The 116231-nt window shown below is 35.4% G+C and overlaps 6 protein-coding genes across 11 annotated transcripts; 4 read left to right on the top strand and 2 right to left on the bottom strand.

Annotated features, from left to right (window-relative positions):
- Positions 1-7885: 7885 nt before the first annotated feature.
- On the bottom strand, positions 7886-14660 carry cbx6a (chromobox homolog 6a). 3 transcript variants are annotated; one of them, XM_051095140.1, is made up of 6 exons: positions 14531-14660; positions 13876-13919; positions 12268-12333; positions 11861-11927; positions 8497-9477; positions 7886-8022 (listed from the first exon to the last, which is right to left on the bottom strand). In XM_051095140.1, the coding sequence occupies exons 1-6, from the start codon at positions 14597-14599 to the stop codon at positions 8020-8022; spliced, it is 1230 nt and encodes a 409-aa protein (XP_050951097.1). In that variant the 5' UTR covers positions 14600-14660; the 3' UTR covers positions 7886-8019. The 3 variants fall into 3 exon arrangements, with proteins under 3 accessions (XP_050951097.1, XP_050951098.1, XP_050951096.1); XM_051095141.1 differs by having other exon boundaries at positions 7891-8022; positions 8521-9477; XM_051095139.1 differs by having other exon boundaries at positions 7906-9477.
- Positions 14661-17759: 3099 nt separating this feature from the next.
- pla2g6 (phospholipase A2, group VI (cytosolic, calcium-independent)) lies at positions 17760-35966 on the top strand. The gene is given in 18 exon segments (XM_051095160.1): positions 17760-17864; positions 20970-21184; positions 21502-21717; positions 23910-24090; positions 24165-24352; positions 24427-24523; positions 24606-24788; positions 26444-26552; positions 27356-27414; positions 27416-27473; positions 28065-28152; positions 28228-28391; positions 28674-28824; positions 29913-30049; positions 30479-30633; positions 32548-32715; positions 32967-33040; positions 34716-35966. Coding segments are annotated over 17 exon segments (2382 nt in total). The 5' UTR covers positions 17760-17864; positions 20970-20975; the 3' UTR covers positions 34861-35966.
- A 2020-nt stretch (positions 35967-37986) lies between these two features.
- baiap2l2b (BAR/IMD domain containing adaptor protein 2 like 2b) lies at positions 37987-57007 on the top strand. The gene is made up of 17 exons (XM_051094872.1): positions 37987-38119; positions 39861-39920; positions 40005-40100; positions 40195-40255; positions 40688-40763; positions 42549-42635; positions 45069-45130; positions 45206-45277; positions 45360-45449; positions 49085-49216; positions 49336-49440; positions 53692-53773; positions 53880-54087; positions 54182-54244; positions 54316-54715; positions 55973-56019; positions 56138-57007. The coding sequence occupies exons 4-17, from the start codon at positions 40202-40204 to the stop codon at positions 56211-56213; spliced, it is 1554 nt and encodes a 517-aa protein (XP_050950829.1). The 5' UTR covers positions 37987-38119; positions 39861-39920; positions 40005-40100; positions 40195-40201; the 3' UTR covers positions 56214-57007.
- Positions 57008-57086: 79 nt separating this feature from the next.
- pvalb7 (parvalbumin 7) lies at positions 57087-87738 on the bottom strand. 2 transcript variants are annotated; one of them, XM_051094874.1, is made up of 5 exons: positions 87592-87738; positions 60124-60192; positions 58458-58590; positions 57700-57809; positions 57087-57569 (listed from the first exon to the last, which is right to left on the bottom strand). In XM_051094874.1, the coding sequence occupies exons 2-5, from the start codon at positions 60182-60184 to the stop codon at positions 57544-57546; spliced, it is 330 nt and encodes a 109-aa protein (XP_050950831.1). In that variant the 5' UTR covers positions 60185-60192; positions 87592-87738; the 3' UTR covers positions 57087-57543. The 2 variants fall into 2 exon arrangements, with proteins under 2 accessions (XP_050950831.1, XP_050950830.1); XM_051094873.1 differs by lacking the exon at positions 87592-87738 and adding an exon at positions 63005-63147.
- Positions 72365-93996, top strand: ncf4 (neutrophil cytosolic factor 4). The gene is made up of 10 exons (XM_051094875.1): positions 72365-72833; positions 73269-73353; positions 73710-73863; positions 76729-76799; positions 77345-77472; positions 77983-78031; positions 87695-87793; positions 90527-90702; positions 90861-90926; positions 93291-93996. Exons 1-10 carry the CDS (start codon positions 72802-72804, stop codon positions 93496-93498), a joined length of 1068 nt encoding a protein of 355 aa, XP_050950832.1. The 5' UTR covers positions 72365-72801; the 3' UTR covers positions 93499-93996.
- A 2674-nt stretch (positions 93997-96670) lies between these two features.
- Positions 96671-105082, top strand: LOC127153868 (cytokine receptor common subunit beta). 3 transcript variants are annotated; one of them, XM_051095137.1, is made up of 14 exons: positions 96671-96755; positions 96867-96969; positions 97052-97172; positions 99814-99983; positions 100082-100179; positions 100273-100405; positions 100497-100632; positions 100707-100858; positions 100996-101126; positions 101377-101566; positions 102837-102942; positions 103038-103104; positions 103952-104049; positions 104176-105082. In XM_051095137.1, the coding sequence occupies exons 1-14, from the start codon at positions 96753-96755 to the stop codon at positions 104564-104566; spliced, it is 1899 nt and encodes a 632-aa protein (XP_050951094.1). In that variant the 5' UTR covers positions 96671-96752; the 3' UTR covers positions 104567-105082. The 3 variants fall into 3 exon arrangements, with proteins under 3 accessions (XP_050951094.1, XP_050951093.1, XP_050951095.1); XM_051095136.1 differs by having other exon boundaries at positions 100079-100179; XM_051095138.1 differs by having other exon boundaries at positions 96674-96755; positions 96871-96969; positions 100079-100179.
- The last annotated feature ends 11149 nt before the right edge of the window (positions 105083-116231 follow it).

The following is a 116231-nucleotide window of genomic DNA, read 5'->3' as shown; positions in this document are numbered from 1 at the left end:
GGCTAGGCCTTGCAAGCAAAATCACTACTACCATTGTTCATACACTGTAAAAAATAAAAAAACACAATTTGTTGAGTCAGCTTAAAATAATTTGTTACCCTGCTGCCTTAACATTTTAAGTTCAGTCAACTAAAATAAGTTTAGTCAACTTGAAATGTTAAGTTGTACTAAGTAACAACTTAGATATTTGTGTTTGCTAAACTTAACAGATGGGTAAGTAACCCAGCTGCCTTAAACTTTTAAGTTGATTCAACTCAAATATCTAAGTTGTCACTTAGTATAATTTAACATTTCAAGTTGAATAAACTTTTTTTGAGTTGACTGAATTTAAATTTTTAAGGCAGCCAGGTTACAAATTATTTTAAGTTGACTCGACAAATTGTTTTTTTACAGTGTACTATTACTATTTCTTAAACGTAAGTGGTAATTTTATTATAATGAAAAATAAGATATAAAACAATTAGGCATCAATGAAGATATTTATCAAATTAAGACTTTAATTGTAGAGCGTCCTCTAGCGGATATATGACCCTGGATCACAAAAAAGGGTCCATTTTTTGAAAAATTGAGATTTATATATAATCTGAAAGCTGAATAAGATTTCCATTGGTGTATGGTTTATTAAGACAATATTTGGCCGAGATACAACTAATTGAAAATCTGGAATCTGAGGGTGTAAATATATCAAAATACTGAGAAAACCGACCTTTAAAGTTGTCCAAATGAAGTTCTATTACTTATCAAAAATGGAACATGATCTTTAATTAATAACCTAATGATTTTTGGCATATAAAGAAAAATTGATAATTTTAACCCATACAATGTATTGTTGGCTACTTATATACCTGTGTGGTTTTGTGGTCCCGGTTCACATATGTGACCCTGGACAACAAAACCAGTCTTAAGTCGCTGGGGTATATTTGAAGCAATAGCCAAAAAAACATTGTATGGGTCAAAATGATTGATTTTTATTTTATGGCAAAAATCATTAGGAAATTAACCCTCTACGGTACGCAATATGATATCAATGAGAAAAAAATATATATATTTGTGATGTTTTTCCAGCTTAAAATTGGACACTATAACAATATCAATAAACATTTTTATAATTTTTTTATTTATTTATTTTTTAAAAGTTTGTTGCCTCAAAGCAACATTGTACCACAATGGAAAAAATTAAACATTTGATATTTTCATGCAGAAACAAATAGATTTATCACATTTTTGATGTTTTGCACATCTCATATTTAACAAAAAGTAAGATTTCATACCCACATGTTGCTTTCAGGCAACACTGTACCATCGTGGATCACAAGTATAACCAAACTATCACATCTGTTATCATAACAAAACATTATAATTAGTGTTGTTTCAAAGAAAAAAAAAAAAATTATCATTACCTTATGCTAATATATAACTTTTCCTTACAAGCATGCACATACACACACAAGCACATGCATGTAAAATCTCCTTCCTCACTAATGACTCCTCACTGCTTGTGAAAGCTGAGGAAGCACTTCCCCTCAACAGAATATGTGCAGATATTTTATATGAATTACAATTCTTATAAATGCATTACAATATCATGCAAAAATTCAAATACATTTAGATAATTCTAACTTTTTTCTTACAAATATCATATACATGTATGCTATGCAATATGCCTGGTATGGCCATATGTGATTCCATTACAGTACAATGTTGCCTTGAGGCAAAATGCAGTTTTTTGTAAATTCCTATGATATATTTGATGATATATTATGAAAAGTGTTTAAAAAAACTTCTTTACTAATCAGTGAAGGTGATTCAGATTTTTTGTTGGCAATTATATGATTGAAAATTGATGAAAACTGCACCTTTCTCTGGACAAAATATGGACACGTGCACATGTCCTGAAAGAGGGAGCAAATTAGACCCCTATGGGTCATGTGACCATTTTTTTTGATATTTCAATTTCATTTGATAGTATTTGACTTCTTTACTAAGATAGCATTGATTCATTAAATGGGTGGCTCATTTTATTTAAAAAAAAAAAAAAAAATAGGCTGTGTTGCCTGGAGGCAACACGGTACCATAGAGGGTTAAGTAAAGATCATGTTCCATGAAGATATTTAGTAAAATTCATACTGTAAATATGTCTTATTTACATATAATATAATATTGTCAACTTAATTTTTGATTATTAATATACAGTAATATACACTGACAACAACTTTAAAGGCAATTTTCTCAATATTTTTTGCACCCTCAGATTCCAGAATTTCAAATAGTTTTATGTCGACCAAATATTGTCCTATCCTAACAAACCATACATCAATGGAAAGCTATTTATTCAGCTCTCAGATCATGTATAAATCTCAATTTTGAAAAATTAACCCTTTTGACTGGTTTTGTGATCCAGGGTCACATATAACAGCACTATAGCTTGTAATATTGTTGATTGTTGAAGTTTAAAGCCATTCTTCACCCAAAATTTTTAACCTGTGTCATCACTCACCTTTGTTTGTTCCAAAAATGTGCGACTTTCTTTCTTCCGTAAAACACAAAAGGATGTTAAAGGGATAGTTCGCCCAAAAATTAAAATTACACAAAAAAAAATTCCTGGCTCCACAGTGAGTGGCTGTTGAGATTTTGAAATTCAGTAAAGTGCATTCATCCATCATAAAAACACTCCAAACTGCTCCAGGGGTTAATAAAGACCTTCTAAAGTGAATCTATGCATTTGTGTAAGAAAAATATCTCTAGTTTCCACTAACTGTCATATGCACTTTCATGAAAAAAAAAACAGGCGTTCCAGCAGATGACGTAAGACGTAGACCAAGCATAAGCTCTGGTGAGTTTTGTTTACAGCAAAGGAAAACCAGTCTCCTCTTGGTTTATATCAAATTCCTCTGACATTTTCCTTTACAAATCGTCGTTTTGTACTTCTAATTTGTGACCGGTGCTTTGTTTTGCTCTCTCCTCTGTGCTTCTGCGTTTGCCTACGTCATCCACTGGAACACCACTCTCTCGTGAACATGCGTATACAGTTTACAGTTACAATTACAGTTTATAAAGTTTTAAATATGGATATTTTTCTAACACAAATGCATAGATTTAGATCAGAAAGTCTTAATTAACCCCCCCGGAGCCATGTGGAGTACTTTTTATGATGGATGGATGCACTTTATTGGACTTTAAAACCTCAACAGCCATTTACTGCCATTATAAAGTTTGGAAGAACCAGGACTTATTTTAATATAACTCAGATTGTATTTGTCTGAAAGAAGAAAGTGATAAACACCCCAGTAAATCATGGGGTAATTTTCATTTTTGAGTGAACTATCCCGTTAAAATCATACTTCACCCCAAATTATTAACCTGTTATCATTTACTCACCTCCATGTTGTTCCAAACCTGTGTGACTTTCTATCCTTCATAAAACACAAAAGGATGTTAAAGGGATACGTCACCCAAAAATGAAAATTACCCCATGATTTACTCACCCTTAAGCCATTCTAGGTAAATATAACTTTCTTCTTTCAGACAAATAAAACTGGAGTTATATTAAAAAATGTCTTGGCTCTTCCAAGCTTTATAATGGCAGTGAATGGCTGTTGAGATTCAATGTCTAATAAAGGGCGTCCATGCATCATAAAAAGTGCTCCAGATGGCTTCAGTGGGTTAATAAAGGCCTTCTGAACCAAAGCAATGCTTTTGTGTATGAAAAATATCCATATTTAAAACCACGTCATCCGCTGGAACGCCACTCTCTGGTGAACGCACGTACAACAGTTAGCGGAAGCTAGAGATTATAGTTTATAAGTTTTAAATATGGATATTTTTCTTATAAAAACACGCCAATTTGCTTCAGGAGCCCTTTATTAACCTCCCTGAGCCATGTGGAGTACATTTTATGATGGATGGATGCAGTTTTTTGGCCTTTAAAATCTCAACAGCCATTTACTGCCATTATAAATTTTGAAAGAGCCAAGACATTTTATAATATTACTCGGATTGGATTCTTCTGAAAGAAAAAAGTCATATACACCTAGGATGGCTTGAGGGTGAGTAAATCATGGCGCAATTTTAATTTTTGGGTGAACTATCCCTCTAAGCAGAATGTGCATGCTGCTCTTTTCTATGATAGTATAAGTAAATGGGTAGCAAAGAGACGGTGTCTTTCAAGTGATTTTATTAAAAGCCTCTTCCAAGAAACACACAAAGCAACAACAACATTATGACACTTAAATGACCTGTACAATTAGGGTTCGCAAATCATGCATCCGTCACATTACAATGTCATAGCAACAAGTTCATTATCATAATCAGCTTCATGGCATTAACCTTACACATTACCAAAGAGATGACTCATATAAATCACACTTAGTTCTGCTTACTGGGTTCTACATTCTCTCAAACCCAAAATAGACTAGTAAAATCGAACGACGTGTATAAAATAAAGGCTGCACGTATCATTCATTTCTACGTCACTGTGAAATCATTTATAATAAATCTTAAAATGAACAAAAACACATCGGACACTGAAATTCGAGGATGTAACCTCCAGTATACCTTCATCCTTACCTTATAAACATAATCTCTTCTTGTCTGTGCAGTGATGGTCCCTGGTGGCTACATCCTATAAAATACAAGCCCTATTGCATGAAATGTAGGCCACATATTATGATAATTCTAAGCTACCTCTTTAGGAAAAACCATCTTGCATTGTTTCACACCATAGTGACATCTAGTTTCTAACATTAAGGATATAAAGGTAAACAAGGACTTGACTGTTTGTATGTGGAACAATTTGTAGGCAAAGTAACAACATCATGGGATCGAACAGAGCAGCTAAAGGCAACACATGCTTCGATATTAGATATTATTGTACAGATGCACCACACGTGGCGCCCTACGTGGGGCAGCACCAGGGATATGTTCAGAACGTGAAATATTTCAGACCTGGGATAAACATATGACTATGACAAACAAACAAAAAAACAAAAGTTTCAAAAGTTAGAGTAGCTACGTTCACATTAATGTTCAGAAGCTGGTAAACTAATACCATGTAAAATTGATAAATGGAAAAAGTTAATATAAACACACATACTAAAAATAAGAAAAAGTTGTCAACATGTGTAAATAATGCGGGGGAAAGCTTAAAAAAGTCATTAAAAAAAGTTGTAAGGTTTTCATTTCTCCCTAAAGGCACAGTGATAGAGTAATAGTGCTCCATTAGAGGACGACTGTATGACCACAAGTGGAACTTAATTGTGTTCTATAATTAAATCTTATAATGAGGTTTGCCTTTGTCCTCCGGTGGAGTCTGACATTTTATCATCCTTCAGTACAACCAAGTTAGCTGCCATAAACTGTGTTAACCTGTTTCTTCTGGCCTGATGTGGCAGGTTAGAATATTGCTTGCTGGACTGCCCCAAAAAAGCCTATGCGAAAAGCATCAGAACTTTTTAATAAATTCTAAAACAATAAAACTGCACCATGCAGCAACTAAACCATTTCGCTTTCAGTAATATGTTAAATATTAAAGTCCACTCAAAATTGTCATCATGCACTCACCTCGAACCATTTCTTCTGTAAAACAGAAAAGGAGATATTCAGCAAAATGTCCAAGCTGCTCTTTTCCCAACAGTGAAAGTGAATGGCGGCTAAGGCTATCATGTTAACATTTTCAGTTTGTTAGATACGCTTAGAATGGCTTTATACATCTTGGAATACAGCGCACAAGTCTTTTTCTTTTAAATTTACATCCACTTCCACTGTAGGAAAAAAAAAGAGCATGAAGATTCTGGTAAACGTGAGTAAATGATGACAGAATGTTCATTTTTGGACGAACTATTTCTTTAACATTTAACTTCAACTGACAGCAAGTGGTGTTTTTACTAGGGATGCACAGATACCATTTTTGTTTTTAAAACGTGAATACCAATACTTCCTGTTTAGATAGATACAGTTGAAGTCAAAAGTTTACTTTCACCAAGTGTTCATTATTTTACCAAAATAAGAGGGATCATACAAAACACATTATTTTTTATACTTTTTAGTACTGACCTGAGTAAAATATTTCACATAGAAGACGTTTATCATATAGTCCATATGAGAAAATAATAGTTGCATTTATATGGGAAAAAAAAACGGAAAATGACTCCGTTCAAAAGTTCACATACACTTGAGTCTAAATACTGTGTTGTTACACACTGTTCTTCAGAAAAATCCTTCAGGTCCCACAAATTCTTTGATTTTTCAGCATTTTTGTGTATTTCAACCCTTTCCAACAACGACTATGATTTTGAGATCCATCTCTTCACACCATGGACAACTGAGGGACTCATTTGCAACTATTACAGAAGGTTCAAACGCTCACTGATGCTTCAGAAGGAAACACAATGCATTAAGAGCCGGGGGTGAAAACTTTTGGAATTTTAAGATCAGGGTAAATTTAACTTATTTTGTCTCCTGGGAGACATGTAAGTATCTTTTGTAGCTTCTGAAGGACAGTACTAAATAAAAAAAAAAAAAAAAATGATATTATGATATTTAGGCACATCTTCATTGTGTTCAAAAGTTTTCACCCCCGGATCTTAATACATCATGTTTTGTTCTGACGCATCAGTGAGCATTCGAACCTTCTGTAAATGAGTCCCTCAGTTGTCCTCAGTGTGAAAAGATGGATCTCAGAATCATAGTCATTGTTGGAAAGGGTTCAAATACACAAATGCTGAAAAACCAAACAATTTGTGGGACCTGAAGGATTTTTCTGAAGAACAGCAGGCAGTTCAGAACAAAAAAGGACTCATGAACAATATCACTAAACAAAAAAACACAGCTGTGGATCATTCAAGTAACAACACAGTATTAAGAATCAAGTGTATGTAAACTTTTGAAAACTCAATTGTGACCTATATGTAAATATTTTTTTTTATATGAAATATCTTATTCAGGCCAATTCTAAAAAAAAAAAGACATGCATTTTGTATAATCCCTCTTATTTTGGTAAAATCATTAGCATTTTGCAGATTCTGTAAACTTTTAACTTCAACTGTAGATAGATCAATTCCAAAATGTAAGTACTGACACATCCCTAGCATCTACTAACTAAACAAGCTAGCTTTATCCCAGGTCTGTATTGTCAATGCGAGCGCCCAGTCGGACCTGCAGACAACACGGGACGAGCTCAAGGGCCAGCAACATGCAGTCACCAGCATAACACACAATACACGTGGTCCCGGACTGTATCGTTTGAGAGTGCGAAAGAAGGTTTCATCAACCAAGGCAATGTGTTATATTTGGTATTTTTGAGACCCACTTAGTGTCTTTAAATGGTACTTGAACTCCTCCAATCAAGTTCTGAGAGAAATTACCTCTGGTTACCGGCCCCGAAATACAGTAACTATTACATGAAAAACACCAACTATTGTAGTCAGAAGGCAAATATGAGAAGGTTCTTCTCCAATAAGGAAAGTGGGTAGTTGAGTAAGTGGAAGGTTTTAACGTACAGTACCATACTACAGATGCAGTCCTTAGCATTTCACACTTGAGTCAGTTTAGAGTCTTGGCAGACAACTGGATCAGAGCGGAGTTCAAGCAGAAGGAAATAACTTAACTGTCCTCAGGATCTTGCAGCTTGGTGCATATAAATAGAGTCACGTCTACGCCCGTGTAACACAGCGAGCTCCACAATGACTTGGGTTCTTCATCAGCAAGGTTCTTCGAAGGTTGGTGAGATCAATGCATGGATTGGACGCCTAAACAGGCGTATTGCCTCATCTAACAAGTGCGTGTGCGGATGTAAACCCACACTGGCTGAGCTTCCAAAGTGTCCTGTGTTCGGTATCCCAATGAAAAGGGACCTCAAGAGATTGCAAATGTCTTCGAGTCCAAGAAAGCTGTTGAGATCAACATTTCTTGGGTGGATTCTGAACTTTAGGTCTGGAGATATGGGATTGGTGGTCTCTACAGGACTGGAGGTGACAAGACAAGGTGCAATTACTTGGGAAAAAAGGCTGTGGAAAGACAGGATCACTGGGGAAAAAAAGAGGGGGAAGAAAAGCATGAAGTTCCACAAAACCATCATAACATGTTGTTTAAAAAGCACAGGTCAAGGAAAACACCCCTGCGTTTAAGTATTACTTCAATATAGCTTAATTTCACCAAAAATACATTTAATTTCATTGACGGCAACTATTTTAGAGTGCGTGAATATCATTATGGCAAGTTCTCATGGGGGCAGATATTTTTGTTGGACATGTTTAAGGGGAGCTTTCAAGAGGCAGCTGTGGTGGGACAGGGTGGGTTGTCAGCTTGGCAAGGGGAGGAGGGTTCAGAACCCGCTCCTGAATGGCAGAATTCCTTGATGGTGACTGTGAGAAGGTTTGTGGTGACGTCAGTCACGACTACATTAGCACAGCTGGGTGCCATTTCAGGGTGCCAATCAGGATCCCCCTCTTTTGGCACCCTAGTTTCCTCAGGAAGTGGGGCAGTAGTGCGGTCACTAACCTGGCAGACCGAAGTTCGACCCACCTGGGTTCGATGTCGAAGTTTCCGTTTGCCGCCCCGAGAAGTGGCGAGATTCGGAGAGCCCTGGTCTTCATCTTCAAGAGAGGATGACGGGGACGACGAATAGGAGGGTGAGGAAGGGAGGAATGGCGCAGAGCTGGACTTTGGGTGAGGTTGGGAGGCATCCTGGGAACGTGATGAGACTGCAGGGTCCAACTTAGTTGAAGCTTCAGGTTGAGTCGGTTGTTTCTGAGGTGTAGGGGAGCTGTTGTTAGACCCACTGGAGCTGGATGGAGAAGGTGGAGGCTGATATGGAAACTTCTGCACGTTTGCAGAGGAATGGCTGTCACAGCAGCTTCCACCTCTCCGATTGGCTCCAGTGCTGGATTCTTCATTGGCCATTGAGGACATTGACCCACTGGGCTGGAGCCCGAAGGGCTGGCCGTACATCGGGAAGCCCAACATCTTCATAGGATGCTGGAATGGCCTGTAAGGCATGTCCCCATGCTTCTTCCCAATGATCCGATTCCGGGATGGGATTTTCGCCCGCCCCCCGAACGACTGCGGCGTCCTTCTACTTGCTACTCCACTATTTTCGGATTTGTCAATGACCTTCAGGTTTAAGATTATGCGTCCCCGCTTAACCTCCCGTGGTTTGACCCTGCGGTTGAGGATACGGACAGTTTCAGAGAACGGAGAGATGGGAGGACGAGAGGATCCTGTGGGCTCACCTAGGGGGTCAGGTCGCGGCAATGGTCGTCGAGACATCCTGTGACAACGATGGATGTCTTTCTTCAGTTTATGAGCCGCCGCGAGAGAGTGCACTCTGGGGGTTGGAGCATTGGAAGAGGATGATGAAGGCTGAGGAGGAGCTGGAGCTGGAGTTGCAGAAGAGGAAGAGGCAGGAGGCTTCGCAGCAGGGCGAGGTGGAGTGCGTTGGGTATATGAGCTTCGGGGTCTCTCACCCGCCTGTGCCCGTGCCTAGATAGGCGGAGAGCAAATGTGACTGGGAGGTACTAAAGCATCAGATAGAAAGTTTATTAATATGTTTTTAAATACTCAACACATACTAAAAAATTTAAAGGTGCAGTATGTAATACTGACAGCTAGTGGTTATAATAAGTACTGCGGGCCAAATTCAAAATATTATTTCTCCCGCTCCCTCGGGTGCGACACTCAGTGTTGCTAACTTAGCAACTTTGTTGCAAGCTAGCGACAAATCTTGCGACTTCTTGGACAAACCTTAAATAGTCTCTGAGTCACTGGCACGGCTGCATCAGCACAAGGTCTCACACACCTCTCTCTGTGCCTTCTCTGTTCAACAAGCGCCTGAGAGAAGCAGCTAAAATAGATATTCTGTTGCTTCCAACTCTACTTTTACATGCTAATATAACTGAAATCACAGCAAAGCCATTGTCTTTATCCCATGTGTATTTTATTTCATCAGTTGACAGCTCGATTGTAAATCAGGATTTCTGTGCTGATTAACACATCTTGGAAGGGAAGGCTGGTTATGTAGTCTTATATGGGCTGCATTTCAGTCACCATTTCATATTCATCCCATTGTGTGACAAGGGAATTGGAAACATGAAAACAGTTGGCTGCATTAAAATACAGTATGTGAGCACAGAGAGGCAAACAAATGTGACCCTGGACCACAAAACCAGTCTTAAGTAGCACAGGTATATTTGTAGCAATAGCCAACAATACATTGTGTGGGTCAAAAATATCGACTTTTCTTTTACGCCAAATATCATTAGGATATTAAATAAAAATGTTCCATGAATATTTTGTAAATTTCCTACCGTAAATATTCAAAATGTAACTTTTGATTAGTAATACTCATTGCCAAAAGCTTCATTTGGACAATTTTAAAGACGGTTTAAATTTTTTTGCACCCTCAGATTCCAGTATTTCAAACAGTTATATTGCGGCCGAATATTGTCCTATCCTAACAAACCATACATCAATGGAAAGCTTATTTATTTAGCTTTTCAGATTATGTATAAATCTCAGTTTTAAAAAAAATGACCCTTATAACTTGTTTTTTGTGGTGTAGGATCACAAATGTAAAAAGCAATGCGATGCAATGATTTCGTAAATATGCTAATTAGTGTATAACGTCATCTAGCGACTTTTTAAGCTGGCTTTAGCTACTTTCCATTGAAAGAAGTTGGCAACAGCGGCGACACACTTGGTTTCAATACACTGTGTTTTCCACCAGCTGTCAACCCGGAATGTCAAAATGCTATTCGTTAAACTGACGGTGGGCGGAATCACGTGGACCAGAACACAACAGACATTCCAACACGGGATGCACATTTTCAAAGAAGAATAGGGGCTTTCGCACCAGGGGAACCTTTTCATAGTTTATAGACCTACTGCCAGAAATTCCCGCTTTTTGATGTGTTCACACCGCAGGAACTACTAACATATTTGGGCGAACTAAATTAGAGTATAAGGTATAAAACAGTTCTACAGGAGTACTATCAGTGATGTAAATGTGCGTTGATTGGCCAAACGCATACGAAACACTGGCTACCCATCATTAAAAAGCCGTTTAAAATCATTACTCCATGAACATCAAAAACAGCGATAATAATGGCATTTAGCTACCTTTTGTCTGCAGCGTTATGTTCTTTTCTCAGCGTTGATGATATGTAACACTGCAATTTGTCGTAGGAGATTTAGACAGATTTTTTTAGACAGATTTTGTGTGTTTATATTCCATCTCCATTATCACGAAACCCATGACACACAATAAAAACAGCTCCAATCACGGCGTCCTCCATTCACCAGTTGTTTGTAAATGCCACGAATAAAGACATCGCTGTCGGCTGCTTCAGAGTTCCTACAGCCTGTGCGAATGCAACCAGGAAAATGACTCGAAAAGGAGATGCTGGCTAGTTTCTAAAACTACACTCTTAAAAATAAAGGTGCTTTAAAAGCTTCTTCACAGTGATGCCATAGAAGAACCATTTTTTGTTCCAAAAAGAACCATTCAGTCAAAGGTTCTTTAAAGAACCATCTCTTTCTTACCTTTTTATAATGTGAAGAACCTTCTTTCGCCACAAAGAACCTTGTGTAAGAGAAAGGTTCTTCAGATGTTAAAGGTTCTTCATGGAAAACAAAATTAAACAAAAAAGCTTCTTCTATTGCATTGTGAAGCACTGTTATTTTTAAGAGTGTACGCGGTGCAAAAGCGCCTATTAACTGGCTGTAGCATTGTTTTTCGGGAGAAACGAGTATGTGAACTTAGCATGTTTTTCAAATACCTGTGAATGTATTATGGTACATTACATACAGCACCTTTAAAAATTTGAAAATGGATACATTTCAAAGAATGTTTTAAGAAAACGCAAACCTTCAGTACAAAGTTTTTTGGTTTAGGTCCACGTTTCTTTGGGCCGTAAAGTTCCTGCTCCCGCTCCCTGTGAATTGTGGGACAGCACCATTTAGGCCAAGGAAAATATGACATCACTTTAGTGTCAAGCCTAAACCATAATAATCATAATGAAAGCCTTTGAAGTATAATGCAAGTCGTCTTTGTTTAAAAATCCATCAGAGAGACTAGTTTCCAGTCAAACTGGCAGCATAAAGCTGCAAAAATAAATCAAGTGAAGAAAAGAACAAATGTAAACAATCTTTTCCTGGCTCTTGCATTGAAAATGTGAACTGTTAGGCATTTATACAAACTGTATGTGGTATCATTATTTTTGTTGTCGACATTTTTATAATTTTATAAAGTTTGAAGAGGTAAGGGACACTCACTTCTGCTCAAAGGCGGAGATGAGCCGATCATCCAGGATGTTCTCCTCTGGTTCCCATGTGCTGTGTCTATATTGTGAAACATTTGAAGGCTTTTAATTGGTGATCGGCATTTAAGAAATATCAAGGATATCAACTTTTCTCTTTTCCCCATTGAGATTTTAGTAATATTAGTTTAAAAACAAATATATACTACCAGTCAAAATATACAATATAATATAAAATATATAACAATAAGATTTATGTTTTTTTTTTTTTTTTTTTAAATCTCTTCTGCTCAGCAGGCATGCATTTATTTGATCCAAAGTACAGCAAAAATGGTACAATTTTGAAATATTTTAGGCTATTTAAAATAACTGTTTTCTACTTGAATATATTTTAAAATGTAATTTATTCCTGTGCTTTCAATGCTGAATTTTTAGTATCATTACCCAAGTCACAGAAACTTTCAGAAATCATTGTAATATTGTGATTTATTTAAAAAAAAAAAAAAAAAATTATTACTATGTGGAAAACAGCAGAGTGGAGAGTTTTTTTCAGGTTTCTTTGATGAATAAATTTCAGAAGAACAGCATTTATTTGAAACAGAACAATTTTGCAACATTATAAATGTATTTATCATCCTTTTGATCAATTTTAAGCATTCTTGCTAAATAAAAATATTAATTTCTATAATTTCTTGTTTTTACTGACTCAAAGCTTTTGAATAATATAGTGTATAATGTTACAAAAGCTTTTTATTTCAGATAAATGTTGATCGTTGGAACTTTCTATTCATGTACTCAACTGTTTTAAATAATAACAATAATAATAATAAATGTGTCTTGAACAGCGAATCAGCATATAGCAATGATGCTGAAAATTCAGCTTTGCAATCACAGGAATAAATTACATTTCAAAATATATTCAAATAGAAAAGTGTTATTTTGAATAGTAATAATATTAACATATTTCACAATATTACTGCTTTTAATGTATGTTGCATCAAATAAACGCAGACTTGTTGATTAGAAGAGACGTAATAAATATTAAAATCCTAAACTTTTGACTGGTAGTGTATTCACATATGCTGTACTGTTACAGTGCTATTTCTGCAGTTAATTTACTTAGTCTAATGATGTGACAAACACATTTTTAAATGTGCCAGTGTTTAAAAAATGATCCACATAGACTCTCAATTAAAATCAGTTTATCAAAACCGCATGAATAATAATAAAAACGTAGTTTAACGTGTGCAAGTATAGAAGTATATCATCTCACAACACCACTTGACCTTTCAGCTACCCACAATGCACTTCTGCACTGATAAAGCCTGTTTCACAATGCACGCTAACGTAACAGGCACGCATACTCCATACCATAACGTAAACAGTTTATAGCTAAAATTTGGCTTAATTTATTGCTGTTTACTTGCCATTTGGATGCAAACATTATTCTTATGTAAATCAGATTTGACAGTCAAGTTTAAATAAATCTTATAACTATTTGACAATTTACGTCAGTTTTAAAAAGAATTATTCAAAGCAGCAACACACAAATTCCCTTTTCATGCAAACTACATAACAATTTTAAAACATACAGCCTAATATATCTTTACAATTGCACACTTACTTTAGTGCCCAACCTTTCCATTTAACCAGGTACTCGATTTGACCCTGCAAAGGAAAAAACAGCTGAAAAATATTTTTTTTGAACACTAACTAAACAATGCATGAGCAACATATGTTGTACTTCAAACCCCATGCCCATTTATTACATTTCTGTGGCTCAGCAAAGTGTGTTTACATCTAATTGCATACTAATACAGCGTATCTAAAACTTAAACCATGAGGCACGACACTGTTCGGTATTTAAACTACTCGATCCTCGTCCATTGTTAAGATCTTTGAATCTTGGGTCAGCCAGCATGCATTGATTTTGTTATGGGCTCATGCCAGACACTTTGTCCCTCTTTAGCCTCCTCCTGCTGCTCTTTTAGCGGGCTGCTGTCAATTCCCAGCTCAGCGCAACCCAATTTTACAACATAAATCTCAAGTTGCATATCCAAATGTCCCACATTCGACTTGTTATTTCTAATCTGACAATGCAAGCAAATGTATCGGGTCGCTAAATCGAGAAACATCTGCAAGTAGGCCTCCTTCTCTTGTCATTGCAGGCGCCTTGAAGCTCCGCATCGAGAGACAAGCGAAAGAACGACCCTCTCTCTGTACTTTACATCGTGAAAAACATTGCTCACCCCCGCTTAAAGCCATTCTTCCTTACTCACTTTCCTAACGCGGCTTTTCAGGATGGATTCCGCGGCGAAAACCCGGTCTCCTCCCGCCGACAGCTCCATCTTTTCGGTGCGCGGGCTCCAGACGGCTCTGTCTCGCGGCTCTACACTTTACAAATCTCTGACAGCAACAAACCTCGCACTGTCACGTGTTCGGGGTCAGCAGAGAGAGGTTATGACACATTAGATCATGTCCACATAAGAAGTATCTTGACACATAACAAAATATTAAACTTAGAATTTGTAAAGATAAAAATAATTTTCGCTTTCTTATATCTCAGTAAAAGATGGTGGGTTTTTTATATATTATATGGCATTATAGTCGCTTTTTTTTTAAAGGGAACCCACAGTGTTAAGACTTGTATGGCTTAATAATGTTAGTAGTAGAAACCATAAAAGATTTACCTCATTTAAAAAAATAAAAAAAACATATCGTTTTATACATATTTTGAACTATGGGCGGTGCCATTATTTCGATGACGTCAAATGGTTGCACTCAGTCCGCTGCTATTTTTTACCTCAGCACAACTAAGAAAATAAAAGACTGATAAAATGCCACATTGTGTGGCTTTTGGTTATAATTTTCAGTTGAAGGGCAACAAGAGCAGAGAACTGAAGGAGTTGGATTTCATTTAATCATTTAATCAATGGTATGGCATTTGATTTAAGCCTACGGTTATATCCATCACCACCTGTAAGCTCTTTCAGTTGCTGTGGTCGTCGTATCAGTATTTTATTTTCTGATTTGTGTTGTGGTAAAAATAGCAAAAGGTAGCGCCAGTCAATCAACAAGTACAGCCGTTTCACATCATTGAAATAATGACGCCCCCCCATTGTCTGAAATATGTAGAAAATCATGTGGATTTTTAAAATTATATTTTAATATTAAGACATATTAGTCTTAATAGCACGGGTTCCCTTTAAAAAGGCATGACATGGATTTTTAAAATTATGTTCCTTGAGGTTTACTTATGATGTTAATAAAGTTTTTTGCCAAATAAATAAATAAATGTGAAACAAATATTTTCAACCCTCATTCTGACCCTCTGTCTAAAACGACCTGTTTTTAGGCACGGGTCCTTTAAGACTTCAGTCAGTAATCCACCACTGTTACGATTGGCTGACATCATTGCATAGGAAACAGTATCAACGCCCCCCTCGCTATTGCATGCGAGTGTTTTGACAACATGTTCAAAATAAAATTTCCAGACAAAGCAGAAATCATTTACTTACCGTTTGCAATGCAGCTGCAATCAGATCTGATGCCATTACATTTGTCAACAAACATTAGCGTACATCATGGGGGGGACAGGGCCCCGCTACCTGAGGGTTGTCCCTTCTAAAAATATCATTACAAGCGACTCTGTGTATTGTAAATAATATAATGGATATATACTTAAAATAACTGTGTCAGTAGTAAAACAATATAAAGGCGAAAAAACGTTTTAAGTTAAGAAATGTTTCAAGTCCCCCTCCCTTACCTAACAGTGGTTTGGTCCACTGCCTGCTTACCCATACACTCCAATAGTATGTTCCTGCACAACCGGAGGCTGCAGTTTCAGGACCGCATTTCTAGGACCGCATTTCTTAGACCCTATTTTTTGTGACAGCGCCATCTAGAGGAGACCTGATTCAAGCATAAAACAAAAACTATTCATTTTTTATCTTTCCATCTTATTTTTAATGTAAGACCTGGTGTAAACTTGTGTTCGAGGCGGTGTCAGCAATCTCCATTTAACCTATATAGCTGTTCTGCTGAATGTTATAAACCAGCATTTGTATTCAAATTATCTTACATTTATTAATGTACCAATAAACACACTAATTCGTAGCGCAATTGTTTTACCGTTTACTGTACTTTATGGGTGTCACACATCAGACGTGAATCGCTGTGCTGCGGCAAATGAACTGAAGTCTCGCAAAGATACAAGTCTATCTTTACAAGAAAACTGAATTTAAAACCAGAATATATATAGAATATATTAAAATAAATTAGGTTAAATATTTCAATCGGGTTTCCAATGTTCAGGGTATGTTAAGAGTTTGGAGTGGGTTAGGACAATAATTAAGTGTATACAAATAAACAACATATTTCTTTAAAATATAATAACATACAGAACTGAATAGCAAGCACTATTAAATAGTATAAGAAGCTAACACATACATAAATACAATAAATAAATAAAATAATACAAAAAAACCCCAAAAACTATAGGGTCCCAGAAATGCGGTCCTGAAACTGCAGCCTCAGGTTGGGCAGGAATACCCTTCTCATACACACACGAGTCCGGTGGGACAGCGCAAAGTTTTCCAGCAGTTATGTGTAAGTATATTAGGCTGTCAAAGCTATTTTATTCACTTTAAACATCGGGCAAACTCAAACTTCATCATTCTGTATGCGATTAATCGTGATTAACCGTTTGCCAGCCCTAGTACAAAGACCTCTTATATGCCAAAAGATCAAGGCAAATTTGATTTCTCATGTCCCTTAAAATGAAAAAAAGGAGTGCAAGTTGCACACATCTGCTTGCGACACCACGAAAATGTTTCTGTTTTAAGAAATGAATGTTTCCAAGTCAAAACGAAATGTTCTAAATGACAAGCTGCTGACGAGTCGTACTCAGATGTGTTCAAAAAAACATTCCAGTGACCTTTTCTTATCTGTTGGGTTTTAATTTATCATAAACTTATTATGAGCTTATAATAAATCATTTGGAAATTGTAAGTCACGTTTAAGAAAAGAAAGGTCAGGCCAGGTCAGGCTTTCTCAAGCCATTCTGAAAAGTATCAGACAAAAATAGAACGTTCTGCTAACGTTCCAATGTAAAGTTCGGTTATTTTGTAACCACGTAAGAACGTTCTGAAAACGGTTCTTCATATATGCATAACACCAACATAAATGTATCGTTCCCAGAACTTTGCAGGAGGTTTTACGCGACAGCCTAAAGGGAATATCTACACAGAACCTTTTCTAATGTTTATTTTTACGTTTTTAGTAAATATATATTTAATATATTTATTTCAAAAACGGGTTGTTATCTGAAAAGTCTCGAAACTGTTCCCACTTATAGCTCATATTAAATATTTAATATGTGTTAATCCTACTGAAGCCGCTTTTTGTCGACAAAAAAACGCCCCCTCAGCCTCATAGGCTAGAATCGCGTTTGCGCACTGGAAACTCGGTTGCTGATTGGGTTTGACGCCTGTCAGTCAAGCTTACAAGGTTGGTTGTGATACAATGATTGTTGATGTGTCCTATCAAAAGTCAGCGTTCTGCTGAGTGTGAATAGCTGTTCGCAGCCGTACGAGATAATGAAATAGCGAAAAGGTAAGGCGTTTAGCGAAGGGTAAGATTTAATATAGATTAAGAGGTGTATTTTTGAGTGAGAATTATAAGTGTGGTATTTGTTTTAAAACGAGTGCTGACATTTGGTGGCTTATCATTTGGTCCTACATGGGTGATTGACTGCCAAACTGGTTTGTGGTAGGCAGAGTTCCGAGAAACAAGTTTTGTTTTTTGTCAGCATCTGTATAGTGAGAATGAAAAGCCAGGGAAGAAACTGCGAGCTGTCAAATGCTAACAGTTTAACGCTAAGTTGCGAGATGAGTGTATTGAACGCACACAACTAACACACACCTCATTATCAAACCAAATATTGAACGTTTGTAGTCAAATGCAAACGCTCCTGTGGTTGCAATTTTAGTCAGAAGTAATTTAGCCTCATTTGTACTAGTCACTTTACAACCGCAACAGTTTGATCAAGTAGCTTTCTCTTTTGACTCAGCTCCTCCCTGCTTATTTTAATGTCACATACTGATAATGAATAGCAGGGGTGTCAAAACCTGTTCCTGGAGGGCAACTGTTCTGCAGTTTACTGTAGCTCCATCCCTGGTTAAACACACCTGAAGCTGCTGTCTGGTGAGTGTGTATTTGAGCTAAACTCTACGGGACATTGGCCCTCTAGGAGCAGGATTGGACACCCTTGATGTATAGCAGGAGTCACCAGATCCGGTCCTGGAGGGCCGGTGTCCCTGCAGAGTTTAGCTCCAACCCTAATCAAACACACCTAAACCAGCTAATCAAGGTCTTACTAGGTATACTTGAAACTTCCAGGCAGGTGTGTTGAGGAAAGTTGGAGGTAAACTCTGCAGGACACCGGCCCTCCAGGAACAAGTTTGGTGACCCCTGATGCATAGGCTCATCCATGCAGTATTTTGGTATATCACTTCATGTATCTTAAAGTATTGTTTCACCCCAAAATATATCTTGATTTAATATATATTGCTTAGTGAGGAAAAGTAAAATTATAAGTATTTCCACAGTGCTGGAATGTCTGGAAATATCTAGAATATAATAAAAATAAAATGAAAGAAAAAAAATAGATTAATAAAATTTTCAAGAGAGAAGGAGAAACAAATCCTATGATATTATGACCTAATTATGACTTTTGAAACTTTAAAACATACATATTGGCTATGAAATATGTTTTGAAAGTTATGAAAATCAAAACTAAGTTTATATATATATATATATATATACACTACCGTTCAAAAGTTTGGGGTCAGTACATTTTTATTGCTTCTTTTTTTTTTTTTTTTTTTAAGAAATTAATACTTTTATTCACCAAGGATGTATTAAGTTAATAATTAAAAAGTTTATTAAAAGTTAATAATAAATAATTTACATTGTTATAAAATATTTCTATTTTGAATAAACACTGTACTTTTTAAACTTGTTATTCATGAAAGAATCCTGAAAAAAAAAAAAAAAAAAAATCACAGGTTCCAAAAAATATTTGGCAGCACAACTGTTGATATTATCCAACATTGATCATTCTAATAATAAATCTGCATATTAGAATGATTTCTGAAGGATCATGTGACACTTAAGACCGGAGTAACAGCTGATAAAAATCAGCTTTTTATCACAGGAATAAATTCTATTTTAAAGTATGTTAAAATAAAAAACATTATTTTATATTGTAAAAATATTTTGCAATATTACTGTTTTTTTTCTATATTTTTAATCAAATAAATGCAGCCTTGATGAGCATAAGAGACTTCTTTAAAGACTATTACAAGTCTTACTGACCCCAAACTTTTGAACGGTAGTGTGTGTATTATATATATATATATATATATATATTTTGGGATCAGATTTTGAATGTTTTTAAAGAAGTATTTTCTGCTTATCAAGGCTGCTTTTATTTGATTAAAAAAAAACAAAAAACAGAAATAGTAAATAGTAAAATTGTGAAATATTATTGCTATTGTAAAAAAGTGGATTCTATTTTAATATGGTTTAAAATGTAATATATCCCTGTGACCTAAAGCTGAATTTTCAGCACCATTACTCCAGTCTTCAGTGTCACATGATCCTAATATTCTAATATGTTCATTTATTATCAATGTTTGAAACAGTTGTGCTGCTTAATATTTTTTTGGAACCTGTGATACTTTTTTTCAGGATTCTTTGATGAATAAAACAGCATTTATTTACAATAGGAATATTTTGTAGCAATATACACTACCGTTTAAAGTTTGTGGTTAATAAATTTGTATTCTTTTATTTTTTTTATTATTTCTTTTTTTGAAAGAAATTGTTACTTTTATTCACCAAGGATGTGTTAAATGCATAAAAAGTGATAATGAATACTTAAATCGTTAGAAAAGATTTATATTTTGAATCTTTTGAAAATTCAGTTTTGCATCTCAGGAAAGAATTATATTTTTAAGTACAATAAAATAGAAAACTATTATTTTAAATTGCAATAATATTTCATAATATTAATTTTTTGTTCTGTATTTTTGATCAAATAAAAGGAACTTTGCTGAGCATAAGGGGCTCCTTTAAAAAAACTAAAATTATATAAGAATAATAATATCATTGTTTAATACAGTTATTATTAATATGTTTATTAATATAATAATAATAATAATAATAATAATGTTATTATTCTGTAAACGCACACACACATATATGTGTATATGTATAAACTTACTACAAATCATAAAAAATAATTTATATTGAAACGTATACACAGACATATATTTAAAGATATGTGTGTGTGTGACATGAAAATTATAAGACTGAATAATACAAAATGAATACAGAAAGAATTTTATATGAAATACATAATTTAATAACATAAAATCATTATGCATTTATTAATGTGTATGTATAATGTAACAAAAATCATGTATTAACTGAATTTATATTGAAACTCTTTATCATCTATCTATCTATCCTATCAAGGTAAACAGTGCAAAATAGGGAATTTTCAAATAATATAAAAAAATTGTGTAAGTATATAATATTTGTATTTAATAGGGAAGATGAAAGGTACAGTAATTTTTAATTCTTAACCAGTAATCTCAGATGACTGGAAGAATCACTGATGCATCAGCTTTCCACTTCCTTCTCTTACCCCAGGTCACCATGCAGTTCCTGGGCCGTATATTGGACACGGTGAGCTCCGTGTCGACTCTGTTCTCCAACCCTTACCGTGTGAGGGACGTGCAGCTGTCAGATTATAATGGCAAAGTGCTACTGAAACAGGAGGGCCGACTGGTCCTGTACAAGAACCAGCAGAGCCGTTCATGGGACTGCCTGCTTCTCTGCCCCGAGTCTTCATCTGTGGCTCTGAGGTGAGACCCTTTAGTTAAGCTTCATCTTCAGTTAATAAATTAGTTTCCTCTAAAAGTCACAAAGGTCCTGTGATTTCATCATAATCTTGCAGAAACTCCCATATTGCTTCACAGCATGTCAAATAGATTTGATTTCCCATCAGCACATGACTAACCAGCAGTGGGATGCCTTGATCACAAAGAGCCATTGTGGAGCCGAACACTCATTAAATAACGCCACCACCCTGAATATGGCTTTCCATTGTTGTCGACTTCATTTGCACATTATGTGTGGGTGCCAAAATAACAGGAACTGATTTTGTTCTCTTTGTGCTCAGGATGTTTCAGGTAGCGTCAGAGGAGGATGCCATGAATTGGTTTCCTCAGTATGCCCTCAAGCTCCGCCCATTTTATGAGATGCTCCGCCCACCGCTGAAACCTGAGATGTTCCAGCCAATCGTGGACTGCGTGCGGAATCACCCCGACTGGAGCTCGGCCCACGTCGCAGTGGATACTGGATTGAGAGATTGTCTCAAACACAATTACGTTTTGAGGTGAGACAACTAGAAAAGGACAAAGTTCAAAGCTCACACGTGCTGTATCTGAAAAGTTTCCACATAGTATTTTTTTTTAACCTTTTAACTGTCAGAAACGCTAAACTAAGCACTTTTAACTGTCAGAGGGACCCTGACAAACTTAGGCGTCCCTTTACTATATTACAATTAAATCCTAATGTAATCATGACAAACTATATATTGTTGGAAAGGTCCTAAATGTATAGTTTACCACTGTTTTTTGTTACATATTATGTAGGAACAGTAATAGATTAATTTATGACAAGAGTGCACATCAAAAATCTGCATCATAACAGGAGTTCTGAGCTTTGTCACAAAAAGTTTTTCATTGCTTTTTTCCCTATCATGTTTTAGAAATTATCATAAATTATATATCAGTCGAAGGTTTAAAACCTCAAAATTTATCATATTAGAAAATGTATTTGTTCATGAATAATAACAATTTAAGTTTGGATAGTGCACATTCACGTCTTTGTTCAAAAATAGGGGTGAGAGTTAAAGGGTTAATTAAATTAAATTAAATGTACCGTTTTTTTGTTTTTTTTTAAATGATACAAAAAAAATTAACTTTTTTTGTTTTTGTTTTAGTTATTGTAAAAAAAAGTTATTATTTTTTACTAATTTATTTTTTAGTTATAAAACATTAAGTCAAACTACATGTAAATGAGAAGGTTTATTTAAAATATTTATATATATATATATATATATATATATATATATATAAAAACCCTGGTTAAGGCATGTCCATTTTTTATTTTATTTGCATTAATTAAAAAAATACATATTAATATTAATATATGAATATATTTATATAAATTTGAAATTAACCATATACAGTATATATGTATATGAATGTTTGTGTGTGTTTTAAATATTGAAATGTTTTAAAATGAAAATTACTATTTTTTTGTAGTTATTTTAAAACATCAAGCTAAACTAAATGTAAGTTTATTTAAAATATTTTAATTCAGTTTAGTTTAATTAAAATTGGTTTAGTTAATTTGTTTTTATTTATATATATATATATATATATATATATATATATATATATATATATATATATATATATATATATATATATATATATATATATATATATATATAGATATATACTGTTTATATATATATATATATATATATATATATATATATATATATATATATATATATATATATATACTGTTTTAAGCACCTTTTTGCCTTTATTACCTCATTTTAAATGGTCCTGTGATTTAATTTTTACAAGACCAAATATTCCATGTCGTCTCTCAATTAAGAGTTCATAAAGCTAAATTAAAAATATAGAAATAATCAGCTAAATACTATTTTAAATTATTATTATAATTATTATTATTATTATTATTATTTTTGGGTTTTGTACTCTTTTCTATATCTATTAATCTAACTCTCTCTCTCTCTCTCTCTCTCTCTCTCTCTCTATATATATATATATATATAAAAAATACACATACATATACATATACATACAATAATAAGGTCCTATGAAATCGGTTTTATTCTTTTTTTCCTTAAATTCTGTTTTAATTTTTCTAGACTCTGTTTTCTGTTAAATTAAAAAATATTAAACAAAAGTCAATAAGTAGTCACTAAGAAATATACATAATATATATATATATATATATATATATATATATATATATATATATATATATATATATATATATATAAAATATATATTATTTGATTTATTTCTTTTTTTAGAAATACTACTTACTTTTTTATAGAAAATAATTTCTGGTAGATATTTCTTTGAAAAATAATGTTTTAATAATACTTGTATTATTAGTAGTTGTACTAACATTATGTAATATAAGTAATATATTTCTTATATGCATAAGTAATATATTTCTGTCACAGTTTCTTCAGGTTAAACCGAACTTTTATTTACACATAGATGCACAGATGCAGAATTCATATTTAAATAGTGCACTTAATTAGTGTACTGACCTACTTTTGATTTATTCATCCAAATTTGTCAAATTCTGTCTTATACAGTAAATTTCATTTTTATGACTGGGTTCTGTGATTCTGTCCACATTTTGTGCATCGTGGAAATCATAGGGCCCTAAAAAATGCATAAGTTAGATAAAAACTTCACCATTTTTAACCTAACCTCATGAGAAAAAAAGTTTGTTTGTGGTCCCTCGCAGTCAGATGAACGCCCGTAACGCCCAGGGTCAGACCCCACTGCATCTGGCGTGCGAGAGAGGAGATGTGGCCTGTGTACGAGAGCTCCTGGAGGAGTGTCAGGCACGTACGGACATCAAGGACAAGAACGGAGAGACGCCCATGCACTGTGCTGCTAAACAAGACTCTGCTATTGTTATAGAGGTGAGAGGTCAACTTGGGGCTTACATACTGTCTTCTGTATGCAGAATTTGTTACGTATTTTTTGTCGCTCGTAGGTTTTGTGTGCCCAGATGTGCATGGGTGTGAACGAGCTGAACGCCGCCGGGGAAACACCGATCCACATTGCATGCCGTCTGGGGAGGGTGGAGGCGGTCAAGGGCCTGCTTGGAGGCGGAGCCCGCTGTGACGTCATGGGAAGCAACGGCTATCCAATCCACACCGCCATGAAGTATAGTGAGAAAAGGTGCTGAGCAATCTTCTCTTTACTTTTTGTTTAATAATTCACTGTGGTCTTCTAACGCAGTCTCGCTCCTTTAGTTGTGCCGAAGCAATTTTAAGCACCAACCCAAATCAACTTTTGGCAGAGGATCCGCTTTATGGTGGAACGCCTCTTCACTGGGCCAAAACTGCTGAGGTCAGGAATGCTTCCTGTTTTTTTTGAACTTGAGAAGTTCTGTTTTTTAGTTATTTAATTGGCCTGTGTTTTCTCTTTATAGATGAGCCGTGTGCTGCTGGACAGAGGATGTAACATTAACTACCTGAGTAAGACCGGAGAGAGTCCGTTACACATCCTGACCAAGAGGGGGCGCTTTGAGGCCGCAATGACACTGCTGACCCATGGAGCTGACCCCAACATTAAGGGTCTGGATGGGAACACAGCACTGCACCTCGCCATGAAGGTATGACAGAGAATTTCATAAAGCCTGTCAAGAACATTTCTGGCTCGTATTTCACCCCAATATATATGAGAGAAAAAAAAAAAAATATATATATATATATATGTATGTATGTATGTATATATATATATATATATATATATATATATATATTTTTAATATATATTTTAATATATAATTAAACACATCCAAAATTATTTAATTTCTTCATGGTAATAAGACTGCCAACAATTGTAGATTTTTCAGTGTTATTTTATTAGTAGTTTTAAAATTTTATTTAATATTTTCAATTTGCTTTTATTATTTTCTGTTTTCTATTTTCCTTTGAAATTTTCTTGAAATTTTAGTCTTGGTATTTTATTATTTAAATTTAATTATTTATTATTTTCACTTTTCACTTTTTTTTTTTTATATTTATATTTCCAATTAACTCTAGTTTAATTGTTTTATGGAAATAAGACTTTTTGGCAAAAATAGTTTTTTTTTTTTATCATGTAATTATAACTTTATTTTTAAATATGGGGTAAAATGATCTGGTACAGTGTTATTTTAATATCATTTATCAAATTTAAATTTGCTTTTAATATTTTTTTTGTTTTATTTTTTTAATTGTTTTTTTTAATTATTTTTTATTAATTTAACTTTAGTTTAATTGCATTATGGTAGATTTTTATAATCTAATTATAATTTTATTTTTAAATATATATATTTAAATTATTTAAAAATATTTTAAATATTTAAAATGATCTGGTACAGTGCTATTTCAATATCATTTTAAAATAATTAATTAATTTCATATTTTTAAATTTGCTTTTGTTTTGCTTTTTTCATTTTTATTAGTTTTTTATATTTATATTTAATTTAGTTGAATTGCGTTATGGTAATAAGACTTTGGCAAGCATTTAAAAAAATTTTAAATCATTTTAAATATGGGGTAAAATGATCTGGTACAGTGCTATTTTAATCTTATTGATCAAATTAAATTAATTTATTATTTAAAATTTGCTTTTAATATTTTCTGTTTTTGAATTTTTATTTTGTAAAATTGTAGTTTTGGTATTTTTCTATTTTCATTTTTATTAGTTTTTTTATATTTATATTTAACTTTAGTTTAATTGCATTATGGTAATAAGACTTTTTGGCAAAAATAGTTGTTTTTTATAATTATTTTATTTTTAAATATAGGGTAAAATTATCTGTTGCAGTGTTATGTGAATATTATTTATAAATTAATTTGATACTTTAAAGTTTCTTTTTCTGTTATTATTTTCTGTTTTAAATTTGTACATTTTAGTTACATTTTAGTTTTTGTAATATATATTTATATATATATATTTATATTTATATTTATATTTAACTTTAATTTAGTACTTTTCAAATTAATACTTTCATTAGTACTCCAATTTAATCTGGTTTTTCATCTAATATTTATATTTTATTTTATTCCAGCTTCATTTCAATAAAAAAGATTTCTGTAGTTTTATTTATCAAAAACAATGGTGGGCACAAAAATAAGTAAAATTAAATTTTTGCAAACAAATTAAATGTGAGAATTTTATATTTAAAAAGCAAAAAAAAAATGTTTAAAGCTAACAGAAACTGGTGGTATAAAAAGCCCTTTTTTTAATTATTATATGCTGTATCCTCTGGGTCAACAGTTGGACCACATGGACCTGATCAAAGCTCTCATTGTGTTTGGAGCAGATGTCGAAGTTCACAATGACCTGGGAGAGACACCAGGACTCATTGCAGCCCGTACCAGCAAGGGTGAGAGAGACAGAGAGAGATGTGACATTAAACCTCAATTTCTAGATGCCCAATATCACCAGGGTCTTATCTGTCAACCTAAGTGTGCTGCATGACATCTTTTGAGGTGTTTGCATGCAAGAATAACATTATCTAACCATAAACCACCATGAAATGAGTTGATATGCATATATACAAATGGGCAACAGCACACAATTCAAGTTTGTGTGCAGGTCATTTGTTAACTCACTAATTTGCTTTGGTTTTGCTTTAAAGTTAAAGTGTTTGATTTCTCAGCCAGTTGCAGCACATTTTATGTTTCTAAAGCCACCAGGAGATTAGTTTTGAGTATTTATTTATTTATATAATTAAAAAAAAAATTGTTTACCAATTCAAGGAATTTTATTTAAAACATTCTTGTATTTAGTAATTTAAAAATAAACATTTGTTAAAAAAAAAAAAAATTTCTTTAATATATATTTACAAATATATTATTTATTTATTTATTTGAAATGTATTTATTTATTTAGAATGTAATGACAAGTGGTTCCAAAAAAAATTAAATATGAAAAAAAAAAAACGGGAAATGTCTTCAATCTACAGTAGTTGTTCTCTGGAAAAACCGGCAGAAGCTGTCCGATATTATGTAACAGCTTGGCTGTCGTGACTGTTTTTGCACATCTAGGTGTTTAACTTAAAATGAAATGTCATGCTGTTTTGTTTTGTCATTCATGCATTCAGTCAACGCATACTCTTTCTTTGTTCCGTGTGCATGGTGTGGGTGTGACGGCATGCGTGTGTCTAATCCTGCGCTTATGCTGAAGGGCCCAACCGTAAGGTGCTCTTGAACATGCTGTGTAGTGTAGGGGTCGAGCGGTGTCACCCCCCCTTCCCTCAACAGCCCTATACCCAGTGTCAACAAAGCTCCGCCTCCTGGCATAGGTAAAGCCACGCCCCCAAATGTATAGCTTTCCTGACAGTATCTTTCACTTCTGTCCTTCAGTTGTATTCTGTTCTTTTTATGTTGAAACATGTGTGACTTTGTTCCAAAACCTTCTTGTCTTTCTTGTTTTACATTTTATTTCTGTGCTGCTTGTATTACGAAACCTAATTGTTTTATTTAAAGCTTCCTGTGGTCATAGAAATCAGATTTGCATACCCAGATGCCCCATTTGGCTAATCCAGATTTGTCAACAGCAGCTGCCATCTTGGAAAGGTCAACATTTTGGGTTGAACTCAAACAATCATTCACCGGCCTACTATAATTACACAGACATAAACTGTATGGCCAGTGATGCAAACCGGCGGGACAAAAGTGGGTAGTGTTACACACTTGAGAATGCTGACAGAGCATGATGCCTGTTGCATCATCAGCATGTGTTTACGTGTAAATATTGACCTTTACGATTTGACGGACTTGCTTGCGTATCACAATAAGTGGCAACAGCGGTATCTAGGTATTGCAAATCTATGATAGAATCAGCCTGTAGTTTCGTTCACTCATTTTACAACTCACCCATAACTGGTCTACAGGGTTTGATGACATCATGCACGTGGCGGCAGCTGTCACGGCCATGAGTCGTGGATTTGCAGAGGTTGATGGGCTCAAGACAGGAAGCAAGTATGTTACATGCATTTAACGTTGAGAACAAGCCTACACAGAACTGATCACTCACTTGCTTTTCTTTTTCTCAAGAGTGGACAGATTGCTGTGTTTAGATGGTGGAGGAATAAAGGGACTGGTTCTGATCCAGATGTTGATCGCTTTGGAGAAACAGGCTGGACGGCCCATCAGGGAACTCTTTGACTGGGTGTCTGGGACTAGCACTGGTGGCATACTGGCCCTCGCTATTGTACACGGTATATAATGTAGTATGTAGTGTTTGAATAGAGTTATAACACTGTATTGACCAATCGATATTCAGAATCAGAATGTCCCTTTTTATAAAAGTTCTTGGTGACTTTAAGTGTGTACATTCATCAGCATAATTCATTGGAGTCATTAGGGGCCCCTAACAGAACCCCTCCCTCTCAAAATCACATTCATTGGTGGGAATGCCCCACTCAGCCTCTGGGCCATATCCACTCTGTTCCCTTTTCCTACGCCCCTGGCATAATTACATTTATTGTATACTGCAACAGGTAAATCGATGGAGTATCTGCGCTGTCTGTACTTCAGAATGAAGGAACAGGTATTTAAAGGTTCTCGACCATACGAGTCTGGCCCTCTGGAGGAATTTCTCAAGAATGAGTTTGGAGAACATACCAAGATGACGGACGTCACACACCCCAGGTACTTACACATAAGGTTTGGGATTTTAATGAAACCAAACAACAAATTCCTCACCAGAACACCCTAGCAACTATTTTTTATCTTGCAAATACTCTCAACATCCGTTCAACTGCCTACAAATGTCCTATTGGCTACTAGAAACCTAAGCTATGCTCAAGCAACCACTCAGAACAACCTTACAACTGTTTGGCAGTCACCTAAATTACCAGTGTTACCACTCAGAACATCTTAGCAATGCTTTAGTAACCATCTGAAATGCCCTAACAACTGTTTGGCAACCACCCAAAATACCAATGTTACGAATCAGAACATCTTAGCACTGCCTTAGTAACCATCTGAAACACTTAACTACTGCCTTGCCACTATGCAGAACTTCCTACGAATCGTCTTTGAAAGACCCAGAACATCTTTTCAATGACCAAACAATGCCATAAACCACTAGAACACCTAAGCAATGACCCAGCAACGACTCAGATCACCCTAAGGCCGCAAGTCCACCAAAGCTACCAAGTGGTAGTTAGGGAATTCCATCTGGTAAAGACACGAACACTTGGAGACAAGCAATATTAGCTTCTCCATTGTTGTTTGGGTCGTAGTACAAGCAGGGTGATGGTTGGATGGTGTGGTATATACCCCGCTCTTCTTCTTTTGTGATTGGTTAGCTGACTGAAAAGTGACAGTGATGAGCAATGCATTTCACCCAAAGTTGAACAATCTTCAACTCTCGGTGCTTAGAAATAAAGGCTCAGTGTCTCGTCACACTCTGTGGCGTTTTAAAAAACACTGCACTCCCATTGAAAGCAATTTAAAAAATATGGTAGCCTCAGGAAAAATGCTTTGGTGGACACATGGCTAATTTCCAGCTACCTAAAACACATATGCAACCACTAAGAACATTCTGACAATGCCCTTGCAGCTACCCAGAATGCCCTGATAACTGCCTAGCTATTCCCTAGAAAAGACTCAGAACATCTTATCTGATGTGAACAAGCCCAACATGCTTTCAGACTTGTGTAATTTGGAAGCCAGCATCACACATTCTTCAGAAAATGCTTGTTTTTAATACGTCTTCTGTCTGTTTTTCTCAGAGTAATGGTGACTAGCGTTCTTGCAGACAGACACCCTGGAGAACTGCATCTGTTTCGTAATTACGACCCACCGGTCCTGCAAAGAGACCCTCCCTACACATCTACAGCCACATTTCAACCTCTTACTGTGCCGCAGGGTAAATCTCTTGCATATCTTCTCAGAATATTACTATGTTAATTATCTTTGTGCTGGTAAAAACACTTATGCTCCTGCTCTTTATGAGCATGTTGCCACGCTCTGGGTGTCTTAGTTATCCTCGATCTCAAACGATGCGTAAAGCTGTATTGTCGCTGTTGCAGGATGGGAGGATGAAGAACTTTTGGTAGTAGGATATACTCGACCTCCCAGAAAGCGTAGGAAGGTGACGGATGAAGGTGTGTGTGTGTGTGTGAAAGAAAGGGAGAGTGTGTGTGTAGAATGGAAACATCACAGTATGCAAGATTTCTGGTGCTTGGTACGTGTCGTAGCTCACGTTGGAACTAAGCGGTCGTTAGTTTGTTTGTGGAAGGCTAATCATCTTGTGCACTCTTGATTCTTTCACTCAGACGTATTCTCTTTTTTTTAGAGCAATTAGTTTGGCGTGCTGCCCGCTCCAGTGGAGCCGCTCCCACATACTTTCGACCAATGGGCCGTTTTCTGGATGGAGGGCTGCTGGCCAATAACCCAACGCTAGATGCCATGACAGAAATACACCAGTACAACAAAGCCCTAAAGGCACAGGTCTGATACACAAATTTGGTCAGAAGACTTACCTCTTCAAGACTCATTTTTAGCTTGAAATGTAATTTACTACATCATGTTGTAATAGCACCAGTATTTCTTACAATGGGTTTTAGTTAGATTCAGTAGAGATCATATATTCCAAAAAATCCAGTTGTTTACTCTGAATGGGTTTCGAAAATCAGAGATGTCCAAAGCCCAAAGTATACTATGATATTTACTTGTGCACTAAATTTCACCATTAGAAGTATATGCACCACTGTTAGCACCAAGTATGACTTTTTCAAAGTTGGTCTGCAAGATGGCAACATTGGCATGGGATGTTGTTTCAAAGTCAAGAAACTGAACAGACTGATCAACAACAACCTCAAACTATTGGAGAAGCAAGAACAACAGACGGTCATGTTGACAAGCACTTGTTTGAGGGACAAGAGATACCCACAACTCTAGTTTAAAAGAGTACAAAGACATTTTATCATCAGATCTTCTAAAGAGAAATAGTGCAGACACTGCACAAGGATGAAACTTTCTAGTGCAAATGTGTCAGTTGCCTGTGTTTGCGCACACTGTCAACTGGATTTGACTATTACCGCTTTTCCACGGGGGCTGGGGCTGGTGGCGAAGCTGGAGCCCAATTTGGAACCAGGCTGCACTTTTCAGCTCAAAAGAATCCTGGACCAGTGCCCAGATCCTGGTTCTGAACAGGCATTAAAATCTTGCTAGTCTCAACAAGGGAACCTATGACGTCAGTAGGTAGAGTTTCCACTACAGACTGCAGTTTGAAAGGTGGTGCTTTTAAAATCCGTGGGAGTTCAGGCAAATTAACAACATTAAGAAAAACAATTGAATATGCCAGTTCAGTAGTGGTCGGCAGAAGAAACCAACGCTCTCCTTCTTTAAAAGATAACAAGCGATTCTGGTCACCGGATGAGATGGTCTTCACCGCAGAACACAGGATCCAGAGGGCGAGGTTGGTTCAAAATCCAACTTCTCCCACCTGACATATCCCTAAACCTACCCATCTCCACCCCCTGATCCCTAAACCTACCCATCTCCACCCAACTCCTCCCACCTGACATATCCCTAAACCTACCCATCTCCACCCCCTGATCCCTAAACCTACCCATCTCCACCCCCTGATCCCTAGACGTACCCGTCTCCATCCCCTGATCCCTAAACCACCCATCTACACCCCCTGGATATTGATGTAAAATTGTCCCCTGGATCTTGTGTACTGCAGTGAGGCACTACTGCAGAGGTTGGTGACATAGAGGGTTCTGTTCCCAGCCAGTGGAAACATGAGCTGGTTCTGAATGAATGCCACTCTTGGCGGAGCACCGACTTCAGCGCCGGCACCAATTCAAGTAGAAAAGTGGTAAACAACAACAAAACTGAAGCATACTTTGGGTTTAAGGGGTATCCAAACCTCTTCCTGCAGGGTCACTGTCCTGCAGAGTTTAGCTCCAACCCTGATTAAACACCTGAACTGGCTAAGTCAGGTTTTCAGACTTCCTAGAAACCTCCAGGCAAGTGTGTTAGAGCTGGCTGAAGCTAAATTCTGAAGGACGTTGGACGCCCAGGAGCAGGATTGGTTACCCCTGGCTTAATACTTTAACACTACAGTCTATGCAGGGGTGCCTAAACTCGGTCCTGGAGGGCCGGTGTCCTGCAGAGTTTAGATCCAACTTGCCTCAACACACCTGCCAGGAAGATTCTAGTATGCCTAGTAAGAGTTTAATTAGCTGGATTAGGTGTGTTTAATTGGGGTTGGAGCCAAACTCTGCAGGGCACCAGCCCTCCAGGACCCCTGGCCTTGGACTACTACTTTTCTGCTTCAACTGAAACACGATGTCAACTCTGATTATGGTGTAAATGTATTCTAGTTAAGTGTCCATCTTTTTCTTGTTCCATCAGGGCAGTGAATCAGAGGTGTGCAGGTTAGGTGTGGTCGTCTCATTGGGCACCGGTAAACCTCCTCAGGTGGCGGTGAACTCGGTGGATGTTTTCAGGCCATCGAATCCACTGGAGCTGGCCAAGACCTTTGTTGGTGTCAGAGAACTGGGCAAGATGCTTGTGGATTGTGTAAGTTTATGCATACAAACCTCACAAAAACCTTCAATGGCCTCTTCAGAAGTAACACTGTTTTAGGTCAGGGGTAGGCAAGTTCGGTCCTAGATAACTGCAGTTCTGCAGAGTTTACCAACCCTGAAAAAAAAAAAAAAAACCTCACCTGTCTATAGCCTTAGTAATTCTGGTTTAGGTACAAGTTCTAGGAACTTTTTTTGTGATGGTGTTATTTTTTGTTAAACGCATTATTTTTGTTTTTATGTCAGTGTACGGACTCAGATGGTTGTGCTGTGGACCGAGCCAGAGCGTGGTGTGAGATGGCCGATATAAACTATCACAGGTCAGTTGTGAGTCACTGACCCTCATTCACAGCCTCATTTCAACGGTTATGTTATGAATTATGTAAATCTCTGCACACCTTCTGTTCTGTGAGGTAATCTGACATTCTCTTCCTGCTTCCTTTCTACCTACGCATTATTTTTCTTTATTTCTTGCTTTTTCTTTTTCTGCTTCCATCCTTTCTTTCTTTCTTATTTTCTTACCATTCATTTCTTTACTTCCGTCCTTCCTTTTATTTCTGCTTCCATCCCTACTTCCTTCCTTTCTTCCTGCTTACACCTACTTTCTTTTTTCTTTCTTTCTTTACTTGTCCTTCCTTCCCTTCCTGCTTCCTTTCTTCATTACTTCCGACCTACCCATTCTCTTTCTTTCTTTCTTACTATTTCTTTCTTTCTTTTTTCTTTACTTCCATTCTTCCTTCCTACCGTCTTTCTTTTCTTCCTTTCTTTTTCTTTACTTGTCCTTCCTTCCCTTCCTGCTACCTTTCATTCCTTCCTACCTACCCTTTCTCTTTCTTAATTTCTTAATTTCTTCCTACCCTTTTCTTTCTTTCTTCATTTCTTCCTACCTACCCTTTCTTTCTTTCTTCATTTCTTCCTACCTACCCTTTCTTTTTCTTTTTCTTTCTTTCTTCATTTCTTCCTACCTACCCTTTCTTTCTTTCTTTCTTCATTTCTTCGTACCTACCCTTTCTTTCTTTTTCTTTACTTCCATCCATCCTTCCTTCCTACCTACTATTTCTTTCTTTTTCTTTCTTTCTTTCTTTACTTCCATTCTTCCTTCCTACCGTCTTTCTTTTTCTTCCTTTCTTTTTCTTTACGTGTCCTTCCTTCCCTTCCTGCTACCTTTCTTCATTCCTTCCTACCTACCCTTTCTCTTTCTTGCTTACTTTCTTTTTTTTCTGCTTCCATCCATCTTTCTTTCCTTCTTTCTTTACTTCCGTCACTTTCATCCTTCCTTCTCTTCCTGCTTCAATCCATCCTTCCTACTGTACCTACACTTTCTTTCTTTCTTTTCTTCCCTTCCTGCTTCCTTTCTTCATTTCTTCCTACCTACCCTGACTACTACTTCTCTCTCATTTACTTCCTTCCATTTCATCTCCTACCTACCTTTCTTCCTATCTACCTACTTTTATTTATTTCCCTCCTTCCTTCATGTTCCTACATTTGACCTAATTTCTTTCCTTTTGTCATTTCCTTCCTTTTTCTCCATTCATTTTCTTCATTTCTTTCTTCCTACCTTCATTCCATCCATCATTTCTTCTCATTTAATTTTCCCTTGTTCTGTCATTTTATTTCCTTCCTTCCTCTTTTAATTTCTCTTATTTGTCTTCGTCTTCTTTCTTTATCATTTAATTTCCTTTTTACTTCCTTTTCACTTAAATTATTTCCTTCTTCTGTAAGTTTCCCTTTCTTTCTTCCTTCCTACCTTTTATTTCCTTCATTCCTATATTTGATTTAAACTAATTTCATGCCTCCTATCGTTCCCTTCTGTCCCAACCTTTTGTTACCTTCCTTCCTGTTTTCCATCTTTCTGTCTTTTCAATTTCCTCCCTCCTAACATTCTGTTTCCTTTCATTTCCAACTCTCATTCAATTTCATTTCTACCTTTTTACGCACTTTCATTCCTTTCATTTCCTCCCTTCCTTCTCACATTTCATGTCATTTCTGCTTCAGGTTGAGTCCTCAGCTCTCTCAGGAGGTGATGCTGGATGAGGTCAGTGACGCTGTGTTAGTTGACATGCTGTGGGAGACTCAGATGTACCTGTACGAGCACAGAGATGTCATACAAACCCTCTGCCAGCAGCTACTGCAGCTTTGACAACAGCTCCCAGACTGACGGTGATGAAGAGGGTTTTGGTGGCTTAATATGCATCAGTGATATATCCTATACAAATAATGAATCTGTTTACATTAGTGTATGTTTTCAGAACAAGATGTTAGATCAATTTAAAGGCAGAATATTTATTTAAAAATATTATAGATATATAATTATATCATGCTTTCCCCATATGTTTTGTATTTGTATCATAAATGCCAAATTGGACCAAGGTTAATCATATATAACATACATGAAGGATTTAAAGTGTCGTTTTATAGAAACTATCACTACCCAATTTAAAGTTTGACCTGTGAGATATTTTTGTATTGCATTACAGTTTATGTATGCTAAATTGCTCATTTAACATGTTCTATGTCTAACATTTGCACTGATCAGGGTGAAGTGAGTAGGTGCTTTCTTTGAAGCAATGTTTTTATTCATTATTTATCAATATATATATATATATATACATTAATTTTGTTCTTTTTATCATGTGTGACATTTATAGAGAAACTTGACACTTTTTTTTTTTTTTTGAAAGTTATTGTGACGTGAGTGAGAGTCATAGGTCAAACTATAACCACTGTGATTGAATACCAAGTACTTTCTTGCATTTACCATGTTATGCATTAATCCATGTACTTGGAAATGATCTTCATAGCGTTTTTGTGTGCTGTCTCCTGTGTCATTTTAAACAAAAGCCTTGTTTTTTTGCGCAATCTGTCATGTATAACCTTGCATACTTGAACATTTTAAAGCTGCAACTGGTAAAATCTCAGTCTGTGAAGTATAGAAATTATAATCAAAGATTATGTATAACATACTGATGTTTTTAACAACAAATATGCATCAAGTGTAACTTAATAACCTCTTGTTTCTCATTAGCCTTGTGTTATTGTTTGGTTTGTTGATAAAATATTTACAGCTCATTTTTATAGAAACTTGGTGATTACTTATACTTGACACTGAACTTACAGATTTGTTGTTCAGAGACCAAAATAAGCATTTATTCACTTTATATGTATAACCTGCTGCTGTGGCATTGATTTTGAAACATTTTAATGAAGTGATATTAATTTAAAATAAAAAAGCACATAATTATTCAACTGGGATTAGTTGTGGTATTTTCTATGTGTAAAAAAAAAAAAAAAAAAAAAAAAACCTTTTGTATAAAATGTGGTTTGACTAATATTTTAGTTAATATAAGTAGTAATGTTACCTAATATAAAAGTAATCAACATAGCGTACACTGCATAAAACATTTTTTTTTTTTTTGGTGCGCAGAGTAGGGCTGTCACAATTTGTCGATTCTAGTCGACTATTCGTTTTTTAAAAAGCGATTAACCAGCAAAATACCGGATGTGGTGCATTTCACGGAGAGACCCTGTTGAAAAAACCAGCATATGCTGGTAGGTAGGTTTTGATGCTGGGATGCTGGTTTATGCTGGTCCTCAAACCAGCATCAAAACATACCTACCAGCATATGCTTTTTTTTCACCAGGGGAGTCCATGAAATGCATTATTAGACTGTTTTCCACGGCTGCATGATATATTAAACCTAGTTAAAAATCATAGTTAAGCATAACATAGAATTCACAAACGCTATTCAGTTAAAGGCACACTAATAAAATGTCCAAAAACCACTTGCACAGTGTTATATATTTCATGTAGTTGTGTACTTACGTTATCTTAAAAGTTCTCAAGGATTTGTAAATCTAGAGAAATTCCAGTTTTAAATAATGACTGGTCCCTGGTCATTGTCGCCTATCAATGACGCAGTATCCACGCTATCCTCAGGTTCGCTTATGAATACTATGGCAACACACGTGGACAAATGTGGAAGTTGTAGTTTTAACGCATGCGGATCATGGATCACGATTACACTTCACAAAGAACGAAAAATCCCAAAAAACGGAGACATACACCAACTGAGGAAAGAAGGCATTGGGACAAACAGAAATAAACAAGAATAAATATTGTGGTGGCATTTCTGAAATTGCGAGAGCTTTGCGAAAACCTCAGACTGCCCTAGTGAAAAAAACAGCATGTGCTGGTAGCTATGTTTTGATGCTGGTTTATGCTGGTCCTTGACCAGCAACATGATCAGCATAAACCAGCATCAAAACATACCTAACCAGCATATGCTGTTTTTTTCACCAGGGTGGACAGAGACTCCGCTCTTGTGTGTGTTTTAATAGACAGGTTAGCAAAAATATATTATTTACCCTGGTGAAAAATCCAGCATATGCTGGTAGGTATGTTTTAATGCTGGGATGCTGGTTAGGTAGGTTTTGATGCTGGTTTAAGCTGGTCCTTTGCTGGTTTATGCTGGTCCTTAGCTGGTTTATGTTGGTCCTTTGCTGGTTCATGCTGGTCCTTGACCAGCAACATGACCAGCATAAACCAGCAAAGGACCAGCTTAAACCAGCATCAAAACATACCTACCAGCATATGCTGTTTTTTTTCACCAGGGCGGACAGAGACTCCGCTCTTGTGTGTGTTTTAATAGACAGGTTAGCAAAAATATATTATTTACCCTGGTGAAAAATCCAGCATATGCTGGTAGGTATGTTTTGATGCTGGTTAGGTCCTTTGCTGGTTCATGCTGGTCCTTGACCAGCAACATGACCAGCAAAAACCAGCAAAGGACCAGCTAAAACCAGCATCAAAACATACCTAACCAGCATATGCTGGTTTTTTCACCAGGGTATTGTGCAAGTAATAGTCATGTACAGGTGATTAAATAGATATAAATGAAGTTACTGCAAACAGGAACAAGTATACCACATAGAAACTTTCCATAGGCGCATTATTTGAACAGATTTTTTCAGGTTCTGTGCAGATAATTCATTACGATGACATGAAATACTGTTATTAAATGTACAGGTAAGGTAATAAAGTAGTACATTACCTCATCCATGAGCATGATTGTGAAAACCACATCTCCCAACGGTCCATGCTCCGTCGGTGCGTCATCGAGCTTCGCCTCTGTTATTGTTTTGAAAATGCGTCCTCTAGCGGCAAAACTTACATATTGTGCCTTTTAATAAATATATGCGATGGAGGTTTAATTTATGTGCTTTATTTACATCCGTGTAGATGAGGTATGTGCGTGTCAGAACGGTGATTTACAGTAGATGCTGCTACACATGTTGTCATTTACATGTGTGGAGCTTCTCAAACTCCATCTCTGCATGTTGCTGGGAGTTTGGGTTTATCATCTGGGAACGCAACTGCGCCATTTCATCAGATTTGTAAGGTAAATCATTTATGAAACTAGCAAACTCGGGGAAATACTGTTCATCGCGATTTCATAATAAAAGCTCAAACCCTTACTCTGAGTTTACACGTTTTGATGTCCACATATTCATTACAGTGGGTGTAGTATTTCTTTCGTAAAGAAATGGCCACATATTAAAGATTAAGTGAACATTTTAAATTAAATATTGTTTAATCAATATTAAACCAGGATTAGATCACGCAGTAAAGTGTAAAAACAATGGTCAGGCCATTGGCGCCCTGCCCAGGCCTTTGTTGTAATGTGTAATTAGCTCTATTGTTTATAATGCGTTATGTATTTTAACAGTTTTGTTAAAAAACAAACAAAAAAAAAAACATGATTTCTTGCTTTTCGTTCTTTATTTAAACTAATTATTATTGCCTCATTGCTTTTATATATGTATTTTTAAGTAATTTTAAAGGCTACTGTTTACTGACATCTATTTTTATTACTACAAAAAAATGTTATAATTATAGAGAGCTATGAAATGTGACCTTGAACCACAAAACCAGTCTTAAGAAGCACGGATATATTTGTAGTAATAGCCAACAATACATTGTATGGGTCAAAATGATCGATTTTTCTTTTATGCCAAAATATTTTGTAAATTTCCTACTGTGAATATATCAAAACCTAATTTCTGATTAGTATTATGCATTGCTAAGAACTTCATTTGGACAACTTTAAAGGCAATTTTCTCAATATTTAGATTTTTTTGCACCCTCAGGTTCCTGATTCCTGATCTCGGCCAAATATTTTCCTATCCTAATAAACCATGCATCAAGGGGAAGCTTGTTTATTTAGCTTTTGGATTTTTGTATAAATTTTACTTTTTGTATAAATCTCAGTTTAAAAAAATGGAGCCTTATGACCGGTTTTGTGGTCCAGGGTCACAAATCCGTTTTATTTCTAAATGAATTTTTTTAAATGATTAAATGATCTTTTTTTCTATACTTTGTTTTAATGGTTAAATTAAATTTTATTAATCAAAAAGCCTGTCTAATTAATTGAGTTTTACAGTTTTATTTTTAACAAATTCTGTGTTGAATCTTTTCTGGATTCCATTTTAATGGTTCCATTAAATTTTAATAATCAAAAGTTGCTCCAGTTAATTAATTTTATTAAAAAAAAATGAATGTATTATTATTTTTTTCTTTTTTTGTTTTCAGAAATACTGTGTATTTACATTTTTCTCCTAAATTATTACTACTTTTTGTGTGTGGGAAATTGTTTAGATTAATCGATAAATTAGTCGATAAATTAATCAATATAAAAATAGTCATTGGTGGCGACTCTAGTGCTAAGAAAACAAAAATAACAACTCGTGGTGCGTCGTGGTGCTCTCGTGAACGCACGTCGAAGACGTGAGAAGAATAAAGACGTTATTTTAGTTTTCTTTGTACACAAAAAGTATTCTCGTAGCTTTATAAAAGTACAGTTGAACCACTGATGTCACATGGACTACATTCAGATTTTGGATTTCATCAAAAATATCTTAGTTTGTGGACTGAAAATGAACGAAGGTCTTATGGGTTTGAAATGACACCCATTTCTGGGTGAACTATCCCTTTGATGTTACAAAAATATATGCCCGTGAGACTTTTTAGTCCCATTGTTGCGTGAACATTAGCAGTAATAATTTAGATTGGTTGTTTTACATGATTCTGATTGTAGTTGAGTGTTTGCAGTGTCACTTCTACAGCTGTTCTCTCATTTAAAGTGTGTATCTCCTGCCCGCCTGTCAGACAGCCAGCCATCTCCACGTTCTGTCATGGGACAGGTAAATAATTCAAAACTCCAGGCCGTATCAGGTGTGGACTCCTCTCTCTCTCTCTTTTACTCACCCTTATTTGCCCTATAATAGGCATTAACAAAGACCTGAAAAAACCCATTACAGACGTAAAGCGAGTGTGTCAACACACACAGAATAACTACAGCGTAAAAACTTTCACTATCACAGGTATGTAAAGCAGCCTTCAGTGTTTCTCTGTAAATGTTTTGATAATGTTCTCTGCTTTTTACATGTGTAGCATCAAGTGTGTATTTTCCAACAGAAACAGGATGTCTGGTGCAAACAGTGACCTTCTACATAGATCAACTTTAAGTGTTTATAATGTGAGTTCTATGATACTCTCATTTATGCTGAGATCAAACGAGAATGCTCATTAATTATTGACTTTATTACACGGCTCTGTGGAATACTTGATTTTGATTGGCCAGTCGTGATGTTCTGCGGTCAAATATTTTTATATAAAAACCACTAAACTGTATAATCGATCGCTGACCAAGGAAAATGTTTTCAAACAAATCAGAGCTAGTTTTATGTCTTTCTGTCACTCTGCAGTGTCTTTGCACACAGTAAATAGTAGAATTTTCCATGTCTAATAATTCATGTATTTGGCAAATTTATTAAGAAGGAACATACAGACAGCCAGTCATTTTAAAATGAATCCCTTTATTTGTTGTCTTAAAGACCATGTTGCTGTTTATTTCTAGCTGTACATTTATCACTAACTCACATTTATGATGTTGTTTTGGGTTATTCAGAACCTCATGGATCAGTTTAATCCTGGTTTACAAAAGTTGGTTACTTTAGGAAACAGCTACATCAAGGCTTTTCAAGGTGAGCATAATGTTCGTGACTCCTAAAGTGTATTTAAAAATGTTATTTTTTATTTAAGATTATTTATGTTTTGTTATAATGTATTTTGTTAAAATTAGGTTTTTTGTTTTTCATTTTGTTTTTCACTTTGTTTTTTTTTGTGTTGTTAAAATTTGTGGATTTTAAAAGTTGTGCTTTGTTTAGTTTGTGCTTTGTTTTGTAAAATGTATTGTTTTTTGGATTTCATTTTGTTTTTGTTTTGTTATAATTTGTATTTTGTTTATGTTTTGTTTTGTTTAGTTCAAATTTGTTTGTTTTTGTTCTTCATTTTGATCTTCGTTTTGTTGTCAAAATATGTTCTTAGTTTTTCTTTTTTATTTTGTGTGTGTGTGTTTTATTAACATTTTTTTGTTCAAATGTTTTTCATTTTGTTCTTTGTTTTGTTAAAAATTGTCAATATATATATTTTTAGTTTTTCTTTTGTTCTTTTTTTTATTTAAAATTGTTTGTGTTTTATTAAAATTTGTGGATTTTTGTTTTGGTAAAATTTGTGTTTTGTTTAGTTTTAATTTTGTTTGTTCTTTTTTTGTTTTGGTAAAAATGTTTATTTTTTTGTTATTTTGTTCTTTGTTTTTTTTTTTTTTTGTTAAAAATAATCAAAATATGTTTTAAAATTTTTCTTTTGTTAAAATTTGTTTAGTTTAGTTTTTGTTTTGGTAAAATATGTTTTGTTTTTCATTGTATTGTTCATTGTTTTTCATTGTGTTGTTTTTGTTTTGTTTTGGTAAAAATTGTTAATATATGTTTCTTTTGTTAAAATTAGTTTTTTGTTTTGTTTCTCTTTTTGTTAAAATTGTGTTTGTTTTGTTACAATTTGTACAATTTTGTTTTGTTATTTTGTTTAAATGTTTTGTTCTTCATTTTGTTCTTCATTTTTATCTTTGTTTTGTTAAAATTTGTATTTTGTTTATTTATTCATTTTTTATATTTTTGTTCTTTGTTTTTTTTTTTGTTTTTTTGTTTTGTTTTGTTTTGTTTTGTTAAAAAAAGTAGTCCAAATAGTCAAACTTTTTCTTTTTTCTTTTGGTAATATATGTTTCTGTTTCTAATTTTGTTCATTTTTATCTTTTTGTTAAAATTTGTATTTTGTTTATTTATTCATTTTTTATTTTGTTCTTTGTTTTTTTTTAATTATTTTGTTAAGAAATAGTCAAAATAGTCCAAATTTTTTGTTTTTCTTTTGTTAATATTTGTTTTTGTTTTATATTTCTTTTTGTTACAATTGTGTGTGTTTGTGTTTTGTTAAAATTTGTGTTTTCAGTTTTTGTTTTGGTAAAATATGTTTAGTTTTTCATTTTGTTCTTTATTTTGTTTTTGTTTTGTTAAAATTAGTGTTTTGTTCCTTTTTTGTTTTGGTCCTCATTTTTGTTCTTTGTTTTGATTTTTGTTTTGTTTTGTCAAAACAATTTTGACAATCTTTTTGTTTAGTTTCTCTTTTGTTAAAATTGTTAGTATGTGTGTGTGCTTTGCTATCAATATTATCATTATTATTTATTTTTAACTTAAAAAAAAAACGTAATTAAATGCCAACCTTGCTGAAAAAAAACAGCCAACGGTAGTTATCTGGTCTCCCAGCCAGTCTGTTTAGATGATTTTAAAAGGCACTTGTCATCTGGTCAAGCTAAAGACAAGCTAAACACCAGCTTGGAAAACCAACAAGCCACCAAATGCTGGTTTAAGCTGTTATTATCATTAGGAAATGCTGAAAAAATGTATAATCTTTTTGTGTATGTGTGTGTACCAAAGCTTTGGCTCTGACAAGTGAGGCCTACTTCAGCGCTCTTGCTAAGATGGGCGAGCAAGCTCTCAACACATTATCATCCAGATCACTTGGTAAGACTCAAAATGTGTGTGTTTTGCGTTTCTAAACCAATGCCAGTTGGGCAGATTGTGCAGCAAGATGTCCACCGAGTTTTCATCTATACTTTCTGGCGGTATGAGAGCTTGTTTGTACTTCACATAATAGATGTTTCAGCAAACGGTGTCCAGTGGCAGATGCTTCCTCTCCTCTGTCATAAAACACAAGATTTGGCTCAGCTAAACCCTCGGCTCACTGCCCGTGAGTTTTCGTTCCAGTCGTACGCGCAGAGCGCCGTGGCAGTGATGAGTGTCAGAACAAAGTTTTAGAGGCTTAAACATGGAATGGCATGAATTTAACAAGGGTCTTTATCTCTTTAAAATTACTACGGACATATAAACCTGTGAGTGACAGGAAAAGACCGGTGTGTGTGTGTGTGTGTGTGTGTGTGTGTTTGTGTTTGTGTGTTAGAGATCAGGTGTCCATGTGAGCATTGAGACTTAAATTATTGATGCATGGTCTCTTTCTTTCACCCCTTTAAATTCATTGATTCACCTCAGCACATTACACTCATCATTACGATGCACATATTATGTGAAAAAAAGGTCTAAAAAGCTACATGATAAATGTTAGGACTGCGTTGAAACTTTTAAAATTTTTCAAAAACTAATTATAGATATTTTTAATTATAATAAATCCTAACTATAATTGACAAATATTCATAATATAAGAATGATTAGTTAATTCATTTACAAGAATCATTACCAGTTTAATTGAATCACTGTAATATTTCATATATTTCTTTAATAAAGTTATTAATAATGAAACTTCTGTCATAGTTTGCTCACCTGTATAACTTTCGTTATTCAGAGGAACACAAAAGAAGATATTTTTGAGGAATGTTTCAGTGTTTTATTTTTGTCCATACATTGTCCAAACATTTTTGATTTGGACCCCATTGACTTTTTATTGTACAAACTAAAACAGTTTCTTCATAGAGTTATTAATAATGAAATTTCTGTCATAATTTGCTCACATGAATGACTTCCTTTATTCTGATGAACACACAAAAAAAGATATTTTTTAGAAAGTTTCAGTGTTTTTATTTATATCCACACACTGTAAATGGGGTCCAAAAATGTTGATTTGGACCCCTCTGACTTTCATTGTAAGGACCAAAATTGTTTATTCAAAATATCTTATTTCTTAGTAAAGTTATTAATAATGAAACTTACGTCATAATTTGCTCACATGACTTTCTTTATTCTGAGGAACACAAAAAAATATATTTTTGAGAAATGTTTAGGGTTTTTTATATTTTTGTCCATACACTGAAAGTCAGTGGGGTCCAAAAATGTTGTTTTGGACCCCATTAACTTTCATTGTAAGGACCAAAACAGTTTATTCAAAATATCTTATTTCTTAATAAAATTATTCATAATGAAACTTATGTCATAATTTGCACACCTGCATGACTTTCTTAATTCAGAGGAACACAAAAGAAGATATTTTCCAGAAAGTTTCAGTGGTTTCATTTATGTCCACACACTGCAAGTCAATAGGGTCCAAAAATGTTGATTTGGACCCTACTGACTTTCATTGTATGGACCAAAAACAGTTTTTTCAAAATATCTTATTTCTTCATAAAGTTATTAATAATGAAACTTCTGTTTTAGTTTGCTCACATGTATGACTTTCTTTATTCTGAGAACCACAAAAGAAGATATTTTTCAGAAAAGTTTCAGTGGTTTCATTATTTTAATTGTAAGGACCAAATTTGTTTATTCAAAATATCTTATTTCTTAGTAAAGTTATTAATAATGAAACACAAAAAAAAAAATATATTTTTTTTTGAGGAATGGTTCAGTGTTTTTATTTTTGTCCATACATTGACTTTCATTGTACAAACCAAAACAGTTTATATAAAATATCTTATTTCTTAATAAAGTTATTAATAATAAAACTTCTATCATAATTTGCTCACCCTCATGTTGTTCCAAACCTGTATGACTTTCTTCATTCAGAGGAACACAGAAGAAGATATATTTCAGAAAAGTTTCAGTGTTTTCATTTATGTCCATACATTGAAAGTCAATGGGGTCCAAAAATGTTCACTGTACGGACAAATACAGTTTCTTCGTAATAATCTACTTTGTGTTTTGCAACAGAAAGAAAGTCATACAGGTTTGAAACAACAAAAAGGTGAGCAAATGATAACAGACATTTCATCTCTGGTGAACTGCCCCTTTAAAGCTAGATGATCAACAAAGTCAGTTGTTTATTTCTGCTCTCTTAGTTTGTTACGGTCCGACTGCATTAACCGTCACAATGACTGAACAAACACAAAGGCCAGTGATCGATCCCCATGATATTAAAACCGTTTACAAAAACCCACTCTTCCGTTTCTGCACTTATTAAATATGTATTCACGATTAATTATTAAATTAATGTATTTGTTGGTTTCCCAGGTGATGTGTTGATTCAGATATCAGAGACCCAGCGGAAGCTGACAGCTGAAGTGGAGGGTGTGGTAAGTTGATAGTTTTTATGTTTTTATGTGTCTGATTGAATTCATAAAATGTCCTATTTGCTGGTTCTACTCCAGTTCTGCTGGTTCCACGTGGAGGTTTTGCAGGCCATGGACAAGAATGTGAAGCTGGATGAGGAATACATTGAAGTGAGTCTGGAACCATGTGTAATAATATTGAGGTATGTGTATATATGAATACGAGGGTGATATATTGTGTGTGTATGTGTAGGGCAGCCGTAGAGTCTATGAACTGGAGGTAAGGAATCAGGCTGCAGCACTGGAGCGACAGCTGAGACGTGGTGCGTTCAGAGACTCACTGGTAAGACCATAAGTTTATGTTCACATGTGCATATTTGTGGGTTGAATTTATTTTGATTTATAGATAAGTCATCAATGTCATCAGTCTTATGTTCCCTTCATCTACAAAGTTTTTGCCAAGTATTGCATTCAGCAGTAATTGAATGTCGTCGGATGTGTTCGCTCTGACAGGGATTTCACCATGTCGCTGTATTGTTAGTCGCTAATTCAACTGTAGTGTGCAACTTTATCAAAAGGCGGATCACGTAATCTTTACTACCTTCATGCCAGTGGTTGTCAAATTACGGCACTGCTCTTTTGCACCTTTTTGGTAGTCACTTTCACTCATGTTGCCAGAAACTTTTTGAAAATTTAATAAATAATAATTTTTTTAAAAAAGTCTATCTGACATCTGCATTTACATCTGCAATACGTCTATAGGGCGTTTCCTATCAGATGTCAGATAGATGTTTACTAGAATGTATGTAAAACTGACATCTTAAAGACGTCTGTCAGATGTTTGTACACAGCAGATGCTTTCCAGATCAAGCGATCTTTAACAGACATCTTGCAGATGTACGTGTGCTATCTGAGACACATTTACACCTAACTGATAACTTTCATCCATTGTTTGTGCAGGTTTTTAAAATAATGAGTTAATTCTAATATAGTCTGATGTTAGCATGTTGCTAAGCTAGCATCCTAATATTCCAAAAGACTAACAATCTCAGCTAATTTTAATAAAGTGTAACATGAACACATTTCTGAGCTTTAGCAAACTCTAACAAATCAAAACAGATTAAAAAAAGTTAGCGTGTTGCTAAGCTAACATCTCAAAACTTAAAAGGGTCCTATTATGCTCTTTCACAAAGTCTTGATTTTGTTTTGGGGGTGTATTACAACATGCTCTCATGCTTGGTGGTACGAAAAACACATTATTTTTAACATAATTTAATATATTTCTCCCAGTCTGGCACAGAAGGCTCGATTTGTTCCGGGTTTAATGAAGGCCCGCCTTCTGAAAAACAAAATGTGTTATGATTGGTTAGCTGTCTCACTGCGTTGTGATTGGCGAACAGCGTAGACAGTGTTTTAGTACTGCCACGCCCCTTGTCAAAGAAGCAAGTTCCGTGTACAACTGTTAGCGCAAGCTAGATTAAAGTGATTTTTACGTTTTTAATATAGATATTTTTCTTACAAAAACGCATCGATTCGCTACAAGAGGCCTTTATTAACTCCCCGGAGGGGGGATATTAAAGCTTGGGAGTGACAGGATAAATTTTAATATAACTCCAATTGCATTCGTCTGAAAGAAGGAAGTCATATAAACCCAGGATGCATGGAGGGTGAGTAAATAATACGCTATAGTAGTGTTGGGTCCTGTCGTCAGCCTGCGAGATCGCCAATACATGATATTATCATGCTAATGTATTTAATTATTTACATACTTAGTTTCATTGCCCGAAACCAGCTCCAGCATAAGGCTAAAAGCAGACTAACGTTATCAAAGAACATCATCACTGATCAGCCTAGCTTATTCTAATGCAAGTTTATGCATTTTAAAAAACACTTGCGTTATAATTGAAGCTAACGTTATCTACACTGTATGATTAATAAATCTCATACCACACACTGCACACGTCTGTGGTGCATTATGGCTCCGACGCAGCAACTGGAGTAGATCGCGGCTTCGGCGTGTGTTTCGACCTCCTGTACTGAACACACCTGTGGTGCATTACAGCTCTAAAGTGGCCACTCTAGTCAATGCTTGTGTTGATACCCATCACACTGCGGCTCGTTGAGGCTCTCTGCTCTGCATCGCTTAATTTAGGCTAATCCCCCACCTTGTCCCTACCCTCCCCCCCAACAATTAGAATTTCCGTGGGCAGGATTTAATTTTAATGATATTCTAATGGACCGCCTTGTGACATCATTGCATGCAGAAAACAAACGTTGTAGTCCAAATGAGCCATTCGTTGTAGTTCTTGAAAAGGGATGTTTTAAAAACAAAATATCTCCCTTTGGAGTGGACTTTGAGATTTGTAACTTTGTAGATCTTTTTCATGTCCAAAGATACACACCACACACTGACTAAAATTCAAAAAGTGAAAAAGCATAATAGCACCCCTTTAAATGAACAATCTTAACTGATTCTGTCAGAGTCTGGTGTTATCATGTTGCTAAGCTAGCATCTCAAAAAACCTAATAATTTTAACTGATTCTTGTGAAGTCTGAAGTTAGCATATTGCTAAATGTAAAATACTCCAGCAAACGCTAACAAGCTCAACTGATTCGAACTGAGGCTGATGTTAATACATTGCTTAGCTAGCATCTCAAAACTCCAAACTTTACCAAAACTCAGCTGATTCTAACGGAGTTTGAAGTTAGCATGTTGTTAAGCTAACATCTCAAAACTAGTTGTGTTAAAATTAGCGTGTTGACGCAGGCGATTAATATTTTCATTTTAACGTGTTAAAAATATCTAACGCAATTAACGCAGGGGCGGGGCTAGGTTTGGCCACCCCACCCACAACCATTAAAGAATTGTGTTTATTAATAATGATGATAATAATACATTATAATGTAATATAATCATGCATTATAATAATAATATAATATAATATATTAGACAAATAATATAAGACAAGCATTTGGCATTAAAAAGTATATAAATTGTATTATTTTTATGAAAATAACCGATCGTTTCATTAGATAAGACCCTTCTTTCTTGGCTGGACTCGTTTACAACCACATTTTGGATCGTTTGAAGCTGCATTTAAACTACATTTTGGAAGTTCAAAATTAGGGCACCATATCAGTCCATTATATGGAGAAAAATGCTGAAATGTTTTCCTCAAAAAATAAAATTTCTTTACAACTAAAAAAAGAAAGGCATGAACATTTTGGATGACAAGGGGGTGAGTACATTATATGTGAATCTTAGTTTTGTAAGTGGACTTCTCCTTTAATACTTCAACAAACTAACAATATCAGCTGATTCTGACAGAGCCTAATGTAAACACATTGGTAAGCTAACATCTCAGAACTTAAAACCTGAACAATCTCAGCTGATTTTAACAGTCTGAAGTTAGCATGTTGTTAAGTTAACATCTCAAAACTTCAATGAACTCTAACAGTCTCAAATGATTCTAACAGAGTTCAAACCTCCACAGTGCAACTCCTGTTGCTAAATTGTCAAGAATCTGAGTCTAGCAGAATCTGATGTTAGCATGTTGCTATAAACTTACAACTTAATTTTCTAACAAACTCTAAACAAACTTTATTCTAACAAACTTTGACAATCTTGACAGATTCCTTAAGAGTTCAGTGTTAGCATGTTGCTAAGCTAACAAATTTTAACAGCCTCAGTTGGTTTCAATAGAGTATTTAGTTTTTAGATTCATATGTCACACTTATACTAACAATTCGAGCCTTGTGTGCTTCCTGTGTGAGAGTTAGCAACGCATGAAGTCAGCTTTTAGGTTGGATGTTGTATTAAGGGTTGTTCACACCTACAATTTGAGACAACATAAGCATAAACTACCTTTGGCAATATAAAAGTCAAGTTCAACTTTGCCACAGTGAGTGAAGACAGTGAAGCTCACTTGGTTTTGGAACAGAGCCTGTCTCTCAGTGCATATGTTTGTGTGTATGCAGGAGGGCAGTGAGTACATGCAGTACCTGAGGCAGAGCCAGCATGAAATTCTCAAAGAGGAAGAAAGGAGATATCGCTTCCTTGCTGAAAAGCATTGTGGACTTACACAGTCACTACTATACCTTATCAACAAGGTACAGCTGCTTTCCACTGGAGTTCATTAGCAGTGTGCACTCAGTCATATAGATCCTCTTTCCAGTTCCTTCCAAACCTTATCAGCCCACTGCACAAGCATCTTTCCGTGTGTTGACAGACGGGAGTATCTCTCCAGCAGAGAGCAGATGGTTGGAAAGAAAAAGTCAGTGAGAGCAGAAGTTCCAGACCTCGAACACCCACTCCATCAGATCAAGAAGCTCAGGTGACACTGGAATGATGGGAATGAAGAGTAACTGCTCATCTATCCATATTCCCACACTTTTCCGTGCTGTTTTAGGCTGACTGCCGAGTCCAGACATTTCCACAATCACATAATGGAACAGATGGGTAGCTTTGTGTGGTGTACAGTACAAGGTCCAAAATTAACTTTTTTCACATCTGTCAATTTTGGGTGAATTTACAAGCCAAGAAATAGTTTTTGCATCATTTCAAGTCGAGAAATGTCATTTGCAATACACAACTTGTTTTTGGTGGAGGTAGAGCACTTTTTTTTTTTTTTTTTTTTTTTACATGTTACTAGATAAACATTTTGTTTATTTGGATTAAAGGACATCAATGAATGGCTCACAACAAGACTTACATTAAGAAAGTAAGTAAATTAAAAACAGTAAAAATTATGTTTTAAAGTTTGGCTTGTGGCTAAACCACAAGAATGTGGTTTTATATACTATTAATAATTTTTTGAAGCTCACAGCCAATAAGAATGACTTTCCGTTTCCATTTAACAAACAATCTCAACTGATTCTAATAGTTTGAAGCTAACATTTCAATACTTTAATGAACTTCTTGACCGATACTAATAGAGTTTGACATATACAGGTGCATCTCAATAAATTAGAAGTTCATTTATTTCAGTAATTCAACTCAAATTGTGAAACTCATGTATTAAATTCAGTGCACACAGACTGGAGTATTTTAAGTCTGGTTCTTTTAATTGTGATGATTTTGGCTCAAATTTAACAAAAACTCACCAATTCACTATCTTAACAAATTAGAATATGGTGACATGCCAATCAGCTAATCAACTCAAAACACCTGCAAATGTTTCCTGAGCCTTCAAAATGGTCTCTCAGTTTGGTTCACTAGGCTACACAATCATGGGGAAAACTGCTGATCTGACAGTTGTCCAGAAGACAATCATTGACACCCTTCACAAGGAGGATAAGCCACAAACATTCATTGCCAAAAAAGCTGGCTGTTCATAGAGTGCTGTATCCAAGCATGATAACAGAAAGTTGAGTGGAAGGAAGAAGTGTGGAAGAAAAAGATGCACAACCAACCGAGAGAACCGCAGCCTTAAGAGACTTGTCAAGCAAAATCGATTCAAGAATTTGGGTGAACTTCACAAAGAATGGACTGAGGCTGGGGTCAAGACATCAAGAGCCACCACACACAGACGTGTCAAGGAATTTGGCTAAAGTTGTCATATTCCTCTTGTTAAGCCACTCCTGAACCACAGACAACATCAGAGGAAGGGTGGAGAAGCTCATAGCCCAAGTTGCTTGAAGTCCAGTGTTAAGTTTCCACAGTCTGTGATGATTTGGGGTGCAATGTCATCTGCTGGTGTTGGTCCATTGTGTTTTTTGAAAACCAAAGTCACTGCACCTGTTTGCCAAGAAATTTTAGAGCACTTCATGCTTCCTTCTGCTGACCAGCTTTTTAAAGATGCTGATATCATTTTCCAGCAGGATTTGGCACCTGCCCACACTGCCAAAAGCACCAAAAGTTGGTTAAATGACCATGGTGTTGGTGTGCTTGACTGGCCAGCAAACATACCAGACCTGAACCCCATAGAGAATCTATATGGTATTGTCAAGAGGAAAATGAGAAACAAGAGACCAAAAAATGCAGATGAGCTGAAGGCCACTGTCAAAGAAACCTGGGCTTCCATACCACCTCAGCAGTGCCACAGACTGATCACCTCCATGCCACGCTGAATTGAGGCAGTAATTAAACCAAAATGAGCCCCTACCAAGTATTGAGTACATATACAGTAAATGAACATACTTTCCAGAAGGCCAACAATTCACTAAAAATGTTTTTTATTGGTCTTATGAAGTATTCTAATTTGTTGAGATTTTAGTGGGTTTTTGTTAAATGTGAGCCAAAATCATAACAATTAAAAACCAAAGACTTAAACTACTTCAGTCTGTGTGCATTGAATTTATTTAATACACAAGTTTTACAATTTGAGTTGAATTATTGAAATAAATGAACACGACATTCTAATTTATTGAGATGCACCTGTATATGTTGTTAAACTACCATCTCAATACTTCAACAAACTCTTAAAATCTCAGCTGATTCAGTCTTATATTAGCAGGTTGCTAAGTTAACATCTAAGTAATTAAACTAAGAATCTTAGCTTATTCTGAAAGTCCGATGTTAGCATTTTGCTAAACTAATATCTCAATATCCCAACAAACTCTAAAAACCTTAACTTATTCTAAAAGAGTCTGTCATTAGCATGTTGCTAAGGTAGCATCTTAATACTTCAACAAACTCTAAAAATCTTTGCAGATTCTAGTCTTATATTAGCATATTGCTAAGCTAACATCTCAGTACGTCAAAACACTAACAGTCTCAACTGATTCTAATAAAGTCTGATGTTAGCATGTTGCTAAGATAACGTAATACTTCAAACTGTAAAAATACCAAATGATTACAATACAGTCTGTCATTGTCACTGATTCAAATAAAGTTTGTTGTTTACATGTTTCTAGGCTACCATCTCAATACTTCTGGAAGTCTGATATTAGAATGTTACTAGGCTAATGTCTCAAAATGTCAACAAACTAACAATCTCAAATGATTCTAAAGTAGCCTTACATTAGCATGTTTCTAAGATAATATATCAGCTAACATAAGCTAACATCTCAATACATCAACAAACTCTAAAAATCTAATAGTTTGATGTTTTAGCATTTTGCTATGCTAACATCTCAATACTTTAATGAACTCTCAAATTCTTAACTGATTCTAATAGTTTGATGTTAGCGTGTTGCTAAGCTAACATCTCAATACGTCAACAAACTAAAAATCTTGACTGATTCAAGTTTGATGTTGGCATGTTTCTAAGCTAAAAATCTCAATACTTCAACAATCTCCACCATCTCAGTACTTCAATCTCAGCTGATTCTGAAAGTTTGACATTAGCATGTTGCTAAGCTAATGTCTCAAAACGTCAACAAGCTAACAATCTCAACTGATTCTAAAGTAGTCTTACATTAGCATGTTTCTAAGATAATATATCAGCTAACATAAGCAAACATCTCAATACACCAACAAACTCTAAAAATCTGTTTCTAATAGAGTTTGATGTTAGCATATTGCTACGCTAACATCTCAATACTTAAATGAACTCTCAAATTCTTAACTGATTTTAATAGTTTGATGTTAGCGTGTTGCTAAGCTAACATCTCAATACGTCAACAAACTAAAAATATTGACTGATTCAAGTTTGATGTTGGCATGTTTCTAAGCTAAAAATCTCAATACTTCAACAATCTCCACCATCTCAGTACTTCAATCTCAGCTGATTCTGAAAGTTTGACATTAGCATGTTGCTAAGCTAATGTCTCAAAACGTCAGCAAACTAACAATCTCAACTGATTCTAAAGTAGTCTTACATTAGCATGTTTCTAAGCTAATATATCAGTACTTTAATTAATCTCAGCTGATAAAAGTTTGAATATTAACGTGTGCTAGGCTAACATCTCAATACTTCAACAAACTAATAATTTCACCTGTTTTTAAAAAGTGTGATGAGTCAAAACAATGCTAAGCTAACATCTCAGTACTTCAGTAACCTCTCAAAATCTTAACTGATTCTAATAGTTTGATGTTAGCATGTTGGTAAGCTAACATCTCAATGCGTCAACAAAATCTAAAAATTTAAACTTAAATTTAAAAATTGTAACTGCTTCAAATAAAGTTTGATATTTGCATGTTTCTAAGCTACCTTCTCAATACTTAAGTCTGACATTAGCAGGTTGCTAAGCTAATGTCTCAAAACATCAACAAGCTAACAATCTCAACTGATTCTAAAGTAGTCTTACATTAGCATGTTTCTAAGATAATATATCAGCTAACATAAGCAAACATCTCAATACACCAACAAACTCTAAAAATCTGTTTCTAATAGAGTTTGATGTTAGCATATTGCTACGCTAACATCTCAATACTTAAATGAACTCACAAATTCTTAACTGATTTTAATAGTTTGATGTTAGCGTGTTGCTAAGCTAACATCTCAATACGTCAACAAATCTTGACTGATTCAAGTTTGACATTAACATGTTTAAACATGTTTCTAAGCTAATATATCAGTACTTAAACTAATTAATAATTTTAAAAATTAAAAAAAAAAAAAAAGTTTAGTCGTGTTTTACTCTTTTGTGTGTCGTTTAGCACCTTGGTAACCCTAACATTTAGTTTTGTCTGGTTGTTGCAGTTAAAGAGTTCTCTAGGCTTTTTGCTACAGACTGGAGACCGAGAAATGGACCGTGAGCCGTTGGGCAGAGTGCCCTCTAGAGGTCTGGAGACTCCTAACTTTGACTCTAAAAGTTTACAGCCTAGTCAATGTCTAATTTACCCTAATATTCTGTTATGATTGACTTCTCTGTCTAAACCTCTTCCTAGCCCCGTCTCCTCTCCCAAGTCGTTCTCGCTCCAGCTCTGTGGGCGAGTCTTTGGGTCTAGGTGGCGGCCGCTCAATGAGGGCCATTGTGTCCCATCCTGCTTCATCCAATCCAGTCCTGCTGCCATTTACCCGTGGTGACATGGTGACTGTGCTTATACCAGAACCACGAAATGGGTGGCTGTATGGACGCCATGACTCAAGCCTCCGGTGAGAGCGTCTACTGTCAAAATTGTGGCTAAAGGTGCAATCTCACTTTGTGTTGCTGTGCTATTGCTTTTCTTTGTTTTTGTTTTTTTTTTAGTCAAGGCTGGTTTCCTGCTGCTTATGTAGCATCCACTGAAGACTTTCTACCTTTGGGCTCAAGGTAAAATATAGGAGTCGTAACTACTTAAAAATTGCTGTAATTTGATGTTAATGTTGTGATGTTTTCATTAGCACGTCGCACCGAAGTCACAGCATGAACAACCTCTTGGAGCCAACCAGCCAATCAGAATATTCAGACACCCAAGGCTACAGTGAAATCCCATCTCCAGTGGTACCTATGCGTCGCGCGTCAGCTGATCTTCGCCCAATCTCTCCCCTCCCTGAAAAAAAGGTGGAGTCTAACAACGAGGTCAAGACCAGCCAGAAAATCTACCATGAGATTCCGCCCCCAGCTGCACCGCTTCGTCGTGGATCAGCCGACATACGACCGATATCTCCTCTTCCTGACAGGAGGGCGGAGTCTCATTTTGAAAGCAAAGTTGAGCACAAAAATTTTAATGAACTCCCGTCTCCAGCTCCGCCCCTTCCAAACTCTCCTCTCCCTGAGCGAAAGACCGAATCAACCTCTGAGGTAAGTGTTGCATCTACACTGTAGTTTTCCATCAGAGGCTAAATTTGTATTTCATTGTTCATTGTAAGGTTAAAATTTGCAATTTGTGATGATGTAAAGCTAGCTAATAACTAGCTACCAACTAGCTAATTACTAATTAGACACCAAACTATGGAAGCCCGTTTGCACCACTGAATTAAAAAAACAATTGCGAATTTTAAAGTGAGAATTGCATGATATAAACTCTCTCAAATTATGTGTTATAAAGTCTTATTTGTAAGATATAAACTCACAACTGCGGGAAAAACTGAAATTCTGACTTTATTTCTTGCAATTTCGAGTCTCTATCCTACAGTTCTGACTTTATCCCTCGAGAAAAAAGTCAGAAATTCGGGATGTAAATTCGCAATTGCGGGAAACAAAGTCAAAGTTTATATGTCACAATTGCAAGTTTATATCAACCAGTTCTGACTTCATAACTCAAGAAAAAAGTCAGAATATCAAGATATAAATTCTCAGTTGACAGGAAAAAAAGTTAAAGTTTATATCTCGCAGTTCTGTCTTTATTTCTCGCAAATGCAAGTTTATATTCTACAGTTCTGATTTTATAACACTGAGAAAAAAGTCTGAATATCGAGATGTAAACTTAGTTGCGAGAAAAAAAGTCTTTGTGAAAGTATTGTGAGAAAAATGTCAGTTTATCTCACAATTCTGACTTTATTTCTCACAGTTGCGAGAAAGTCTGTTTATATCCCACAGTTCTGACTTTATAACTGAAAGTAAGTTTGAATTGTGAGATGTAATCTTGCAATTGCAAAAAAAGAGTCAGTTTATATCTCGCAATTCTAACTATATTTCTAGTTATAGTTTATATCCCAGTTCTGACTTTACATCTCGATATTGATGTTGTTTTAAATTATAAATTGCAAGAAAAAAGTCAGAATTGTTAGATATAAACTCGTAATTGCAAGAAAAAAAGTCTTGCAATTCTGGCAATATTTCTCGCAAATGTGAGTTTATATCCCACAGTTCTAAAAGTCAGCAATTGTGAAAAATAAAGTCAGAATTGTGAAATAAAAAGTCACAATTACCTTGTTTTATTTTTATTCATACCAAACTGAATTGTTTATATGGAGCGTGTTGTATGTTGATTCAGAAAAGGATTTGCTGATCCATTCAGATTCAGGTCCTTGTTGAGGCTTCATCTTGGTTGAGGTTATTAGTGATGTCTTTTATGTGACATCACTAATAAAAATTAAACCTGTTTAATGTTCGCAGAGGCCAACCACTCATGGACAACCACCAGAACATCCTCTTTTTCCCAGGTATTACACCCTTGGAGTCTTTGAGTTTTCGTTGTCAACAGAAAACTAGAAAATACTATTGCAGTCTTTAGAATTTGGGGGCAAATGTTCTTAATTTTCTTTTTTCTTCCTGTTTTAGGGGTTCGAATCCCTTTGCCACCGTGAAGCTCCGTCCCACAGTCACCAACGACAGATCAGCACCACGAATCCACTGACAGTAACTGTCCCAAATCAACATCACCTGCACTCTGACTGGTTCAGAGTCTGTTCTAAATGTCTCAATTTGTTTATAAGTATACAGTTTAAGTCAACTTTATCATTGGAATGAAAAGATAGTTTAAACTTAATTTAAATGCATTTTTAATGTAGTATTTAAAGGGATAGTTCACCCAAAAAATCAAAATTCTGTTATTAATTACTCACCCTCATGTTGTTCCAAACCTGTAATACCTTTGTTCATCTTCAGAAGATATTTTTGATGAAATTCAGCTAAACTAAGATACCAAAATCTTTTAAAAGGGTTATATTATTAGAAATGGAATTAGACATACTAAAAAAAAAACATCCTCCAAAAAGGCCAAACGTTGGTCTCTTGGGCCCTTTAAATTTATAATAATGTCATATTGTGTTGATTTATGGTTTTTGATTACCAGGTTTGTTTCCATGTGTGCATCAGGAATGTTGTGTTTTGGATAGCTATTATAATGTGTACGTTTTTTTGTGAGTGTTTTTTAATAGGCTTAGCACACATTTTATAGAAGGTTTTTGTGTTTACGCGTTTAAGGAAAATTATTTATTATTATTTATTACAAAGAAAAAAAATCATGTACGTATATTTGTTATTGTGTATTACTGTGATTAATTAAAAAGAAAAATATACACAAAATATACACTAATTCCCTCATGCCACTGGTACACTCATTTGTGATGTATTTAATTAACTGTTTGCCATTTTATATAATTAAATTAACATCCGCAGATCAAAAAGTTTGCTCCACTTTATGCAAAGAATAACTTTTTAATTATTACTATTATTTTTTAATACATCTGCACTAGGTAAATGAATGAAATCAATGAAAACCACAGTATATTTTTCTCAACGCATGGCTTTATTTGATCTCTCTTAAATATTTTTTTCCCTCATTTCGTCTCATCCTTCTCCTCATGTATTCATCGTGTTCAGTGGCTCTATCACAAGAGAGGAGCGAAAATAGCGAAGGGATGACAGATGGAGCGAGATAAGATGAAGAAAAGAGCATTTTGAGGCGTAAACAGATAAAACGTGCCAAAATAAACAGAAAAAGAAGAGATGGAAGGTTAAAGCAGTACAGGAATCTCCAGGGTTTTTTTTTTATGAGAGACATGGTTCGCTAACTAAAATATACAGAGTTTGTATATAAAAAAAGAAAAGGTAAATAAATAAATGTGGTAAAGGAGGCGCTTCTGCTCCCGGCTCGTGGCAGGATGTGTAGAGACGTACACTATGATTGGCTGTAGGTATTCACAGGAGAGTAGTGGTGTAAAGGGTTGCCAAATATTGACGATTTACTCGTGCACCAAAGCTTCAAATTCTGAAAGAAAATTACAGGCGATTGCATATTTTTGTCACTCTAGACAATTTCTTACATTTTAGAAACTTTAGACACTGTGTTTTATAATGTTTAAGTGGTACTGTTCCTTTAAGAGTGCTAGTTCTCTCACCATCTATGCCAATTTTCCCGTCTCCATCCTTGTCGGCAGCAGCGAGGAATGCTTTGGTCTCCTTATCGGTGAGATCTCTGCCATCTGCAGAAAAGCCCTTCAGCACAAACCTGTCCAAGAGAATGGATAAAGCTCAATCTGGCAACCCAGGTCACCGCTTGGGCACAACAGTACAGTGACTAAATATGATAATATGATTGGAATACTTTTTAAAACTGTTCTAGAGTGCAAGTTAGACATTTATCCCTGAAAAAAAAAAAAAATAATAATAAGAAAAAAAAGTTTGGAACAATAACTTAAGAATATAATCAAACTCCTTAACTATCTTAAGTAACTTAACTAATGAACTTAATTATTTATCCATTAACATTGCAACATGCAATTTGGGAGCTGTATTACAAAATAGGTCTGATGGCTCTCTGTGGAACTCTTGTCTTATTCTCAATCTGGCAACCCCGTGCTTCCTTGCTGTTGGCCAATGATGGACAGTCATGTACTGATAATGAATAATAGGGGGCAAGGATGCTGCCAGAGGAGATATATAGAGCCAATCAATGCAAACGGGAATCGCTCTCGGTCCCGCTGTGTCCTTGAGGCCAACAGGAGACAGTAATAAAGGCAGAATAAGACACCAGCTCCTAAGACGGGCCAAACGACACACGAATAAAACAAATTTACAGCTCTGGGACAAAGGATTTTATTCAGAGAGAGTTGACACGAATATAAAACCACGCAGCCGCTTTACGAGCGTCTCTTACTTTAGCTCCTCCTCCTCGATGAAGCCGCTGGCGTCCACGTCCAGAGCTTTGAAGACCAACTTCACGTTTTCAGCAGACAGAGCCTTCAGCCCCACCACGTCAAAAAACTTCTTGTGGTCGAAGCTGTCCGCAGCTGTTTATAAGAAACACACTTCAGCTGATGACATTAACGCTGTTGACAATATCGACTCGTTCCCTTCAGTTCGTAAGTGTACAGTAAGGCACAGTAAGTCTGTGAGGTAAGATATTACACGTTTAAATACACACTTTGTATTTTAAATAAGCGGTAAGTAACGTCTCATGGGGTTAGTTATACCTTACACTGACTATTTAAAGTCAATAAACATTAAAACTTAGCATGATATCAGTAAGATAGTTGTGACGTATTTTAACTATTTACGTTAAAACACGGTTAACCCCAAAAAGGGATAGTTCACCCAAAAATTTAAGTTACTGCATGATTTACTCGCCGTCAAGCCTTCCTAGGTGTACACTGTAAAAAACAATTTGCTGAGTCAACTTAAAATAATTTGTAACCTGGCTGCCTTAAAATTTTAAGTTCATTCAACTCAAAAAAACATTTATTCAACTTGAAATGTTAAATTATACTAAGTGACAACTTAGATATTTGATTTGAATCAACTTAAAATTTTAAGGCAGCTGGGTTACTTACCCATCTGTTAAGTTTAGCAAACACAAATATCTAAGTTGTTACTTAGTACAACTTAACATTTCAAGTTGACTAAACTTATTTTAGTTGACTGAACTTAAAATTTTAAGGCTACAGGGTAACAAATTATTTTGAGCTGACTCAACAAATTGTGTTTTCTATTTTTTACAGTGATATGACTTTCTTCTTTCAGATGAATACATTCAGAGTTAGAATAAAAAAAAAATGTCTTCCAAGCTTTATAATGGCAGTGAATAGGTGTTGAGATTTTGAAGCCCAAAAAGGTGCATTCACCCATTATAAAACGTACTCCACACAGCTCCAGGGGTTTAATAAAGGCCTTCTGTTGGTGTAAGAAAAATATCTACATTTATAAACCACAATCTCTAGCTTTCGCTAACTGTCGTACGCCTGTTCATGAGAGACTGGCGTTCCAGTGGATGACGTATGACGCAAAACAAAACAAAACACTGGTCATGAATTAGAACTACAAAACAAGGATTTGTGAAGAAAACTTTCAGAGGATTTTGATATTAGCCAAGAGAAGACTGGTTTTCCTTTGCTGTAAACAAAACATGGTTCTCACGAGACTAACATATATTAACCAGAGCTTACGCTATGCCTATGTTATACGTCATTGGCTGGAAAACCACTCTCTAGAGATTATGGTTTATAAAGTTTTAAATATGGATATTTGCATTGATTCACTTCAGAAGGCCTTTATTAACCCAGTCGTGTGGAGTACTTTTTATGATGGATTGATGCACTTTTTTGGCCTTTTAAATCTCAACACCCATTCACTGCCATTATAAAGCTTGGAAGAGGACATTTTTTTTTTTAATATAACTTATGACTGTATTTGTCTGAAAGAAGAAAGTCTTATATACCTAGGATAGCTTGAGGGTGAGTAAACCATGGGGTAATTATTGGGTTAACTAACCCTTTGTGGAACATTATTATAAAGTGTTGCCAATTATTATTTATTACTAAACTCACCTTTGAATTGATCAAGGGCTTTCTTGATATTGTCTTCTTTCAAAAGGTTTTTCATGGCCATCTTGACAGCTAGAAGAACCAGAGAGACAGAAAGGAATATTAGGTGATAATAACTGATATAAACGAAACGGATGCCAAAGTATGTGTGTGAATCAACACTACAGGATTTCCCAGCAGGCTTTGAACAGCACAGGAACCCAGACTGAAAAAAACAGTCATTTAGTCTTTTTCTTTCCCTGTTTTCAGTTAAATGCCAGAAAAACTATTATCTAATTCATTACATTCTGATTCGCAATGCATGTGATATACATAACACAAGAGACTTATGCAATAGTAGACTTATGAAATGGAAGTGGGTTGAGTTTATTTTTATTACTAGGGATTTTACAGTCATGTCTCTAATCCGGTGCTAATTTTATTGTGTTGTCTTGTTCTGTGTGTTTATATTACTTATGTCTTTCAGTTTGGAGATGGCTAGCCATTCCTTTAACTAACAGTTTTACAGCTACATGCAGGTTTTGTATTAGTACAGATATTTAACCCGATGTCTGTACATCAGATTTCTGTTGTTCTCTAAAACTTGAAACTTATTTTTCAAGCTCGGTTTCATGTGTTGATGCCTTTGGATGCATGAAAACTCAATTTATGTGGGTTGCATTTGCCACTAGTGTCCACAAGGGGTTCTATAGTAGAATTAGCATAAGCAGCTGGTTGATAAATTGAACTTGCATTCAAAAATTAAAGAAACTAAGTGAACTATCTGAATTAAGGGTTCAGATAGTTTTGTTTCCAATTTTAAGTGTTGATATCACAAATGTTGCTGACAAATTTTGATTCTCAAGTTAATTTGATTCTCCCATTAATATCCAAATGGCAAATGGCAGTTACTATTCCAAAGGTACTGATGTTAAACCAAATCCTCCTGCTGTATCAGCTTACTATTAGATCCATTAGTGTCCAAGCTCAGGCAACTGCTGTAATGAACACTAACCAACAATGAGCTCCGCTGCCAAGAGAACAGATTTGATTGCTCTCATCTCAGCCTCTCATGATTGCAAGAGTTCCTGTTGCCCGTAAATAACTTTACAGCATTCATACGTTGGAAAGGTGGCATGCGTAAGGCATGACAGCTGTGTATGTGTTTGTATGTTTGTCTATTTAAGTTGAGGTATGTTTCATCTAAGTGAGTTGGGTTGGGCAGAAAGGCCTTCGGAGAAGAATGTATTTGCCCACTTGAGAAACTCTATCCTTCTGTAGTTTCGACTATATATGTGTGGGGGGCAGTGAGATCAGAGATTATAAAGTGAAGTGACATTTGAGGCGTCTTCGTTGTGACGTTAAAAGAGATCTGAGTGCTTAACCTCATCTAACACTGTGCAACTCCAGCCAGAGCCGGCATTTAAAAGCAGATGTTGAACCAGACTTTACACTTCTAAAGTGTCAACTTTACAGTTTACATCTAAATTACAAAAGCCTTATCCTAAAACCCTCATGCTGAGCCCACAAGAAATAACAGAACACCAAAAGAAACCATTAGCTAGCCAATACTAGTACAACAAACCAAAATAAATCAAATGTAAAAATATATACGGCGTGACAGATGAGATGGTGTTTTCTTAACGATTCTTCCTTGCGCAGTAGGCGTTTACGAGCTCTATGCAACTATTTACACAGCTGCCACAGTAACTTCGCCAATAAAAACTACAAATAGATATAAATCACGCAGAATGTTCTAATGCATAATGACTGTCAAAAGTTGACTATTTGGTTTTTCCACTTTCTGACAAACTGTGTACATTTGGGGTAAAACCAGTGGAACCTTCTGGAGAAGGTCGGTTCTTTGAGGAACCTGCAAAACCCATGAGTTCCTGCAAGAATGGTCAACTGAAATACACATTGAAGTTCTTAAAGAACATCATTAGAATACCTGAAGTACCTACAAAAGGGGTCTACACTGTAAAAAACAATTTGTTGAGTCAACTTAAAATAATTTGTAACCTGGCTGCCTTAAAATTTTAAGTTCAGTCAACTCAAAAAAAGTTTATTCAACTTGAAATGTTAAATTATACTAAGTGACAACTTAGATATTTGAGTTGAATCAACTTAATATTTTAAGGCAGCTGGGTTACCCATCTGTTAAGTTTAGCAAACACAAATATCTAAGTTGTTACTTAGTACAACTTAACATTTCAAGTTGACTAAACTTATTTTAGTTGACTGAACTTAAAAATTTTAAGGCAGCAGGGTAATAAATTATTTTAAGCTGATTCAACAAATTATGTTTTTTATTTTTTACAGTGTAGAGGTTCTCCAGAAGGTTCAGATCTAAGGAACCCTCATGTATGGGCTTTTGCACTCTTAAAAATAAAGGTTCTTTATTGGTATCTGTGGTTCCTTGAAGAACTTTTAACAACCATGGAACCATTCCATTGCACCAAAGGTTCTTTATAGTGGAACAGTTTCTTTTGGATTTTTCAAAGTTCTTCACACTAGGAAAATGGTTCTTTTAATAACGGTTTACTGAAAGCTTGGAACCACTTCAAAAAGCTTTTGATAGCTTTTTTTTAGCAAGTGCAAGCCAGGTTATGCAAACAACCCATATAAAAAAATGGTTCTTGACAGGAATCAGAATGAAAACTTATGCTCAAGAGTTTTCTTTAAAACTTTAGAGAAGATCTCAAGTTCTCAAATGTGCTTAGATGTTCCAAGATACCATTCTGCAATCAAAATTTCTCAAACGTTTCTCATCCGATTCTTTCAAGACCCAATACAAGTTACACTATCCACATTATTATTTTATACCGCTTTAACAGTTGTTTCCTTTATGTCCGTTTCTTTGGAAATTCTCAGACTAAGCGATATGCCTAAACTCTAACCTTACCTGTGTGAAGGGAAAGCTGGCGGGAGGAGAGACTTGGAGAGGGAGAGCCAAAGGTGAGAGACGGGGATCCACCAGGCGTCTTATATACTCTGGCTTACCCTATGTCTATTTCAGGATAGACTGGGTCATAACGCAACACGCAGGAGAATGAAGGATTGTGTGTGTGTGTGTGTGTGTGTGCGAGATCACTTTCTTGGTGGCACTAATGAATCAAATGCTACTATTAATAATCAGGTCCCATTTGACTTCTTGTGTCCGCACAGTAAATCTCTGTCTGCTCCTCTGTCTTTAACTTCTAAAGCTCCATTCCAAACTAGCCTTGCTGTTACTGCCTACATCCCGACCCAAATGGAAACAGGTGACTGATTTGAAACGCTCCTCCTAGAACAGGGGTAGGCAAGTTCAGTCCTAGAGAGCTGCTGTCCTGCAGAGTTTAGGTCCAACCTAGAAAAAATCCTCAACTCCCCATAGCCTTATTAAATCCTGAAGACATTGATTAGCTTGTTCAGGTGTGTTTGATTAGGATTGAAGGTAAACTTTGCAGGACAGCGGTTCTCTAGGACTAAACTTGCCTACCCCTGTCACAACTGATTCAAATTGACTCCCAATTGAGGCTGATGGAGCTCAATAGCGATTGCCCACTTATCGACTTAAGTTCTTTTTCCCATTCATTTTCTCAATAGACATGTCAAAAATGTTTTAAGACTGCTAGATTTTTAACAAAACCAACCACCTCTGAAATGAAGTGCAAGAGGTCTGCTTAAGGCCTGTTCACACCAACATTAATGTTTGGCAGAATTTTTTTTTGCATACAATTTGTCTACCTACTGAACTTTCTTGCAAGATGTGAAATTCGTACCAATAAGTACATATCACTGAAGTTTCCAAAAACACTAGAGGCAGCAAGGACTTAGTCGTTTTCGTACACAGTTATGATTATAACTTCATATGTTTCGCTTTCCTGACATAACAAGCTTGTTCGGTAGCTAAGCCGAATTTAGAGCCGGAATTAGACTTAGGAAAAGACTTGTGGAACCCCGTGAAAAACATGACTCATGATGAAAGAGCTGAAAGATTCGAGATCAAAAACAAGCTAAAACCGCATGCTTGTGATGCGTTTTTAGGTGTAGTCCAATTGGTACATTATTTTAAAACGTCACAGAGCATTAGAGTTATAGCGCCACTCAACGGACATTTTAAGTCAGAACTGCGGTAACACATACAAAACCGACGTCACATAAAACGTACCATATGTACTGTTCATCTGTTCCAGGGGAGAAAAACAAACACTCTTTTAGCGCAATCCAGTGGACATTTCACATCAAATATGTCCCAGAGGTACGTTTTCGTCATGAGACCAGGTTGTGATTTGTTCAGACCAATGCGTAAAAAACAGCAGATGACCTCAATAAAATTGTAGTTTCATTCTTAGACAGTAGGTGGCACTTACAGAAAATCAGAAATACCACAAAGAACTGTACACCTGTTCTGTTTTTGTCACCTTTTTTACACCTGGAAAAGAATAGTCTGTTCTGATGAATTTTGCCTTAAAATTCAGTTTTGTCATAATTTTATGTAACAGCAATGGCTTTTGGAAATGTGACTAAATGTAAACACAAATGTATTTGGTTGAACAATTTTTTTTATTTCCACTACAGGATAAACAAAGATAATTGGCGTTTTTTTTTTTCCTTGCAATTTTAAGAAAGAAACATCAGAATTGTGACATACAAACTCTGAATTCTGAACCTTCTCAGAATTTCTGACCTTTTTATTCTAAATTCTAAATTTGAATCTCAAATTTGAATTTTGACTGTTCTATCAAACTTAAAGGGATAGTTCACCCAAAAATGAAAATTCTGTTAATTAATTACTTAACCTCATGTGGTTCCAAATCCGTAAGACCTTCATTCATCTTCAGAACACAAATTTAGATATCTTTGAAGAAATCCAAAAGCTTTTTTATTCTCCATACACTTTTAAAAATAATGTTGCTTCACGGTGCCAAACCTTTTCTGTCTTAATGGTTCCATAAAGAACCTTTAACATCTGAAGAACTTTTCTGTTTTACAAAAGGTTTGATGTGGCAAAAGAAGGTTCTTCAGATTATAAAAAGGTAAGAAAGAGATGGTTCTTTAAAGAATCTTTGACTGAATGGTTCTTTGTGGAACCAAAAATGGTTCTTTTATGGCAGGGGTGCTCATCCCTGTTCCTGGAGATCTACCTTCCTGCAGAGTTCAGCCCCAACCCTGATCAAACACACCTGAACCAACTAATTAGGATCTGAAGGAGCGCTTGATAATTACAGACAGGTGTGTTTGGTCAGGGTTGGATCTAAACTCTGCAGGAAGGTAGATCGCCAGGAACAGGGTTGGGCACCCCCGTTCTATGGCATCGCTGTAACAAATCTTTTAAAGCACCTTTATTTTTAAGAGTGTAAACAGCAACGCAACTACCATGTTCAAGGACCAGAAGGATAGTATGGACATTGTTAAAATAGTGACATCAGTGGTTCAACCTTAATAGAGAAGTTCACTTCCAGAACAAAAATTTACAGATAATTTACTCACCCCCTTGTCATTCAAGATGTGTTTTGAAGTTGGAGAAGAAAATAAGATGGAAGTTTTTAAACATACCCCAACTGAACCGGAATACACAGAGTATACTCAGAGCTACACAAGACAAGCATCTGAGGTTAAAAAGTATAAAAAAAGTATAAAAAGTAATTTTTTCTTCCTCAGACCCTGCTTCTCATTTAGAGCCCTTTTGAGCCTGCTCTAAACTGCAATTTAAACTCGTGGGCACCATAGAAGTCCACTATATGGAGAATGTTCCTGAAATGTCTGCGTCGTGGTGAACGACTCGTGAACGCGCGTTGAAGACTGACACGGAATAGAAGTTGTTGTTGAATAAAATCGTCATTTTTGTTTTCTTTGCGCACATATTATATATATTCTCGTAGCTTTATAAAATTACGGTTGAACCACTGATGTCATATGGACTGTTTTAACAATGTCACTACTACCTTTCAAGTCCTCGAACGTGTCAGTTGTGTTGCTGTCTATGCAGAGTCAGAAAGATTTCATGGAAAATATCTTAATTTGTGTTACGAAGATGAACGAAGGTCTTAGGGATAAGATGCATTTTGACCACAGAATGCTGTTAAATTTGCAAAAAGTCTGAACATGTGACATCATACAAATACAAGAGTTCTAGTGTGACATGAGGTAACATTTAATTGTCATTTTTTTTCCAAACAGGTACAGTAGCTGCAAATTCAGACTTTCTGAGTGGAATGCAACATGCCATAAACTATATCCCCAAGCTTATGTTGTCGCCCTTTAAGCCCTGGTGTTGAAATACATTTGTCTTGATTTACGATGATTGAGCCATGTGTCCACCAAAAAAGACCCAGGATGGGTTTCACTCATACTTAACGCATACTTAAGACAGTTGACGAAAGACAGGAAGAACCTCCTTACACATGTTTACACACAACACCAGTGCATGGTAGGTATACATAGCCCTGCGTGATCCCCCGTAACGTGACACTGTATTCATAAGAACATCTATATCAACCCAGCTGGGTTTCAGATGTCCCTCATCTCATAAATCACTTTCTATAGCTATTCTAGCATTCCTTCATCAGCATCTAGTTCTCTTCGCAGATAAATCACCTCTTCTCAAGGATCTTCAGTACAGTATGTACTTGAGCTTAAACCAACTTATATTCTTGGTAAAACAAAATTTATTGGTTTCCTCATATTGGTGGCAGTCAAGGTGGGGGCCAAAACCATCTCCACACTCCATGACAGTGTCAGGGGTCTGCTGATATATGGAGCGATAATCAGAGGCCCTGTGTTGGGTGTAATATGTATGAGCAGATGTTCTTGAGCTTAGTTTTTTAATATTGTGTATATTTGATGTATCACAACTTTTACAGTATTGGTCACAGCACAGTCTGTCATATGGAGATTAATGTGAATGACTGTGTGTGCTTGTCAACTCTCAGCAGTTTCTTTTTGGCACCTCGGAAAGTGGCACTCAATCCTGTCGTCTCAACTAACTGATGTGAAATATTTACCGCATAAACACACACATGTGATAAACAGCACAAATATTTCCAGTCTTTTCCTGTGCAGTTTGTATGCATTTTCTTATTTATTTTGGCTAGTTGTTTATTTATTTATATTGCATATATATTAAATATTAATAAATTATAGAAATTAATACTTTTATTTAGCAAGGATGTGATGATAAAGACATTTATAATGTTACAGAAGATTTTTATTCCACATAAAAGCTGTTCTTCTGAACTGTCTATTCATAAGTGAAACTTGGCAATTTTTTGAGCAGCAAATCTGAATATTAGAATGATTTCTGAAGGATCATGTAACTGGAGTAATGATGCTACAAATTCAGCTTTGAAATCACAGGAATAAATTACATTTTGAAATATATTCAAATAAAAATCTGTCATTTTAAATAGTAAAAATATTAAATTTTAAAAATCAAATAAATGCAGGCCTGGTGAGCAGAAGGGATTTCTTTAAAAAACATTAAACATCTTACAGTTCAAAAACTTTTGACTGGTAGTGTACATATGTATTTATTTTTATTTCACTGACTCTTGACCTCTGCATGGTGCTATTAACATTGACATTCATCCCTCCTTCACTTTTGGCTGAGGAGAGGAGGTGAGGAGAATTTCTTTTGGGCAGACATACAGATAGCAGTTGAAGTGAGAAGAGACGGCAGAGAAGAAAGTAGCTAAGGCAGAAGGAGTTACGTGAAAAACATTAGCATTAGGACACAATTCATCTTAAATTAGTGCCCATAGTCCCATAAAACTGCTGTGAACCACTATTGCATATGTTATATATTATATTATTATATTACATTTATTTATACTGAGCTGGGTGGTAACTAAATACACATAATCTGGATTACATAATCAGATTCCAAAAACTGAGGACTCATATCTGGGCTATATTACATTTTATAGCACTCATAATCAGATTACAGTTACGTTTTATGGATTACATAATTACATGTTATTACAACGTAATTTTTAATGCACTTTATGATGTTGATATCAAATAATGGAATATGTTTTCATGCTCTTTGCTTTATATCAGTATGGTACATTTAAGGTAAAAAGTAATCTAAAAAGTAGTCAGAGTAACCTATATTACTTTACCAACTACAGTTATCATCATGTAATCTGTAATCAGACTACAATTTATAAGTACTCTACCCAGCACTATTTATATATTCTGATAGTTTTCATGGATCAGAATGAGAAACGGAGCCCTGACCAGTCAAAAATCTGTCTTCCTCTTAGGGATTCCCTTTTAACACAGCACTTCCCATCTGTTAGAATTCAGAATATCTTTGCTGTAGCTTGATCCTGCCTACATGACTAATCCAGGGTCTCTCTCTCTTTCTGTACTGTTTGACCCTCTGTACTGTTCTCTCACCATGTAAGAGTGTTTCACTATTTCTACCGGCCCTATTACATTACCCTGCCTCAGCAATACTCACTAACGGTGTTGGCTGTGGAACAGAAAAAGGAAGACTGAAAGAAAGGCAGAGGGAGACAGAAATAGAAAGAAAACGGATCCACAAATGGACTGTCATACTGCTAATAAATAAGGCGTTATGAGAGGACGGAGAAGGGAGGATGATAATGGTGATTGGTCAAAAAGAACTTACGCATTTCTACGTCCGCCGCGTTGCTTTCGCATTGTTTTTCCATGTAAACATACGCTAGGCAAGACGAACGCGTTTGACAGTTGGACTCCCGCCTTTTGCCACGTCTCGCGCCTGACGCGGCGTTCGAAAAACATGGCGTTTAAATTAAAAATTCAGTTAATAACCCCGCGTTTCCAACCGTCTACAAGAGACACGACATGGCAAAACTACCGTTACCATTATAAACAATGTCGACAACTTCATTTATTATAAGCTTATAAGTTTTAGTTCTGTATGGTCAATACCGCGTTTCAGACGCACAACATCGGCACGTATTACGTTTTTTACTATATGGGACAGCTTTTTTAGCTAGGAATGCTGTTTTTTATTTAATGCATTAATTGTTTTGTTACCTAATACAGTGGTCTTGGAAATGAGCCATTTCATATATGTGACCCTGGACCACAAAACCAGTCATAAGGTTTAGTTTACTGAAATTGAGATTTATATATCATTTGAAAGCTGAATAAATAAGCTTTCCATTTGTTAGGATAGGACAATATTTGGCCGAGATACAACTCTTTAAAAATCTGGAATCTAAGGGTGCAAAAAAACCTAAATATTGAGAAAATATTTAAAGTTGTCCAGATGAAGCTCTTAGCAATGCATATTACTAATCAAAAATGAAGCTTTGATATATTTACGATAGGAAATTTACAAAATATCATTGAACTTTTGTGGAACACTTGTGGTCCAGGGTAACATTTGTAAACAATGTTTACATTTAATCTTATATTAAATTTTAGGGGTAAAAGATGTTTCTCCTGAAGGAACAGATGCAAAGAAACACAAAACACACAACAGCTGACATACAATCTGAGCAAACCTGAGAACAGTCTTGATATATTGTTGCATTCTCTTCTGAAACTCACGTATAAGATCTTTTCTCAGTAGAAACATCTGAGAAGCAGGAGACTTACGTGTCTACAAGAAACAACTGATGTATTAAAGAGATCCCAGTTGTGATGGGTGTGACTGACAGTTTGAAAGTCAACATGACAAAATAATATTTGCAACACATTTTACTTACATAAATGTTAGGTAGGACTTAATTTTATCTAATAGAATTGGTTGGATCATTAAAAGTCGGCATTACATAGCAGAATGGAGTTTGGAGAAGAGGCATTTTTCTAAATTTTAAAATTATGAATGCCAACTTTAAAAAAAAAAAATTGGCACAACAAATATTGATATGTGATTTCAACTTGTTTTGACATCTCTAGTGAATACACATCTTTATGTACTTACATGCTATGCATACATAAAGCATACTAACGCTTTCCAGCACCTTGTGAAGTGTGTAAATAACGTATCCTCTGACCTACCTATTAATACAAGTGCATAGCACTGTCTGGAAAACAATCTCCAGATTCAAAGAAGCCCTGTCAGTCAAATCTTCACACTCTACTCCTCTCATTTTTTGAGAACATATGCGCAAGCAGTAAACATAGGCATGTGTGTAACCTGTAGGTTGTGTTTTCGGCGTGTGGCGGCGAATGGCCTTGAATTGCGATCATGACGCAGTCGCTATTTCTTGCTGAAGTGGCAATGTGAAACCTCAGACAGACACATACACACGATCCCTGGAGCTGAAAGCAAAAAACAAAACATAACAGCTGCCATGACCTTGAACTTAGCGTCTATGTGTACGTATATGATTGCAATGTTGTAAGGTTCACCCTCCTGAATTAAAACTGTCAGGACATTGTTGACATTCCCAGGCTTAAGGGACCTTAGAAATACATTTACAGAGTGATAGTAATACATCCAGATAAGTATTACACAGTCAAATGGACAAAAGAATATAGTGTTGCTATATTTGTATATTTGACTGCTAGATAACAAAAAATGTATCTGTTTAAGATCGTAAAATCAATTGTTACTGTGCAGATGGTCTGTTCTGTTTGCTGCCACCTAGCGGTCACTCGTTATCACTGCATCTCAATCCTTCATAAGCTTTTAATAGGGGTTATGCTCAACAGACTTTACTATTGTGTAAAACAGCTCAAAGCCTTCAAAGGAGATACCACAGATGATCATAACCAATGTCCATCATATATGTGGATATCAAATATTTTAACATTTAGATATTAAAACGGAACAAAACAGCAACAATAAAATCTACTAGCTAAAGATTACCTTAAAAGTCTATTATTTATTTCATACAGCTGTTAACAATTTCTTAGACTTTGGATGTGATGGGATCAGTTTTTCCCGGGTTTGGTCAGGTGACGTTCAACATGTACCCAATTCTGCTGATGTTCCTTGGTAGAATAGTTAAAGGTCCACTAAAGTGCTTTGAAACACGCAGCGTTATTCCTTGTGTTGACGTAATTTCAACTGAAACAGGAAGACGGACATATCTACCCTTTTTTTAAAAATAGCTAATAGCGTTTCATTTCATTTCACAGCTTCAGTGTCTATTTATAGTGTAGGGGGTGGGACTTTTCGGATTCTAGAGAGAATTTGATTGGACAGAAAGTTTGATAAGAAGTTGAAGTGCTGGGTGATGTCATCAAAATCGTTAATTCATATTGGCGGAAGTTACAGACTGTAAGTTTTGAATGCTTATATCTTCTACACTGTAAAAAACAATTTGTTGAGTCAACTTAAAATAATTTATAACCTGGCTGCCTTAAAATTTTAAGTTCAGTCAACTCAAAAAAAATGTATTCATCTTGAAATGTTAAATTATACTAAGTGACAACTTAGATATTTGAATCAACTTAAAAATTTAAGGCAGCTGGGTTACTTACCCATCTGTTAAGCAAACACAAATATCTAAGTTGTTACTTAGTCCAACTTAACATTTCAAGTTGACTGAACTTAAAATTTTAAGGCAGCAGGGTAACAAATTATTTCAACAAATTGTGTTTTTTATTTTTTACAGTGTAAATGCGAAGTTTGTCGTTGTTTTGGGGCACACTAGCTTATAACCTTAGGGCTAGCATATTACTAAAAGCCAAAAAACTTCAATTTTGATTTATTCAGAATTAAAATTCTCCTCATCCTCATGTAATTTTAAAACATTTTACTGTTAGTTTCTAAAAGACTCAATTTGTTTAGTGAAGAATTCAAGTTTAAGTGTGTAATTTTTGGTTATAGTAGCACCAAATATTTTTTTTTTTTTTTTTGTTTTGTTTTGAGTGACCTGACTTGGCAACCTTGGCTCAACCATGCAACCAATAGCATGAGATGTGGGTGGAACTATCTGTTTGGCTGACCAATGACAGATTGGAGCGGAATATTCAATATTTTAAAACTCAATTTGGTGACACTAGCATTCAGAAATGACAGCATAAATAATTTGCTGCTGGAATGTTTTGAGACCTGTGAAAGAAATAAATTATTTCATCTTTAAATTCTTTAAATTAGCATTCACAGTATGTAGTGCAACCACAATGACTTGTCTCACCTGTTGCAGGTGAGCTGCAAGTGAATTCCTTTCATACTCGAGCATTAATCGGACTGACTTCTTAACTGAAAGAGAAAGATTCAACTACAGAACGAGAATGAATCAACGAAAGGTTGTCTTTCTTATTTATTTATTTAAGTAAAATTATTCACACACCTTTCTTTCTTTCTTTCTTTCTTTTTTCTTTCAGTCTGTTTGTCTGTCTGTCGTTTCTTCCGTCTTTCTTATTTCCTAAGTAAACACAATTATGTTTAAGTGGGCGTTACACAGGACGCGTTCGTACATGATGCACCTCTTGGACTTTGCGGCGCGTCTGGCTAAGCGTTTTTTAATTCTGCGCGTCAGTAAAAGCAACGTCATATTTGTTTCCACTTTAAACATTTCGATAGCATGTTCATACAGTTACTCTCCATCAGTCTGTTGAACCGCTTGACGAGGCGTTAGTATGTAAACACCTCACTGTCATGTCCCCACTGGGACTCTTTCAGTTCCCTTTTAATGTACGCGTAACTCTAAACCCGCCTCAGAAAACCACCAGCAGCTTCACTTCCACTTTACTCAACTAAACTCTCTCTGTCTGTCTCTGTCTTTGAGCGTCTGAAGAGCTCTGAATTCCGCATCATCCAGCATGTCTCTCCCTCAACAGCTGCGCGATGAAAGGTGAGCGAAATCATGTCTTCATTATTATTTACTCATGAATATTCATTCAGCCAAAGTTTCTGCGTCGTAGTAGAGTCACTTTAAGGGCGTAGTGTTTGTGTACTGTTCAGTTTAACATGTAGTTGTGCTTTAAAATACTATGCTGTGGTATAGTTATTATTCCAAAATGTACAGTAGTACTGTATTGGATGGTGTATACAATGTCTGTTGTTAACTAAACCAATACTATACTAGACTATAGACTATAAAACTGGACTGTAAAGCACTTCATTTCTGATTAATAGTATTAATAATAATGTAAGTCTTAAAAATATAATCAGTATACTTCTTGTACATTAATTACTGTAACATTGATTTAAAAAACAAACAAACACATATTTCAGGACATTTTTTCGGTGCTAATCAAAATGTTTCTATCATTTGTTCACCTGACAGCGATTTCGACCAGTTGCCAGACAACATCGCAGTCACTGCAACCATTGCTGATATTGAGGAAAAGAAAGGTTTCATTGATTACTATGTAAGTTTCCCCAGAGCTGAACCCTGTCGCTGACCTTGCCTCCTCTCTGCCGCCTTCTATAATTTGTCTGCATTATAGTCTGCCTATTATCTGTGGTTAATGTTCAACCAACAGCAAACACCTACAAAATATTAGGTGATTAGGACATTTTTTGTTATGCTGGTTGAAAGTCTTTTCACATCCCGATAGCAATCACTAAGTTAAATGGTCTAAAAGTATTTATGTGTATTGATATTGTCTATGGGAGGCGTAGGACTATAAAATGTTTGTCCAATCATATCCTTTGATCTGAGGACTACGATAGGCTCTCCTACCTGCCTACCTGACTTGTTTTTTTCTTTATCACCTTCTTGTAGAGGTTCGTGATTGAGGTGAAGACCAAAGGCAACATTAAATACCTGATCTACAGAAGGTATCGTCAGTTCTTTGCTCTGCACCAGAGTTTGGAGCTTAAGTACTCAGCTGAAGCCCAGCCAGGATACTACACCTGCCAACTACCTACTCTGCCAGGTCTGTGAGTAAGCCGCTGTTGCACAGCCTCAACTAAAACAACAGCAGTGTAGAGCTCTGGGGAAATCTAGGTTCAGTAGCACAGGCCAAATACACACTGCAGCTAAATACAGTAGTCACGTTTCTACTACTGTAAGTGGTTAATCCCATTTGGAGTGACAGGCACAAAAACTAAATTTACCTCCTCAAAAGCTCAGGTAGTGATAACAGAAGTTTTATTAAATTTGAGCAGTATGTAGAGAACTGAACTGAACAATCAGTGGGATGCTTTGTGTAAACTGGCCTAATCCATTAAAGTCCTTGCATGAGGTACTCACGCTCATGTCGTTCCAAACCTGTAAGACCTTTGTTTATCTTCGGAACCTAAATTAAGATATTTTTGATGAAATCCGAGAGCTTTCTGGCCCCGCATTGACAGCAACGCAACTTCCACGTTCAAGGCCCAGAAAGGTAGTAAAGAAATCGTTAAAACAGTCCATGTGACATCAGTGGTTCAACTGAGAACGTATGTCGAAGACTGACACTGAAGATATAAAATTGTTGAGTAGATTGAGTAGAGGTGTTATTTTAGTTTTCTTTGCACACAAAAAATATTCTTGTAGCTTCATAAAATTACAGTTGAACCACTGATGTCACATGGACTATCTTGCTCCTGGACGGACAGCCTTCTACAACCTGCTTCAACACACCTGTCCGTAAATTTATAGCAATCCTGAAGATCTAGATTAGCTGGTTCAGGTGTGTTTGCTTAGGGTTGGTGCTAAACTCTGCAGAAATATGGCCCTCTAGGATCAGGATTGGACACTCCCACGTTTTAAAAACCTGAGGTCAAGTGCCTCACATAAAAGCGAAATGACCATGACCTGGATTGTCATCAAAGTGGCATCAGGCCAAATAACTTCTCTCTGACAATCTGACCAAAGTCCCAAAACTCGATGCACAACAGGTATAAGGTGGCACAGGTACTGTCAAGATTTAAGTAGAACAAACAAGTACAACCATATAGATAAGATTCGTGAAGCCATAACTTTAATCCATCATCTGCATTACAGGAGTCTTCAAATCTGGTGATGATTCCTCACAAATTTAGTTGTGGAGAGCTCAGGAAAATCAAAAACAACAACCTAGATCAGGGGTGCCCTATCCTGCTCCTGGAGGGCCACTGTCCTGCAGAGTTCAGCTTCAAGGCCAATTAAACACACATGAATCATAATAAACAAGGTCAACAGGAGTTCTAGAATCTTCCAGGCAGGTATGCTGGGACAAGTTAAAGTTAATCTCTGCAGGTCATTGGCCCTCCAGGGCCAGGATTGGCCACCCCAGGTCTAGATATAGGAACCAGTTGGAGAAGGGATCTTAAAACACAAGATCAGTGGATTACACCTTGGAGGAGCCCTTAGACTTAACCACTACACCACCCTCCACTGTCCCACACTCAATTGTAATCAGTTGCCATGTATGCCGAATTTCCAATCCTCTTCCTCCAGAGTCAATGCACAATCATTAGGTGAACTTTGTCCTTGGAGCACTTGAAGCGTTTCCCACGGAGTTACTGATTAACTAGAACTTCTGTGATTGGGATGGATGTCAGCAGAGACAGATGAAAGGGATAGCATTGTATTGTCAGGAAAATGAGATGAGTAGCATCCTTTCAACTGACACTGATATCTTCATCCATCCACACACAAATATTTGCATGAACAAGGAAGCACAGTTTTTAGATTTATTTGAAATGTCCCAAATGTCTGAAACTGCCTGAACCCAACATCATCACCAGTCATATTTTTAAATGAAATATGAACCAGTACTTAATTCAAAACCAACCCTACAGAAACGTCATCTACTGCACGTCATTGTAGTATTGTCTACTCTTGTTTCATTCTCTAGTCTCTAATGTCTTTAACCTCTTCTCTGATCCCTTTTTAATCATCCTTATGTCTTAGTTCTTGCTGTCTCTTTCCGTCTCGTGTTCTTTTTCTCTGTCCATCCCCTTCTCTGTCTTTGACCAAACAAGTATATGTATAATTGAATTCAGCATGAAGGAGAGGTCGTCCTTTTTTGCACCCTACCCATTGTTTCATTAAGGTCACCTAAAGACTGCACCCTGATTGGTTCTGTGTCTCTGCAACTTTCCACTGAAGCTTCTTCAAAGCTCCCTGCCAGCTAAACCTGAACCCAGTGGAGCCAAGTTATATTAAGCCCAGTTATATTACAAAATAGCCCTGGAAGTTACTGTCTTGATGACAATTGATTGTTCAAGCCAGTGAGTAATGTGATTATGAAATGGAAAGATAATTGGGAAGTTTATATGAGGACATTAGCAGTGTCTGCTCTGGTGCACTATAAAGGGACATCTCCTTGCTTTGCTCATGCCATTCAGATCTCACTAATGCTTATTTAACGCAGATTTATAATAAAGAAGCTTATTAGAAAAGATAGACAGCTTGAGAGACAGCACTGAGAATTAGACAGAGATTTATTTAAGATGAAAGGGAATTATTGCATAGCCATTAAAAAGGTGTTAAAATTGGATTCAAACCAACTTGTATGAATGGATCCTTCTTCGTTTTTTGTTTTTCTTCTCCCATAAAGTGCTTTTGAGAATGACACTCTGGCGCTAATGACTGACCTTTCATGCTTGTTCACTGTGCACATTATTAACATTTCCATTGGGTGAAATCCAAACCCCAAATGAGAACGTAATTTAGTGTAATATTTGGACACACATTACACTAAGCGCTAATTAACGTCAGCTGTAAAGAGATTCAGGGGCACCCTTCGGCTAGCTTTTGATTGTTTAGTTTACAAACTAATTTGTTTTGAGACACAAATACTTATTTCTGCCGCTTGTCTGTTTCGCCACAGGTAAGGTGTTTATGGGAAACAAAAAGGAGATCGCAGAGAGCAGAATCCCAGAGCTCAACAATTACATGAAGGTGAGTCAGTCTTGAAATATTGTAACGTTTACGGGTTGTATCACAGTCATGTCGTATTGGTGGGAGTTGTGTTTGGTAATTGTTGCACTCATGTGTTTTGGGGGTTGTATTATTTGCAGTGTGCACATCACTGTGTTGAATTACCAGGAAAAAAAAACAGTTCCCTTTTCTGTTACTTCTCTTTTTTAAAACCCTAAGTCACTCTCTGTCAGTTTAACGTGCCAATTTTGATTTAATTTAGGAGTGATTCATCAACTATGGGAATTTTTGAGTCTTTGTACTTTAAAGAAATAAACTTTTCACATTCTAGTTAATTTGGTTTGTGAATGTAAAGCACATATACATGCAAATAGAGAATTACGCCATCTTTATTCTAAAACTCGTGGAAATTCACACCACAGTGTTGTTTTCATCACATCTCAAGTGGCATTTTCTGGTCAATGCTGCATTTAAATATGACATTAATCTGAAAAACAGGTGTTATTTAATTTCCAGCGAAAAACATCCTACTAAACAAGTCTAATCTCTCTCTTTCTGGTCTTTAGAGGCTACTTTGTCTGCCTACCTGGGTTCTCTTGGATGATCTGATACGGATGTTTTTCTACCAGACTGAGTCGGACAGCCAACAGGTCCCCCGGGCCCTGCGCCGCCTGCGGCCCCCCACACGCAAAGTGTAGGTGCCTACCCACAATCCCTCACTTCTCCTTCCAGCACTTCAACACGTACTTTTACATGATCCTGCTCTTTGCTAACTTTCTGCTGACATTATTCAATAGCAAACAATCACGTTTTTCCTAAGGAGGACGATCATCAGAGGAGATGCGTTTAATTTCTCGTTCAATGTGATTAAATAGAGAGCAAATGAAGATTTGTTTGCTCCTGTGTCTATAAGAGTTCAATAATGTCTCAAAATACATGGTTTGATCAGATCCAAATCAAACGTCTTGAATGGTCTCATCAAATTATTCTAAGACCAATTTATCTGAGTTTTTGGAAAAAACATCTGAGACAAAAGCTACAAAAGAGGAACTTCTGAGTAATAAAAGTCTTATTTAGGATTGCTCGCCTTTCACTTTGACTGTCTTGTCCTCTAAATACTGAGAGAAAATGTCAGAAACCACTTCTTCTTTTTTATTCAATTGAAGTTTACAATGCTTTTTCTTTTCTCTCTTTCTCTTACTAGAAAAACCGTACAGCCCAAAACGGACCTTCTCTCCGCACCCAGAGCAGAGGTATACCAGCGTTTCCTTGGAAACACTTTCAGTAACAGCCTACACACTACATACTACACACATACTTACATGCTCAAGCATGCAGGCACCACACAAAGCCTTGACATTTGGTCAGGAGGTTATTACACAACACACACCTCAAACTTTTGTTTCAAAACTCTCAGATTTTGTCAGAAGATTATGACATAAAACTCTGTGGAGGCTGAGACTCTTCCACAACACTCACAGTGTCACTTACAGTTTGCTTTGCATGATTCAAACTTCTCCATTTATGTAGAATTCTGTATATGTGTTTCAAATTTGCACAGGTTTATTAACAAATATTGATCATTTTGATCCCTAGGTATTAAACATCACCATGTAATTTGTCTGACACATTTTTTGTTACGAACAGGAATGATACCTCAAATTGTGAGACTCATTGAGCTTGTTAAGACGTGTACTGTTACAGTACTTTTCATCACAACTTCCTATTCTGTCTAAAAAATCTCATAGGCTTAGATTGAAGAAAGCACCCAAGTCAAATTTGGAGACTTGAGGGTGAGATCTTTTGACTTGGGCCAGTAAGCAACCACCCACAACACCTTAGCAACTATCTGAATACCCTAGCAACCGCACAGCAGTCCACTCAAATCCACTCAGAACACCCCAGCATCCACACAGCAAGTCCTGGCAACCACCCAAAACACCCTCATGGCAGCTAGCTTCTTGTCGGCAAACACCACACATTGTCTTGTGAAAATGTCAGAATCTGGTTTTCTGATACTATGATATTGTAATTCTGTGGGTTTGATTACTCATCCCGTGATAGACTTACAGTGACAACACTAAATCTGTAACATTCCTCTCATACAGGCACAGAAACAGACGTGTGTGTCTTTCTGTTTTCTAGGTCAGATCTTTGCCCCATTAATGGTCCCAGCCCTGTTCTACTTCTTTTGCTAATTTCTTTATTCATCATCATCTTTTTTTCCTGAGCTGCTTTTTAAGGCTATGTCTACATTAAACCAGATACATTTGAAAAGAGAGTTTTAATTTTAAAATGCTCTCCATCGACACTATCGTTTTCAAGCATTTTCCAAAAGTTTCCCATCCACACTAAAACATAGGAAAACGCTAAATTTGCCTTACTGCGCATGCAGAAAATCTAAAAAATGTTGGTACAATATGCGTCACATGACTAAACAAGTCTCAGTTTTCACAGTCCACACTACAATGCGCATTTTCAAATGTATCCACTTTGGAGAGCATTTTCAAAAAGCTCAGTTTTCCTTGACAAAAACGCATCTCAGTATGGACGGAAGGCCAAAACGGAGAGAAAAAGATGCGTTTTCAAACAAAAACATATTAGTGTGGACTTGGCCTTTTGGTTCACCAAAAATTGAAAAATCGATATTGTTGCATTTCTTTCTTTCTTCCATGAAACACAAAAGAAGATATTTAAATAAAATACAATCCACTTTTACAATAAGTTTTTCCAACCCAATCTCATAGCAATTCATGCATATTTTTCAAGGTGGCTAATTTGTACGAATGCGAAGGACTTCACTCATATGAAATCATACGATTTTTACTTTGTACGAATTACCTACCCCTAACCCCGCCCCTACCAACCAACCCGTCACTGGGGTCTAGACAAATCGTACAAATTTGTGCAAATTAGCCACCTCGTAAAATACGTACAAATTCTTTGCAATTTTTTGCATTATATATCTGAATCACTGAATCAGTGAGTTGAACTTGTGAACTAGATCAGTTTAATTCATGAACTAATTGTTAATATTAGGTTTGTAAACCAACTGAACAGACTAAAACAAAAGATCTGACTCTAAATAGCTATTTGTGAATGAATTCATATTATTTGTTCACAAATCGGACTGATCTAGTTCACAAGTTCAGTTCACTAATTACTCAATGGTTCATTTTTGGGTGCTTTAAATAATTAGTTCACTTCCAGAATAAAATTTCCTGATAATTTACTCACCCCATGTCATCCAAGATCTTCATGTCTTTTTTTCCTTCAGTCGAAAAGAAATTAAGGTTCTTGAGGAAAACATTCCAGGAATTTTCTCCATATATTGGACTTCAATGGGGATCAGTGGGTTAAAGGTCCAACTTGCAGTTTCAAAGGCTCTACGTGATCCCAGCTGAGAAATATGAGGGTCTTATCTAGAGAAACAAGCTGTCATTTTCTAAAAAAAATTTAAATTTATATACTTTTTAACCACAAATGCTCGTCTCGCACTAGCTGGACATCATGCATCACATAATCACATTGGAAAGATCACCCGTGACAGAAGTGTTTACAAGGCGAACATGCAAAGAAAGTCAAACAGCCTTTACAAAAAAGGTAAAACAGTGATGTCTGACAATTTTGTGTTGGAGGAGAACATGAGATGCAGTTTTTCCTCCTACCCTACCTTTTTGAACCGAAGTACACAGACGAAGAACTAACCACACGTGACCTTTCCAGCAAGATTACATAATGCGTGAAGACACACGTGCATCGCAGAGCTAGTGCAAGACTAGCATTTGTGGTTAAAAAGTATATAAATGTTTATTTTTTTAGAAAATTGCCAATCGATAAGATAGATAAGACTCTTATTCTTCGGCTGGGATCGTGTAGAGACCTTTGAAGCTGCATTGAAACTGAAATTTGGACCTTAAACCCATTGATCCCCATTGAAGTCCACTATATGGATAAAAATCCTGGAATGTTTTCCTCAAAAACCTTAATTTATTTTCGACTGAAGAAAGAAAGACATGAACATCTTTGGATGACACAGGGGTGAGTAAATTATTAGGAAATTTTTATTCTGGAAGTGAACTAATCCTTTAATGCTTTTCCATCACTCTCTCTCTTCCATCTACTTCTCAGTCACGTTCTTCTGCCTCTTTTTCTTATCTTTCTCATTGTCTTAATATATTCTCTGCACTTTTTTCCACTCTTCATCCTTTCATCCCTCCTTTAATCTCTCCCACTCTTCCCTCTGAGTTCACCCATCAGTCTTGCTTTCTTCTTTCACTTTCTCACACCATCCTTTAATGCATCTCTCCCTCTTTGTCCTCTAGAGTACTTGTACTCCTTCAAGATAGTTTCATCCATTTCTTTTTTTGTATCACCCATGCTGTCAGACCGGATCGCCATTCTGTCATTCCATTCACATCAGATGCAACCACAAAGAAAGAACATAAAACATAATTTATATCCCACGCCCATCTGTAGGTAATGTGTGCGTGTGTGAGTCAAAGTTAATGGCCCAAAAATTTAAATAAAAAAAAAAAACAATGTCTATACCTGCACTTGGTAAGATGGTGCTATTTTAAATAAACCAGATTTTTTCGAAATTGGGAGTACAACTAATTCAGCACACTTTTATGGCAAATTGAATTAAATTTGTTCATTCTAATTCATTGAATTCATACGTTCAGTTTACGCCAAAGTGACGGTTACAGTTAGGTGTGAACCTGAATACTTACTTTTATTTAGCCACCTCTTAAAATAGTTACTTTTTCTCATCTGATTGGGTTGATTCCCATTTCCAATTTTTCCAACTTCGTCTGCCATTATTTGGACAAACAGTTGATTCAAAACGCCATCAGCTGAGCCCAAAAGGCCATACTCTGTCGCGCTTTCGACCTTGACACACTTGGACATACACGTCCCTCTTTTATTATCTCCTCAAAATATTTCTCCCATATTGTCCTGTCCTGATGTAGATCGATGTAGCAGGTGTGCTGATAAATCTCACACGGTGCTGGACATTTGTCTTCATACGCTTATGTGCGAGTACATGATTCAAAGCGTGCTGCTCTCCACATGGAGATCACAGTGGAAGAGATTCCTGCCTTATTCTGTGGACATGTGGCCAGGAAAGAAAGAGAAAGTGACAGATTACACTTCTCATAACACCAGACAGAACAACAAAAGATCTGGAAAGCAAGACTGGGAAAGATAGATATGTGGGTGGTGTCGCTTAGCGGTTAAATATATGGGAAAGGCTGCAGGTTTGAATTTTAAAAGGGGTGATTCATGAGCTGCCACTATTCTAGACTTGAACAAGATGCATTTATTTAGGAGAAATCATGTTCTTCCAATCCTGTTTGACTTACTTTCTTTCATAAAGAACAAAAGGAGATGTTCAGAAGGATGTTCATGCTGCTCTTTTCCACAGCCGGAATCATACAGTGACCACAAGCTATCAAAAACAAAATAAAAGTGGTCCATCTGGCTTGTGCGCTATGTTACAGATCTTCTAAATACCAGATTTGACACGAATGACACCAGAAATGTTATTGCGACGTGCCAAGTTTGAATATTTGGAAGCAAACATTAAAAGGATAGTTCACCCAAAAATTACAATACTGTCATTATTTATTCCAAACTTGTAATAACTTTGTTCATCTTCAGAACACAAATGAAGATATTTTTGTATTTTTGTCACATGGACTATTTTAAGGATGTCCTTACTACATTTCTGGGCCTTGAATGTGTCAGTTGCATTGATGTCTATCCAGAGTCAGAAAGCTCTTGGATTTCATCAAAAATATCTTAATTTGTGTTCTGAAGAAGAACGAAGGTCTTATGGGTTTGGAACAACATGAGGATGAGTAATTAATGACAGAATTTTTTAGTGAACTATCCTTTTAAATTTGAGAGATTAATTTGAAAATGTGTGAAAAGCTATGTGTCTTTAGAAGACTTGGAATATAGTGTTATGGAGCTTCTTCATCATTTTTAGAGTTGGTCCCCATCCACTTTCACTTGTGGAAAAGAGCAGCATGAACGTTCTTCAAAATTTCTTCTTTTGCATGCTACAGATTCTCAAGTCAGAAGGGTTTGAAATGACATGAGAGTGAGTACAAGTTTCTCAAATGAGACTTTTCCTGCTGTAAAAAATGTGCATTAAGTCACTTCAGATTAAAGTGTCATATAGATATCTCAGAATCAGTTGCTTCATTTATTATGTGATGGCTCTGAGAATTACATGGCCATTTCCTGGGACTCATAAGACACAGGACAGGGAGCTTGATTGAAAATCAAAGCCTTTTCTTTCCTCTGTATCACTGTAAGGAGTTTAGACAGTAAGAGTGAGCCATTATAGAGAGATTGGAGATACTGTTTCAATAGATCTGCTTCCATTAGAGTCCTTCTCTTCGGCTGTTACCAGTATGAGCGATCTAGAAAAAGATATTTTAAGCATTATTTAGTCTCATATAATAACGTTTAAGCATTAAAATCAGCTATTGCTGATGATATGCATTCACACTTGCACATTATTGTATTTTCACGGTTATTTTCATGGTCCGCTTTGCAAAGGACAGCTATTTCACACCTGATCTTGGCTGATAGCTTGGGGGCGAGAGTCCCAGAGTTCTTATTTTGGATGGTTATCCGTCTGATATAACAGAGGTGTTTATTTCAGCACACTTTTTGCAGATTCAGTCTCAAGTTTTTAGTACTTTACCCATTGCAAATGAACGACTTTTATAAGCATTGATAAGCAGGTTAAAAACTGACACCCATTCTTGGTTAAACTCCTTTGTCATGTGTCATGGCCCCAGAGAGTGATCTCTTCTCTTTATATCCTGCTCTGATCCCCCAGTTGAGAAGAGCCAAACTGGGTCACTCATTTAGGTAGGAAAAAACACCTCCCTCTCCTCCCTTTTGGCCGGCCACGTGCTAATGAGCTCATTTCGGAGGTCATTGACTCCTTAATTGAAATCAGAGTGCTTTGTGACCCCCAGAGTCGTGCTATAATTAGGTATGTTCTTTGACTTCTTGATCCTGTGCGGAAATAACTCTCTGAATATGACCAAACAGGAAAGACCCCTTCAATAGAGCGCTGCTAAGTGAAAGGGATTGATAGCCACTTGTGTTTGCATATTATTGTGGTTAAATGTGTCTTTTGGTTTATACCACTAGTTGACATATTTGGCCAACATAGCCTACTCTTTCTTCTTCATAAACTTCTTTTTAGGCTTTTTTAGTCAATCTATCTCGGTTTGTTCTCGACCTAGTTCTCTTCGATATCGAGTGCAGCGCAAGCCCTGAGGTCTTAATTCGTAGTTTTCAGCTAATATGCCGACGCATTGCTAGATTGCCTGAAAGCACATAGATGTCACCCAAGTGTCTATTTAATATATACGTTTTTATCTGGAAGAGGTATTTTTTAGCGCATTTCCTTATCTGTAATCTCTAAAATATTACCATTTGTATGTTTAAAGTCTTTTTGAGATGTTTATGATTTAGAATTTCTCTTTTCAAGATGTTTAGCAGATGTTTGTGCACAATAATTCAAATGTGAACGTATTTCTATTTAACAAAGGTGTAAGTGTAGAAAAGCTTTATGTTATGGGCTTTGTTTGTAATCGAATTATGTTCAGTGAACATCTTATTTTTTGTTGCCTTGACAATGCGACACCATTTTACAGTAGGTAACTATATAAGGTAGAATATATGTAAGAAATAAAAGATCAATCATGATTCTGCATGTAAATGAATACAGGGAAGTAGACCAATCAGTATTCAAAATCTATGGTTACATCATTGGTTTTTTAAATGCCGAACATTCTATAATGTAAGTTGAATTTTCTGTAGAAACTACTTAAAAGAATAGTTCACCAATAAATACAAATTCCAATGTTCTGTTTGAACCCCTTTGACTACCATTGTATGGACAAAACATTCTTCACAAAATAAAGTCAAAAAGGTTTAAAACAACATGATGTTGAGTAAATTCTGACAGATTTTTTTTTTTGGGTGAACTGTTCCTTTAAGTATAATGTTTACCAAAATTGCTGGCACAGCTAAGACTAAAATTATCTACAAAGTTTGAATGTAGCCTGTGTGTGTAGTAGTTTAAGATGAAGCGACTGCGAGGACAATAAAAAGAAGATGAGTTCTACCTTGCATGGTACGGTGGCAATGCTAATGCTACTGAGAGCTTTTCTCAGCGCTAGGCTAATTAGCACATATATTACATTGGGAAAACGGGGGGGGGAAGGAAATTGCTTTGTCACATTTCCACATTGCAGAGTTTGTTTGTGGCACATTCTCACACATTTCCAAGTCTTGTTTAATTTCCAGTGTGGTTTAGCCTTTTAATAAAAAGACAAGAGACAAGGCGCAAAAGAAAACGTAGCCCAATATGAGGAAGAAAGGTGTTATTTTCTTGTTAGTTTTTGATATCTGACATCCTGCAGTTTGTTGGTTATAACAGGATTTTTCTAGTATTGTCGGGTTGTGTCACTTTTGTAAGTGTTATGTTGTACTGTCCTCTTTCAAGAGAATTATCAAACAAAATTCCAGTCACCTAAAATAGTCTCATTTTAACTTTACTGTGGTGTGGCTGTAGAAGCCAATTATTACTCCGAGTTACTTTCCTGCACTATATAACAAAGTTAGCCCACACAAATGACCCAAAAGCCATTTTTAGGGTTTCACAGCAGCAGTGGTACTGAAATAGTTTCTTCATCTGATGTTACTGAGCCTGCGCTCAGATACTTGCTCTGTACTGTTGACTTTGTGGAGATTTTCACATCGAGTTTTGGCACAAATTGTATCTTTCTGTTCAGAAGCTGCCTACGAGCGTGCACGGACATACACACATGCGTGCTCACACTTAAAGCAACTGCCAAGATGTAATTAGCTGGTAACATCTAACACGTCTCACCTACACACTCCTACTCATGCAAACAAACCAAGCGACCCACAGCTCAGCAGATTTACAGCATTATCTAAACATACAGAGATGGCGGAGTGAGAACAGATGCCCACTCATGCCCATCTCACACACACGCACAAATACATGTGTGTTTTGCGTACAGTTACACACAGAGCTTTGAAACACCAGTATACCCTACAGCGATCCGTGACCATAGTGGATTGTAGCATTGTGCATATCTAAGTATATATATTTACATAAATAAAATAATAAAATGAAAGTATTGTTACAAAATTATAATATACATTTATACATATATATATAATTTAAATAATTTTTCATATATTACTTTATCCCTTTTTATAAGTAATTTGCAGTTTCTCATTGGATTCTATAAAAGTATCAGAGTTGTGCTGTCATTTTATAACTTTATATTCTTACTGCATGCCTCTTGTGTGTCTATTTCTGATACTTGAACAAATCAGTTGAGAGCTCCATTCCTTCTATTGAGGTACGAAGGAGCTTTTCTGCAGTAATTGACCTTGGTCTCTTTTGATTTAACTAAGCTTGAAGGATTGATATTGACAAATGACATTGGAGGACACACATTCTTTCCTTTGCTCGCACATTACTTCTCTTCATCACATATATATCGCTAATTATGCTTTCCTCTTCAGTTACTCATTTCCACTTATTCTTGTGCATCACTTTGTTTTTGTTTTCAGTTTTTTTTTTTTTTGTAATTTATGATTTCTGAATGCATACTGGACACTTAGCTCTTTCATATCATGGTGTGGACCTTACAAGTTTGTATGTATATATATATATATATTTCTGGAATTTTCTGGGGTTTTTTTAGCCATAGTATTTGGACGCGCAACATGGTAACTCAAAATTCCAAAAATGTATGTCCAAATATTGATGTTTTTGCACTTGCAGCATGGTAACTCAAAATTTCTACAAATATGTCAGAACATTCGTATATACATATGAATAAATACAATATTCATGCATATTCATTTTGTCCCAAAAAAAAAAAAAAAAAAAACATGGTAACACCATGTATGCTGAAGTATCAGACATTTTCTGAGATTTCAGTATAACCTCGAACAGCATGGTATTTGGACATGTTTATATTTTAGACATGGTTTTCTTCAAAGAATATCATGGTAATACCATGGTACTGTTGGTGTACATATCCAAAATCATTTTGGTCATGGTAAACGTCTAGGAATACCATGACACATGTTCAAAATACATGTTTTTCATAGTACATGTGCAGTACATGTACTGTTAAAACTGTGGTATTTTTTACATATTCTAAAATTATTTTGCATTTGCACGTCCAACAAAACATTGTATTACAATTTGTTACAATATCCAAAACCAGTTATTGGACATATTTTTGAAATAATTATATGCTTAGAAGAATACCGTGGTACCATTACCATAGTGCAAGATTAAAAAATACTAAGACTCAAAAATTTAAAATGCATGAAAAACCTAGTATTTCCACAGTAATTTGAGCAAGTGTCAAAAATGAAAAGTACAATTAAAACATTTATCTCTTCAATCCTCACTTTTTGTGAATAACATCTTCACTCCTGAATCTCTTCGTGTCAGAAAAGAAAAGTATAATTAAAACATTTATCTCTTCAGTCCTTGCTTCTCGTGAATAGCATCTTCGCTCCTGAATCTCTTAGTGTCAAAAAGAAATGTGCAATTAAAACATTTATCTCTTTACTCCTCTTTGCTTGTGAAGCATATTCACTCCTGAATCCCTTAGTGTCACTTTGCCTAGTAGTTTCTTTCTTTTTTTTTACCAGCATCCTCTCATCCTATTTTATCCAACACTCTCATTCATCAAGTTCTTAAAGAACGAGGATCTCTTACCTGCAGCTTGGTCTCACTCAGGATGTGTTTTGCTCTCTTTCTCTCCGTTGGTTTGTGTGTGTGTGTGTTTCCTGCTTGCGTGTCCTCGCTGTGTGTTTGTTAGGCGGTGTTTGACTTCAGCGGCAGCGGACGCCTGGAGCTCAGTATGAAGGCTGGAGACGTGATCTTCCTCTTGCGAAGAGTCAACGCAGACTGGCTGGAGGTGAGAGAGAGATGGAGAGAGAGAAAGATAACAGGATAGAAGCAGAGAGAAAGGTAGAAGAGGATAGGTAGGCTGAAGGAAAGGAGAGAGAGAGAGAGAGAGAGAGAGGGAGGAGGGTTTGTAAGAGAGAAAAAGGGAGGGAGAGAGAAAAAGGATGGAGCAGCGTGATCTCATTTATGTTTGGAGGCATTTGTGTGCAAGTGTGTACAAATTATAACACATTTATGTATGTGTGTGTGTAAAATTGCTTCTTAAACTACACTGAAAACATATCAAACTAAAAATGTGCTTCATGTGGTAACATCTAAATTAATTGATTGTAAGTCAAAAATTTTACATCCCTGAATCAACCTAAACTAATTACAAACCTAAACTACCTAAACTAATTACTAAAAACAAAACTAAATTTGGGTTTTAGAAATAGCTCCTTAAAGTAAAAGGTTGCATTTTACAGTGTAATAAACAGTGAAAGTAGCTCAGAATGCTGTTTTCCACCAGTTACAATTGGCAAAAATAAAAAATAAGATTATAAACACTAAATTAAATGCTGAGTCACAAAATCTACTTTTTCCAGGAAAAACACACAACTATTATTCCAGGAAAAAAGTAAAATACTTAAAACTTCATGCAGTTATGGTTTTGTCCTCATAATAAATAAATAAATGATTTTATTGTATTTAAAACATTAGATTAATGAAATATTGCTGAATGTTTTACCCTCATTTTTTTTTTACAATTGGCAGATGCTTTTTTCAAATCATCTTGCGTTCAGGGTGTACATTCAATCAGTTCATGCATTCTCTGGGAACTGAACCCATGACCTTGAACTGTTTGAGCTAAAGGAATTTTATGTACGTTTATGTAAAAAATAACACAATAACACAAATAAGTATATTTTACATACATTTCATACTTGCACGTAACTTTTATTAGTTCCATCTGGATTTCCTTGATTCTATTTGTGAATAAATTTGCTATTAAAAACATCTTTCTTTTGCAAAGGGTCTGGCAATTTCATTTCTGACTGACACTGATATTATACATTTAGTGTCTATCCAAATAAAAATGTGTGTGTACACTGTATGTACAAATACCTATAAATATACATCACTCTGGATGGAGATACAACATCAGGAGAACAAGATGGATGAAGCGATTCACTAAAGATAGGAAGAAGGGAATAATTTAAAGGGTGAAGTGATTGAGGGAGCACTAAAAAGATTGTGTTTTGAACAAAGGATGATTGTAGAAAAAATATACAGGAGAAGACGAAAGACATTTATGTATTAGAGTGTGTGTGAAGGAGTGGGACTTTTAGATTGAGAAGATCTGATCTGGACACACACTCACTCACTCACACACATGATTTCTATGAGTTAGATATCTGCAATCTTTTCGGATCATGACAATAAAGGAGAACGATTTGACCTGAATTGAATTGCAAAGACAGAAAGAAAGAGAGGGAAAATTGGTTATTGCATAGACATGCAGTGGACCCTCGATAACATTATCAAGATAAGAGCGGGTGAAAGAGAAAGATCAAGTCGTAACTCCCTAGTTCATTGCCTCCAAAACTCCTTTTTCTTGCTTGAATGCACCTAATGTGTCTGAAGATCAGGGCCGTAGCAATCAGTATTCCTCCCACTTCTGGGGACATTAATACCCCTGCCTTATTGTGTCCCTTCACTTGTCATATCAGTTCGTCTCTCCTGCCACAGATACAAGAAACCATCTTACAGTTACACATGCAGATAGATAGATAGATAGATAGATAGATAGATAGACAAATAGATGAGAGGGTGAATGAATAGATAGATGAATGAAAGGACAGGTGGATGGATAAACACAGAGACAGACAAATTGATGTATGGACAGACAGACAGATAGACAGATAGATAGATAGATAGATAGATAGATAGATAGATAGACAAATGGATGAGAGGATGAATGGATAGATGAATGAAAGGATGGGTGGATGGACAGACAGATGGATAGATAGAGATGGATGGACGGACAGACAGATAGATAGATAGATAGATAGATATAGACGAATGGATGGATAGATAAAAGGATGGATGAATAGATGGACGATGGATGGATCATTGATTGACGGATAGATAGATAGATAAACAGATGGATGGATAGATAAACAGATGGATGGGAGGATGAACAAATAGATGAATAGATAGACAGATATAGATGGATGGATGGATGGATAAATGGACAGATAGATAGAGACAGACAGACAGATAGATAGATTGGATGGATGGATGGACGGATTGATGAATGGATAGATAGATAGACGGATGGATGGATGGATGGATGGATGATGGATGGATAGACAAATGGATGAGAGGATGAATGAATAGATAGATGAATAAAAGGATGGGTGGATGGACAGATAGATAGATAGATAGATAGATAGATAGATAGATAGATAGATAGATAGATAGATAAATAGATAGATAGATGGATGGATGGATGAATGGCTGGATGGACGGATTGAAGGATGAATGGATAGATAGATAGATAGATAGATAGATAGATAGATAGATAGATAGATAGATAGATAGATAGATATAGATGGATGGATGGATATAGATGGATGGATGAATAAATGGACAGATAGATAGATAGACAGACAGACAGACAGGCAGGAAGTGGTCTTCAGCTGCTTACGTCGTGTTTTCTCTCTCTCTCTCTCTCTCTCTCTCTCTCTCTCTCTCTCTGTAGGGCACAGTGAGGGACAAAACCGGAATCTTTCCCGAGTCGTTTGTGAACATTATTAAACCTCTTCCTGAGAGTGACTCTGACGAAGAGGGCAGAGCTTCCATGAGTGGGAAACGTGCTCAGAGTTCATACAGCTGCCTGCGCTGCTATCTGCTGCAGCCAGAGGGCATCGACACAAGGTCACACACGCATGCATCATCAGTTCATCTAAAAATATTATCATTTTAATCACTATCACACCTGTTAACACACTAAAAACCACATCACAACACCCTGGCAAGATGCTGAATATGAATGTTTCTCGCTAATGTGATGCTGTATTTATTGTCTGCTGTAGGGACATTTGTGTTGAGGAAGATCTTTCTATTCAGCCGTCTTATGAAGAGCTGCTGTCCCGAATGAGGTACCTTTATTTTCTAATCAGGTTGTCTTGTTTGACATGTCAAATGCTCACAATGTGTCTCGAAATGGAAGCATAACAGAAAGCCTCAATAATTAAATATTTTGCCATTTAATACTGTTAAAACATCTCCTAATCAGGTTATTTTTGTGTTTATTCTGTCATTGCCATCATCAGCATGTTTAATTTCGCTGTTGTTCTCACACTGAGGAGATCTGCTGTCTCTCTTTAATATTCACACCATGTTTCCTGCCTTCATTCAAGTAAGAGGGAGAAAAAGATGCTGTAGAAAAGAAAGAAAGGACAGAAAAACATCCTGGAGTGAAAGACATTCTTTTTAAATGTCAAACTTTTCGGTCTGACGAGCAGAAAACACTTTAGAAAACAAAAACACAGCTTTACCTAATAATTTTTTGTACAGTGTAATAATTATAAACTTTTTGTCTATAAAGGATCTAGCAAAAATCTCTTTTGTGACCCGCCTACCTAGACAACAAAAACAGAAAGAAAAGCAACTGTTTGTTTAATTCATGTTTAAAACATAGTTAAATGTAACAATAAAATAATAATTTAATAAAACACTTTAAATGTAAAATGTATGTAAAATGAATGTAAAGAAATATGTTAATTTAATGTTTAAAATAATGTAACTATATTTCAATTTAACTGTATTTCATTTCATCATTAGATTAACAACGTGCTAATAAACAGTTTTAATTCCTGTTTTTACAAGCACTAACACATATATTATATTATATTATATTATATAATTTTTTATTAAATTCATTGTACACTATATTTAAATATTAAATGGTTTATTATTATTATTATTATTATTATTATTAAATATGTATTAAAATTAACAATATAATATATTATGCGTCTTATCTTAACATTTTGAAATAAATATTTTAAAATATGAATTTTTATTTGAAAAAACATTTTAAAGTTTTTTTTTTAATGAATAGTATCTACATCTGTATTATATTATATTATATTATATTATATTATATTATATTATATTATTTATGTATTCTTTTTAATTAGAATTATTTACATTTATTTATTTAAATGTAATTTATTTATATTATATTTATTAAATTTTAAATTAAATTACATGTAGTAATACTTAAATATTTAATAATAATTTAACAATGTATTAATTTAAAAATATATTATATGAATTATTGTACATTTATTTATTTATTTATTTATAATTATAATAATAATAAATATATAATACAACATGTGTGTGTTCTATTTTATTACTTATTTAAATTATTTATATAATATTCCATTTTAAATTTTAAATTTAATTACATTTAGTAATACCTAAATGTTTAATAATTATTTAATAATGTAATATGTTATTTTTTATATTTTGTTTGTTATTAATTGTAAATTACTTAATTATTTTATTTTATTATTTTTACATTATTGTTATTATTATATTTATTAATATTATTTTAAATTATTTAACAATAGTTTATATATATATATATATATATATATATATATTTTTTTTTTTTTTTTTTTTTTGAAATGCTAAATCAATAGTATGTTATATTCAGTTAGAAATTTTAGTTTAATTACTTACATATTATTTATTAATTTTATATATTTAGTTTTTTAAATATCATATTAATTGTAAATTAATAGATGTTTATTCAATTAATTGTAAATATTAAAATGATTAATTTTATTAATAATAATAATATTATATTAAATATATAATTAAATGAACATACTATATAGTAATGCATTTTATTTTTATTCTTAATGTAATTAATTTTGAAGAACTTAAAATAAAAATATCCAATTTTATTTAAAAGCCATTTTTAATTTTTGAATTAACACTATCTACATATGTTTTATGTAGATTGTTTGTGTTTTATGTGATTGTTATCTATGTTACAGCTATATTATTCACACTGTAAAATTACAAATAATTTGTTGTGTGTGAATTGTCAACATTTATTACAGTATAGAAACAGATATGAGTAGCAAACAGAGAGATCTTCTAAAACAAGAGACTTCATACTAATAAAGTATATACTTATATGCTGTATATACTATTTTTACCTGTAATTTTTATTCTTTCAACAAACAACATCACACAGGTCACAAAACGATGTCTCAAGGGCCACATGTCGAGTAGCACTGGGTTCATGTTTAATAATAAAACTCATTTGCATGATGTTGAATATACATCTGTCATTAAATGCTGCGGTTTCATCATTTGCATAAAGGTCACATGACTGCCGACCCAACATGGAGAACTCAAATTGCATTATACTAATTATATTTGCACTTGATGTGACCTCTAAACTACTATGCAATTAGTTTCTTTTTGTTTCCCCCCCTCAGGGACGTCTTTCAAGTGCAAGATATTGCTTTGAACTACCGGGACCCTGAGGGTGATCTGATACGGATATTAGACGATGAAGACGTCGCTCTCATGGTGCAAGAGAGCAAACAGACGGGGTCAAATGTCAAACGACCCGTGAATCAGTATCCCTGGGAGCTGTTGGTCACGCATGCCAAAGATCTGACCGTTTACAACACCGAGTATTAAAACGAGCACTTTTCTATGACCTGAACATGTTCCTCGTAATTTTAAAATAGTTGCACATTGTTTGTTAGTTTATGTGGTTTTCAAATTGAAAACAATTTTTTGGTTAAAGGAATAGTTAATCCAAAAATGCCCGTTTTTTCATTGTTTACTCACCCTTGAATCGTTCATGGCTTTTGAGGCCGAATCAGTTGATCCAGTTCACAAAATCAGTAAATGATTCACTTTTCAGTTTACTGATTCATTGATCTGGTCGCAACAGTTTACAGCTTACTGGAGGAGAAGATTTATCAGTGAATAATTTTGTCATTTTTATGTTTTTTTTTTTTTTTTTTAATGTTTTATATATATATATATATATATATATATTCATGTTTTTTTATTTATTAGTTCAAGTTTATTTAGTTGTGTAGTTATTTCGAGTTAATCTAAAAAAAAAATAAGAAATGTAGCCCTGACAACTGGCTGAAATTAAAAAGTTCCTAAGTATTTTTTTATTTTGTTTTTTGTTTTGTTTTGTTTTGTTTTGTTTTTTATTTTGTTTTGTTTTGTTTTTTTGTTTTGTTTTGTTTTTATTTTATTTTATTTTATTTTATTTTATTTTATTTTATTTTTAATAAGAATAATAAAGTAATAAAATAAGAAATTAAAAGTAAAATAAAAAGTAATATAAAACATTTGTTCTTTTTTATTTTGTATCTTTTATTTACTTATTTTTAATTTGTTTTAGTTAATTTCATTTCAATAAATAAATAGATAAAATTTAAAAAGTACAAAAAAAAGTTTAAAAAGTTCAAGTTAATTTAAACAAAAATAAGAAATGTAGCCTTGACAACTGGGTGAAATAAAAAAGTAAAATTCCTGAATATTTTGTATCTTTTATTTTATTTTTATTTTAAAAAAAGAAAAGAAAGGTAGTCCTGACAACTTGACTGAATTTTTATTCTACTGTATTTTCTATATTTAAATAAATAAATAAATAAATAAATAAGATACGTAGCTTTGCCAATTTGCTGAAATAAAAAAAGAGTTAATTTTCCTTTAATTTTATTTAATGTAATTTTATTTTATTTTATTAACAAAATAGAAATGTAGCCCTAATAACTGGCTGAAATAAAAAAAGATTTAAGTTTTTAATTTAATTTAATTTTATTTTTCATTTAACATTTATTCCATTTAATGTAACAAAAACATTTTTACATTAAACAGTTTTAATTTTAGCTGTTATTAGCTATAATAACCTTGTCTCTGATGACTAATATAACATATGTCATTTTTGCTGCTTTTTGAAGCTTTAAACCCTCAGTTTCTGTTTATTGTTGTAGACCAACAGAAAGTGGATATAAAGGTGAGCAATAATGACAAAATATTAATTTCTGGGTGTCTAATTCTTCAACACAACCAGTATTTCACAGTGGAATCTGTTGCTCAATATATTTTATGAATTTTCAGTGCTAATAAATACTGATTTCTTCTGCATTTTCAGCAGTGACATCTGTAACATTTCAGTTTTCTTGTTCGGTGAAGTTTTTATTCAACTTCCTCTTTCAATTCCTTTCTTTGCCGAAAAAAAGTATTTTCATAAATCACGGGTGACTTGATGTGTGGCGCATCTTGACTTTTTTGACTCACTTATATAAGTATGTACATTTCATACAGTAATGTAAGCAGGGATTGGTGCTGATATATATTTTGCACACATTTTGCACATTTAATGCATATCTCACACACACGATTACTCTTTAGGCAAATGTGAGTTTGATTCATGAAGGTGTCGAAGGAGGCTGATCGGACAGATCTATCAGCGTGAGGAATGTTTTTAAACTGAATTAGCTAAAGCTAATCATTAGCTGTGTTTGCTAAGGCAAGCTTCATTAACATATCACTTAGAGTTAGTGATTTCAGCAAACCTCTAGCCATAGGTATTAAATGTGTATACACACACACACACACACATATAGATGATACCTTAAATAGTTTTATTTCCTTTCACATGGTAGTAAACTAGACAACCAAAATCTATAATATAATATAATATAATATAATATACTATAATATAATAACTCTCCGAAGATTGTTATTTTCTATTCTTAATGTAATATCTTTTAACAATGCAACAATTATTTAAAGTGTAATAATATTACAATTTAAAATATCTAAGCAAATAATTAACAATAGATTATAATATACTATTAATGCAATATTTCAGCGTTTTCTCACTGAATCGTAAATCTTTAAATGTATTTTTTGTTTTTGTTATCATTGTATATTAAAATGTAAATAATAAATGTATTAAAATAATAAATGCGTTAAATTAAGAATAAAATAGAAAATAAGATATATATTATACTAACAATATTATATATTAAATTTGTAATTTAAAATGTATTCATTTTAATATTTAAGACATAATATAATATAATATAACAATATAAATTTCTCATTTCAGTTTTAAGTAGAATGTGATATAATTTTATATAAAAAATATATATAGAATAGAAAATAAGAACTATTATATTATATGTTAAATTAGCAATACAATAACATTCAAATAATAATTATAATTAATTCAGTGTTTTTAAATTTGATATTACAATTTCATATTCAATTTCAGTGTTTTTAATTTGATATTATAATTTCATATAAAACAATGCATAGAATAAAAAAATATATAAACATTATATTAATTATAAGTTAAATTAGCAATACAATAACATTCAAATAATAATAATACTTAATAATAATATGTATTTATTTTAATATTTAAAATATTTAAGCAATTAAATTAATAATTACACATAATATACTATTAATTTAATATTTCAATGTTTGTTTTAATTATTACATATTAATTTAAAAATAGAACCGAAAATAAAATGTATTATATATTAAATTAGTAATATAATTCATAATTTATATAAAACATTTAATTTCATTAAACAAATTAATAACAATACAATAGAAAATACTAAATATATAATATAATATAATATAATATAATATAATATAATATAATATAATATATAATATGTGTGAATAGTAGTTATAATAGAAAGTTTTACTTTCTAATTTAGGGGAAGGAATCATATGGCACATTGAAATCTGCAAACAAAGCAGTTTTGAACCTTTTAAAAAGTAAACACATTTGCGGTCAAGCTGGCACAGGCTAAAATAAGTTCATAACACATGAGGATGTCAGTATGACCAGCAGCGCCTTGGCTTCATCACAGGAGTGAAGAACAGCACTGATTTCTCACATGGTAAGATCAACTGTTTCTGCTACTGTCCTTCATGTTTCTGTCTCATCTTTAATCATTATTCTCGTTTGTTAAAAAATATCAAAACTTTCTTTTTCACCTGCTGTTGTTCAGTTAGTATTCTCCATGTGTCCAAACATCTCTATCTTTTTGGCTCTGACTGTACTGTGGACATCAGCCCTCACAGGATGTCCTCAACATGGCATGTTTGCTCCAGGTTAGGGATGTTTTACTATAATGTGCTTGTGTTTAAGTATCATTAGGCATTTTTTAGCCTTTTCAGTGTCTTCTATTCCCAGAATCTTTTGCTCTGGAGTCTTTGGAGTGCCGTAATGACTACCGCTCTCATATCCGCTGCAGCTGGAGAACTGATCCTCATGTTCAGCTCTCTCTGTTCCACATGGATCCAGATGACCACCAGTGAGACCTTCATCCTCATTCAGATCACTGGACAGTATAGTATAGTATAGCATAGTATAGCATAGCATAGCTTAGCACATTATAGTATAGCATAGTAAAGTATAGTATAGTGTAGTACAGTATAGCATAGTATAGTATAGTATAGTATAATGTAGTATAGCATAGCACAGTATGGTAAAGTATAGCATAGCATAGCATAGTATAGTATAGTGTATTGTAGTGTAGTGTAGTGTAGTGCAGTAGCCTATAGAGTAGCATAGCATAGTGTAATATGTTATGGTATTGTATGGTATGGTATAGCATAGCACATCATAGTATAGTATAGTATATTATAGTACAGTATAGCAGAGTATAGTATAATGTAGTATAGCATAGCACATCATAGTATTGTATAGTACAGTATGGTATAGTATAGCATAGCACATCATAGTACAGTGCAGTACAGCATAGTACATCATAGTATAGTATAGTACAATACAGTATAGTACAATACAGTATAGTACAGCATAGCACATCATAGTACAGTATACTACAATACAGTATAGCATAGCACATCATAGTAAAGTATAATACAGTATAGGATAGGATAGTATAATATAGTATAGCATAGCACATCATAGTATAGTATAATACGGTATAGTATAGTATAGTATAGTACAGCATAGTATAGTATAGTATAGTATAGTATAGTATAGTATAGTACAGCATAGCACATCATAGTATAGTATAATACAGTATTGTATAGAATAGTATAATACACTATAACACACTGTTTTTTTGTAGTGATTCCAAAGCAATCATAGTAGAATAATAATAATATAGTCACATTACAAAAGTAATAATAATAAAGTAATAATAATAGGAGTACTAACTAAAATAAAATTGTTGTGTTAGTATATGAATAATAGTAAGGAAATAATAATAATAAGTAATAGTAATATACTTTAAACAATGTTAGTAATTGTACTAGGAAAATGTTAAAAAAATGGTAAAATGTTAATATTTAGGTAACCTACTTTGTACAGTAAAGAATTATATTACATTTTACAAGTACTTTTCTACTTTAAGTAACCTATAGCATGTGGTATGGTATGGTATAGCATAGCACATCATTGTATAGTATAGTACAGTACAGTACAGTACAGTACAGTATAGTACAGTACAGTACAGCATAGCACATCATAGTATAGCATAGTATAGTATAAACACATCATAGTATAGCATAGTATAGTATAGTATAGTATAGTAATAGTATAGTATAGCACATCATATTATCATATTGTACAGTACAGCATAGCAGATCATAGTATAGTATAATACAGTATAACAAACTCTGTTTTATGCAGTGATTCTACAGCAATCATAGCAAAATACTAATATAGTCATATTACAAAAGTAATAATAATAAAGTAATAATAATAATAGGAGTAATAACTTTGAAATAATTTTGTTGTCTTAATATATGAATAATAGTAAGGAAATAATAGTGAAGTAATAGTAATATACTTTAAACAGTGTCAGTAATTGTACTAGGAAAATGATAGTAAAATGATAAAATGGTAAAATGTTAATATTTAGTTACCCTACTTTGTACAGTACAGAATTATATTACATTTTACAAGTACTTTTTCTTCTATAAAATATTTTACATAATTCTTGAAACAGTAAAAAGTATGAATTACTTTGTTATTGACAGAGACCAGTTATATTTATTAAGGCAATCCTGTATACTTTTATGGTAAAATATTGTTAAAATTAGTTTTTAAGTAAAACGTGTAAATCACATTATATTTTTTTTAATGTTTTACATTAAAATTATAATGTAATGTGTAAGTAATGCTTGTAACACCATTGCTGTGTTTTTTTTTTGTTTGTTTTTTTTTTTACAATAAAGTTGATAAATTTACAGCTGTTTTTATTGTAAATTTAACAAAATGATATGTATAAATACTGCTGAAGTACTTAAGTAATAGTTTTATCAATATAATATAATAATAAAATATTTTTGATAATATAATTAATCATTTAATATTTATTCATTTTATTATATTACTTTTTTTATTTAAGCTATTCATTGAAACAGGATAATATACTATTAGTTTTATATTATTACTAATTATCAGTAAATTAATTTAAAAATGTAAAAGTGTATAAATCACATTAGAATTTTTGGGAAAGAGAATGTTTTACATTTTATGTACAAAGTTAGTTATGCCTTTTTTCTATTTTTGTAAAAAATAATAATAATAACGTAGCATTTTTTTTACAATAAAGTTAATAAATTTACAGCTGTTTCTATTGTAAAGTTAACAAAATTATATGTAAAAATACTGCAGAAGTAATTCAGTAATAGTTTTATCAATAATATAATATAATATTTATGATTTATTATATGTATTTATTAATATTTAAAACTTTTAAGCAATTCGATAAATACAATATAATATACTATTAATTTTAGATTATTACAAATCAAGTATATTATATTAATTTAATTACAGTCATAAAATAATTAAATAATAGTGTACCAGTAGTGTGCGCAGTTTAAAATGTGAAATTGATTCATGATGAATCCATGACATGTACAATAAGCTAAAACACTAAAATTTTTATTGTTTTAATGATTTTTGCTTTATTCCAGAGTATCGCCCTGTGTTCAGACTCCTAACCCTTCCCAGAATCCTGCTGGGCAGGAGAGAGTGTATTGTCAGTATAACACATCTCTATTTGCCATCGGCTTTGATGACGTGTTTTTCTTCCACACGCCACACTTGTCCGGCATTTCCAAAACCTTCAGACTCACGAAATTCGGTACAACTAGTACAGTGAATTTACACCATAGACATACCTAAGCATTGGCTACTTATGTAATGCTTAAGCTAAGTGTACTCTCGACTTCCATATAGAAGATATGGCTCCAGACTGGAATTTTTACCAGCTAGACGACACACAACCTCCCTCACCTTTGACCTCTGACCCCTTCAGACATCATGACCAAGAGCGCTCAGTGAGTGTCAAACAACCAACTTTTTGTTTAAACAACAAAAAGTGATTTTATTGTTTTATATACCAAACTGACTTGTATGTTGTACTTTTATAGGTCAAAATTTACCATGAAATAATCAAGGACAAAAAAGGCGGGAAAATTCACACCAAACCAACACAGAATCACATGGCAGACAGCGGGAACAACACAGAGGTGTTGTCTGACAGGCCAGAACTGATATCTGATTGTGAGTATAAAGAGAAATCAAGCGAAAGTCTGATATCTTTAGGCAAGTGAAGCCCCCTGGTGTCCTGGAGTATTACTGACCTTTATTTCAGATTCTCTCCCTGGTCCATCTAACCTAAACTGCGTGCTCAACGACGGGAATAATTTGAGCTGTAGCTGGGATCTCAAGACAGATTTGGCCCAGTACATCAGATACATGCTGTCCTACCGGACACACTCCACTGCACCGTGAGTGTTCCAGAGCGTTTTGGATGCTGTGAAGGGTGTCTTTAGCTCTAACAGGTGTAATCTTTCTCTTTCAGGGATGAGTGGTGCTGTGTTGAGAAGGTGAAGGTTATAAATGAAGGAGATTTGTTGAGGATGGTTGGTGCCTTCAGCGTTTTTGAGCCTGGAGTGCTGCAGGTGCAACTCACATCGACGGCGGTGACCAAAGTGATCCGCTCTTATGAACACAGTTTGTACCTCTAAAATTTAAAATTACAAATGCTGCGACTGACTAATCAGAATGAAGTATTCTAGAAAACTGTTTAGTCAAAACCTCCACAGATTCTTAGAGCTGTGTTACTGATCTGGTTTATATCGGTGGTCTAGTCCAGCCTGCATGTCCCTCTGGTCTAAGTGTTGAAATGAGAGGAGAAGACTGGATTTTGAACTGGACTTTAACAAAGTACCGTACTGTGCTTCTCACTACTGAACTCAAGTACTGGAGCCTACTAACTCCAGTGAGTATTAAATATATAATGGTGTTTTTTCATATTTTAAACTGGCAGGAAAGTCCCAGTAAGACAGAATTTGTCTGTTATTATGTATATCCATTTTAGAACATTGTTAGTAGACATAAATACATTTGCAAAAACTGTTTTAAGAGACTTGAATGTATCCTCCAAAAGTCTAGGTCAAAAGTGCTTTAGCTGAATAAACACCCACTTTCATTCTCTTACGCATGTATGTTAACACCATCTTTGTCTGTAGGAGGATGTTAAGAGCATCTTTCTCTCTGATGGAGAGATGGTGTTTGATTTATCAGAGCGTTCTCTCAAGGGTTCCTCAGAGTACCGTGCTCAGGTTCGCTGTAATGTGAGCACATCCAGACGTTTAGGATGGCGTTACACTGGATATCCCTCAGAGTGGACCGACCCAGTCTCCTGGACCACACGGCCTGGTCTGAGTCAACTCTACCACCTACATATCTTAAAGGAGAGGTTCACCTCCAGAACAAAAATTTACAGATAATTTACTCATCCTCTTGTCATCCAAGATGTTTGTGTCAGTCTTTTCCTCAGTCGATAAGAAATTATGTTTCTTGAGGATAAAATTTCAGGAATTATCTCCATATAGTGGATTTCAATGCTGCCCCCAAATTTGAACTTCCAAAATGCAGTTTAAATGCAGCCTCAAATGGCCCTGAATGATCCCACCCGAGGAAGAAGGGTCTTATCTAGCAAAACGATCTGTCATTTTCGAAACAATATGACAATTTATATACTTTTTAAACTCAAATGCTCGTCTAGGTCTGCGTGAACTCAATACAGTTAGGCTGTGTTAAAAAACTCCTATCTTGTTTTCTTCCCCAACTTCAAAAACGTCCTACATTGCTGTAGAAGTTCGACCCAGTGTTTACAAAGTAAAGATGCAAAGAAGATCAAATGCCCTTTACAAAAACAAAGGTAAAACAGCGATGTAGAATGATTTTGACGTTAAAGAAGAAAACAAAATGTGAGTTTTTTGACATACCCTAACTGTACTGATCCGGATTACACAGACTACGCATGTGCATCGCAGAGACAAGACAAGATGAGCATTTGAAGTTAAAAAATATAGAAATTGTCAATTTGTTTAAAAAATGGCTGATCGTTTAGCTAGATAAGACCCTTCTTCCTCGGCTGGGATCGTTTAGAGCCACTTGAAGTTGCATTTAAACTGCATTTTGAAAATTCAAACTTGGGGGCACCATTGAAGTCCACTCTATGGAGAGAAATTCTGAAACATTTTTCTCAAGAAACATAATTTCTTTATGATTGAAGAAAGACATGAACATCTTGGATGAAAGGGGGTGAGTCAATTATCTGTACATTTTTGTTCTGGTAGTGAAGTTTTACAGTGCAAAACAGGAGTGTCTAAAACAGTTCCTGGAGGACCACTATACTAATTCCATCCCTAATTGAACCCTAATTTCTCACTAAAAACTTCCAAAATGTTGACCCTCCAGAAGCAGGATTGGACACCTTTTTATAAAAGGTCCTGTAGAGTTTAACTCCATCTTGCCTCAACACACTTGCCTGGATGTTTCTAGTATACCTAGTAAGACTTTGATTAGTTGGTTCAGGTGTGTTTAATTGCAGTTCGAGCTAAACTCTGCAGGACAGTGGTCCTCCAGGAGCAGAATTGGACACTCTTTTTATAAACCTCATTAATGTATGTTTTTGTTTCAGAACCTCTTGCGCCCCATGTGGTTACATTTCTCCTGTACTTCCTCATTGCGACTCTTGCGTCGGCAGTCTCCATCATAGCTTTCATCATTCTTGTTGTCGTTCAGCGGTAATTTTTTAAAAATTCTTTCTAATCGTCAATTCCAGTGATGAATGTAAAATGCAACACAACAGGACTTTCTTAGTCTTTCTTTTCTCTTTTAGAAGACTGAGAGAATGGGATGTGTCTCTTCCCTCTCCTGTCCACAGCAAAGTCTCAGAGGTGTCACAGGTTGGTTAACATGCTAACTTGGTCCACATCACATCACTATAGCCTTGTTTGGATCAGACAGATACTTTCTTCCATATTGTGATGTACATTTCAGTGTAGCAGTTTTTTGAAAAAGAAAAAAAAGGTTGGGCAGGACTTGGTTCAATCCATCGGTTATTGTTTGGATGGTGACAGATCTGAATGTAAGCTTGTAGACGACTATAAGAAAGGTGTTGGGTTTAAACGGACAAAATGACTAGTCCTATGTCATAGTACGGAATTTCATCGTACATATTTTATGAGGTGGCTAATTCGTACTATTTCAGTTGTGCAATTTGTGAAAAATCCTATGTATTTTATGAGGTGGTAAACTCATAAGAACAACCACCTTAGTCCCACCCCTAAATCTACCCCTCACATAAATTGTACGAGTGAGATTGTACAAATTCTTACAAATTTGCCACCTCGTAAAATACCTATGAATTGGTCGTGAGATACCTTTGGACATACATGACCAGAGGACATCTGCTGTTTCACTGAAAAATAGTTATTTTATTTTAAAATTCAGACTTCAAAACAACAAGAACAAATACATAAAAAGATGAATCATTCACAATAAGATCTTTAACATGCATTTCACTTATTACATTTAGATTTATGCTACAAATGCAGTGTGGTTACATGTGGTGACTACCTCTAAATGGAGTTTAATTGATTGGACAAGATTATTTTGGACACTTCTGTTTATCAGTGTTCACTTCTTGTCAAATCATTAATAAAAGATATACACGAGGCTTGTAATTGTCTAAACCTGGACAATTACATCACAATCATAAGTTGACTGTGTGAACATCCTGTTTACTGATAGTATCCTCAGATGGACCACTTCCCTTGCTGTACTGAACTGAAGGATCCGGATATCAGCAACGCTCAGATTGTAGATGTTTATCCGCAGTTGTCTTCATTGTAAGTCAACCGTAGGCTCTATTCCTGGAATGTTCCGGAATGTCTAGAATGGGAAGTCATAGAATTCTTTATAAAAAAAAAATTAGAGAAATTTGGAAGATGAATATGATTTGTTTTTCCGTGCAGCGATTCAGAAAACTCCTTAACCCCTGATGCCAACAACCACTGCCAAGAAACCGAGGACAGTCAAGTGATTTTGCACGTTGCCGATCCATGCTTTGTGTCCTTGTGTTCCTCTGGAATTGTGATAGGAATAGATAGTCCATTCCAGCCTTGTACCTCCAACTTCCATGACCCAGTTCTCCCATGTTCAGAGGGATACATGCGGAATCCTGGCACTACCCAGAATACTTCTCAAGAGGCTCGCTGTCTGAATGTAGAAATGGGTGACAGGTACATGAATTGCCCTGGGCCTGATTTGGTCTCACCTAAACGAAGGACAAATCCTCATTCGCTTCATAGACAACGGGATTTAAACACAGATGTTTTTCATTTACCTGCTCTAGGAAAAATCTGAGCTGTGTATATATTTATATATTCAGCATACATTCAACTCATCTGAAAGAATACAAACATTTACAAAGATATCGAATAACAAAGGAAATCACATAAACTCATGCCTGCTGTTTCCGCAGTGAACACCAGAGGGTAGTATAGTACTACCTTATCTACTGTAGTTTGAGACTCTCTGGATGATGCCATGAGCATCCAATCCTGTTCATGGTAAGCCACTGTCCTGCAGAGTTCAGCTCCGACCCCAATTAAACACATTTCAACCAGATATTCAGGGTTTCTAGAAACCTCCAGGCAAGTGCATTGTAGCTAAAATCACTGGCTTTCAAGGAGCAGGATTGGACACCAGTGGATGATACTTTGCTTCAAAAGCTTTCATGGACATTATTGTTTCACTCATTGAAATGTAGTTGTCTGCTAAATATGTTTCTTTAATCTTGCATATGGTGTCTTATAACTACTAATAATTTCCTGCAATACCTGTATAACAGAAAACACAATTTGATATCTCAATTATTTCTCATAGATATCAATATTAAAAGAAGACCATACAATCTCTCCCCTTTCTCAGATTGTTTTTTTTTTCCTGAGCAAAATACTTAGTTTAATCTTACTTTAGAGCAGTAAGTACTTGAAGGCCACTTGACTTTTCATAGTTGTTTTACTCCGTAATCTGTTAGCTATTAAGGATAAGGATCTTTAAATACAATTTTAATCACTATGTTTACTTTTTAAAATATTTTAGAGCTTGCTATAACTAGAAGAAATGTGAGTTCATTATTTAAAAATTCTATGTTTTAGCATTTTATTAACTTACATGACTTTTCCTGGTCTAGAAATCACACTTTTAAAATGGAACTACAAGCTCAAATATCCTAGTTTTCTCACAACAGTGGGAACACTGGTTCTTCTAGTTGGGGGTCTTTTTTAGTGCCTGTTTTATCCTATTGTGGATCATTTCAAATCTTCTTGGAAGTTTGCTGAGGCCCCCCGGCTCTAGAGTGTCAAAGGAGATCTCACTATTGTCTCAGATTGTGCTCAGATTTGCTAGAAAAAGGTTCAGTATGAATTTCCCATCAAAAATGTTGGTGAACTTGAGCCCTACAGATGATTTTATTACTTTAGCTCAACTGATAGGGCATTGCGCTAGCAATGCCAAGGTCAAGTTTCGATTCCCGCGGATGATGTGCTGAAAAATTTATTGTAATCTTCTTTGGAGAAAAGTGTCTCTGAAACACCAATTATTTTAGGTGTTTGTGTTATCTCGTCTCTTTTGATTTCTAAACATCTCACCGTTTGTGTTGTCACCCCTTGGCTTTTCTTTCATTGTGTGTTTTCTGAATGACTGTGGACGCGTGCAGCAAACAGCTGTTTGACTCTTAAGAATGAGTAATTACCATTCACTCTCTTATTTAGATACATTCTGTGCATGTGTGTGTTTCTCCAGGCAGTGAAGGTCTGCTTGTCAAAGGAAACAGCTGTCATTTGAACAACGGTGTGACTGCACGAAAATAAAGAGGTGGAGATAAGGCGGTATGGAGACATACTCTGTCACGCTCTGTAAAAATGAACGACAGAACAGAGATTCACTTTCAAAACTAGGCTGAGTTCAATTGAAATAGCCTTTTAAATGTGATGTTTGTGTGTCACCTAATCTGATGGATGGATATCTCACCTGTATCTTTCACACCTGGCTGTGGGCTGCAGGCCAAAAAACACACTTGCATACTTTTTCCCACTAGATGAGTAGTCGCATATACATTTTTCTCAATATACCATAAGATTTGTGGTAAACTTAATGCTTTGAGATTTCATGAACAAAAGTGCAGGAGAAGTTGTGTTCTAAAGTTCAAATCACTTTTTGTCTTTCACATCTGGCTTGTTCTGAAACAGCTGTGTTTGCCATGGCCCCCTCAGGATTTATGGCCCACCTCTCCACACCTTCACTCATCTCTTGTTCCTCTCTGCCATCAGGTGCATCCTCTTCCGAACTATTTCACTTCCTACAGTTACACTTTCACCTTTTCATGCACCTCTTCTGCTTTAATCTCCATCTCTTGATCTCCCGAAGTCTCAACCCTCATCGTACCTTCCTTTAATTCCCACCCGTCCCCCTATATGCCTCCCTCGACCTGTTTTAGATCTGACACTCACAGCTGCCTCTTGAACTCTACTACCACCATCAACCCATCTGTTTTGCCCTCTCCCATCTTTCCTTTTGCAATGTCATTCACACCCTTCCCCCTTTACCCTGTTTCATCAACCACCATCCATTTTGCCTTCCATTTCTCTTCGTTTGGTGCCACTTGAAACTTGTTAAAGCAATATACCAATGTATTAACATTAGGCTACAGGAGTGGTTCCCAAACCTAGAACCCCCACCATTGCACACCTGATTTAACTGATTGGCTCAAAAGTGTGTGTCAAATAAGGCCTGGGACACACTTGACCCCGGGGTGCCCAAACTCGGTCCTGGAGGGCCATTGTCCTGCAGAGTTTAGCTCCATCTTGCCTCAAGACACCTGCATAGAAGTTTCTAGTATGCTTAGTAAGCTAGATGATTTCCACTAGAAATGATTTTGGGAGAGTTATTGTCATCTGGCTCTCCTGATGCATGTTCTGTAGTACAGTCAAACACAAAGTAGAAAAAAAGAGTGATGTTCTTAATAGGTACTCTACTTTTGTGGCATGTATGTGGCTGCCAAGTTTCAGCTATGGAAGCATGCAACATCTAGTATGTCAGTGGTTCTTAACTCAGACCTTGGGGCCCACTGCTCTGCATATTTTGTACGTCTCCCTCATTTAACGCACCTGATTCAGATCATCAGCTCATTAGGAGAAAGATCCATGAACTGAACTGAGTGTGTCAGATTCAGAAACATATAAAATGTGCAGAGCAGTGGGCCCCAAGGACTGGAGTTGAGAACCACTGTAGTAGGTGACACTTGCTCACTCTCATTGGCTATCGTGGGTATCATGTCAGAGGCAGAATTTAATATTTACGTTACAATATGTTTGATATTTACGATATTTACAGGTTTGGGGATGCTCTGTCTTGTTCAGGAGCAGTTAAAAAAATCGTAATGACACCACATATCTTTGCAATAAGCCTCGAATCGGACCACAGCGGTTGGTCAGTGTGGTATCTGTCCCGCCCCTCTTCCACTGCAATTGTACGCCTGAGTAAAAAGTGAGAGAGACAAGCTCTGCTTTTTACCCAAAATTGAACATTCTTCAACTCTAGGCGCAAAGAACAAGCTCAGCTGTTTTAAAACGTGATTCTGCCATGGAAAACAACTTAAAAAATGCGCTAGCCTCAGGAAAAAAAAGCAGTAGCCCTTCCTTGCAGAACACAAGATCCAGGGGGTAAGGCTGGAGATGGGTGGGTTTAGGGATCAGGGGGTGGAGACAGGTAGGTTTAGGTATATGTAAGGTGGGAGGAGTTTGATCAGGATCCAACCTCGCCCCCTGGATCTTGTGTTCTGCAGTGAGGACCATCCTAAAAATCATGTTGGTGGACAGACGGCCTTAATGGTACAGTAGAAAAAGTATATATAGTATTAGAAGTTGCACTCATGCCATGTAATTTTCGCAACTTCGAAGTGACGACACATGATGTTTTACTAAATTCCAAGTCCAAGGACTTGGAACAGCTCTATGTGTTTCTATGGCAACGCTATCAATGCCAAAGCGTTCATGTGCTCGGAGAACTCATAATTACAGCTTGTAAGCTGGGTATGTGCTGGGAATGTTCTGAGAGCTACAACTTGGGCCAAGTGATTGCTGAACAACCTGACTGCAACCAGATTCCTTTAGGTGCAACTTATGCTGCCTTCACACCATATCGTAATTACCGTAATTCCAAGATGACAACACATGATGTTCTACTCAGAGCTGCTGATGTTCTTGGACTCAGTGCCTAAATAGTGGCTAAATGAATCTGGCTTCGATCAAGTGGTACAGTTATCACATGGTCCAAATCAGGGGTGCTAAGTCCTGTTCCTGGAGATATACCTACCTGAAGACTTCAGTTCCAGCCCTGCTCTAACAACTAGTGTGTTTGATCAGGGTTGGAGCTGAACTTTGCAGGATGGTAGATCTCCAGGAACAGAATTGGGCTTCCCTGGTCCAAGTCATAACTCTCAGAACATTCTGAGCTTACAAGTTGTAATTACTAGTTCTGGATCACATAAAGGCTTTGGCATTGATAGTGTTGTCGTAGAAACACATAATTCAGCTGCGAGTAAAATGTCACTTGTTGTCATCTCGGAATTACGGTAATTATGACGTGGCGTAAAGGCAGCTTTAGGCACTACTTCCGAGTCCAAGGACATAGAAAAGCTTTCAGTACAACGTCACATGTTGTCACCGGGATTACGATAATTATGAGATGGGTTGAACACAGCTATAAATGAATCTTATTGGAAAACGTGCTACAAAAGTGTAGCACATGGTCTTTTAAACTCTTTTTAAAAATGAGTCTTTCTCTATTCGTTCTTCTCCTCCTTCCTTTTTGGCTAGAGTTGGCTATCAGAAGAAAAAATAAAAGATGAGTGCAAGTTCCCCTTCAGCGATACATTCCTCCATGCTCTATCTTTTTGATGTCTGTCTCTCTTTCTCCATCTGCAGGACTGTCATTCACAAGCAAGAAGTGCAAGAGTCATTTACAAAAAAGAAGAAAGAGAAAAGAGCCGCTTTCTTCTCGCTCTCTGTTATACATACGTGTTTGTAGGAGGTTGGGTCCCTTCATGAACTGTGCTGAGGCCTGTCATAGGCCTCGAACATAACTGAATTTTGGCTGATCTCCAAACTCAAGCATGTAGTGACAGTCAGAAAATCTTCTGATGTACCTTCATGGGCCTCTGTTCAACTCCTATTGCATTCTTCTCGCTGTTTTCTGAGGGCCTGCTTTTGTTTTAGCGATGATTGGTTGACATCAGGGTGGGAATTTAACAACCGCCACCGTAACACCTAGGTGGTTGCCAGGGTGTTATGCAGTTGCTAAGATGTCCTTAGTGTTTTAGCATGTTGAGATGCAGTTGCAAAGTTCTGAATGTGTTTTAGCACATTGTTTCTTGGTTGCTAGGTATTTGAATTCTAAATTGTTTAAAAAAAAATGGATAATGTTCTGTTTAGTTGCCAAAGTGTTGTTCTGAGTAATTTTTAGCTTGTTGCTATGCATTTGCAAAGGTTTCTGGGTGGTTACCAAGGTGTTAATGCAGTTGCTAAGGTGTTCTAAGAGATTTTTTGCCCCTTGCTATGCAGGCGATAGAATAGTTGCCAGTTAGTTGCCAGAGTTGTTTTGACTGTTTTTAGCACAATGGTATGTGTTTCCTAGGATATTCTGGTTGATTGCCAGGGTGTCAGAATGTGGTTGATAAGGTATTCTAGGTCGTTTTTTTATGGTAAATGAACAGATGTAAATTATAAAAATATACAATGTAACAGAGTGTTCTGATTAGTTGCCAGGGTGTTACTAAGTTTGAGTGTTTTAGCAAAACACTGCAGTTGCTAGGCAGTGGTTGCTAAGTAGTTTTTATGTTCTGGTTAGTTGCCAGGGTATTACTAAGTTGTTTCAGCATATTGCTAGGTAGTTACAAAAGGTTCTTGTTGGTTGGCAAGGTGTTTTTGACTTGTGACAGTGCAGTTGTAAAAATGTTCTGTGTTCCTTTGCACATTACTCTTTGGTTGCTAAGGTATTATGAGACGGTCGTTAGGTTGTTGTTGTTTTTTTGTATCACAATGCTATGTATTTCCTAGGATATTCGGTTTTGTTGGCAGGGTGTCATTATGTGGTTGCTAAGGTATCCTAAGTAGTTTTTACGCTAAACGAATAAATATTTAGATGAAAATAGATTCTAGGTGGTTGCCAAAATGTCATTATGCAGTTGCTAAGGTATTCTAAGTAGTTTTATGGTAAATGAAACGTATAGTGTAATAGAGTGTTCTGGTTACCAGGGTGTTTTTGAGTAGTGTTTGGGTAGTTTTGAGTGTTTTTTAGCATATGCAGGTGTTAGAATGTATCAGCTGGTTGCCAAGGTGTTGCTAAAAGATTCTGACTTTCTAGCACAATGCTGTGCATTTCCTAAGATATTCTGGTTGGTTGCCAGTTAAGTAATTTTTACGGTAAATAGATGTAAATATTTAAAATGTAATGTTTTATCATATTAAATAAGTAGTTTTTTATGTTGCTGGTTCTTTGCCAGTTTGCTAATTTTAGTGGTTGGTGGTTGCCAAGGTGTTCTAGGTGTTTTTTGCTCATTGCTATGCAGATGCTACAATGTTCCAGCTGGTTACCAGATTGCCGCTATGTTGTTTTAGCACAATGTTATGCATTTTGCTTGGATGTTATGCTTTGTTGCCAGGGTGTCCTTATGTGGTTGCTAATGTATTCTGCGTAGCTTTTACGCTAAATTAATAGTTATAATTACTTAAATTGTATTGTTTGATCATGTTGCTATACAGTTCTGCTTAGCTGTCAGGGTGTTGCTAAGTTTTAAGGGTTTTTAGCATGTTGCTATTTAGCTGAAAAGAGATTCGTAGTTGCCAAGGTGTTAATGTTACTAAGGTGCTTTTAACTTGTTACAATACAGTTGCAGAAGTGTTCTGTGTGTTCCCTTTGCACATTGCTCAGTGGTTGCTAGGGTATTATGGTTGTTTGCCAAAGTGGCACTATGTGGTTACTAAGGTGTTTTGAGGTATTTTTAGCATGTGGATGTGCATTTGCAAGGGGGTTCTGGATTATTGCCGAGATATATTGTTAGAATTTTATTTGGTTGTCGGGGTGTCATTATGTGGTTGCTAAGGTGTTCTGGGTTGGTTGATTTGGTTGGTTTAAGGTGTCCCTTCTTCAGTGTAATTGTTATCATTTCACCTGTTTGATTACAACAAGTAATTAAGAGTACAACAAGTTAGCATTAGCCTATTAGCACTACTGGATCAACCTTTGACCTGAAAGACTACCTTTTTGAAGTTATACAACTGTTTTTTGTTCGGTCTGTTATTCTTGTTGATGGTTTTGTTGTCTTTGATGTTGTTGTGCTTGTTGTTGCTAAATTTGAGGTCAGACTCTCCTTGTAGCCTCTAGCTGTGCTCAGTGCTAAAGTTAGGGTGCGCATGCAGTATTCATGAATGCTCGTTTTCCATCATGGTGATGGACTACAGCTCTTTATATAGCTGCAGAACGACTGATGAGGGTCGTCTGGTGCTCCAAGACCTTCTCATTGCAAGTGTGTTCGTGTGATTCATCATGTAAATGGGTCCATTTGCCACGGAAAGACACAATTAGCCATGAGACTAATGACTTAATGATCTCTCGCTAGTGTTATCATGATGTCAGGCATCGGGTGCTGTACAAAAAGTCTATGCGAAAAATGTGTTGTTTCAGTGGGAGGGCTTTTGAGTGGTTTCTAGGGTGTTGTTATGTGGTTGCTAATGTGTTCTATGTGTTTGTAGCACATTGCTTTGCAGTTGCTAGAGCATCCAGGGTGCTTTTAGGGTGTAATGCAGTCAGTATGGTTTTTCGAAGGGTTTTCAGCAGGTTGCTATGCAGTTAGGTGTACTGAGTGGTTGCTAGGGTTTTGTTATGTGATTGCTAAGGTATTAAATGTGTTTGTAGCATATTGCTATGCAGTTGCTATGGTGTTCGGGGTGGTTTTTAGGGTGTAATGCAGTCGATCTGGTTTTCTAAGTATTTTTAGCAGGTTGCTATGCAGTAGGCTATACTGAGTGGTTGCTAGGGTGCTGTTATGTGGTCGCTAAGGCATTCAGTGTGTTTGCATATTGCTATGCAGTTGCTAGGGTGTTTAGGGTGGGTTTTAGGGCGTAATGCAGTTGATATGGTTTTCTAAGAGTTTTAAGCAGGTTGCTATGCAGTAAGGTGTACTGAGTGGTTGCTAGTGTGTTGTTATGTGGTTTCTAAGGTGTTCTATGTGTTTGTAGCACATTGCTATACTGTTTTGTTGTTGTTGTTTCTTTTTTGCATATTGCTTTGCAGTGTGCTGTACCAAGTGATTTTATGCACATTGCTCTGTGGTTGCTAGAGTGTTGTTGGTGGTTGTCAGGGTATTGCTATGTGGCTTTTTAATACATTCCAAGATGTGTTTTTTCTTTTAGGATTTTGCAATGCAGTTGCTAGGGTGTTCTGGGTGGTTGCTATTACCTATTTGGTTGCTAATGTAATCTTTGTGTTTGTAGCACATTGCTATGTAGTTTCTTGGGTGTTCAGGGTTGTTTTTAGGGTGTAATTCAGTCAATATGGTTTTCTAAGTGTTTTAGCATGTTGCTATTCAGTAGGATGTACTGAGTGGTTTTAAACGCATTATTGACAGTTGCCAAGGTTTTATGTGGTTGCAAGGATGTTCTGTTTTTTAGCTCTTTACTTTAAATTTACTAGAGTTTTATTGGTGGTTGCCAGGGTATTATGGGGTTAATGTGTTTTAGCTGGTCACCAAGCATGTTGCTATTGTGGGTGGTTGCCAAAGAGTCTAATGTAGTTGCTAAGGTGTTCTGGGTGGTGGTAGGGTGTTGTGATGTGGTTGCTAAGGTATTCTATATAGCACATTGATATGCAGTTGCTAGGGTGGTTTTTAGGGTGTAATGCAGTTGATATGGTTTTCTAAGAGTTTCTAGCAGGTTGCTATGCAGTAGAGTTTACTGAGTGGTTGCTAGAGTGCTGTTATGTGGTTGCTAAGGTATTCATTGTGTTTGCACATTGCTATGCAGTTGCTATGGTATTCAGGGTGGTTGTTAGGGTTTTCTAAAAGTTTTAGCAGGTTGCTATGCAGTAGGGTGTACTGAGGGGTTGCTAGGATGTTGTTATCTGGTCTCTAAGGCATTTAATGTGTTTGCACATTGCTATGCAGTTGCTAGGGTGTTCAGGGTGGTTTTTAGAGTGTAATGCAGTTGATATGGTATTCTGAGGTTTTTTTTTAGCAGGTTGCCATGCAGTATGGTGTACTGAGTGGCTGCTGAGGTCTTGTTATGTGGTTGCTAAGGTGTTCTGTGTGTTTGTAGCACATTGCTTTGCAGTTGCTAGGGTGTTCAGGGTGGTTTTTAGGGTGTACTGTAGTTGATATGGTTTTCTAGGGTGTTGCTATGTGATTGCTAAGGTATTCAAAGTGTTTGTAGCACATATATATCGAAAAAACAAAAATATTTTGAGCGTTTCTGAGCATTTTGGCATTCTAGGTTGGTGTGGGTGGTTGCCAGGGTGTTATATGGTTGCAAAGGTGCTCTAAGTGGTTTTTAGTACATTGATATAGTTTTGGAATTGTGATAAGTCGTTGCCAAGGCGTTGCAAAGATGTTCTGTCCAGTTTTGAGCACATTACTGTGCGGCTTCTAGGTTGTTCTGGGCGGTAGCCAGGGCATCATACATTTGTTACAGTTAGCACATTGCTGTGCAGTAAAAGCATGTCCAAAAGGGGTTTTTTTAGCATGTTGATCTGCAGTTGCTAGTTTGTTCTTTTTGGTTGCTAGGGTGTTGCAATAGCAAAATAACACAGTTTCTAAAGTGTTCTTTAGAACTTTAGCACATTGGAAAGTACTTTTCAACACATTGATATGCAGCTGTTAAGGTGTTGTTCTGGCTACTCAATTTAAGGAAACTTTTATGTTTCCAATCCGAACAGTGTAGAATGACCTGTCCTGACTCCTGAAGTTTAATACTTACAGCTTTAGGGGGTTGTTCAAATCCCTAACACTAAGTATGAAGAAATAGTATGAGTGATTCTGACCTAAGGCAATCGAGTACACTAATTCTTCTTAAAAAAAAAGATATTAACATATAAACAACCCAAAGGCGTCCTGATTTGAATGTCCTTTGCAAAATTTCTGATGAATTACTGTAAGTCACAGAACGAAAAGGTAAAATTAATGAGGAGCGAACAGATGCTTCACTGGGGGCTTTCTAAGAAAATAACATCACTCACAGTACTCAGAAGAGAGAGACAGAGAGAGATCAGAGGCTTATGCAAGTCCACAGAGATTTGCTCTCCATTAAAATGAACAGAAATGCATGAGCGAGTGTGTGTGTGTTTGTGGCAAGACAGACTCGGGGTCAACTTCATTAAAAAGATTAAAACGTGACATCATCCGTTCGTTATGCTGATGACCTGAACGTATTACCAGAGAGATCTAGAGAGGGATTATTATAATAAGGACTGTATGCTAATACTGTGTTAATTATATGCAAATTCAGGGTTAGAGTGATGTATTATTCGTTCACATAGTTATACATAATCAAATGTGAGGTGGTAATGTGTGTGTTCACATATAATATAATATAATATAATATATAAAATATAAATAATAAATCGGCAGCATTTAGGATAGACTAATACTTTATTTATGAGATGTTTATCATCATTCAAGTGCTACGTGTGTCTGATTTTGTTTTGTAGTCTACAAATGTGTGTGTGTGTGTTCACACAGAGACAATGCTGGAATGTGAGGAACGCAGCTTGCACTTCCTGTGTTTTCATCTTGTCGCTAGGTACCATTTCCTGTCCAAGAAACGGAAAACACGGGACCCAGTCACAAACATCAGCGTATACACACACACACATGCATACATGCACTCACAAACATTTCACAAAACAATTTTTATGGCGGGTTGCAGCACTGTGACCCTCACGTTCACAAACGGGGTCACCCGTAAATTTGTTTTTCATGTTGTCGCGGAATGCTCAAGCTCTCCCACCGGGTCTGAGTTCCCCAAACGTCTGAGTACACATCCTTCATGCTCACTCATGAAAAATGCCTTTGTCTTGTGCTGGAGAAAAGGGAAGCAGATATTTTCATGAGCACAATGTTCCTGTTTTTCTAAAGTTGGTGTAAATACGTGATGCAGACAGGCCAGGAGTGTGTGTGTGTGTGTGCATGTGCGTTAGATACGGGTGTTGAACAGTTGCACCTGTGTTCTTGCGTAACTCTCCTCCAAGCGCTTTTAATTCACCTTTGCCGTTGTTGTTTCTACTGTCTTGTTGTTTCTTACACAACGCTGATGCCATTTCAGTGTGATCATGCCTTCAAGTCTGGGCTCCAAATCAAGACATCAGAAATGTTTAGTCACTGGTTATAAAGTCTTGGTTGCTTAAATGACTGGGAATCTTCAAAGAGCTGGAATCAAATCTATCTATCTATCTATCTACACTCTTAAAAATAAAGGTGCTTTATGATGTCATAGAAAAACATTTTTTGTTGAAATGGTTTCATAAAGAACCTTTAACATCTGAAGAACCTTTTTGTGTCACAAAAGGTTCTTTGTTGCAAAAGAAGGTTCTTCAGATTATAAAAAGGTAGAAAAGAGATAGTTCTTGAAAGAACCTTTGACTGAATAGCTCTTTGTGGAACTTTGTGGTTCTTCTATGGCATTGCTGTGTATATATAAAATTAAAAAATATAATTAAACATTAAAAACTATTCTTAAAAAATAGAATAGGGCTGTCAAATCAATTAATCGTAATTAATTGCATCCAAAATAAAATGTTGTGTTTAATGTGCATGTTATTATTATTATTATTATTATTATTATTATGTATTAGTTAATTAATATTTTAGGGCTGTCAAATTGAATAATCACGATTATGTGCATCCAAAATAAAAGTTTGTGTTTAATGTGTTTATTATTAATATTATTATTATTATTTAATAAATATTTTAGGGCTG

Source organism: Labeo rohita, chromosome 22 (genome assembly GCF_022985175.1).
Source record: "Labeo rohita strain BAU-BD-2019 chromosome 22, IGBB_LRoh.1.0, whole genome shotgun sequence".
In the NCBI taxonomy this organism is placed as follows: Eukaryota; Metazoa; Chordata; class Actinopteri; order Cypriniformes; family Cyprinidae; genus Labeo; species Labeo rohita.
The sequence above is the reverse complement of the archived record's forward strand: the minus strand, read 5'-3'. Positions and strand labels throughout refer to the sequence as shown.

Bases quoted from the DNA above. Each gene is read 5' to 3' on its own strand.
- cbx6a (XM_051095139.1), bottom strand. From the start codon at position 14,599: ATGGAGCTGTCGGCGGGAGGAGACCGGGTTTTCGCCGCGGAATCCATC. The intron at 13,920-14,530 runs GTGAGTAAGGAA...TTTCCTTTGCAG, and splicing joins TGAAAAGCCGCGTTAGGAAA to GGTCAAATCGAGTACCTGGT. The intron at 11,928-12,267 runs GTGAGTGTCCCT...CACAATTCACAG, and splicing joins ATCTCCGCCTTTGAGCAGAA to GGAGCGGGAGCAGGAACTTT.
- baiap2l2b (XM_051094872.1), top strand. From the start codon at position 40,202: ATGTCTGGTGCAAACAGTGACCTTCTACATAGATCAACTTTAAGTGTT. The intron at 40,256-40,687 runs GTGAGTTCTATG...TGGGTTATTCAG, and splicing joins CAACTTTAAGTGTTTATAAT to AACCTCATGGATCAGTTTAA. The intron at 42,636-45,068 runs GTAAGACTCAAA...TTGGTTTCCCAG, and splicing joins ATTATCATCCAGATCACTTG to GTGATGTGTTGATTCAGATA.
- pvalb7 (XM_051094874.1), bottom strand. From the start codon at position 60,184: ATGGCCATGAAAAACCTTTTGAAAGAAGACAATATCAAGAAAGCCCTT. The intron at 58,591-60,123 runs GTGAGTTTAGTA...TCTTATAAACAG, and splicing joins AGCCCTTGATCAATTCAAAG to CTGCGGACAGCTTCGACCAC. The intron at 57,570-57,699 runs GTGAGAGAACTA...ATTTTCTTTCAG, and splicing joins CGGGAAAATTGGCATAGATG to AATTTGAAGCTTTGGTGCAC.
- ncf4 (XM_051094875.1), top strand. From the start codon at position 72,802: ATGTCTCTCCCTCAACAGCTGCGCGATGAAAG. The intron at 90,703-90,860 runs GTCACACACGCA...TGTCTGCTGTAG, and splicing joins CCAGAGGGCATCGACACAAG to GGACATTTGTGTTGAGGAAG. The intron at 90,927-93,290 runs GTACCTTTATTT...TCCCCCCCTCAG, and splicing joins GAGCTGCTGTCCCGAATGAG to GGACGTCTTTCAAGTGCAAG.
- LOC127153868 (XM_051095136.1), top strand. The intron at 97,173-99,813 runs GTGAGACCTTCA...GCTTTATTCCAG, and splicing joins ATGGATCCAGATGACCACCA to AGTATCGCCCTGTGTTCAGA. The intron at 99,984-100,078 runs GTACAACTAGTA...ACTTCCATATAG, and splicing joins CTTCAGACTCACGAAATTCG to AAGATATGGCTCCAGACTGG.